Source organism: Ruditapes philippinarum, unplaced genomic scaffold, assembly GCF_026571515.1.
Source record: "Ruditapes philippinarum isolate M1 unplaced genomic scaffold, ASM2657151v2 ctg3285_1_1_1_1, whole genome shotgun sequence".
In the NCBI taxonomy this organism is placed as follows: domain Eukaryota; kingdom Metazoa; phylum Mollusca; class Bivalvia; order Venerida; family Veneridae; genus Ruditapes; species Ruditapes philippinarum.
In genome coordinates, this window is record NW_026860591.1 from 2,803 (window position 1) to 144,963 (window position 142,161).

The following is a 142,161-nucleotide window of genomic DNA, read 5'->3' on the forward strand; positions in this document are numbered from 1 at the left end:
AAAAGTCTTAGTCTAAAACTACAAATGTAGTAATTTAATGTGTAAAATATAAAATCATTCAGGTCCAAAATGCTTTAGTTATGTAGTTATTTTTCATACAGTTTATTAAACTGTAATTATGTAGGATTTTAGGACAGTATAATAACTGAAATGATTATGTTTCTTGCTAACATTTCATAAATAGCATGTTAGTAGATCTTTTTTTTATTTCTTGCAAATTAAAATAATGTGAAACAAATTTGAAAAGGTCACAACTCATAGAACAATCTGTCGTTTTCTACTAGTTTTCAAATAATTGTAAAAAGCAAAGTGATTAATTCAAAGAAAACCGGTACCTACAAAAACATGCTGCTAGAAATAGAACTGTGTTATAGTAATGTAGAATGTTCTATTCTGTGTTTAGAGTAAATGTTATGTTTCAAATTTTGTGATATTTGTGAAAATATAATGACTTTTTTATGCGATACATTATGTTTTTGTCGAGAAATATGTGAATATCATGGTTAACCCGTTAAAATTCCTCTCTAAAAATTCTGCCCTCGATTCAGCTTAAGAATTCCATCCGGACTTTGTTTCCATCCATTTTTAATTGTTGTAATATATGGGGGAAAGAGAACAAAAAATATATAAATGCCAAATATACAAAATACAAACACGAATTTGCAAAATTATTCTAGACCCTCCAATGAGAACACGATCAGAAAATTTATACAAAAGATTAAAAATATTGCCTTTCAAGAAAAGATATATTTTTCACACCGGTGTCCAAGTATATAAAGCACTGAATAATATGTCCCCTCAATATATCCGAGACTTACTTACCATATCAAATAATCAAAAGTATAATCTAAGATCGATATCTCACGGAAATTTAATTTCGTCTTACAAACCACGTACTAATTATTTTTATGACGCATTCCAATTTAATGCCATGGTTATTTGGAATTCCATACCACTGACTATAAGAAGAAAAACAAAACTGTCAATATTTAAGAATAGTTTCAAGAAATACTTATTTAATCAACTTTAGCACGGTCCATGTGTATTATATATACAAGATACGCTCTTTATATTCATACATGTGTTTTTTTATTATTATGTTTTCTAATAATGGGTGCCTTAGCCAAAGCTTAGTTTCAAGTTTTTTTGACTGTGTTAATTTTGTTAATTTGGTAAGTTAATTTTACTTTTTAAATTGCAGATTAAAATGATGCACTGATGAAAGTTTTATGTTTAATGATAAATAAAATGAATTGTATGAATGTTCAGTATATGTGTTAAGATATATGTTAAAATTGTGATAACCATTTAATCATTTCTTTTACATGATATATTTTCTTTGATTGATATCTGTTCCTTTGGGTGTTTGTTTTTATTTTTATTTTTTATTTTAGAAGGCTGCATTGTAAATCATCGTCGGATACCCACGATTGATAAACATGTCACATAACATGCAATCAGCCGTGGGTAAAATGAATCGATTTGCGTCGATATACAGCAACAGGTGCGTAAAATATCTACCAATGACATCGCGTTTAACAAATCTATATTCTTCAACAGCGGAGGTAAAAAACATAAGAAACAAAATGGCAGCGCCCACGGTTAAAAACTGTTGTACGTGTCTTGCTAAAATCAATGGCAAAAACTATCGCCAAATCAGTTCTTCTGCAAGCAGATATCAATCAGAAAGGAAAACATCACGCTGTAAAAGTAAATAATCTATACTTTCTACTGGAAATCGTTTAATTTTTCGATGTTGAACCTTTCACGTCGTCTATGGTTGTCGCAATATTGTCTGTAATACCGAACGTCGTACAGAACGAGCGTTTTGATTGGTTTTAATCGCCTCATGAAATCGTGAGGCAGCCAATGAAATAGCTGCCTTTGACACACCTCTAATCGACTGAATATCGGCAAAAAATTCCCACGGCTATCCGACGATGTTGTTAATAAGATGTTGCAATCTGTATATGTCTTAATGTGTTACCTTCGGTAAATAAAGTAATTATTATTATTATTATTATCATAATAAGGATTCCGATCCAAAATTTCAAACTCATTTGCATGTTTCGTCCCAATTCCGCCCTTTTTCCACCTGGATTCCACCCAGATTCCGTGCTAAAAGTAAATGTTTTATCACTTGTATAGTTGGAAAGGAATTTAAATTTCTAGGCAGAATTTGATCATTCCACTCCATTTTCGAACAGGCGTGTTTGTATACCTCGCTGTCTGTTGCCAACAAAAACAATACATATGTTATGATTTATCCTTAATCTATATATATATATATATAAAAGGAGTCATTATCATATAGTTTGTCGTATCGAAGTACGCGCATATTGGCCTTTTTGCATCAATAATTTGTCTGTGACATTTAATTCTGTCACTTTAATATAGTACTGATTGATCACGTGTACTTTTATACACACTATTGACTCTGTAAATAATTGTGTGTGTATATATACATCCTTAAGTGTACAAATGTATCATTTCATTTTCATTGCGAGTCACAATTATAGCATAATTTGCTTATTTTGAGTCAAGTTATGGTCTTAATCTTTCTATTGCATTCATATTAGGTTTCATTATTGTAATTCGTTGTTATGTTCTATTCTAATCACTGTTTTTCCCAATGTGGTTAGTGATCCACTGTGTCACTTTTCTGGCAGATTAAGCTGATATTTTGTCTGACAAGCGCGATTTTATAAATACTTTGGACGGACAGAAATCAATTATATTCCAATTTTGACGTGCATATTAAGAACCCATTTAAAGACAAGTAAAACTGAAAAGAATCTGACAGCTGTGATTCAACAATCAAACTTGGCAGGATGTAAGAATGAAAACAAACCACAAAAAGTGCGCAAATTATATGAAAAATATTTTCGAAAGGTTTAAATGATATGAAGTTGACAGCTTTCATTTTGTCAGTATCCTCCTTAAAATAGAGTACAATAACTGCCAGTTTACGCTTTGAAAAGGATAGATTTGTGCATAAGAGTAATATGATTTTTCTGAAACAAATTGATGAATACATATTTAGTATAATAATTCTTCAAAATATTAAATATATGGTCTGTTGAAGACCTATATGTCATTTATTTATCTTCAAACATATGAATGAAACGCTCGGTCGTATACTTTTTCATGACATAGAAAATATGCTCGTTTTCAGAATGATGAGCATATATTTCTTCTTCTGCTATCCGTGATCCATACATATGCAGAATACCTCCACCAGTAGGCACATTTCGATTGCCCTCATTAGGCACAATACCACTTGAAGAGGCCTGTAGTTTTGGGTAATGAGCAAGTGCTCTACGTTCTGCCGTTTCCTCAAGTTTGCTATCAGGAGCTCCACGTTCTCTATCCTTATATGGAACCATTTCATTGGAAGATATGTGTTGTTCTGAGTCATGATATGCTCTTTTCTTTACCCCGGTTTTGCCCCTTACCCGGCCATGAGAAGCAACACGTCCATCACCCTTATGTGAAACTAATGTACTAGAAGATGCACATGGTCTTGAGTCATTCAGTTCCGTCTTTTGTGCCCTAACTCTGCCACCAACTTCACCATAAGGAGCAACGCGTACTTCAGTTACAGTCGGAAGGATATCACTGGATGGTCTCTGCTGTACCACAACCCTGTTACCAATTTCGCCATGGGAAGGATCATGTCTACCATCTTTACACGAAACCATGCCGTCTGAAAATTTGTTTTGTTGTGAATAATGAATATCTGATCTCGCTGTAACCTTTGCTTTTGCTACGGCACCAACTTTGTTTGACCGATAACGATTGTAGGTCAGTCGGTGAAGTTTATTGGTCAGACGTTTACCACCATCCATCCCAGATGCACGTGCGGGAGGGACGACATGTGTTACATGATCTGAAAAAATAGCTTCAATAAAAGAATCTGCGAATTTATTTGTAGTTAAAAAGCTGTACATTTGACAGTTGGTTGTTGAGGGTTTTATGAATCAAAGGCGCAAAAACTTTCAGGAATTGTGTAACATATTTTTGCAGAATGTACATTGTACTTCGGTAATTATCTTTATTTGCAGTATTTCTTAATTCAAAAAGACACTTGTATTGGAATACATTTAAAACAACTAGATTTTGATAGATTCAGTCTATTAATAAGGCAATACAATTAATTGATTGCGTGTATATGGGCTTTATTTCAAAATAAATTAAGACATTTTTCAGAAATATATGGAAATTTGGAGTTTTTTTTATCAGTGTAACGGAACTTATTTATTCACATCAAATTTAATCAATAAATGTATAAAATCATAAATCGGCTACCTATTTGTTACACATATTAGGTGTCTGTGCCAGGGGGTATGGACCCTACCTTACAATTTCAATCAAACCAAATCCCTCAACATTTTGAATTTTGTCGTGTTGGGCTTTCTGAGATTTTGTTTTTTCTTTTCATGATCCATATATTTTGAAAAATCAACCAACACTTTACGCGGAATGAATTTGATCAGCATTAAAACTAAACAGCACAAACTGTTGTGTGACTAATTAGTTAAAATGGTTTCATTTAAGCTTACATTTATAACGTGGCATAATTATTTCTAATATAATACACGCATATATTTTGTGTTCATTTTGTGCCTAACTCGTTATGTAACCAGTTTATTATTGTAATAACATAACTATTCCTTAAATTTATATGGTTAACGCGAAAAGCTACATGTTGTTAATTGCTTACTTTCTTACTACATACTATTTGATAGTTGTCTATGGACAAACGTCATTACGGAAACAAAGATGTTGAAAAATAATCAAGCATTATAATTTACACGGCGTTATCGTCATATGTGTCGTGATATAATACATTCATTTTAATGTATATCCTTTTTTGACTATATAAGTAAAAAATAACGAAAAAGTTGATTTTGTCAAAAAAATACATGTTAACAAACAATATTTAAACCGGCACATTACATTACATTGTGTACACATGACACATTTATTCTAACACCTACCTTCTTGACATTTCTTGACAGCCTTCTTTACAGAATAACATATAGTCGCAGTCGATATGACAAACAAGAACAGGCAGACGGGAGTGAGGCAGAGAATTAGAGACCAGCCAAGCTCAGATGTGGAATAATTTTCGGCAATGAGCAAACATCCGATGAAACTGAACAAACCTTAAATGTATTTTAGAAAGTATATAGAAAATAAATGGACATGAATAAAATAATCATCTGAAAGAAACGCACGGCGGATAAACGATATCACTTTCTTGCAAGCCTAAAAGATGAAAGTGACATTACGTTCATTGTTTCATTGTCATAAGAGGCTGAATCGGTTCTATATTTCTGTAGATTTACTGTTATAACAGTTGATATTAAAAATTATACATTAAATGTAAATCTGAGTAAATATAAGAAAGTCTCTTTTTTTAGCGTTACAGGTTAATTCCGATGGATATTTACATTAATTTCATTGAGACACGTGAAAAATTATATTGTTCATGCGAAGTATATCATAAACTTGACAGGAATTATGGCAATATGTTGGCTATTTTATGAAAATAAGTCAACACTTTTGATTACCTGCCACAGGGAACATAATCAAGCAGCACCACCCAATATAACCACAACACCCCATATCGTCATATCCTTTTTTAGAAAACGTGTTAACGCAAGTTCCAAATACAGCCAAGAACATCATAACAAAGGAGAATACTTCAAGTCCGAGCGCTCGTGCATCTAATTCTGAAAAGATTTAATGAAACAGGCATCATCATTATGTCCTCTTGTTAGTCTGTGTTTCGCTAGATAAAGTCATTTTAAAATATAAACCTTTAGGTTGTTTTTTCTCTATCAAAGATAGCGTATAATTGCTGGATTTTTGTTCGGTAAGGGGACAAATCGCCTGCTTATGTCGACATTTGTTCTTGCATGGGGAACAAGTAATACTAGTCAAAACTCATGCGCACAAAAATATAGTTAAGAGCCATTTCATTATTCAAAAAATTGCAAAACAAAAAAAAAAAAAATGTTGGAAGCAAATCTTTATAACATATTTTTATGTCCTTACATAAAAAATTACGCTACATCAATTATATCTTATTATCACACACCCGTGCCGATTTTGCGACTCCGTAAATATGGTATTGCACGGCCGTGCATATATTTTGACGTGACGTCATTAGCGTTATACAAACATAGTGTAAAGACGCGTTAAATGTTAACGTTATACTATAGGCGCGTCAATGAAAAATGACTTTTATTTCACTTTAACGGTCTTTATTTTGGGTATGTGATAAATAGAATATTAAATTCGTGTAAGTTCATTACTGAATTTATTGCACTCGTTGAATAAAATAATATTATGCTCGCCAGAGGCTCGCATAATATAACATTATTCAACTCATGCAATAAATTCAGTATTAAACTTACACTCATTCAATATCCTCTATTTCTAGGACGTTTGAATCATATGTCTATTGCTTAACTAATAAGTATTGCTACTGATATGCATAGTAGAGATGCGTGACATGTAGAATAGAAACACACTGTAATATCATAGACCTATATTCGCCCCCTCCGGAGTTTAAATTACGACAACGTCAAAGTTACATTCATTGCATTTAACTTTTAATGAATTTTCAGATTGAGAAAAGATGAACATAAAATAGATTCTTTGTTTATGCGTAGTGTTACGAGCCAGGCGTAACTAGAAAGAAAAGCCAGCAACAAACTTGTAACAATAACAAATTTATTACAGAAAAATTATTAAAGAAAAATAAAATAACAAATTATGTTAACAAATACCTGAAGTCCAAATGAAAATGAAAAATTACAAATGTCTAGTCTGATCCTGGAATGATCCTTTTTAATAGCACAGTTAAATCCAAGTTAAATCCAAGAACACTTTAGAATAAATTCCCACAATAAAATCCACAAGAATAATTTATTTTAAAATCCAAGCTCCAATAATTCACTTAATATCCAAGTTGAATAATACTCCAAATATATTGATTTCTTAAAAGGTAACTGATGACTTAATAGATCACTGATGACTTAAAAGGTAACTGATGACTTAAAGAGGTAAAGGTAATGAAAAATGTCAATCTATATATATTAACTAAGAAGTTTCTAGAATAGTCTTCCATTTACTACAGTAATCATAATCTAGCAACTTCACCAATAAAGATCATTCCAGAAGTTTCTATCTAAATATAATGCATGAGTTTTCTACAATAGTTAAGAACCTTCTAGTACATACATGTAGTTTATGTTCTAAAAATAGAACAATGATAATATTGGAAAAACCAACTGGTCAGATACAAACTATATACATGTAATATGTTGCATACATAACAGTAGAAAGCACCATTTTCCGAAACAATCGCACATGGCGCTAATGAAAAACTGGCCGCATCTCGTTCAGCAATTCATTCTTCTTAATCAATTCTAAATATTTTAGCTGAAAAAAACATCATTTTGTAGAGCTCAAAGTGACAAACTTATTGATATGTTTGACTTGCTGATTCACGATGTGACTGTAAGAATTTGGAGGGTTATTACATCTCGTTAAACTCTTGCGCTTGCCACTAGTAAAAAACCTGTCCATCGGTAGCATGTGCGCTTGCCGATGCAGCGATTTTTTTCATTTTATATATCAACATCTCAAGTTTCGTTATAGGTACATGTAATATATATTCAGGTGAGTGATGTTGTTGGTAAGCCGGAGTATTGGCTTAAAGGCTATATAAGTAATTATTGTTTAACGAAACAAATGCGGCCAGGATTATAGGTGTACGTCGCTGCAGTCATTTGTTCTTTTTGAATATAAAATCACTCATGTAAAAGATACCATTTGCCCGAGCCCATTGTGACCTACCCATCCGTCGGACTTTATTACGAATTGGATGTTGCAATAGTTTTGGTCTGATTTACGTAATGGCTATCCGCAATATACATGCATGATATACAGTGCTTCACTAGTGTATGAATACTAGGTAATTTTATAATTTAACTTCTCAAATCTATGTTGAGCTATCCGTTTTTAAGTTTTGATGCAGATTAGCTAGTTCAGTAGCTTTGTCAATTCTGTTAACGATAAAAGTATGTTTGTATAAGCACCTGGTGCTTACATAAAACGGGATAACTGGATGAAATTAGCTTCAGACGTTGTGGCGCTTATTTTTTCTGTATATAAATTGAAATAGCACAATTCCTTGCATCGGTTTTTTCTTTCATTAATCAGATTCGATAGCTTGGATAATCTTCTTTATATTAATATCGCGCTAGCCCGAGAACCCTGGCTCTCACGATTTACCAACATAGCATACTTATTTGTTTTATCACCAGGAGTCCACTACGATGCGGAACCTCAAATAGTAGAACAGAACAGAACAGAATTTTATTTACAGACTTATACATAGGTACATCGTCTTGTTTAACAAAAGATTTGATTAAACATAGTCACATGGCATACGAAAACATACAAATTATAAACATTCTTAAATAAATAAACAATGATTAAAGAGGACAAACTTTATGCAAGATGATAATTACAAATCAGTTTTGTTGAGAGTTAATGATTGCGTTTCTCAACGATAAAGATTCATGGATATATTTAGATAACTTAATTAAAATACTTTTATTTTGCGTTGAAAGTAGATCTATAAATTTAAACACAGATGGTCTAACATAATAACATTTTTTAAGATACTGCATTCGAAAACTATTAAAACAAGGGCATACACATATAAAATGGTATTCATCTTCTATGTCAAATGTATTACAACATAAACAATATCGTTGATCACGAGGTGTATTATTCCTATTGTATCTCCCAGTCTGTATTCTTAAAGGATGTACAGATAATCTTAATCTACAAAAATAATATCTATATTTACGAGGCAGAATATCAAGATAACTTTCATAACTAAAATTAAGCTTAAAATTCTTGTAATTAAACAAAACTGGGCTACGTTCTAACGTAGCTGTCCATTCTTGAATAAAAGTGTCTATAACTCTGCGTTTAAAAATGATAGGGAACACTTTTGCATCAACGCAATTTTCATTAAAAATTTCAGCAAAACCATAATTACAGAGTAGTTTTTTAACATTTGAAACCCAATTGCGGTGTCCTTTATTACAATCCAATAAACCATCTTCATACATAGTTTTTAAAACAATATTATCAGTGTTTTTCAACTTACACCAAAACTTGACAATTCTAACGTAACGAGTCACATACAGCGGATAACGCCCCAACTCACCATAAACTGCAGCAGAACAAGTATTTGCTCTAACATTAAGCAAACGTTTACAAAATTTTAAGTGGATTCTTTCCAATTCTTTAGATTTCGTGTATCCCCAAATTTCAGACCCGTATCCTAAAATAGACCCAATGAAAGCATCAAATAATTGACATAATATTTTAGGTTTGAGATCAAACTTTTTACAATTATAAAACAAAACATTAAGAGCTTTTAAAGCTTTCCCTACCAAGTGTTCTTGGTTAAGCGAAAAATTACCTGTATAATTAAAAACAGTACCTAAATAATTAAAATCATTCACAACTTCTAAAATTTGGCCATCATAGGTCCAGTTCTCATTTTGTAATAACCCCCCTCGTTTTCGAAAAACCATTACTTTTGTTTTGCTTGTATTTACTTTTAATCCCCATGTAGAGCAATATGAATGTAAAAAGATCCAAATGGTTTTGCAGTTCCAATGGTGACTTGCCTAAGATGGCCATATCGTCAGCAAATAACAATAAAATCAAAATAACATCATCAAATGACAGTCCTGATTCTTGACCAGTTTGCAAATATAGCTCTAAATCCTCTACAAAGAGAGAGAATAAAATTGGTGAAATTACCTCCCCTTGACGTAATCCAATAGCATAATAAAAATAATCAGAATAATTCGAACAAGATTTGACACAAGATTTAACTTTTTGATACATGTCTCTTATAATTCGCAGCAATTTACCTTTTATTCCTAATTTATACATTTTCAGCCATAATGCATTTCTATATATACTGTCAAAACATTTCATCATATCGACAAAAAACAACATATAAACGTTTATTTTCATTAACAAATTTTTGAATTAATGACATAAGAACAAAAATTGCATCGGTAGTAGAACGCCCTTTACGGAAACCAAATTGTGCATCTGATATGATATTGTTACTTTCACAAAAGGATTCTATTCTAACATTAAGTACAGTGGTAAATAATTTTGACAAACAACTAACTAATGTTATGCCTCTATAGTTATTGACGTCATCAGTACGCCCCTTCTTATGAAGAGGGATAATAATTCCCTCTGTCCATTGTTCTGGATAAAAACCAGAGTTTAACACAACATTAAATATATCACATATATGGGCACCTAAAATATCGATGCTTTCTATGAAGTATTCATTCATTAAACAATCGCTACCTAATGATTTTCCACGTTTTAACATTTTTACGGCATTTTGAACTTCATTTAAAGTAATTGGTTTATCTAACTCATCATACTCAGTATTTATCTCATTAAAAGAATAATCTTCACAAAAATTTTCAGCCTCAATATTGTTACAATTTGATATATCATTACTTAACTTAGCAAAATATTCTTTAAATATATCTATTGGAATATTGCTATTGTCTGCAGACGACTTATTTTTAAAATATTTCCAAAACTGCTTCGGTTTACTTTTTTTTAAATTCTCTATATCGGACATCTTTTTACAATAATATATTCTTTTCTTTTTACGAATAATACTTTTATATTCCGTTTTATATTTACACAGATTTATTCTATTGATATCATTATTATTTCTATTAAAAACCCTTAAAGCATCTAAATACAAAGTTCTAGCATTGATACATTCTCTATCAAACCAGTCAGAGTTATCTATACACGAGCTATCACTAAAATAGACGTCATTGTTAAAAGTACGACATTTACTAAATAATGGATCTGCTACATTGCGTAACACAGATGTAAAACTATTTAAAACACTATTTACACAGTCACGGTTGGACAAATCAATATTATCAATAATTCTGTTAAACTCAGGCAATTTTGCAATAAGACCACTGCGAAATTCATTTCTACGGTCACTATTCCATTTAAACATAATTTCTTGACTTTTTTCGCACTTTTTTGAATACTTTTTACAAGATATTGAAAAAACATAAAGGTGTATGGTCACTCCATTCATTTGTAGACTGAATGGTAAAATTTTGTATGGATGAAAAGTTACGCTCACTGGTTAATAAATAATCAATCACCGATGCGCCTCTGGGTGAGACGTACGTATATTTACATGTCTCGCCAATTCTACCGTTAACTATTCGTAGACATGAAGATTTGCATAGATCAAGGAGTTTCATACCTTGACTGTTACTAATTTTGTCTACAGAGGCCCGGAAAAGGTGTTCATCAGGAATATAGTCATAATCGTCTGTATATGAATTTAAACAATCGTGTGTAATAAAATCATGCTTATTACCAACTCTGCTATTATAATCGCCTACAATATATATCGAACCTTGCTGACTGAAGACGGAAATATCATTTTCTAAAAGTTCAAATAAATCAGTATTAAAAACATTATATGCAGGTGAATCCTCACACCATATATATACACCGCAAATATATATATCATTATCAATGTGGAAAAAATTATGATCTAGCTTTAACCATATAATAGTATCAAAATGATTTTTTACAATTTCAATGCCATCATTTAAACAGGTTCTATAGTATAAAACAATACCACCACTGTTACGTTTTGCACTACGGTGCCTAAATTTTCTATAAAAATTATGAGAAGTGTAACCATTAAGCAGAACATTACTAGAAGAACATGTCCAGGATTTATATAAAAAACATATATCATTATTCGAGAGAATATTTAAAAAGTTAAAACTGTCTATTTTGTCACTTGTTAGGCCATTAACATTCCATGACAGAATTTTCAGTCCATCCTCTGCGTAATCCTATCCTTTAACTGGCTTCCCGTTCACGTAAAGAGTGTCATATGCTATCCAGGCTGTATCCCCTTTTTGTCGGTGTTCTTTCAATTTTGGAACAAGTTGTCTGCGTTTTTCTATGATTTCTTTCGGAAATTGTTCAAACATACGAAATTTGCTTCCCTCTAACTGTTTCCATTGTTTACGTACAAATTCTCTGTCTTTAAATAATACAAACTTTGCTACAATGTTCCTCGGATGATCACGTCTTCTCTCCCCAATCCTATGCACACGTTCGAACCTCATATTTAATACAATATCACTGGCAATTTTAAGTTTGTTCTCCAGGTGACTTCTCAATATATCTTCAGTGCTCTTGGAATCTTCCTGTGAAATTTCATCGACATTTGTAAAAATGAGATTATTCCTCATAGATTGTGAAGTGAGGTAAACGACGTCATCTTTCAAAGAATCTCTCTCCTTTTCATACTGTATAACTTTACTAGAAAGCTCCGCTACATTAAAGTCAACACATTCAATTTTCTCTTCAACACCCGTAACTCTAATATCTAATGATTTATTTCTCTCCTCCATCGCTACCCATATTTTCTTCAACTCCATATCGAACCTATCGACTTTCTTCTCCAACCCGTCTACTTTCTTTTCAAGTACAGTTAAAGAATCCAGACGTTTTTCAACATTGCCTATTCTTCCATTGATCTTTTCTAAATAAGCCAATATGTCGGCGTTAGTCGGGTCTCTCTTTTCTCTACCCTCAGACATATTGTTATTTTCTTCGTTACCAGATTTATAAAAAACAATATCTATGTCAGATTGATCACCTTTTCCGTATAATACATTGTTAGTTTCGTTTAAAATGTCACTTACTACTAATGATTCTGACTCCTCTGACGGGCCTCTTGGCTTAAATAGTTTATTTCCATTATCTTGATCACCACTTTTATCACTACTTTGCCTACTTTTCCGTTTATTTCCCATAAGTTATATATAAAAAACACTATATTCCATCATTTAATTCCAAAGTACTAATTTTATATTCACAAATAAATGTGTAATCCTTGTTTTTCTATAATTTTAAAGACCGCTCAAAAAAACACAACCGCCATTATACCACGTGACTATAACATTCAAATAGTACACCTGGAACTGCCTTTCTTCTATCTAAAGACTTAGCAAATTGTTATCTTTAGCCCTCAATAGCGGCATTTAGCGGTTACTTGGACTTCTGAATAATAATAAACCATTGATAACAGTCACACCTTGAAAGAGTCAGTTGGTAGAATCGCTGCACCTCGAGATAGACATAGCTACCGCTATTATTTTTGAAGATATAACAAAATGTCCATAGTGACCGAGAGAATAATGAGAGACAGACGGTTAATGACTCAGTTATTGTCTCGTCATCTCAGTTGTGTATTATGATAATCGACCCATTTCAATATGCTATGTTTAGAATTATAAATATGTATTTATGTAATATTTTTTATTTATTTATCGCGTTTGGTCTAATACATTTTTCCTCTCGTGAAATTACAAACTACTGCTGCCAGATATAAGGTTATTAACGTTTTGTCATGCATATAACCAAAACGAATAAAAAATTATTTCTAATAGGTGTCTGCACATTGCAGCAAACTTTATAGAGTTATTATTTATTTGTAAAATAAAGAAAACAAATGAGCTAAAGATGAATTCAGCACTTGAATTTTGTCTGATACCGTATAAGCAAAATTTAAAGTATTTATTGAATTAATATTTTTATATAATACAACTCTCTTAGTTTGAATGTACATATAGTATATTTATTATGTTTAATCATTCAGTCTGTTGAATGTATTCAATACTTTTAGTTTTAAAATTTTATTGATTAATCTCCATAATGTAATTTTGAAACAAATGCTTGGTATGCGGGAATTCATAATTTTTTTCATATAATTATTTACCTTTGTTGTAAATTTGTCAAATATTCATGTACATTTTTGTATCTGTCAAATAGCCCGATGTTCAAAATTTTGAAAGGGCATTTCGCGCATTTGTTTCAACATATTACACATTATATTATTATGGTTGAAAGTAGCGGTCTTAAGACGACAACAGCAGAACCGTTCGATCAAGAGGCATACGTTTCTGTCTTTAATATTACCAATAATAGTATGTGTTTCTTTTTTATAATGTACTGATTCAATCACGCACTACTTAGTCCGAAAGTGGCGAAACGAATAGAAATGTATCTGTACAGTATTTCTATGTGGCAGTGACTGTTCACTTTAAAAGGCAAAAACACTACAAAACAGTCGCATGCACTACAACCGAGCACTATATAGTATGTTAGATTAAAAATATAGTATGCTAGATAAAAACGATTTTACAACATTTATTTCCCTTCTTTTTGCTTATGATAAAATTCACCTAAATGGTACTGTACCTTTAGTAGTTAACTGGGTCGACAATCGCATTACCTTTGTCCTTTAACATTGTAGTATAATTGACTTCATGCGCTTTTAGAAAGGTTATTCAAGACTGGTCTTTGAATAAAAAAAATCTCGCGTCACAGGTTTTATATAGCCTTGGACCGTGACGCATTGGATATTTTTTTTATTAAAGTCAAACCGGATAACGAATGACGTCAAACTCCCATTTTGAATTTGAAAGTTAAGCACTAAAATTGAACCTGTTTGCATTTCTTATTGAACGACACCATTTGATTTTGGATAAGCGTCGCACGCAAATTAAGGCCTTTATTTGATATTTTGCATTTGGTATGGAACATGAACATAGAATGCCTTTAATGATGACCCAGTGAACTTTGTTAAGATAAAGTTAATGGGACTGGGTGGAGAGCTTTGCACTTTTAAGTTGTGTCATAATTCCAGAATGTGCATATAATGTGAAAGAAACAAATGAATAAAGAACCTTATAACTGCTTTACCAATGTAGCGGGTAAAGATGCACATACAAGTTTAAGGGATAGGATATCAAGTCAGAAATCATATTTACCGTCAACGCCCTTTGTGTTTTTGCACGTGTCATTGTTGTCCCCAGAACAGCAACTATATAGCAGACCTATGCTTCTGCAGTCTGAGGTTAAGATCCAGTATGGTGAGAACAGACCAATAGTCTGCAAGATAAATGGCGGGAAAAGGAAACACACCAAGAAGATCATTTCGCCGGTGGAACTCATTTCTTGTCACCAAGGCAGCAAGTCTAAAGAGCATAATATACCATAAAAGGAATTCAAAATTTAGACTATAAAATGCTTGCAATACTTAATGTGTCAAACCCTAACTTAGATAGATGTCAAGTTTTAATCATTTCCTAGAAATAATATATCATTAGAAAACTTTTCAGTATGATTTCCTCTGTGAAAAAAGGCGTAATATGTAATTTTATGTTGTATATATTAGTGTCAACGTATAAAATTCACTAAATTATATCAAGCCAATTTGTTTTTATATACAGCTACTGTGTCTAAATAAAGACTCAACGTGTTTTAATATAGATACAATTTGTCTTTATATACGGCAAATATGTCTTAATATAGAGAGAATGTGTCTTTATATAGGGCAAATATATCTTGATATAGAGCTATATTTCTTTTTATAGGGCAAATATCTCTGTTGTCCTCATATTGAGTGAACGTGTTTTTATATAGTCAGACTATATTTGCATAGTTGTCTTGTGTTTTTCTAAAGAGTCAATGTGTCAATATTCTTTATTCTAACACGACCCACACTTTTTCCTATTGAACATAGAAGAACCGAACCTGTGTGTTATTATGCATCAAAGTCACTGTTGACGTTCTACATTTAGACATATGACGTAATCAATATAAATGTGACTTAACCACAAAAAAAATGCGACGCGCTGAAATTAAGTACGGTAACAAATCAGGAACAATTTAGCATAATATCAGTTACGGCAGCATTTATTTGTTGATGTCGTGTTAGAATCGAATAATGTATTCAAATCTGTGATTTTATCGCTTGATAACATCACTGATTGTCGTCCGGTGCGCATCATTATATCACTCGGGCTACGCCCTCGTGATATAACTCCTCGCATCCAAATTCCAAACAGTGATGTTATTGAGCATGTTTAGGATATATTATTTCTTAAATATAGTGTTAACTTATCTTAATATAGAGGCAACGTTTTCGTTTCTCAAACGTGCTGACACGACTTAATCTTTATACATATTGAAAATATTGTTCATGAGCATTTTGCGATATACAAAGAGTACATTTTACACAGCAGTAATTTTTTTATAATTTATAAAGTCCAGCAAAAATGTATACCCTTATTTAAGATACTAGGAATCAATATAATTCGATACACACTGCTTTAAATATAGATACAAATATATAGGAGTGACAAAAATGAATGAATGAATGAATAAATGAATGAATGAATGAATGAATGAATGAATGAATGAATGAATAAATAAATTGAATTGGTTCAGTAAATAATTCATTCATTCATTATTCGTTAATTAAATTAAAAAAATGAAAGAATAGTAGATTAATGAAAAGTAAATATAAATTGAAATAAAATAATGCATTTAATGTTTTTAAGACATACCTATTCGGAATCCAAAAATTGTAACGCTATATTTTACATTGAGTAAAAGAAAAAGTTATTCAAAGTCTTTGATCCTCGAAGTAATCTGATCTATTTCATTCAATCAATATTAAAGCAGAGATATGTATTATATTTCTATAACCTTTATTTCCTTACAATGAAATTTGCTGACGATATATTTTACTTGATACAGTTTGCTCCACCTACTATCGCTACCACTGTTTGGTATTTTGACATGACAGGACAGTTAAGTAAAGGAATAGTGGTGTTGGACATTACTGAAATCAATGAAAAAGAGGTTATTACGTTCAGATAAACCCGCTACCGCTTGCTGTGCCTCAAATTAATTAAGCTTTTACTTAATATGTTATGTTGAAAAAATCATAAATTTGCTTATCTGAAGGATATTGAAATCCAATTTGTGGAGTACTTCAAAGAAACGGTAGGAGAGATGCGTAGATGCGTGATACACTTTCGTTATTGTTAAAAGATAGTTAAATGATAGTTAGTCTATTCCTTAGCAAAAATATTATATGATATGACGGCTACTAAATTACTTCCAATATAATGTAGTACTTAATAAATTATGTCAATGAATGAGTAGTATTCATCGAAACTACAATAAAGAGGATTTCAAGTTTTTTTATAGATACTGAATTTATTTTCATCGAGTGGTATGTAAATAAATATTTCATAAGTTGCGGTGACAACAGGTGAAATATGATAATTTTCATTCCACATTTATTCCACAAAAAGAAAATAATTAAAAAACTTACTTTTTCTGTTTATGTTATGCTTTTCATTATTTTACCTTACAATTTGAAATACTTCCCCTTGGATTTTGTGTATTTATTGGAAAGTACGGAAAATTTCACAGCAGTAACAAATAAATTATTACTGTGAAAATAAAGAAAAAATGCAAATACGTATTTTATTTCATTAAAATTTCTCAACATTTAAACTAAAAGTACAAATATTAAATAAACAGTGTGATTCTTTATCTCACTATTGCTGATTAAAACATAAATTTGAAATTACAGATAAATTACGAAAGACCAGTGGGGACATTTCAACTCCATGGATTTCTGAATTAACTATTTTATGTTCCTGAATTCACGTTTTCAACATACGGAATTAACGAATTTACATTTTCAACTTCATGAATTTCAACTTAAGTTTATGATTTCACAATTTCGACTTCATAAATTAAACGTTGCGAATTCAAGTTTTGAACTTCACGATTTGATCTTTAATAATTTTAAACGATTTGATTGCTTATAATTACTCTTTCAACTTCTTGATTCAATGTGAATTTTTGAAGTTGAAATCGTTGAAATCGTGAATTATGAAGTTGTAATTTTAAGTTCATCATGTTTGAATCGTGAATTTATGATATTTATCGTACGCTATCCGGTCGTTTACCTTAAGAATATCGAACGGGTCAAGGAAGAAGTAGAAAACTGATGTCAAAGGTTTTCGCACCAGGTGACCGGGCGAGTACCCTACGGGTCTCATCTGAATACCTGCTGGACCACAGAGGGTGAATAACCACCCCATTCTTCCTTGACATGATTGAAAAGTTTCTCTCCGATCTCAAATTATCAATGGTATTCCAATGATCCCTCTATCCCGAACGACCCGCACTTGTAAAGTGACGTATGCTTAAGGGTGTTGTTGCTAGCAAAGCCAAACGCCGTTCAAGCCGTTGTTTTCTTTCGTAAGACAAGCTCACGTACCCCAGTACCGTTTTCGTCGTGTCTGGCTACTTTGTAGGACCACTCACCTCAGATTCAGTAAAGTCATCGGCGGCCGGTCCACAGGACTATGTATGTTCAAGGTAACAAAAATGTCGATCATTTTGAAGTAAGATCTTTAGAGTTGAATATGTTTTGTCCTTAGCGTGAGTCCATGAGAATTCAGGATTGAAAATAAAACCCATATACTTGTTAAAAGATGTTATATGTAAGATTTTGCCTCGAAAGTATCATTCCTCATAATTCATAATAAGTTTATGTCATACACTAGTTTATTGTAATAATCATAGTATCCAATAGAAGGAATGCTATTACATATCATATTATTAAATGGATTGTTTCCAAAAAGTAGTGGCATCGAGGTTGTTAACTAAGTTATATCTACTTTTACGTTGATATTCGAATCTCTTTTTATCATAGCATATTTAAAATTTATAACAACTAATTTTATATAATCTTAAATCATTTTGCGTATTTGTGTTACGAAAATGACGAAACAATTGATACTATTGTTTATCCAATTTATCCATCATCCAACCATGGAGGTTAATTAGAACTGAATTTGAACTTCATTCTCATACATTCGCCAGTTTCATAATCAATCTGAGTCAATAATGTATGTACTTATCAGTAGCCTCATTTAGCATTTGTGTTACAATACTAATTTCCCTTGTAAAGGTTGGTAAATTATTCGCTAAAACTTCATTGTCAGAAGTAATTTTCCAGCGAAAGGCTATCGTATTTGCACATGTGTTTGTTTGATACTTAAAAGGTGTTCTTATCCTAAAATCTAATTCACAGCATAAAAGAAAATGATTTGAAGCCTTTAAAATAATTAGCATACTGAAAAACATTTTTGAAGCAAATATGTCATCTACAACACTACAACATTCCCCCTTTTTATCACCATGGCACCTGCCATTAAATAACTGAACATCAAATATGCTACAAAATTAACACATTCTTTATCAAAATACTATCTTCATTTGACATGGAATTTCAAAATTACTTTCTACATAATCAATATAACCAAAAATATCGTAAGCGAGGTTTTTTAGCACGCGTAAAATGGCTGCGAACATTTCATTTCTTCGCACTAGCAGTATTCGTTTTATACTTTGACATGACGGGTACGATTTAGTCAATGTCGTATTGTACCAGGAATCTGACACCGTGGATCTTATGTATAAATAGACAGAGCTGACACGCTGGTAATGGTTTATCCTAATGCCATGGATATTGATTAATTTTATCTCAATTAAACGATAATAAGCTTTGATAAGCAAATGACCAACAATAAAAAATCAAACAGGAGTATAAACATACGAGGGTGCATCAATATATTCGTAAACTAATTCAATAGCGGGGAAATGATTTAATTCAGATACCTAAAATGATTACTCTTCAAAGTAACGTCCCATGCACGATTTGCACTTGTCCCATCTCTCGACCCATGACTGGAACACGTGCTGTAGCCCGTCACGTGACATCTCTCACAGCTTTCTGTCCACGGCACGCCACAGTCCCTCCTTTGACTCAAATTTCGTACCACAAAGACTGTTTGGAAGTTGGAAACAGCCATAAGTCATGAATTGCTAGGTCCGGGCTGTAGGTTAGGTGCAGTAACAGTTCGACGTCGAATTTTTCTAGTGCATCCATGACAACGTGGCTTGAATGGCTCGGCGCGGTGGCGTGATGAAATATGATTCCGGACCTAAGTAGATGTTGGCTCTGTCTCCTTATTTCCGCCATGCGTTCTGTTCTAAGTAATGTTGCATAACAGTTCCAAGTGACTGTCGTTTTCGGATGAACAAAGTGTTTTAGCATTACACCGTATGTATCACAGAATATAATGGCCATAACCTTCAGGCTGACTTGGATATTTTCGCTCTTGTAGGGGAAGGCGAGGAAGGATGCTTCCAGACATAATTCTGACGGTTGCTTTCCGGTTCCAAAAAGTGAATGCACGTTTCATAACAAGTTACCACTCGCCTTCTTCACGATACCTCCTTTCGTATCGCTAACACATTTTCATCCTTGTCCCCATCTGCTCCGATGTAAACAAACGAGGCATCTATCTTGCTGAAACGAGGCGCATTCCTAATTTATAAGTCATAATGTCTTGAGAGCTGTACCATATGAAATAGCTAACTTTTCTGCTACATGTTTCACACTTACTCGTCTAACTTGGAGTATGTACTCCTGAATGGCACTCACTGTTTCTTCAATTGCTACAGACACTGGTCTACCTGCACAAATGTCGTCTTCGGTTGCCTCTCTATCATCCTTAAACCGCTTCATTCACTTTGCACCTTTTGACAGAGCGGTATCTCCGTAACTTTTTTGCAAATCTTGACGAATATCGAAAAAAAGACGTTTCGAGTTTTGTGTGAAACTTTATAACGAGCTTGTAACGTATTTTCGAACGGACGCCCGTAACATGACGTCATTTACGGTTTATGACGTCATAAGTAATGACGTCAAAGCTGTGTACATAGTACGATTCAATATGAAATAATCTGTTTTCACAGCATTTCAAGTTTCATTTTAAACGGACCAGTAGTTTTGACGCTATTGAATTAGTTTAAGAATTTTTTGTTGCACCCTCGTATCAAGACCAATAACAACTTCTAACAAAATCAAAGCACAGAAGGCGCTGAATTTGTTTGGGTCTCAGAATGTAAGAAAGGTACAGGTTGTGAGATTATATGTATAGTGCCACCAATGCTTTCCAGCGTTTTAACTGTAGTAAATTGGCTATAAGACTAATTGCAACACTGATATTCAATCCAATGTTTATTTGACTTAAACAATTTGAAAAAAAAATGAGTTGCCTTTACTGGGATTTGAACTCCAGACCTCTCGCTTCCTAAGCGAGCGCGAAAACCCTTCAGCCACGGTGAATTTATATGTGAACGGCCTGAAGAAAACCATATTATTCTAAATTAGGGCTTGTAACGACTTTAACTGTTGTTTAACACAGATGTAAATAATCCTGGAGCTTACTATAAGCATGTATATTTATAAAGAATCAAAGGGCTGCAAGTTCTGTGGAATTTTCTGATCTTTGCAATCTAAATCGTACTGTATATCTGTATGTATTTTCCTGTATAAGTTTATTTTTATGTATTATAATTCATTTTGCAAGGCACCAGAGTTTGATACATACGGAATTCTGCATAACTAGAGTTGCATCAAAAAATCATTTATGTTCATTTTTTACGACAGCCACACTTTATCCTTGCATATCATGGCTACTTCCTTAACAAAGACACTTAAAAAAGAATTAAAAAAAAAAAGTTTCCTCGATTGGGATTTGAACTCCAGACCTCTCACTCAATGAGCGAGCGCGTTACCCCTGTACCACGGAGAAGTTATACAAACACTGCCTGTATAACATCAAGTCATTCTAAATTTAGAACTTCCATTGCATTTCGGGTTTGTAATCCTTATTAATTTCGAGGTATTTTGTTCAGGATAAACCTGTTGTATAAAACTGAAGTAAATAATTTAGCGAAAATCTTTTCGCCCAAACAGTGCGACATGTAGAATCTATATATTCCACTACTCGGTTTGTGTAGTATTCGGTAAACGACATCGCTAAAAATAGTATTTTCATTGATAAAATCATATTCATCCGCGTAATTTGTAATTGTGCATTTATTGACAATTCTATAAGCCAACGCTATTTTTAAACTTTGAATGCGTTGTAATTTGTTGGATACTTGTAACAAAATAAAAATATTTCTTTCCTTTAAATCGCTAGTTTTAAGCTGTTTTAAGAACTACTTGTTGTTAGGTTTGTCGTAAACTTCTATGTCAGAGATTGAATGTCCGCTTTGTATTTACTTATTTTCGATCAGAAAATACAATAAAACAATATTAGAAATCTTCGACCATTCGTGAATTATTTTGCTTGAAAATTAATGCGCCTGTCTTTGACCATCATTACACAGTGATCTCCCCTGAATTTTTCGGCGTTAGTGTACATATAAAGGGAAGTAACCGCTTCAAAAAAGTGGACTACTTTCGGCATTTGCAATTAGCAGCATTAGACTCTGAAATTTCGCTACCATTATTTGTTTGGTCTGACGACCCAAACAAATAAAAATAACAAAAACAAAAACACATGTGACCTTGTTTTACTATATAAAAGGCGGCTATTAAAGTTTTTGAAGGAGCAAATTCCGTGTTACTCTGTCTCACATGGATTTTTTGTTGACTTTCTGGGAAGAAAACAAGAACAATTCCGTCTGGAATTTTAGTTCGTGCATAATTTAATGATTTTAAACATTTCACCTTGGATAGAATTTTCAACTTAGAAATTTTTTTGAGCGGAATGGCCTTAACTGTCAGCGGAATTCTGTACTTAACATTTTTTCGTGCACAGAATTCCACATACAAGGCAGCACCCAAGGCATAATTTAATTCTTGATTTTATTTAAATATTTTATCTGTTTTTGAAATATTTAAGTTTTATATAAGCCTACTTCTTACAGACCTAATTTTGCCGAAATATGATATTTGACCAAGAAATACAGATGATTTTAATTATTTACAAGATAGAAAATACTAATTGAGCAGATCTTTTTTTATTGAAAAAAAAGTCTAAGTTCAAAGCTAAAAGTGTAATAATTTAATGTGTAAAATATCAAAATATTCCGGTCTAAAACACGTTTTAGTTACATGTATGTATCAATTTTCATATAGTTTGTATAAGCTATAATTCCAATATGATTTTAGGACATTATAATATTTCAAAGCAAAATTGAAATAAGAATGCTGTTTAAAATTTAATCAGAGATTTGATAAATCTCACCGTATTTCCCACTATCTACGCTTGTAACTATGCTGGAATAATTTACTCATTAATCAATTCTACAGATCAGACTGCTCCGTGTGATAGAGAGATGGAGAGAGATGCCATTATAAATATCAGTTGCGGAGTTTGTCTTTTTTTCAAACATATGTAATGATTTTCTGTGCCCCCACTTTAAGGAGTGGAATTTGGATTTACCCTTATCCGTCCGTCCGGTCATTCGTCCTTCCGTCCGTCCGTTCTCATTTTGTGTCGCACGTAACTCAAAAAGAATTTGGCTTAGAGTCATGAAACTTCACAGGAATGTTGATCAGCATGTGTAGTTGTGCATCGGTTGTTTTGCTTATGATTTTGTTTGTTTGTCAGAATTATTGTCCTTCACTTAGTAAATATTTACAATTATCAACTTATGTCGCACATAGCTAAAAAATTATCTTACCTAGTGTAATGAAACTTTACAGGAATGTTGCATAACATGTGTAGTTGTGCACCTAGGTACCTTCGTATGGATTTATGTAGTATTTGTAGAGTTATTGCCCTTCACGTATTGAATATTTACAGTTTTCAACTTGTGTCGCACGTAACTCAAAAAGTATTTGACCTAGACATGAAACTTCAAAGGAATGTTGCTCAGCATGTGCTAATGAATGTGCGTCTGAGGTTTTGCTTGTGGATTTATTGCCCTCGACTTAGTAACGATTTGCAATTTTCAACTTGTGTCGCACGCAGCTCAAAATCTATTTTACCAAGGGTCATGAAACTTTACAGGAATGTTGATCAACATGTCAAGTTGTGCACCTGGGGTTCCTCTTGTGGATGTATCCAGTATTACTAGAGTTATTGCCCTTCACTTAGTAAAATCCTTTCCATTATGCTGTATTATTTGTAAATTGTGTGCTTGAGATATCAGCCAACACTACAAGAAATATGCTCAACACCACTGTGAAACTATGTGCCTGTGGTTTTGCATATAGATTTTTTAAAATTTTGTTAGAGTTACTCTTATTACCATTGACTTAGTATAAATTTGCAATATTCAACTTGTTCATGTATAGCTCAAAAAGTATTTGACCTGTAGGCCTGAAAAATTACAAGAATGTTATTCAGCATATCAACCTATTTACCTGTGGGTTTGCTTGTATATTTATTCATTAAGTGTAAAGTTCTTGCCCTTCACTCAGTAAAAGATGTTTAGTTTTCAACTTGTGGCACATGTTGCAAAACAAAATTGACCAAGAGTCATCAGATTGACGAAACAGTGGAATGTGTGGGCACCCGTGTCCTATGGACACATTTCTAGTTAAAATCTAAATAAGTGTGACAAAAATTAGGGTGCCGTTTTATCAACAAAGACGGTCGTAACTGCGATCTTATCTTACGACCGATACTTACGACCGAGCTTACGATTTCCCCATGACCGTTTTATAGACACGGTCGTACGCCCTCAGTCGCAGCTAAGACCATTTTCGGTCGTACGACCGTATAAACAGTAACCATACAGTCGAAAGTACGTTTCCGGGTCACGTGATTTCCCGGGCACCTGTCAATGTAAACACGACTGCATAAAGATGATAAACCACATGACCCCGAAATTCTATCTAAAACATAGAAATAACGATTTAAAAAAAATCCCATATATATACTCTATAAAAAACCTATGCATAAACTGAATACCGTGTATGCCTCGTCGAAGTTGCTTTAATAACGGCAAAGCATGGGGGAGGATCAAAATGGACATTTAAATACGTTTAAGGGCGTGAGGGATGTTGCACACACAGGCACGAGTATCGGACCTGGGAAGAAAAAATATGACCAGATTGATAAAAAAAAACTGTGTTCATCTTAAAAGTGTCAAAAAAAAATGTAAATAATGACCCACTTTGAAAATATACTATAAGTTAACGTCTTAACTTATAGTATATTTTCAAAGGGGGTCATTATTTACATTTTTTTTGGACACTTTTAAGATGAACACAGTTTTTTTTTTATCAATCTGGTCATATTTTTTCTTCCCAGGTCCGATACTCGTGCCTTTGGTTGCACGTATTCATTATCCCTCATGTACAGACTCAATCAAACCGAGTCTGCAATTTTTATGTAATTTTGTTGTGATTAATGCTTCCGAGGGGTTACTTTGTTTTCCAAATTAACTAAATAAAGTACAAAAAAACGATAAGTCTTTTTGTGTTAGAATGCGATTTCTTTTCTTGTAGAAGATTGTAAAAAATACATGGGAAAAACAGTATATTGATATTTATTAAATAAAAAAAACAGTAAATCATTCACGGATTTATATTAATCCGTGAGACAAATAGATACTTATTTGCGGATCAAAATATAGAGATGCATCAAAAGTAGGACATAAATCCGTCTACAAAACATGTTATAGACGATGTCAAATTTTTTTAAATCCCTTCTGCATGTTAGGCACATTATTTCTAATAGAAGCGGTAGCGTCATTCTGGTCATCCAGTGATACTATTAAATATCACCAATGACTATGTAAGTATATCCCTTACATCCCTGTATCTATAAGAATATTCTGAATAAAAGTCAAAGAACTGATAGTATACATCATTATGATCTGTCAACTGTAAAGTATCTTGTCCTAACTGTGTGAGTAAAGCAAAAGGCTTCCAAAGCATAGCTAGTGTTTTAAGATTTTTTTACTTTGAACAAAGCGTTGTTGATGACACCCATCAAGGTTCAACCTGTATGTGCGTTCATGACATTGAATAAGTTACAGGTAGCACAGCTTGAATACAAAATATATTTACAGGGCTCTGAGGTAAAATGCTAAACAACATCTGCAAACATTAGAAGAGTCTTTCTTAGCAGTTTCAGCTAAGATTAAGGAAAAGTTGAAAACAATATGGCTGGCTTATTTGTAAAAGTATTTACAGAACAGTAAGTGTTAGAATGTTACAAAGTCTTTTAGTATTATTCCAGTATGACAATGAATACATATTGCAAAGAAAATTATGACATTAAAATGACATGTTGCAATGTTTCTAATTCATATTAATTTTTAATAATACCTATTTAGAATTGATGTACATATCTGCTAGAAAACAATCTTGAAACTAGATAACAATATAAAAACAATATGTTTTAACAGACACAGGGTACTATTCAGACAAGAGCAGTTAAGACAAATAATAAATTTAGCACATTAAATATAAAATGTCACTTCCAGGGAATTCTGTAGAAAGTTTCACAGCTTTACATTAAGATTGTTTATTTTCATTATTGTCCCTTTTGTGTTATTTTCTTTGTGTTTTTAATATTCATCCCAACAATTTTTAATGCATTCAAGTAACAATAAATCAATAAATATCAATATAAACACATATGTTACATTGATTTATCTCATGTCATTTTACTTTCAGATGAATTGTAACACATAAATCTTTGTTTTTGTAAAGTCACTTTAATCAAATTGAATACAGAGAAGAACATCATTTTGCTGTGTATTCCTTTCAAGTTTTGAACATGAATCAAACATTTCATAATGTTATTCAAGAGAATGATTCAGTAAAGTTATCACTTCAAGAAATATAAATATTTGATTTTGACATACATTAATAGCTATAGTTTTGACACTTAAGACAAGTGAATATACAGTCAGTACAAACATGTACCATCCAAGGTATACACTCAGAAACAACTTAAAGACCTTAACCTATGTATATGTTTTCATTAATCATTAATAAAAAAGCATTCACATAAAGCTTCTTACATGCATTCAGGGTAATAATTGTAGATCACTGACTATCCCTTTGTGACCATACTCAAGTGTTATTTTTATTCATGTGCATGTAGAAACAAAGTTATTATGGAATGTATTAAATTATACATAATGTACTTTATTCAATATAAATTGATGAAATGTTTAATAGTCTATATAACTTTCTTCATAACTATCTTTAGGACTTTTTATGTCCTTTGTTGGCCATATAACAAGGTCACAACACTTGGCCCCCTTAAGGGAGAGCTGTCCCTGGATATTGATTCCAACCATAGGATTGTTTAGCTGTAAACCTTCCATAATTCAGCAGTAGTCTGAAACATTACAGAGAATAATCTGACTTAAAATCAAATAATAAACATTGTAATTTGATACAATAATTTTTTTACAAACTATCTCATATGAAATGTCAAGAACAGATAAATATGAAAATGTATAATTCAAATGAAATCCTTATAACTAAATGTTAATAGTTTTTATTCAATAATTCTGTATGTCTTTGTAATAATATTTGTCAGTCACAGCCATTGAGCTTTTAAATAGGTTCTTACTGTTGAATTTTTTTGATATTCCTCTATAACTGTCAGTTTTCTGACAGTGTAAGGTAATTTTACTTTTATAATACTGTTTCTAAAATAAGTTTGTCACTACTGACCCTGGTGATATACAGCCTCATCATTGTTAATGTCCTCTTTTACAAACACATTGATCAGCAGATGCACCAAGTACTAACTATTCATGCTGCCTTATATCTGTAAGGAAAATCAGATAAAAATTCAGCTACAATTTCATAGACTCTATATAGCATGTGCATGTATAAAAGAAAATCAAGTGATACCTGAAAAGAAGCCTACTAGGATAATATCTACATAAACTTTAACAAACCTATGAGTAAATATGATAATGATTTCCACAAATCTAACATTACTACAATATATTACAATAGTATTTGTTTAAATGTGGAAACAAGACACTTAACATCTGAAGACACTTCACATCCCAAAATCATTAAGACACTTCACCCATCATCCCTGATTATTTCTAGAATAAATATTTCATCAACAAATAAACCTTTTGTTTGTTAATTTTCTTTTTTTAGTATTTTTTTATAAAATGTTTAACTCAAGGCAATTTTCAATATTTTTAACACTGACAAGTTAACTTGCAACATGGAACTTTGATATATTACATCATTTTCTGAAACATTACATGAAAGACAATTTTTAAGTATCAATGTGACATAAAAATAAAGAAAAATCTGCTATATAATTGTTGATAAAAAATATTATGTGTGATTTTCAACATAACTATCAATGTACTGTCAAACTGGGACATACATGTATTTCCCAGTATCAATGTTAGAACAAATGAGGGGTGAAAGAGATATCTCATACATGTATCTAAGATAGTAGGTCACCCACTTTAAATGACTAATACAAAATAAGTTATTTTAAATAGTCAAACTTATTTTGAAGTTTTAATGTGATAATTATATTTTAGAAAAAAATATAAAGTACTTAACTGATTATCATTAATACCATATAAATATATTAGGGGAAAAGTAATATCTCTACAATATTTTGATTTGGTCCATACTTATTATATAACAAGAAATGTGTTAAAATATTGAATATTTTAATCACCATAATTGATTGCATTTCACATGTTCCACCTTAATTTGTGTAAAGCACATAACAACACATAACCAAAAAGGGAGGTGTAGTGCTTTAATCAGATTTCATAGAAAGGGGGGTGAAGTGAACTCTAAAACTGTCTATTTCAAACTCACCTGTCTGCACAAGTTACTTGTCCTTTGTTGACAATCCTCTTTTCATGTGATACACCAAATTGGATCTAAAGATGCTCAATTCGCATTCATGTACATGCTTTACCAAACAAAAGTGCTCCAGTTTCATTTGCATTCCCATTACAGCACTGTACTGTAGGAACCTTAACAAAATGTTGCCATGTTGATTTCACATTATTAGCACATGTCTTTCACCTAGATACTGTAGCAACTTCATTGTAAGGTCTACAAAAGAACATACTTAACTAATTATAACAATCAAATTGGTTTAATAGCTTGAAAATTAACACAATTGTTATTGACAATTGTTAGATCTATGTTCTGTCCGAAATCTGCACTGTCCGAAATTTCTGTACTGAAATATTTCGAAAAGAAAAGTAGGAAACGGTAAAGATAATTGTAAGAATCATTTGCTTATCTGGCTACAGATGTGACAGGAGTTATATTAAACACACATATATACATTGGTTGTACTAAAATGAAAGTAATATAACTAACCATAGCTATCCGTGGTTAGTTGAAAACTTCAATTGTTCAAATATTTGTGTTTGAAAGTTCCTAGTGGGAATTATGCAAAAATGGCCGCCATTTTTAAGATCTTAAGCCTACTTACGACTGGTCTGAAGCAGCCTTAAAGTTACGACGTAAATCTACGACGTCTTAGCTACGACCATGTTGATAAAACGCGACGTAGCCGTAAGATCGGTCGTACGACCAAATTTTAGCTACGACCGGGCGTGTACACGACCGTTGATAAAACGACACCCAGAATCGTAAGGGACAAGAATATGTACATCAGAATCAGGTCAATAACTACTAGTGATATTTATGCAGAAACAGGTTAGATATCAAATAATCAAAATATATTTCAGATGGTAGCAAACTAAAATGTTTAACAAGAGATCAAGGTAGTTTTTATATTTTAAACTTCATACAATTGGTAAGATCAAAAAAAATAAATGATTCCATAAAATGATTAGGTTTCTTGCTTATATTACACAATAGCATGAAGGTAGAATATATTTATTTCCTGCAAATTAAAAAAACGTGAAATAAATTTGAAGAGATCACCTCGTAGAACATGTGCATTCAGTTGTTTTGTACAGCTGAGAATGACAGTTGATAAAACGACACCCAGAATCGTAAGGGACAAGAATATGTACATCAGAATCAGGTCAATAACTACTAGTGATATTTATGCAGAAACAGGTTAGATATCAAATAGACAGTTAGATAGTTAAAGTCAAAGTACATTTAATCGTTCTATTAATTCTACAAGCAAACCACTTTGGAGTATCCTTGTTTGATTTATGTCTAGCTGTTTCGGTCGAAACACAAGCCTAAATATCAAAATGGCTGCAAAATTCAAAATGGCCACCAAGCTGGCCGCCGAAATCCGGTAATTTGAGATGGATTTAGCTCAATACAGGATTGGAGCAGTACCTCTAGACGCTTGCAGAAATCATGATCACAAAATAGACAAATATCGTTTTTTTCGCCGATTTTTACATTTTTCCTTGATTATCGTACTTGATTCGGTGTGAAAAGATGAATTAGACCTGTTAAAGTTCATTCCGTTGGGTAAAAAGACAAGATTTTATCATTTTATCATTCAAGCGCCTTGTCCGGTATATACCGGAATACGGTATTTAGTGTGGTGCTCCAATTCTTTTTTTAGTCACAGCCATTTGAGATACCCTTCCGACAATTTACAATAAAAATTTGCAAAATTATGCATAATATTTGGCATAATATATCGTGGTTAATATGGCCGCCAGTATAGGATTTTTATGGTTTTGCATTAATTTTAATGACTCATACTTCACGCTTTTTCAGATATTTCGGACTTCACCTTATAACTCTAAATAAAATCAAGTTTAAACATTTAATTTTAATAACTTATTATCAATATAATAGCAATATTTTATACGGTGACCACTGAAAACTTATTTAAAATGTGATAATCTAATGATATATTTCTACTTTAAACGCAAATTTAATGACAATTTTCTACTGTTAACGCCAGGTTCTCAGTTTAAAAGGTATATTTAACAGAATACAATGTAACATTTAATGGTCACTGGGTAGTATTTTACACAATGAAATTTTGAAGCTTGTAACGACAGCCGTTTGATTTGCATAACGCTGTGCATGGAAGATCAGCTTTAGCACATTTACTTCCTCCGTAGCCATTTTCCTAATTACAGATATATTTTAGCAGTTTCCTACATGATTTTTCTGCTAGCAACAAATTTGTCCACAGAAGCTGTCACAGAAATATTGGCTTTTTTGTTTTGACCAAGATTTGTAACCAGTTTATGTAGGCTGGTATCGAAATCAAAGGGTTCTGTGGTGCCAAATTCAACGACTGATCAAATTCACAGGGTTTCAAAAATTAAAAGAAATTCAAGTTGATTGCCTCCAGATAAGCTTAAATATTTTTCAAGAAATCAACTTCAAAAAAAGTATTTTAACGATTTAAGAAAGGTTAAACTATTCACAATTTCAGCAATAAATTAAATGTTTTATGCAATTAATACATGATTTTACAGTATTTTTCAACGTATTTGTAAGTGCTATATTTGCATATTTTAACATACTTAATAATTTTTAAGTATTGTTGAAGTATACTTTTCTTTCTTTGTACACTTGACAACATTTTACTTTTTAATACATTTTTAACATTTTCCTGAAAATTAGCATGAATTTGGAGGCATGCAGCTTATAAGCTGACTTAAGTGTAAAGCTGGATAATGACACTTTATTAATTAATGATGGTGTTTTGGGTTTAATTTCACATTAACACACAACTGGCCATACCGTGCCGAATACTACATGAAAAGTAATCTATTTGTTCATATAAGATTATTAAATCTGAAAAAGGGTAATAAGGGAGTTAATAACTTTAATAATACAGGTTTATATCCCTTAAGTAGTCGATCAATGTTAAGGAAGGAAATGGGTCAAAAAGTTGTGAGAGTGAATTTAATCGGTAATATCTATGGTGAACCTGTGCAAGATAATAGCATTCAGCATAATGGCCTGATAAAAGATGAGAATGTGTAACTCTATTGTGTCATGTTGAACATCTCAGAAGATTAAGCTCCCATTCAAAGATGATATAAGTGTATTTATTGAAGGTTAAAAATCACAATTTTAGTAACAGTAAAATTTGAGTTTTTAAGGTTTCTTTAGACAAAACTTTTCATTTCTTTGTACTCCTTCGTGGCCTGGAATCCAATTATAATTTTACTGCCTTGGTTTTAAATATATCATGAAATCACAATAAAAGCTTCTTTATCATAGTTTTATCAAATTTTCTATTTTTGATTGAAATTAAAAAGCACGGAGTGTGAATCTGAAAAGTTACAAATTATTATGCTGTAAAATGTTTAACAAGGCTTAATCAAAAGCTTTTGTTTCAGCAGTTAATATAGATACATTATCAGATAGTCTCATTCACGATGTAAAATGATTTTTAAAGACTGCACCTTCTTTGTAACAATATTTGGAATCGTCTCTGTCAATATAAATATAATCTAGATGTTCTTTGAAGTTTGAATAACATCAGGAGAAATAGATGACTTTTTTAAGTTTGATAGACTAATTTGAACTTCTGGGGAATTTAAGTCCACAGAGAAACATCTACAACATTTTGAAGAATATACTTTGGGTCTACTTTAAGTTTTTCTAAACTATCTTAAAAACGAAGAGGCTAGCTTTCTTTTGTTTGTTTGAAATATTGTTGCTGTAATCTGGTTTAAGTATAACTTTCCAGCAGGACTTTTACTAGTTGATGTTACCCTAGCTGCATATTGCAAAGAAAGCTTTTCATCAAAAGCTGAACCAATCTTATTTTAAAGTTTCTATCGACAAGAAAGGTAGAAATAAAGATTGGAATTCTACTAATAAATACTGCATCCTTTATATCTTAAAGACTATCATGTTTCCATACTGTACCATAAGGTTTTACAATATCAAATTAAATTGAAGCCGAGTGCTGTTTATTTATTAAAGATATTATTATAAAAAATCGGGATAAACATGATGATTGTTTGTACTTTGCTGTTCATTACAAAATAGTTCTTTAACTTCTAAATGCCATACCAGGGGATTATTTACCATTCTTTCAAATGTTTTGCATAAGTGAAGTTGGACGGTAATTTGCAGGGTCAGTGCTATCCCTTTCAGGTTAAGGAATTGGGATAATCACAGCTTCTTTCGAACTTTTAGGAAACTCACCAGATAACGATATATCGTTAAATATGTCAAGAAGCATGTAGGGCACAAATGGTAGTAATTCAAGAGATTGATGTGGAAGGAGTTTAAGAAATCATAAGAAATGTCAACTGGACCTGCTGCTGTATCTTTTGCTCTCTTGATCGATTCAACTACATCTTTTATAGAAAAGAGAGTATTGTGAATTTTGTCATTTGCTGAAGTAAAATGAAATTAACTTTTAATTAATTTCACTGTTTAAGCAACTATGTTATAAAAGATCATCAATAAAACGCCTTTAATTACAGGGACAGCATAACTACCACTTAAATGTACAGATAGTGAGCACTAAGATAGAAAAGCAAAAATTTATAATGGTACAGGTTGTAAAATATGTAATGTGTCTGTGCTAGGGGCATGGACGGTAGCTTGCAAATGCAATCAAACAGAGCCTGCAACATTTTGAAGTTTGTCATATTAGGGTTTCTGATTCAGCTTTCGCTAGTTAACATGATCAATATATTTTGGAAAATCAACCAAACCTTCACGAGAAATACATTTAAGTCTCAACAGCACAAACTATGGTGTACTCATTCTTTAAATGGTTTCATTTCAGTTTTCATTTATAACGTTGGCATAATTATTTCTGCCACCATTTGCGCTTTATTTTTGTGTTAATTATTTGCTTAACTCGTTATGTAACTAGTTTACTTTAATTATATGGATAACGGGCTAAGTTACATGGCAATAACTCCCTACTTTCTTAACTAACTTTTTGATATTTGTCTATGAATAATCTTCCTTACTATTTTGGGGAAAAAAGCTGTTGAAAGCAAATCTAACGTTACAACTAACGCCAAGTTATCGTCATTTGTGCAATGAATGAATAAAATTTGATGTATATCTCTTTCTGAGTATTTAATTGAAATAAGCGATATTGTTTTGTCGGTTTTATCAAATTATGACAATATTCGAACTGGTTCATTATAGGACACCATGTTTATATGACAAATTTATTCGTTATGTGACATACATGCCTTTTTGACATTTCTTGACTATCATGTCTACACAATAACAGAGACCAGCGGGTACAACGATAAACACAATAAGGCAGTCGGGGATGAGGCAGAGTATAAAAGACCAAACAAGCTCAGATTTGGAAGAATTTTCAGCAATGAGCATAAATCCGTAAAAACTGAATAAACCTAGAACGTATACCAAAATAAATATAGTATAAAATCATTTTGCCTTTGGAAAACAAAAACACAGCGGATAAACTAGAACACTTTGGCATGTTTTGCAAGCCTTTTCGATTTAAGTGGCATTATGCTCATAGTTGCATTGTCATAAGGAGTAAAATTGATGAAGATTGGCTATTATAATGGTGAAAATGGTGATTGACCATCAATTGGTATTAGAAATTGTTAAAGAGAAAATGGGAATCAAGACTGCCGATGTCTTTTAATAAATTGAGCATTACATGTTAATTCCGATGGATACTTGCAACAATTCTATTTCAATTTAAAACGCGTTATTTATCGTTCATGCGAACTAAATCATAAAATTGAAAGGCATGAAAGAAATGTAAACTTATTTTGACTTCACCTGTTTTCTCACTATAAACCATTGGGTGGGCATATCATAACTTTAATTGTAAATCATGTTTTACGCTGACTTAAACACTGTATTTTCCGTTGGGCCTATATATTTTATTTTGCATATTCGTGAAAAAGTAGGAAGTAAATAATTTTATAAACTGCCAATATGAAAATCTTATGTTCGAGGGCAACGCTCATTTTTAAGCTGTACTTTTAATGAAAATAAGTAAACATTGCCACGGGAAACATAATCACACAGCACCAGCCAATATAACCACAACACCCCATATCGTCATATCCTTTTTTAGAAAACGTGTTAACGCAAGTTCCAAATACGGCCAAGAACATTACAACAAAGATAGTTACTTCATCTAATTCTGAAAAGATTTAATGAAACAGGCATCATCTTAATGTCCTCTTGTTAGTCTGTGTTTCGCTAGATATAGTAATTTTAAAATATGTACCTTCATGTTGTTTTTTCTCTATCAAAGATAGCGTATAATTGCTATGTGGATTTTTGTTCGGTAAGGGGACAAATCGCCTACTTATGTCGCGTTTGTCAAAATTCATATAAGCAAAAATACAGTTCCGAGCCATTTAATTAATAATTCAAAACAAAATATAACAAAAGCAATGAAATGTCGGAAGTTAATCTTAAGGTACTGCCGCATCCGTAATATTTGATTCTAGCAAGGTTGAATCATGCGTCTCTAGCTTGGACACTTAATATTTCTCTACTGATGAGATGCGTGACGTGTATACTATAAAAGCAATGAGTACTCGCGGACCTGTCACCCCACTCCCCTCGGAATTTAATAATGACAATGTCAAAATTACATTGCATTAGTTACATTTGACTTTAATCAATATTTAGAATGAGAAGACATGTACATGTGAAAATAGATTCTTTGTTCATTGGTAAAAAGCACCATTTTTCGGAACCCATTGTAACCAACTAAATAGTCCGATTGCGTTGCATTGCTCCCAATTAAGGCAAAAGGGCACACGGAAATAGGAAAAAATAGAGAAAAATAAGAATCCCTAAAGCCCATCACAATAAAATTGAAAATGTTGCAGGCTCGGCTTGATTCAGCCTGTTCATGGACATCACTGCCAAGTCAAGTGCAAACTACCGTCCATGCCCTTGCACTGGCTTAAGCAGAATTCAACATTTAACATGAATTGATACATTTTTGAATTTTGAAACATCCTCAGATCTGTTCATACAAAAACTGGCAGCATGCCTTCTATTCCAATTCTAAATATTGTCGTGGAAAAAAAACCATCATTTTGTGGAGCTTAAAGTGCTGATTTACCAGTTCATTAATTTTGAAGGTTTTTTAATCACGTTTCACTCTTGCTTTTGCCACAAGTTGAAAAACCTGTCCAGTGGTATGTGCGTTAGCCGATGTTGCGATGATTTGTTCACTCTGTATTCTGTATATTTCCTCCTCAAGTTTTGTTATACGTTATACATTCAATATGGTAAACAAGATCAACAAGGAAAGGTGGTGTTCAATGAGCGAAACCCCCAAACGACCCAGCAACAAGAACCAGTGCCAGGTATGGTATTAGTATGCCAGCGTTATGGCTTACAGACTCCCAATATAGGGCAATATAAGACACAATTCGATGCAATTGTTTGGTCACCTTTACTTCATGGCGCTACCGACACGACATACAGACGTTTCAATGGTGTATGAATGCTAGATAATTTCATTTATTTTAACTTCACTTCAAACGTCTATGTTGAGCTATCCGTTAGTAAGTTTTGTTGTTGATTAGCTAGTTTCCTCCTTAAGGTAGAACACCCCTAATAGGGACTATAAGACATTGTAGAATTGACAACATAGGACAGTTAAATGCCTTAAATGTCACCTGTATGCAAAACCTAAACAAAATTTACCGTGTGGTTTATGAGTTATGGACATTTTTCTGAACTAAAACTTTTCCATAAGAAGGGCTTTTTTTCAGAAATGAGGAAACTCTTAATAATCTATAATATCATCACTATGAAAAATGTTTTCCTATTGCTCATTGTTAAGAAACAAAAATGACATTTAGGTAACAAATTAAACAAGAGCCATGTCAACATGGCCATCCCCACCGAATGTGTTTGCTCATTGGAAGAATGTATATGTAGTAGAGCAGATAATTCAATTTTAAGAGGCCTCTTTTGGTAATGAAAACTGATGGCTGAAATGAGTACAGATTTGAAACCTATATGAATACTGATGGCTGAAAATAACAAAGGGCAATAACTGAAATAATAATGCAGGGTAGGTTATCATTCTTGTGTGCTGCATCCCTTCTTAGTAAAAACTATCCACCTATGAAGTTTCAAGTTGATACCTCAAATATTTTTTGAGATAAGCTCCGGACAATATAGTATGAAAAAGAACAAATGACAATAACTCAAATATTTTATAGGGAATAGTTATCATTTTTGTGCACAGCATTCCTCCTCAATAAGATCTATCCACGTATGACATTTCATGTTGACATCGCAAACACTTTTGAATTATGCTCCACTCAGGTGAAAAATAAAGTATGAAAAATAACAAAGGGCAATAACTAAAAAATTATGAAAGGTAGAGTTATCATTCTTGTGCATTGCACACCTCCTGAGTGAGATCTATGCACCTATGAAGTTTTATGTTGATATCTCAAAGGCTTTTTGAGTAATGCTCTGGACAAAAATAAATTTTGAAAAATAACAAAGGGCAATAACTAAAAAAATATGCAGGGTAGAGTTATTATTCTTGTGCACTGAACTCCTCCTCAATGAGATCCATCCACCTATGAAGTTTCAAGTTGATACCTCAAATACTTTTTGAGATAACCTCCGGACAAAATAGTATGAAAAAGAACAAAGGGCAATAACTCAAAAATTATATAGCAAAGATTTACTATTCTTGCGCACAGCATTCCTCTTCAATAAGATCTATCCGCCTATGACATTTCATGCTAACATTTCAAACACTTTTTGAGTTATGCTCCACTCAGGTGAAAAAATAAAGTATAAAAAATAACAAAGGGCAATAACTCAAAAAATATGAAAGGTAGAGTTATCATTCTTGTGCACTGCCCACCTCCTGAATGAGATCTATGCACCTATGAAGTTTCATGTTGATATCTCAAAGGCTTTTCAGTAATGCTCTGGACAACTAGAAATGTGTCCATAGGACACGGATGCCCCCACACGCCACTGTTCTGTCAATCTTATGACTCTAGGTCAAATATCTTTTGGACTACATGTGCCACAAGTTGAAAACTAAAAATCAACAAAGGGCCATAATTCTCTTAAATTTGGTCGCAGCAAAAATTCCTTCCTTTACTACCATCTACACATTAAGGTTGTTAATCCCTGGAAGTTTAAGCAAAATCTGCCATCCGGTTTAAGAGGAGTTGCATTCACAACATTTCTACATAGTATATAATGAAAAAATCAAAAAAGGGCCATAATTCTGTTAAATTTGGTTGCAGCAAAAATTCCTTCCTTTACTACCATCTACACATTAAGGTTGTTCATCCCTGGAAGTTTAAGCAAAATCTGCCATCCGGTTTAAGAGGAGTTGCATTCACAAAATTTCTACATAGTATATAGTGAAAAAATCAACAAAGGGCCATAATTCTGTAAAATTTGGTCGCAGCAAAAAATTCCTTCCTTTACTACCATCTACACCTTAAGGTTGTTCATCCCTGTAAGTTTAAGCAAAATCTGCCATCCGGTTTAAGAGGAGTTGCGTTCACAAAATTTCTACATAGTATCTAGTGAAAAAATCAACAAAGGGCCATAATTCTGTTAAATTTGGTCGCAGCGAAAATTCCTTCCTTTACTACCATCTACACATGAAGGTTGTTCATCCCTAGAAGTTTAAGCAAAATCTGCCATCTGGTTTAAGAGGAGTTGCGTTCACAAGATTTCGGGACGTACGGACTGACGGACGGACTGACGGACGGACGGACGGACAAGTGCAACGCTATATGCTCCCACATTGTGGGGGCATAAAAATTAATTTTGAAAAATTACAAAGGGCAATTACTCAAAAATTATGCAGGGTAGAGTTATCATTCTTGTGCACTGCACTCCTCCTCAATGAGGTCTATCCACCTATGAAGTTTCAAGTTGATACCTCGAATTATTTTTGAGATATGCTCCGGACAAAAATGTCGGACGGAAGGACAGACGGACGGAGACTATTTCTATATACCCCGCCGCCTTTCGGCGGGGGGTAACAAGCAAAATGATTGTTTTTAAACAAAATGTTTTTAATATGTATCAAAATTTAACCCTACCTCACCCACTTTGACCACTTATTTGACCATTTCCTTATGTAAAAAGCCTTATTTAAAATATCCCTAAAATTATTCACAATGATGGGCTGTTTTCAAAGTTTGCCTAATTTTCTAAAATGTATATTGGTTTGTCTTGCAAAATATATAATACTTGAACCGTGTAGTTTTGATTTTATTAAACTTTGAAAATATCTGGTATCATATTTGCTATTAAATTTGGCATTATTTAGTAAATAAATACCTACAATAATTATATAATTAAAATGAAACACTTTCTTCTTCCATTAGGGGTCTGAGGGATAACCGGCTGTTTGCCTAGCGGTTTGGGTTATATTTACAAGCAGCCGTTTATATAGGGCCATATAACCTGCCAACAATCGTTATAACTAATAATATACACGACTGCTGTCAATTTATGAAGAAATCTTACTGTTTTCTCCACAAAATGATTCTTGCTGTATTATAAATTCGTTATTAACATTGTTGACCTAGCGACTCGGACAGCCGTTTATAGAGGACAATATAACCTGTCAACAATCTTTATAACTAAAAATATATGTAAATGTTTACTTTTGGAGAATGAATGCATTTCATGCCATTTGTTAAACAACAGATATATTCAATATAGAATAGTACGCCAGGAAAAAATTATATTCAATATTTTATATAAAGAGTTTAGATGTGAGTAACCTCATGTAACATTATAAAGACGATAACTTCAACAGCCAAAAAAAACGTCGAGGCTCAAAACAAGTAGATAAATGGACTTTGATAGTTTTCTAATTTAAATGGTAAAAGGAAACATTGATAAGAAGTAGGGTTGTTGGTATCAGATATTCCCATCTTATTTCAGTTTCGAAAATAATAGTAAATGCAGTTGGTATAACGATACACAGATAATTTGAATAAAAATTCATGAGTGATAGAGTTGTGTTGTCTAAGAAAACAAATTGAGAAGTTCACAGAATTTCACTTTCCTTCTCTTCCCGATTTTTGGCTATACTTAAAGTTCAGACATTAGATTCAATGATTCTTGTGTCAAGTCACAAAAAGGGGGATACACAACAACAACAACAACAACAACCACAGCAACAACAAAATAACAACAAACAAATGAACAAAAAACATGGCAAGACCATAGAGCCAGGCTATATAATTATCACCTTTGTATAAAGGTTTGTTCCGGTTGGAATAAAAGCAATGTACTTATGCGCAATATAAATGATAAATAATGAAGAAACAAAAGAAATTAGCAAACATTTTTTAATTACAGCAGGTGTTCTTTACCCTAGCTAGCTATACGTCAAGTTTGTTTTTTTTATCTCACCCCTACCTTAAAGAACTTTTCTGTTTTGTAATAATGACCTTCACCTCGATCCTATAGGGCTCAAAAGTAATTTCAATTTTCATAAAGGCATGCAATTAAAGCATTGACCGGAAACCATTAATAATTACAGAAATAGTGAATTTTCTTTGAGCCTACAGCAATCCCAAGGGAGTTCTTCATGTAAGCTTGATACACACAAAGTGTCATTGAAATATCTCATATCTATTTACCCAAACCCGTTTTTTAATATTTAATCAACAATGACACTGGCCTTGACCCGGTTGGTGGAGTGGGGCAAAATCTATCACATGCGAGGCATTTACATTGGCTTGCTATATACTAAGATATACTTAAACTTTTTTCGAACTTTAGTTATTGATCGGAAACCGATTTTCTACTTTTTGGATATCAACTTGTTTGTTCATCAATTTAAAGAATGAACAAGAATTTTTAACAGAGTTACCAAAAACGTACCCCGCCTCGGGGAAGTTTTATATAAAGCATAAAATTGTGCTATTTCAAAAGATTGAGGTATGGATCTAAAGACTTTCAGTCAAAAATTATGATCCATGATAGATCTGCAAATGCAACAATAAATTTATTATAAAATGAATGTTAAGCTTTGACCTCTTAGTGTGACCTTGACCTTGGAGGTGGGGTCCAGGTGTTGTGCATGACATATCGTCTTATTATTGTAACTATTTGTACTAAGTTTTTTCAAAATTCCTTGAACTGTGAAGAAGTTATAGATGGGACACACAATATATCCTCTAACAGACTATATTAATCTTTGACCTCTTAGTGTGACCTTTGAGGTAGGGACCCATGTTTTAAACCTGACATATCGTCTTATTGTTGTGATTATTTGTGCAAAGTATTTTTAAAATCCCTTGATCTATGACAAAATTATGGACTGGACACAAAATATACCCTATAAAAGACTATGTAAATCTTTTACCTCTAAATGTGACCGTGATCTTGGAGGTAGGGACACTGGTGTTACACATGACATATCATCTTATTATTATTCATTTTCAAAATCCCTTGATCTATGAAGAAGTAATGGACGGGACACAAAGTATACCATATATCAGACTGTGTTAACTTTTGACCTCTAAGTGTGAGCTTGACCTTGGAGGTAAGGGTGCAGGTGTTGCGCATAACACATCTTCTTATTATTGTGACTATTTGTGCCAAGTTATTTCAAAATCCCTTGAACTATGAAAAAGTTATGGACCGAACACAAAATATACCCTATAACAGACTATATTTATCTTATTGCGCATGACACATCCTCTCATTAGTGTGAACAATTGTGGCAAGTATTTACAAAATCCCTTCAAAGACAGTTATAGACTGGACATGACATATACCCTCAAATAGACAATGTTGACCTTGAATGAGCAAGTGCAACCTTGACCTTGGAGGTAGGTGGCCGATTGTTGTGCATGACACATCTTCTCATTATTGTGAGCAATTGTGGCAAGTATTTACAAAATCCCTTAAAAGATAAGAAAGTTATGGACCGGACACGACATATACCCTCAAATAGACAATGTTAACCTTGAATGAGAAAGTGCGACCTTGACCTTGGAGGTAAGGGTCTGATTGTTGCGCATGACACATCGTCTTATTATAACAAACATTTGTGCCAAAATATTTTAAATTCCTTTATTAAAAGACAAAGTTATGGACCGGACACAAAATATACCCTGTAACAGAATATGTTTATCTTTGACCTCCAAGTGTGACCTTGACCTTGGAGGTAGGTGACCGGTCTTGCGCACGACACATCTTCTCAATATTGTGAGCAATTGTGGCAAGTATTTACAAAATCCCTTAAAAGATAAGAAAGTTATGGACCGGACACGACATATACCCTCAAATAGACAATGTTGACCTTGAATGAGAAAGTGCGACCTTGACCTTGGAGGTAAGGGTCTGATTGTTGCGCATGACACATCGTCTTATTATAACAAACATTTGTGCCAAGTTATTTTATATTCCTTTATTAAATGACAAAGTTATGGACCTGACACAAAATATACCCTGTAACAGAATATGTTAATCTTTGACCTCCAAGTGTGACCTTGGCCTTGGAGGTAATTGACCGGTCGTTGCGCATGACACATCCTCTTAATATTGTGAGCAATTTTGGCAAGTATTTACAAAGTCCCTTAAAAGATAAGAAAGTTATGAACCGGACACGACATATACCCTCAAATAGACAATGTTGACCTTGAATGAGAAAGTACGGACGGACGGATGTTGCAACATATTGGGTTTAGGGGGTATTTTCTTTGTTATTTTCTTTGTTTTCTTAAGGGCTACTAGCCCATAAATCCTTTTATCACTGAATGAACCTATTGTTCTCTTTTGTTCTCTTTACTGTTATATAGCCCCTAAACCCAAAATGTTTGCTCGGACGGACAGACGGACGGAGCTTTTTTCTATATCCCTCTTTTTTCTTCGGAAAGGCGGGGGACAATAATTGATTCTTTAACACAAAATTATATTGGCGAAATTCAATATTCAACCCGATATAACACCTATATTTTTTTAAAATCCTTGTTAAATCCAGAAAAATATTCAACTGTGTTTGAAATGTGAAGAAATAATTATCCAGATTTAAACGTTCTAGTCACAAATTAAAAATAGAAACATTTGGTTACCAAGACATTAACAAAATTGCCAATACCCTTTGAAAATTGATACCAATGTTTTTATTGAAGATGAATTTCATATAGTTTTCTTTCTAACATATTTCAAAACAAAAAGCAAGGTAATATATCCCCATGGTACAGTCATAATTCTTAATTTCATAGACATATTTTTTACAACTGGATTAAAACTCAAAATGTAGAAAAACTAAAGAAAATTGCTTTCGTCTTTAATGATTTAAAAACTAATACAAAAGGTAAAAGGAAAGGCATGTTATACATTACAATGTGTATTGCACACACAGCTAAAATATATGCACAACTGCTTTGATTATAATCTGTATTTCTTTTATGCCTTTATACAAAAAATAAAAATGATGTGGTTGTTTGTTGAATCTGAATGTAATTATAATTTGTCAAGATGTGTCATTGATTTACTTGAAATAAACATCTCTTGCAATAAAACTTCATGTTACAAAGGAAGATACTGAATCAAACTTTGATATGTTATATGCATGCCATTCGAAAATGTCCTCGTAATCATATATAAATATTTCTGTTATCTCAAATAGCCTCGATCGCGATAAGGATACATTAAATAACATATCTAACTTAATGTCAAATACCTTCGTTTATTCCAGTGTTATACATATTCATTGTACATTGTATCTATAAAGGTTTCTTTTAATAACACTACTAATATAGTAATTTTATCTACCACTTTTAATTTATACATGAAATTTTCTAAACTAAAGTTTTGATATATGACCATTAACTAATACATAAAACATTGATAGCTATGAATGCAACTTTAAACAGCTTGCACATAAACATAGATTAACAATTGTTTCATTAGTTGATTAGAATTGAATAATATATGTACGAAAATTACATAGGGCAATAACTCAAAATTTATGCCAAAGAGCTTTACTGTTATTGGGTTCTGCATTTTCTTTAATGAGACCTGTCTACATATTAAGTTTCAGTGTCAGAACTCTAATACTTCTTGACTTATGCCCAAGGTACAAAATTAACAAAAGACAATTTACTGAAAATTGATATTAATCACTGCACTTCTCCTCAGTGTACTTTGGAAATGACCGTTAATTGTAATTCTGTCCTTGGGTAAACACATTTGCATTCGACCAGTCATTACCTGTGTACATTCTTACAACTTGAATTGTACTTTAAGAATTCAATTAAATGTGTCAGTCATCCTGTTTTAAGACATGTATACACTTAAAGAATTACATAGTTATTGCATTCGTTATCAGCTCTATATCTGTAACTTTTCGAATGTATTGATCATATGTTGATGTGATCAATTATGTCATACTTTTCTCATGCACGTTAATCTTTATAATTTTACACTATAACAACGTATTGGTGATAAACATGTGTGTATGTTTGTGCAAAAAAACAAAAACAATGCTGCTCTTCTTCTTTCGGATATTGACGAGTGTGTACAAGTATTTGCAGAGGAATTTAAAAAATAGCATGTAAAAAATAGCGATTTGACAGAATAAACATGAATCTATTGGATCCATTTCGCAAATAGTAGCGTAAATAAAAATTTTGTAAAGAATACTAATCTACAGTAATGTTTTAACATTTCGAACATATTTACAAAACATTTTTTTTAACAAAATACATATAATTATTAAAATTTTGCATTCATCACAAAAATATATAATATGCATGTGTGAAATTTGATACTCGTATATTCAAAGCCAAAAGTATTTAAGAACAGTGAATGTTTGTTTTTGACTCAGTTTAATATACATGTATTTCGAAAAATCTTTTTTGGACTTTCTATATTTGAATTTATATATTGGCATAAATAACAGAAGATAAAAAGCCATTAAATCATATTTTTGTTGAAAAAAAACAAACTTTCTTGTTAGAATAATAGATTTATTGATGTAACATAGAACATTCGTAAAGGGTTTAAAAGTTGTTTGTTTTTTAAATGTATGTTTTCTTTTTTTCCAAACAGCATTTAGTATTAATGGGAATGGCAATGTTAGAATAAAACCTTGATATCAGAAAAAGAATACTATAAATAGTTAATCTGCAAATTATCTGCCTTCAAATAATAATATTAAACGAACGATAACAAAATTAAAATCGCTAAATCACAGAAATAGCATTTGAAATAATTCGCATGTTGATTTTCTTGTAAGAGTTAATATCTTAATATTCAATTGATTAAAGCCATCGATACCAAACAAATACTAAACAACATTGGTACTTATTTAGCAACTATAGCCAAATAACTGAGGAAAATTATTTCTAGAGACTGTTCGTCATCAGACATCAGAATTCTATATTGTAATGATATCAGTTTAACCTGATAAATTTACCTTAATAATTATGTTAGTACACTTTTATTCCATCAATGCCTGAATCGGCAGCTTATATATAAGGCAGGCAATTCCCGCCATTTACCAGTTCTTAGACTAAAGTAGATTGATTCACATCTGTGTTCTTCTTATTAATTAACTTCAGACGTTCGTATAATATCAAAGTTTTTCTTTATCAGTTGGAGCTGAAAATAATGCGACTTTTTAGCAGTCGAATTCAATTACAAATAGAGTGTTTGTGTCGTCACATGTAACAATTAACCTATTTCTTTTCCCATCAAAGCACATATTGACTAGTTTTTTCAAGCCAAAATCTTTCCCAATTAGTTCTCTGAGGCAATGGCCATCCCTGTTGAACATAACGATGTTGTTAGATTGATATCCACAAAGGAATACCGTTCCATCATCAGCTATACATGCACCTCGAGTATCCTTCAATCTACTGTCTCTCAGCTCTCTAATGACCGTACCATCCTTGTTAAGACAAACAGCTCCATCAGATCTATCTGTCACGACCACTATGTCAGAAGTGGCAGCCATATGCTGAACATTGGATTTAAATATAGACTTCCCGTTTTGATCTTTGTCGATAGATTTAACAAGTTTAGATGAAGTACTGTACACGTTAACACCATTTAAGACTGATGACCATAGATCACCACAACACATTGTTAATCCAAACTGTCCACCGTTTATTATATCTATAGTTTTTCCTTTGGACAGAGGTGAGCCAATGGAAAAAAATTGTATTTTCATGTTGTTTAATTTCACAGCCACTTCGCTGTTACTAACACAACATATACTTGTAGGCCTAGCATCAAAATAGACGTTTTCTACACTATTATTAGTGTTGAGTCTTTTCACTTTGGTATTGAAACAATCAGTCAGAAGGATCGTACCATCAGGAAGTATGCATATATCAGATATGTAACAATTCAAATTGTCATTACTCAGCTTCACATTGATCTTTTTCGTTGACTTTATTTTGTACTGCCTCTGTTTTACAATCTGCTCATCCACAATTCCGGTTGTCACGTCACCTATAGAATTTACTTGTGTGATGTCTGCCAGCTCTTTATTTACAGTAAAATCAATAAATTTTGTACCTTCTGCCGTGACCTCTGTTATAAAAGTATTTGCATCTTTGACAGTCTTCTTCATCAACTTCATTCTCACAAATTGCTGCTCTAAGTTCAGACTATCAATCATATGCAGTTGTTCCGTAGTTTGCTTCAAGTCTTCAGCTGTTCGACCTGACACACTAATAGAAGACACGAGGTCCTCCTTCAGTGTAGAATATTTATTATTTAAACATTTTGCTGTCTCTCTTTTCAATTTTCTAATATGTTCTACAAGTTTTGTCTCTGTATCATCTAGTTTCTCTTCACAAGCTTCATTCTGTTTGTCTATTGCAGTTAAATTCTGTTTCTGTTTTACTGTCAGGGACTTCACAGTGTCATGTGCATTCTTTGTCTCATCTAATAGGGCTTGAATCTCCGTTTGGGTTACGCATTGTTTGGACAAATCTTCAATCTTGTTTACTCCATTACAAGACCTTCAATATATAATGATGTCGAGGGTTATTTCTGATTAGAAAATAAAATTTAAATATCATCAAATATATATATTAGCTGGATGCTAAACTCGATATATTTTACTACAGAAATTGAAAGTAATCAGTTAAAACTTCAGACTACATTTGATCCGATTCACAGGTTTAAAATTGAAGGCTAAATTTCATGATATTCATAAGCCAAAAAGTAAACCCTGTATTACAAATAAGACTGATTAAAATATGTTTAGTTCAACTATTACCTATGTTCTGTTGCAATGCACATTGTACAATAAACCATATCATGTGTTTTGCAGTACATTTCAATATCTCGGTCAGTATGGTACTGGCATTTAGTCCCAGCAATATGTAAGCCTCGATTGGCATCATTTTTATCCAACAGTTTATGTTGTTGTGTAGCATTAAGTCGACCATGGTATCTTGTACATGTCTTACACAAATATTCGTGACACTCAGGACAATACTTGTCGGCCTCTTCTCTAATATTGTCTTTGCTGCAAGGTGTACACGTGAATTCATAATCTGCATCAGAACCGTCTTTTAACGATTGAAAATTGCTCCCTTCTGCCATTCTGGAATAAATTATCTTTTTATCTAAATAAATCTATTCACTGAAAGCATCAGATGAATTATACAATATTTAGTTCTTTATCGAATGAAATAAAAAACCGAAAACCTTAACAATATATCAACTGTATCCTCATAAAAAGATATATGAACAATGCGCCCATATCCGTGTTTGAGAGATGTTTAAGTTTTTCTAAATCAGACATGTAATTTACTATAAATGAGATTCTCTCCCATCCTGTTTGTAAACAATACCTACGATCCTTCTTGGGGCCCACAGATTTTGAAAGAAAATATTTTCACAAATACATATAGATAGAATCATACACTTGATAAGTACTTTACTGGTACATAAGATTTATTGTCAAGTACACTCGATAATTCCCTGTACGGGTATTTTATGAACTTTTGGTATGTAAACATATATCATAAACAACTTTGTTTTATCTCATGTTATATTTTAGTAGTGATTTTCTTGAGACTAATCTTATCACAGATAATTTCAATACATTTGACCATTTTGTACAGTAATTTTATGTAAATGATATCGAATAATAATGTATTTATAAATAAGAAGACTAAATTTGCCTTCTTTCGTTTAGTAATATAATACATCCTTATTTATGTTATCTCAAATCACCTGATCGTGATACGGTTCTCTATTTCAAGATAAATACTTTAAGTTATTTTTAACGTAAATAACGTTAAAAATCAAATCTACATGAACGAAAATTTGATATATCACACTCCGTTATTTGTATGCAAAATTATATAGAGGATATTTGTTAAGTTCAGTGTAAGATCGGAATATATTTCACCGAGCACGGATTTATATTACAGTAATATAAATCCGTGCACCGAGTGAGCACCAAAAAGTATTTTCACGAGTGGCGCAGCCACTCGTGAAATGTGAACTTTTGGTGTTCACTAGGTGAAATTTATTTCGATCTTACACTAAACTAAACAAATTTTCTTTTTATTATATGCAAACAAACTTTAAAAAAGACATTTTTACCTAATACTTAATGAATAGCGCGCTAAATAATTATACAACGTGACGTCATTTACAACGTCACGTTTTTAAGTTGGTTTCCAGTTCTGTGTACGCTGTTATTTCACTGAAACAACGTAAGGGGCTTAAATTCAATTATCAATTTGATAATTTCACTGTTTCAAACAGTGAAATTATAATTTTAATTCACTGACATATTTCTATAAACCATCGAAAAGCATGTTATAAATAAAGTTTATTACTTACTGTAGTACACTTGAAATAAATTTCTCAGTTAATGTGTACATTCCTATGGTGGCATATTTCTTCCACCAGATAACCATATGACTAACTAGTTAATTAAGATGTTAACTAGTTATGTAACTAGGTTAACTTGTTACGTAACTAGTTAACATGTTAATTAACTAGTTAGTTATGTGGTTAACTAGTTACGTAAGTAGTTAATTTTTTCAATAAATAAAAGATCATAATGGGAAATAAATGCATGTTAGTGCCTACAACTGTCATTCTTTTATTATTATACCAGCTTAATGTTAAGTGGTTAACTAGTTACGTAACTAGTTAATCACATAATTAACTAGTTAATTAAGAGGTTAACTAGTTACGTAACGTAACTAGTTACGTAGCGTAACTAGTTAATCACTAAAGCAATACATTTCTTGGTCAGTTGGTACACTTGCATTAACAGTAAGAATAACTCCCAGAGGCCTACGGGAAATTAACATCTAGGGGTAATAATGAAAGAATGTCAAGTTCCTGTGGTAAAATCATAGTAATTGACCTACTGTAGAGGCTAGAGTGTATAGAACAAATAAACCACGGTTTATGAAATAAACAGATCAGAATGTGTCTATATATTTACAATATTACACTGAAGTACCGTCTGCTTTGCTATGTGTATAAGATATAAAACATCAAACAAATCTACAAAAATAAATACATACCTTCTAGTTTCGATTTCACTAAAATTCGTGAAACGCCCTCAAGTGTTAGAAAAGTCAAACACAACTAAATTGTTTCCTTCCTTATTTTTATGTAAAACCGACTTTAAATCCGACTTTGATAAATGATGGGCAATGGAGATTCATTTTAGGAAATAAAATATCCTACAATATTAACTAGATTTCTAACCACATGTATGATAAGGTAAATTTGAAATGTTTATATATAATTAAACGACAAGTCGGCACGCGCAGCAGGGACTCAGACCAAAATTGCATTTTTTACAATTAAAAAAACCCTCAAAATATGGAAACAATAAAGAATTTTGCTTTCCTTGTTCATGACATTATTATTAAAAACTAATATAAAAAGAGAAAATAAATAGCATGTCATAGATAACAATGCTTATTGTAGACAGAGCTAAAATATATACATAACTGCTTTGATTATAATGTGTAATTTGGGGCGGAGGCCTTTATTCAAAACAATAAAATGCTGTTGTTTTTTTTGTGTGAATCTGAAAGAACATGTGTGTATATCAAATTTAATGAAAGTTATTACTTCACTACGCCCTCAGCTCAATGTCGCTCACAATAAATTCCATAAAATTTGATATATGATACATAAAACATATCTAAGCCATTATAAATGTAACTTCTTACAGTTTGCACATCAACATTCAATGCTTCATTATAAGATTATAATTGAAAAAAATAAAACACATGAACATTACAAAGGGCAATAACTCGAAAATTCTGTCAAAGAGCGTTATGGCTTTTGGTTACGGCGTTCTCTGAAATGAAACCTGTCTATATATTAAATTTCAAGGTTAGATTTCAAATACATTTTGATTTGTGTCCCAGACAAAAAATAAGTACGAAAACAAACAATAGACCATTTTTTCTAAAACTTGATATTAAACACTGCACTTCTCACCAATGTGCCTACATGTATGAAATGGCCACTAAATAGTGAGAATCTCCAATGAAGCAGTCACTAGTTCGATCGTCGAAAGGAGAAAGATTTCTCCGTGACAACTGATCTCTGACGTTACGTCTAATGGTCACTCACCGCTGATTCAGAAATCATGTTGGTGTTGCAAAGAAATTCGAAATTACTGTACTGGTAAGTTATCCTGGAAATCCGGTTAGATGAACCGACCGCCGATAGTTGACCAAAAAAAGTGTTACATTTGGCGTACAAGCCAGACAAACAAATTAAACCACCAATACATTTTGCGTAATGAACACAGGGTTTATTTCATGAAAAATAAATAAAATGGTTTATTTTATTGCAACAAAAGTGTTGTTAGTTTTCACTATAGTTCAACCATTGTCGGTATATCAAAACTGATGAATTTCAAAAAGGACCATGCGTTAAATGATTAGCTATGTCCATTTGCTAGTATGGAATTTGGACTTTCGAAGAAATTAACAATGTGTGCCGCCAAATGTAGTGCTACAGAAAATTGCACGAGCTTCTTTTATAACAAGCAGACGACAACATGCAAAGGTGCACCGGGAATGATCACCTCAGCCGTTGGATGTGAAGATGTCATAAAAACAGTGTACTACAAAAACGAAGGTAGATCTTTCATTCCTTCCGGATACTACTTCAGATAATTATTGTCCTGAAAGGCGGTACAACAAAGCGTGTTCGTAAAAAACGTGTTTTTTTTTATCCTGATCTCATATGAAAGTTTTGGAAACGCCATGTTTCTATGATTATAGAACAAAAATCAATTCATTGAACAAAAAGCTGTTGTTATTCTAAGAATGTATTACATATGTTAAATTATCTGTTGTAAATTATTATTAAATTATATTTTTCAGTACTCATAACCTGAGACTCGTTAATTTTCGGAGGTCTTCGTTACCGTAAAATATTATGATTTAACATAGATCAATTTATTGTTGGTGCCGCCGACTTCGTTTTCGAGTAACTTGCCTTTGAACTCGATTGTTGTTGCTATTTCAAGGGCAGATAACTTATACATTTTTCTGGCATATCTTATATTTACACATTTTTGTAGAAAAATGCATGGTCCGAGTTAAAATACACAGGGATATAATCACGAAGTCCAACGGAGACGCAAACGCGGCAAGGGATCTTATATGTTACCTTTAGCATACGCCTACATAGCCGATTGCACCCTATATTTTTTCTCTTTACACAGATTATGGAAGTTATGGTTCAAATTGCGACGTTTCTGAATGTATGATGACAAACAGCATGTGTCTGGAAGGCGTGTGTTCTTACCAGCCAGGCTATAAGTATAATCGGACATCAGGTTTCTGTGTGACAAGTAATGTAATTTATATTGTTGCAACGTTTTTCTATTATTTTAAAGTATCGTCTCAAACAATCAATGAGCTCAGTCCTATAACTTAAATCAGAGAGCGTATACGGTAGTTATGATGTAATATTAAGATTGTTTTGAAGATGTCCATGTTTATTTACATATCATTTATTTATTATAATTATATATAACTGTATCCATAGATCTACAAGACTGAAAAATTGTGAAAATAAGGGAAGGAATGTTTTTTTGTATTTGAGGCTGAGTGTACGAGTATTAAATAGAATGATTATAGGTTAAGTTTAGATAAAATTTGAATCTCTCATTAGAATATATATGAAAACAACGGTGTATTTCTGGTCAAGTGCATATTCATTTACGCTGAAAGGTGAAATAATAATTATTGTATCATAGTTTGGAGACCTTTCTGTTGAAAATGTGTCAGAGTTAAATCGTATACATATACATGCACAGTGCGTTAACTGGATTGCAGGTATTAGTTACCCGCACTGCAGTACGTGCCCATTGATTTGCTCTTTTTGGCTGGGGTTTACATATTGTGACGACAGAGAAAGGGAAAGCGACAGAAATATCATATTCAGATGATCGATCATTGGTTCCTTTTTGCCGGGGTTTCATATTGTGACAACAGGGAACGTGTTTTTATGTTTGACTACGATACAAAAGAGAAAGAACATCAAAACACTAGGCAATCTGATTAATACTCGGGCGCTACGCCCCCTCGTACAAAACAGATAGCCTAGTGTTTCGATGCGATGCTCTTTCCATTACTTAACTTATATTTATACCTGCATAGTTGACATAGAGGAATTGTATTTTATATAGATTATGAACAATCTTAAATTACATTGATTAAAATTACAAAGTAGTTGCAGTGACTGAACATTAGTTTACTGTCATAGTTGTTTCTTTTTCAGACTGTACACTCTATGGCGTCACTTATATTGAATATCGTGATAGGATATTTAATGAAGCCTTAATAGCCACTTATTCCGGTCTTTCTCTAGAAATGTGCAAAGCAAACTGTTCAGAAACAAGTGCATGTAGAAGCATTGGCCATGGGCCGGTGACAGGATTGTGTAAACTAAGACCAAGCACACCTTTAGAATATCCTGCAGCGTTCAAAACTTACCAAGGAGCAAACTATTACACCCGAAACTGTGGGTAGAAGGAAACGGAGTAAAATCTTTCTTTTCAGAAGAAAATAAAGACATATAACATAAAGTGTGTAACATGCATTTGAATATCGCAATAAATCGACGAGTCGGCGACTGATGCTTACTTATGTTTCATTTGACTTTAAAAAACAAGTTCAAATTCCAGACAAACAAAGAATTTAACAACCTTGGTGTCAAATTTATGGCTTATATTTTGAAAAGAGAAAAGTACATTTAAAGACACTTGAATTCAATCTTTGTTGTGAAATTTACATGTTGTTTGTTATAAAAGTGTAAATAAAAGTAAATGATTTTTATCATCAACGCTGCAAATTTCTGTATACAGAGATAATAGTATATGTGATAGACAAACACGTGTTTATATCTCCCTGTGGAAACATTCTTTCTAGTGTACGGCACCACACTAGACTATACATGAATTGCTACCATGTTTTTGATGAAATTCTAAAATTACTTAAACAACTTATATAGATGTATTTTGAATATGATGTTTTAAATTACTCATTGTATATTGGAACAGAGTCTCCTTCTGTTGGAAATTCCGTAAGATCGATAAATAATTCACACGAATAATGTATAGTCCCTGGTGGTTACCAAGCCACGGAGGCGACAGGAAATTGCTTCAAGGTTGTCCACCTTAGGCACATGGACAAAAGAAGTTGCTCGTGTTAATCATCTTACCCTGTTATTTAATTTTCACTTATCTTGGTTTAGTTTAAACATAATTTATTAGCTCGATTGTGTAGTAAGCTATAAGCTTACAGCCGAACTCTAAAATCTATTTCTGTAACAAACCATTGTAAAGGTTTCTGCTCAAGTAAACAAATTGGATTGAAACCCATACGGTCAGCAATCTTTAGAATATTAGTTCACCACTCGCCCATGTCATGCTGTCACATTTAATATATCTGGAAATATTCTTTCTTGGCACCGTCTCATTCTATCAAAACCCGATTTGCGAGGTTTAGCCAGTGTCTAAAATTCAGACTGTATACGTAAGATTCCATCGGTTTATTTAAAGAATGTTTACAGAGTGAATTTTTCAGTCCCATTTTTTCATTTTGTCTATTCATTGAAATTTTACAAAGGCATAAAAGCGACAAAGGAAATCTTTTGCAAGCGAAAGCTTAAATATCTAAGCTATTTATTCATACCGATATTTAAGCTGCTTTACGTCCCCGCAAATCGTCCCGACGGACAACGTAATCACAAAACATTAAGCATGACATTTAGTAAATAAATATCAAAAACAAAAAGTTATAACATAAATGTTTAATATATTGTAAGCAATATGGAAATAAGTGACCATACAAGCGAAGTAATCAACAAAATACACAAACCACCATATGTCATATAAAATACATAACTTTATTACATTTAATTATCCTTTAAACTGCAATGTACATACACAACACTTATGATAAGGAAATAAGGAACACATACATCTTAAACATGATTCCCCCAAAGAAACTTAATCTTTTTGATTTTGATCAATTCATTTTTTTTCTTCTCACATGTTTACTGTCGGTTGTCCAAATGCTGGATGAATTTAGGATGCTATGAAAAAAATCACGTGTTGAATAAGGCGCGAAAAGCGCTTCTGTATGTTTGGAAAGGAACAATAACAATACGATGGGGGAAAAATTTGTTTCTAATGCACTTCGTTAAAACCAAGAAAAATTCATTAACATGATGTAGTGAACTGTGAAAACAGTATTTTACAGAAATTCCCGCACAAAGAAAAAGTCATGTTTTATTGTACAAACAACTCTCTGAAAACAAAGGATATTTATTTTGTAAGTATAAAACGGATGTACAATATCTTATGTTGGAGTACAATCATCTTTAAAATGTTATATTCATATACATGTAAAACATCGCTGTTCACCATACATGCACTAAGATTTTGTAAGTGTATTTCGATGCACAGTCGCAGATAAAGGCAGTAAGAGCTGAAGTATAATAACATTCAACACCAGTGAACTTGACCTCTATGACCTTTACTCCACTAAAGTTCAAGGACATCACAAGGTATCTGACTACCTAATATGAAAGACACCATTCAATAAATAAAGGCTGCATTTTTAAAGCTTTTTTATCAGTCTTGCAACCCTGACCTTGTCCTTGACTTGAATGACAATTTCCTTATCCCAAAATGTTAAAACCACCCAAGATATTAACGTATCAAATAGGAAAGACATCATTCAAAAATGCAATTAGCAAAAGATATAGTTTTAACAGTGGTGATCTAAGTATCCTCTTACTCTGTGAAAGATATCACTCAATAAACAAAAGATGTATGAGCAAAAGTACAAAAAAGTCTGTTTTAAGCACCAGTGACCTCGACTTAAATGCCTCCGTACTATTACCCTACGAAAATGTGATGTTTACAAGTATGAACATTATTTGAGAAACTTAAATTTTTCAAAAATCTCTAAGATATTTTTTTCACATAAATATTTGCATTTAAAAAAATATTTGTCAGTCTTGTGATCAGCAGTAAATTTCAATGGAAAGGTGGCCAATAAAATCATCTTTGGGGACATTTTGCGAAACATTTGGGCCGTCAACCCTATAAAATAAATTCATTTTAATGTGTGAAGCATGACTTTCTTCTAGAAAAATTACATCTTTAGCATGACTTTCAAGATTGAGGGGCAATTTCTTAAAATGTAAGTTTATGGGAAAATTAATACAATAGTCTGACCTAAAGGGAGATAATAAAAATAAACAATGTATACATTGCGTTTCCTCTCACAAGTGTTTGTCAAACTGTCAAGTTTAACATTTTTAGAAAAATAATTAAATTTGACAAGGTAAAATTATGTTTGTAAATACTGCACTTCCTCTCGCTGGTTTCTATCATTTTGGAATGACAATGAAATTCCTTGTATACGTTTCAAGTCATTCTCTGTTGAGTGTTACGGACAAACAGACGGACAACGCGCGGCGCGGCGAGTATACGTTCTACCTTCCAGAAGCATAATTAAAACCATTCCCTTTGAAATAATAGAATAACCTTAAACACAATTTAATGGGAGAAAACGTCAGGTGAACGAAAAACAGGCTACGTTCAGTTCAACGAATCTAAAGATAAGCTACATTTTACATTTCACAAAATCTAAAAAAACACTATGTCACAAAAGATAATATTTGTATTGTTTCTCCTGTTTACATCAGACTAACATATGTATACGAGTCAGTTAAGTGCTGTTAAAGGTGACATTCTAAATTATTTCTATTTCTGAATGCTTCCTACGAAAATACATGCACAATAAAACTTCTTATAATTTGTATCGTGCTGATAACCATTTAAACACCGAGTTCAATTAAAGTAATTGCATTTGACCTGTTACATGTCACAAGTAGATTATTTCTATTTTTATCAAAGCACAAACTGATTGGATTTTTCAGTCCGCATTCTGCAACAACCAACTCTCCAAAACATGTTCCATCAATACTAAACATAATGATGTTATTGGAGCTATATCCGCAGAGAAAAACGGTACCGTTACATGTGACGCACACACCATCTGTGTTTTTCAGACGTTCATCTCTTAGTTCTGCCAACACTTTGCCATCTTTACAAAGACAAACAGCACCATCAGAGAAATCAGTCACAATTACTTTTTCAGCAGCGACAGCCATGTGCTGAATCGTACTTGTTTTGAATATAGCCATGTGATTCAAATCTTTTTCAATTGTATTGATAAGAGTTCCGTCTCTAGAGTGTACGTTGATACCTTTGCTTGTAGACAACCATAAATTACCATCACAATACACCATGCCATAATAATCTCCACTCTTAATTGAAACGTTTTTGGTTTTTGTTAAACATGAACCGACAGATATGAATTGAATACTTTTGTTGTTTAACTTTACCGCTACTTCATTCTTTCCAGTACAACATATGCCAGTTGGTACCGCACCTACCCCGCAGGAATCGTTTACGTTATAGTTCATATCAAGCATTTTGACATTGTTATTCCGATCATAAATAAAAAAACCTTTGGGGAAAAAAAAAATATCTGAATTGTCCTCGCTTTGTCACTTTTAAATTTTTGTATCTATTTTTTACTTTCGATTCCAGTCTATAACGCTTCGGATTGGATGCTTGTCTGCTATTTTCCACAGTGATTATCTCGCCGAAAGAAAAAGGTGCCGACGGTAAGTTTACAGTATCGCCGCTACTAGATAACATGATTGACTTTGGCCCGCTAAATGTACTTCTTGCATGTAACGTGTAAGCATCTTTAATACAGTTCTTCATAATCTTTATCTCAATGAATTTTTGTTGTGGGTCCAAGTTGGTGACGGAGTTAAGCTTTTCCTCTATATCCTTTAATGCTCCTATTGTGTTTAAGGAAGAGCTCATATCGTTTTCAATGTTTCCTTTTAACTGAGAGTACTTTTCATCAAGAGTCTTAGCCTTCTCCTGTTTTAGGTTAGCTATGTGTTTAATCATTTCACTTTCTGATTTGTTCAGTTTGTCTTGTATTTCTCGTTTCTGCTCCTTCAAAGTGGTAATATTATTTTGTTGTTCAAGTATATCAGCCTTCAAACATTCTGATGCACTTTTGGATTCGTCAATGAGATAGTCTATGTCTGATTGTGGTAGCTCTACATTTGTCAGGATACCTATTGCATTTACATCAGCACACGATCTACAAATATAGTAAATTATAAATCGATCTGTATACACATTATTCTTTAATCTGCATTGGGTTCAAAAATAAAAAAAACGATGTTTTTGTCTATCATTCAATATAAAGAAAAGGTTATTAACACAATCGGAATTATATATTCGATAAGATGACATTCGAAGAACGTGAGCGAAGAATAAAACATTACGACAAATTTTCACATAATTAAAAGGATATCATTAATATTGTGCTTAAGATATACATGTGTTTATATTAGATTGTGTACAGCATATTCATAGTTAAATAGAAACAGTAAATAATTAGTAATTTTTAAAAAACTGCACAGAGAAAAAAATGATTACCTATGTTCTTGAGCAATGCACATGACACAATACACCATATCATGCGTGCTGCAGTACATCTCAATATCACGGTCCGGGTGGTCACGGCATTTAGTCCTGGAAGTCAATGTCTTCCTGTCTGTGGAGACTTTAGCAGTTTGTAGTTCATGATCACTCGTAGCTTTTCGTCGACTATGTTGTCTTCCACAGCGTGTACATAGGTATTCTTGGCACTCAGAACAATAATAAAACGCCTCAATTCTCATATTTTCATCTCTGCAAGGTGTACATGTAGGATCCAAGTCCTGACCTTTCTGAATTATTTGAAGTTCCCCTCTTTCAGCCATTCTGCGTAACAAAACAAACAGCTATAGGAATTTAATTCTACTTAATCTACTTTTGGCATGTTTGTTATTGCTGTTAAATATTATTATTCACACTTTATATTTTCTATATTTGCAAAAATTAGCTACATTTGTATATTACAGGAGATAGTTTAAACTTAAATATGTAAAAACATCAGACATTGGTCAATATCAACTGACAACATACACCAAATTTAAGTTGACGGCTTAATATCTAAAAAAAATGCGATTACTGTTTAACATGTCAAAAGTTTATCTGTTTTAACACTTAATGACCGAAAATGATTTTATTGTAATAAAAATGTCAAAGACTTGCAGACTGACTTGACTGTTAAATAAACATACATGTATTTGAATAGCTAATATGTTATTCGTATTAAATTGTTACCATATTTAAAAACTCATTTATCTTTATATAATCAGAGTAAGATTTTCTCCTTGCCCCAGTTGGTTTAATTCATATTGAATACATAAAAAGATATAAAGATTAAAGTTTAAATTGTATAACAAGATATGAAGATTAATGTATAATTTGTATATTATACAGTTATTATAAGATACTTGCGATGCTCTACATTCCGATATATTCTTATAGCGCTAAATTACAAATATTATTATATACAAAGATCACCGAGTATGTGTTACTGTTTGCTTAAATATCAGCAATGCACAGCATTATTCACAACCGGAAAACTTGTAAGTTATCTTGATTATAAATGAGTGCAAGAGTGAAGTGGTTTAGTAAAGTTGCAATACAATGAACACATTTATTTTTACAATTTGCTACAAACATTGTATAATGTTTCATGCAATTAAAATTGAAAATTGGAATTGAAGTTAATGCATTTAATTCCTTAATTGCTCCGCAGTAGGGGATGAATGACTTTAAATTTCAGTTATACACCGTTGCATAAAATAAATCACGCTACCAAGCCATACAAAACAAAAATTCATTGCTTAATATTTGTAATTTTTGCCATTTTACATCACTATTTTAAATTCTTGAAATACCTTGTTTTTCAATACGTGTAATAATATAACATTCTTTGATAAAGACAAACAAGAGATAACGCTCGAACTTTCGTGATTCCCTCATGACAATCCCTATATCAACGGTAGTATACAACAGTCAGCGGCGGCTGAAGGTGGCTACCAGTCGCTTAAAGCACTTCTATGGAGCTATTTGGTTTTAACAGATTTTGGAGCATATGATATCATAATTATTATAATAATGAAATTATACGAAGCGTAAATAATGAAAATCAATTGTAAATAAATGTGAAAAAAAAGTTTCATTTTCGAGCAAGGCATTCGGAGAAAGTCTTTTAAAATTAGATCTACTGGTAGATCTACTGATATTTAAAATGTTCATTATCATCAAGCTTCAGCGAAGTAATTTGATCACGTAAAGTAAACATGTTTATCGAAGTTGATATATCTAACCGCTGATAAATATTTCATTTACAAAACGAATCAATATCAAATAACTCTGACGAAACTGAATAACTACAGAAAGATCCTTTTAGTACAAAGTATGAAAAAAAGTTAAAGTTTTAAACATGTTGTAAAACTATGTACAATGTAGCTAGCTAGCATGTATACACAGCAAAACCTACCATGATGCTTGCCTATATATTTTCTATTATTAGACTTCTGTCTTTAGAAGAAAAAAAAACAACAACAACTCGTGAACTACTTGCAGTTTAGACAATAACTAGTTAAATGTCCTTACTATCGTCGTTTTATTTAATCCTCCAAGTTTTCATTAAAACTACAGTGTAACTTTAAACATAACTCCAACACGTGTTTACATCACGTAGACATAAACGTCACGGCAACTCTTTTATACATTAAAAAACTGACCTGATTTTCTATTTTCAGGAAACCCCGCACATCTCTGCATATTTGGCGCCTAAACGGATGTGGAAAAACAAATAATCATTCAATAGTGAGATAACAGCAGATCTGATAATCATAATGCTTTAACATGAAACACACACTGTACATGTAAATAACTTTTTAATCCACTACAAATCTCAATTAACCTACCTTCTTAATCTTTCTTGTTTCGGTTTCAACAAAGTTGATTATCTCCCATTATTTGGGGTATAACGGGACTATGTGATTAATAAACAACGTAACTAAATTGTCCCCTTTCTTTATTTGGTGCCGTTTTCTGCCTTGCTATTCGGCTAGAGCCAAACAAACAAACAAACGTTAATTTGAAAGTGCAACTGATATTCAAATATCAGGGAAGTTTTCTGCTAGTTTCGCTTGAACCAGGGTCTTTCTATTTGAAAGACCCCGCTTAAACCTATTTCTTTAAATATTAACGAATTTTATATTTCTCTTAACTAGCCTTTTAAAATAATTGCATGAAATATACCGGAATAAATATAATGATATCTTAAACACTTTGGGGAGGGCTGTTGCTACTGTTGTTAAAACTTGTAGCCCGAGCTATTTGCACTATATCATTGAAAAAAAAAACACAAAACATTTTACACCTTTATGTCCCAAAAGAGGCCCCTTACAAATAAAAGGGGAAATAGCTCATGTGTCTACCCGTCCCGACTGGCAGCTTAACAGCTGGCGGCACGCGTCCCGTGCGCCTCTATCTCTTGACGGAAATCCTGGATCCTCGGAACATTGCACCGATTACCAGTAATCATCTACGAAACAATACAGATTGACCTTTTATGTCAACAGTAAATGCATGGGGTGTAATTTTAGAAATAGGTAATTATAGTGTATTTACTGGACATTTATTAAGTATTCATAGTAAATAGGCCTACAGTGTAAACATCATTTTTTGCTATAAAGATGAAATAACATCGGTAATGCTATAGAGATAAAATAACATCAAGGAATAAATGTATCATGCAAAATATAAAGCCATCGGAACTTTTGAGTAAAAATATGTGCAACAAAATATTCCGAATGCATAAAATGCTCCAGAAAATTTAAAGAAACTAACGTTACCGCTGTTGGAAAAGATATCTCATATTTTATGCGACATTTTCCGTCTGACCTGGGGAGAATTTCAACTGCTTTGCTAATATTGCAATGATTTTTATGTATCATTTTTGTTATGTAATAGTTAAAGTATTACGAGAATATAACACTGGCTGGGGCGACATCGATGGTGTTATCGCCCCAGCCAGTGTTATACCCTCGTAACTAACGAGTTTTACAATTTATAACTGTTTTATCGCAATTTCATATTTTTTATATTAGAAATCAGCAAACAAAAAAACTGCACATTTCTCTCTTGTGCCTTTTCACTTTTGTTTCAAATGGAAACATCAATACCAGCAAATGCTGTTATAAGCTACACTGCTGATGACCACGTGACCGAAATCGTACAATTGACTCATAAAATGGCGGGCTAGAATTCGGTAAAAACGGTAAAATTTTGGTAAGCAAACAGTTAACGTTAAATTTGTATATAAAACGAGGCTGCACGGAACCCCTGTATAAAAACCTCATACTTATAAGGTCAAGGGCTAAATTGTCCCTTGAAGGTGAAAAACCTACTACATATTTTTGCAATTAGAAAAATATAATTACATTTCAAAAACAATTTATAGAGTACAAAATGAAAATGGAACTTTAATTGATAATCAGGAAGACATTTTAAAAGAAACAGAATGATATTATGAAGCTCTGTTCAAAAAAAGAGAATCTAATGAAATAATTAATTTTAATGATTTTACATATAATATTAATTATAATAAACTCACAGATACAGAAAGCCAAAACTTAGAAGGTGAAATAACTTATCATGAGGCATCATTTGTTTTAAAAAACATGTCAAACAACAAAAGCCCCGGCTCATCTGGTTTTGGAGCCGATTTTTATAAAGTATTCTGGAAAAAAATGGGACATTTTATTGTAAGAGCTCTTAATGAAGCATATAATGTCAACCAGTTATCCATTACTCAAACACAAGGAATAATTACATGTTTACCCTAGGAGAATAAATCTAAACTTTTTCTTAAGAATTCGAGGCCAATAACTTTGTTAAACACTATATATAAGATTGGATCTGGATGCATTGCAAACAGAATTAAAATATCTTTAAATAAACTTATTAGCAAAGATCAAACGGGTTTTATAAAAGGAAGATATATCGGAGAAAATGTTAGACTGATATATGATATTATGAATTATACAGAAGAAAATGATATTCCTGGATTACTTCTTTTGATTGACTTTGAAAAAGCATTCGATTCGCTATCTTCGGATTTTGTACAGAATACCTTATCTTTTTTCAATTTTGGTGCATCAGTTAAAAATGGTTTAATATCTTTTATGAAAATGCAACATCAGCTGTTTGTCAATGTGGATTCTTATCCAAATTTATCAATGTACAGCGAGGCTGTCGTCAAGGCGACCCTCTTCCATGTTATATATTTATATTATTTGCAGAAGTTCTTTCCCTTAAGTTGAAATCCGTAGAAAATATTAAAGGAATACGTATTAAACAGACTGAACATTTACTGTCACAGTTTGCTGATGATACCACTGTAATGTTAGATGGAACAGCACAATCTTTAAATGCCACTCTTGATGTTTTAACAGTTTTTGCTCAGATCTCGGGGCTCAGGGTGATCTTTGAGAAGACAAAGGTTGTTTGGATAGGCATTAAAAAGTACAGCAGTGATAGCATAAAAACTAGATGGAAACTCAATTGGAACGAAACTAGTTTCAAAATGCTTGGTATAACATTCCATGTGGATCTTGAAAAAATGGTAGATCTTAACTTTAAAGAAAAAATATCAAATATAGAAAAAAATGATTAAACAATGGAATAGAAGAGCTTTGACTCCAATCGGTAAAATAACAGTAATAAAAACAATACTTATCTCACAACTAAACCATTTATTTATAATGTTGCCGAATCCTTCGGATAAATATATACAACAAATTAATGATACATTATATGCTTTTATTTGGAATGGAACTTCAAAAATTAATAAAAATGTATTAGTTAAAGATTACATGGAAGGGGGTTTAAGAATGGTAAATATAAATGCTTTTATGAATGCGTTAAAACTTACATGGATACATGGATAAGAAGAATTATTTCAAGTGATGGTTGTTGGATAAGTATTTTAACACAGGGTATTGATGTACAAAAATTAGTCACGTGTGGAAAGCATTATGTCGAGAAAATGTCAAAATCTATTAAAAATGAATTCTGGAAACACACTTTAAATGCATTTTCATTGTTTATTGAGCATCAGAAATTTGATAAAGAAGACATTTGTAACTTACCTTTATTTTACAATCAGAACTTATTTTTTGGAAATCTTGGTATGATAAGGGAATTCGTTGTATTTATGATATCTTACAAGACAATGGCCAGTTTTATACACCAGAAGAATTAGGCAAGATCTACAATATAAATATCAATCATCTTTTATATTTAGGAATTAAAAAAGCAGTTACAAAATTTTTTCAAAATGTCTGCTTCAACCCTTTAACTTTTAAGAGAGAAAAATTGCCAACAATTCCAATACACATTAAAGGGATAATTAAAGACCAAAAAGGTTCAAAATATATGTATGATTCGCTTAATGTCCATTTCAGCAAGCCCGTTTGTCAGGTCAAATGGTCACAAAAACTATGCCTCCCAAATAATGATGAATACTGTATGAATATATATAATTTACCATTCAAATTGACAAAAGATACTTATTTACAATGGTTCCAAGTAAGACTTATCCATGGGATTTTGGGTACAAATAATCTTTTGTTCAAAATGAAATATATTAACAGTCCCTTATGTAGCCTTTGTAATCTTCATGATGAAACTATAGAACATATCTTTTGGGAATGCATTCACAGCAATAAATTAATACACGAAATTTGTATAGATAAACTAAACATGCCAAACTTGAATAAAGAAACTATGCTTTTTGGTTACACTAAAGGAAACAATACAATAGATATTGTAAACAATTTAGTTCTTTTATATGTCAAAATGTATATTTTTAAATGTAAAACTAATAAAACAATGCTATCTTTTGCTGGTGCTATAAAGTATATTTCATATGTTTTAAAGGTAAATGAAGAAAAAGCTATCCAATGTGGAAATATTGACCAATTTAAAAAAGACTTGCATACTATTTTAAATATATGTCATTAATCATCATAATATAATAGAGACCTATCCAAATTATTTTGTTCCAATCTGATAATAAATAATGTGAAAAATCATCGAAATACTTGTTCGTATGTTGATGTTAGGAGCGACCTTTGTCTTTTCAGTTTTCATATCTAGCTTTGTTTGAGCATACATGGAAGAATAAATTCATGTTTGTAGTATTTTTGAACGTGCCCTGGCCGAAAGTATTTGTCTTTGATGTTTTTGTTTGTGTTATATTGTTGTTTTCTTTTGTAAATAATCGTCCTTTTTCGTATGTCTATTTATTCTATCGTCAAGCCTCCTAGCTAACCCCATTAGTATCATTAGTTTGTGTATTACTCATAAATATAGAAAAAAGTAATTATGTTTCTGTTTAAGGCATAATGTAGATTTAGTAATATTTTTCTATATCTTGAACTTACAACCTCCTTTACATATTCAATTTTTCAAAAAAAAATAGTTTTGCCGTAAATTACTTTATGTAAATACTATGTTAACTTTTCATGTTTTAACACATTATTGTAAGACTGTTAAGGGATGGACCTCCGACCCTTAAATAGTCATGCGACGTAGGCAATAAATAGGGTCACCTTCGGGGCCTGAAAAAAAAAAAAAAAAAAAAAAAAAAAAAAACTCATACTGTTACTTATGGTATTGGCTCTCTCTGTTTAACCTTGAAAGTCGAAAAAAGTTGTTTTTGGTGTTGCATACAATGGGAATACAGGTACTTTCAGTGAATGAAATGCATTTTGAGAAGCAAAATTGGCAATAACATCTTGCACACAATTGTAAATTTGTGTATCATGAACAATTTCCATCATTGGTAAAGTTGCAGAACATCTTTTTTTAAAAAAAACGAGTACAATGATGGAACTAAATTTAATGAGTACATTGGTGGAACGATTTTATTGCCTGCCCAATGTCGTCAAGATTTTTCCCATTAAATTATACTTTTTTCTCCCTTCCTGTTCTTGACGTCATACAAATATAATATAGTATTAGAAAGTGAAAGTAAGAACAAGTAGCAAATTGAATGAATTCGGGTTTCTTGATCTTAATAGTATTCTGCTTTGATAACAGACGTGTATACCAACTTGAAATTATTTACAATAAAAAATGTGCATTATAGAGAATTTATTTCACCAGCAAAGCATCAGTTTTAACTACATACATTGAATGTCATACCATTTTGTAAATTAATTTGGAAATAAAGTCAGTTATAATTTTTTTTGTTCTTTTTTTTATTATTATTATTTTCAGACGCAGAAAAAATGTTCCTTTAAATGGTCAGCATTGTCTAGTGGACCTCTACAAAAATGAATAAATCATGACCCTGGAGAAAAAAGAATGATGTTGCACATTGTGCACTACTAAATTGTTACATTGAAAAGATACACGTTCTCCTTGGAATTCACAAGGCCAAGACCTTTGATATTTGACAAATGTATTGCGAAGTGAAACTCTTTCAGTGCTTCAAGTGCCTATTGTAAGTCTCGGTGACCTTGAATGTGAACTATTCATTTTTTATGGCATATAGGTGAGCGATTAATGTCCATGATAACTCTCTTGTTTGTTTTCACCTTAACGGCCGTTCTAGATAAATTTGAAGGTCACTCAAAAAAAAAAAAAAAAAGATGTTTCGACATATTTATATTTTATTGAAGCTCAAAATAATTAACTACATGTATACAAAAACAATGTAAACAAATATGATATATAGAGATTTATTTTTATTCGTCACTTGAAATTAAGAAGAAATTTAAATACACCTATATGTCATTTTTCAAATTCGTAGAATTCAAATGCCTCCATGGCACAGTGCATATCTCTGATGATCTGAGTTTGATTCTCGATCACGGCTTTTTATGATTTTTTTTTATTTCAAGAAAGGTCACTGTTTGTTTGGACTGTAAAACGAACGTATAACGATTCCTTATCAAGAAAATAATGAAAACCACTTCATTTAGCACACACACACACACACGCATGCACGCACGCACGCATACATACATTTACTTTATTTAACATAAAATTGTATACATATAATTTATATCCATATGATTCAGACAGCATTTAATCATTACTACGTAATACGTAGGCGTGACACATTTTACTTTAAATAGTTGATACGTTAATTGTAATTATTGTTATTGTTGTTCTTGATTTCATTCATTACTTGATTATTACTCATGATAATTCTTGTCAAATACGAGTTGTACAAGTATTTTTCTTGGAATTTAAAAAATGGTAACTAAGTCTATAGCATGTAAGTAACAAGAATGTATAAATTATATTATTTTTTTCGTAAATATTAACGAATCTACAGTAATGTTCCAACATTCGAACATATTAACAATCTATTTTAACATGATGATTATTAAAATTTTCTTACATTTATCACAAAAAATCTATCCGGATATGCACATGTGTTATTTGATACATGTTCATTTAAAGCCTAAAACGTTTAACAAAAATGAATGTTCGTTTTGTTTCACCTTCAAATATTTCGCAAAATATATCCATTACAGAGTTCTATTTTTTTTAATTTCATTGAAACAATTCACATTATTTTAACAAGAGCTTATATATCATATAATATTTAATTGACAAGTGTATTCTATCTTGTTAATAGAACAATAAAATATTGACGCTTCAAAGAATTTTATGATATTATTTTTCATGTGTATTTTATTTTCTATACAGCGATTAGTACTAATACATGTCATCAAAAGAATAAAACCATGAAGCATGTAAATAGCATTTTAGATAATTCACATTGTTTTTCTTATAAGAGTTATTTTTTAAGATATTTGATATCAGAATTATATTTAAGTTTTCTTTTATTATCACTTGGAGTTGAAATTATTGCGACTTTTTAGCAATCAAATTCAATTACAAATAAAATGCTTCTGTCGCCACATCCAACAATTAACCTATTTCTTCTCCCATCGAAGAACATACTGACTGGTAATTTCAAACCAGAATCTTTCCCAATCAGTTCTCCGAGACATTTACCATCCCTGTTGAACATAACGATGTTTTGTGATTGATATCCACATAGAAATACTGTTCCATCGTCATCTTTACATACACCTCGAGTATTCTTCAATCTACTGTCTCTCAGCTCTCTGATGACCACACCATCCTTGTTAAGACAAACAGCTCCATCAGAGCTATCTGTCACGATCACTGTGTCAGAAGTGACAGACATATGCTGAACATTGGATTTAAATATAGACTTCCCGTTTTGATCCTTGACGATAGATTTTAAAAGATAAGATGAAGTACTGTATACGTTAACACAATTTGAGGCTGATGACCATAGATCACCACAGCACATTGTTAATCCAAACTGTCCACCGTTTTTTATATCTATTGTCTTTCCTTTGGACAGAGGTGAGCCAACAGAAAATAGTTGAATTCTATTGTTGTTTAATTTCACAGCCACTTCACTGTTACTAACACTACATATACCTGTAGTTCTTGCATGAAAATCATAGACGTTTTCGACACTATCATTACTGTCGAGTCTTTTCACTTTGTTATTGTAATGATCAGTCAAAAGGATCGTATCATCAGGAAGTATGCAGATATCAGATATGCAACATACCCATTTGTCATTACTCAGCTTCACATTGATCTCTTTCGTTGACTTTATTGTGTACTGCCTCTGTTTCAATTCCTGCTCATCCACAATTCCAGTTGTCACCTCACCTATAGAATTTGCTTTGGTGATGATGTCCGTCAGCTCTTTATTTACAGTAAAATCGATAAATTTTGTACCTTCTGCCTCACCTTCTGTTATAAAAGTGTTTGCATCTTGGACTGTTTTCTTCACCAATTTCATCCGGACAAATTGCTGCTCTAAGTCCAGACTGTCAATAGTATGTAGTTGTTCCTTGGTTTGTTTTAAGTCTTCAGCTGTGCGACCTGATACACTGATAGCAGATACGAGTTCCTCCTTCAATGTAGAATATTTATCATTTAAACATTTTGCTGTCTCTCTTTTCAATGTTCTAATATGTTCCATAAGTTTTGTCACTGTATCATCTAGTTTCCCTTCAATAGCTTCCTTCTCTTTCTCTATTGCAGTAACATTTTGTTTCTGTTTAACTGTAAGTGACTTCACCTTGTCTTGTACAGTTTGTGTCCCATCTAATAGCGATTGAATCTCCGCCTGAGTGACACATTGTTTTGACACATCTTCAATTGTGTTTACTCCGTCACAAGACCTACAATTTGTAATTAAAGTACAATTTAATATGAAATTTTGATTAAAAAAAGAGCAAAAACAGAATCTCTAAAGACCGCCCAAAACGGCAAAACTGAAAAGGGTCGGTGTGATTGGGCCTGTTCATGTAATGGTATTGCAAGCTACCGTCCAAGCCCCTAGCGCACTTTATAATGAATAAATATTTATGTTAATATATTGACAGTACACAGTGCCTTTGCTAAAACCTTTCAGAGAATAACTTTTCCATTTTGATTTTCTTACAAGGAACAGTATGCGTCTAATCTATCAACATTCTTTAAATATAATTTTCATATTCATTTGTGCGTTCACAATTCAAATTTTACCGGAAGTATTTTTGATTCCTAAATGTTCTTAAAATATGCTGTATATGATTAAACTGGAGGCTACGGAACTTAATCAACCATTTGATTAACATAACGTCATAAAAGAAAGCAACTAGTATGTTTTAAAATTATAAATACTACAATCATTACCTATGTTCTGTTGCAATACACAGGAGACAGTACACCATATCATGTGTAAGGCAGTACATTTCAATTTCTCGGTCTGGATGGAAAAGACATTTAATCCTGGAAACAACAACACCTTGTTTAGCATCCCTTTTATCCAGCAGTTTATGTTGCTGTGAAGCCTTGAGTCGACTATGGTATCTTATACATGTTTTACACAGATATTCTTGACACTCAGGGCAATACTTGTCAGCCTCCTCTCTAATATTGTCTTTGCTGCAAGGTGTACACGTGAATTCATAATCTGCATCAGAACCGTCTTTTAACGATCTGTCTGCCATTCTGGAATAAACTTTTTTTATCTATTCTAAATCTTTATCTTTCTTAAAAGCTGAAGTGTACAATATTAAGTTGTTTATCGAATGAAATTAAATACAGAAATTCTTTACAATATAACAATTGCATCTTGATAAAAAGATATTCTATATACATGTTTGATAGAGGCTATTCTAAATCACACACATCTTTACTGTGTACATACATTTTATTCCCTCCTATCCTGTTATGAACAATATCTACGATCTTTCTTCGAGACCAGTGATTTTGAAAGAAAATATTTTACAAGACCCCAAAAATAGAAGCATGCACTTGATAATTCCTTGTACAGGTATTTTAATATAAGAATTATTGTAAAATACAGAACTTTGCTTATTCCTTGCACAATAATTATTGTAAAATACACTCGATAAATCCATAAACAGGCTTTTTTATGAAATTTTGTTATGTATTATACAAAGATCATTAACAACCTTATTAAACTTATGTTACAATTTATCTCAGTTCTTCTAATTTAAGTGTGACTCTTAGTAAGACTAATCTTATGACAGATAATTTTAATGCATTTTGCCATTTTGTACAGTATTTTAATGATATCGAATAACAATTTATTATAAATAAGAAGACTTACGATAAATGCTTACCTTTGTCTTCTTTCGTTTAGTTATAAAATACATCCTTATTTCTGTTATGATCGTGATACGGTGTAAAGGGTAATGAGACACTGAATTATTTCATTACTTGTCTAATATTTCCCTTTTTAAATAACACAAATAAGCAACAAACATACTATTGTATACTAGTATACATTGTTTTCTTTTAAAGGCCTCAAGGATAACATTAAATAATATATACAGTTATACACATAACATTCAGCATAACAATTACATAGAATTAATTCTGATACATGTTTCATTGACTGGCTGTATTTCAACTTGTTGAATAAAACTTCTAAACATACTGAGAAGAGACTTTATTCTATTTCTCTATTTCAAAATAAAAACTTTAAGTTATTTTTAACGTTAATCACGTTAAAATTCAAATCTACATAAACGAATATTTGATATATCTCACTCCAATATTTGGATGCATAATTTTTTAAAGTTAATTATTTACTGTAGTACACTTGAAATAATTTTTCAGTTAATATGTACATTCGATAGGAACTTGAAATTCTATCAATATTAACAATAATATCAAAAGAATATCCCCTAGCTATTCTATGTATACTATATAGGGGATTTTTCTTGGATATATTAACGTTAATATTGATAGAAAATCAAGTTACTGTGGTAAAATCATTGTAATTGACCTACTGTAGAGGCTACTGGTGTATGCAGTATATACAACCAATAAACCACGGTTGCATTAAATAAACAGATCAGAATTTTTCTATATATAACACGTATTTACAGTATCACACTGAAGTGTCGTCTGCTTTGCTATAATCTTTATTCGGTGTGGAGCAGAAAATATAAAACATGAAACAAATCAACAAAAATACATACAGTACATACCTTTTAGTTTCGATTTCACTAAACATCGTAAAACGCCTTCAACAATCAGGGTTATTAGAGAAGTCAAACGCCACTAAATTGTTTCCTTCCTTATTTTTATGTAAAACCGACTTTAAAACCGACTTTGATAAATGATGGGCATTTTCAAAGAGATTCAGTTTAGGAAATAAAATATCCTACACTATTAACTAGATTTCTTACCATAGGTATGATAAGGAGAATTTGAAATGTTTCTATATAATCAAACGAAAAGTCGGCACGCCGCAGCCGGGACTCAAAATTGTATTTTTTACAATTAAAACAGAACTTAAAATATTGAAACAATAAATAATATTGCTTTCCTTGTTCATAAAATTATAAAAAGTTTATATAAAAAGAGAAAATAGATAACAAAGTGTGTTGTAGACACAGCTAAAATATATGAAAAACTGCTTTGAATATAATTTGTATTTTGTGCTGGATGCCTTAATTCAAACAATTGTTGTTGTTTGTTGACTCTGAATGTAATTATTAGTTGTCAAGATGTTTAATTGATTTTCTTAAAATAAACATCTCTTCCAATAAAACTTCATGTTACAAAGGAAGTTACTGAATCAAAATTTATTATGTTACATGTTTGCCCTGTAAAATGATTTACACCTATTTTTGTTATCTCAAATCTCCTGACTGCGATAAGGATACATCAAATAACATAAGTATCTAGATAAATGTCAGGTTCCTTCTTTATATTCCCCTGTTATAAATAATCATTGTATATATAAAGGTTCTTTTAATTATATGAAATATAGCGATTACATATGTCACTTTAATTCTGCGTTGTTATTAAATGTTGCAAAAAATTTACTAAATTATGAAACAAATCCATTATTCCCTGCGGTCTCCATTCCCTGCGGTCTGAAGACCGCAGGGTATTGGTACGCGTTTAACTTTTGAGGCATGGAGGAGCACGTGACCTGTTTTCGGTACATGGAGGAGCATGTGATCTGTAAACCGTACATGATTGGTTAATTGATCTTTTCGAAAACCTAGCTAAATACCGTTTGCCGGTAGGTTACGGAATTAGTCCGAATTACACCTTATTAACAACAAAAAAAATATTACGTGATATTTCTAATTTTCTATAATTATTTTACCGTTTAAGGTGGAAAAACTTGAATGATGTGTTTGAAAATTATCAATGTTTCTTTAATATTTATCTAAAATTTTTCAAACAATTTTTTTTTTATACTGAAAATCTACAAAATTAAAATATTCGTAGTGGCAACTGCCATACTAAATAGAGATGTTTTCTGCGTAAACTTGTGTGTTTACTTTATTTTTTTGTCCGGAATTACTCAGAAAATGGTATTTAATCATTTTCTTAAAAAAAGAAATAATTGTTTTATGTTCGACCTTCTCCGGTCTCAGGTCTTTAACGGTCACCAGTTTCCAAAGACCTTCTTCTATCTTGATCGATTATTGTTAACTATATTCCTGATACAAACGTTTATTTATCCCCCAAACAATGTTGAAAATAGTTAAATGAAATATCTTTATATCATTAAAAATGTTCCCCGCAGGAAACCATTTTACTTGTATATAATACTTACATGTTCTTGTTTTGTGTGTAAACTCTTATTAGTCGTTGTTAAATCATCACAGTGTTAATGGTAACCACACACATTTATTTAATTAAAAACCTGTTTGTGAAATTAGCAATATTTGCTCCAATTTATTATCCAATCAGAGAGGCAAATTTTTCAACATGATTGACAGCAATATACATCTTTTAGCGCTAGAAATGTATCAAGACTTCTAACAACATTGCAGATGTGCGCACATAAACTGTAAGCAAGTTACTAAATTATATCTGTCAAAAAGCGTTATGGTTCTTACGAACGGCATTTTCTAAAATGTGACCTGTCTATTTATTTAATTTCAAGGTCAGTTCTCTAATACTTTTTTTTAATTATGCCCTAGACAAAAATTTAGTATGAAAGTTTACAGAGGACACTTTACTAAGTATATGTTAGTGTTCATCCGTGCTGTTCTACAGAAATTAGAAAGTTCGACGGGAGCGATAGCGACAAGTTTATAATTTCTGTAGAACAGCTACGAATCAATACTATCATATTTCTCACTGGCCATAGCTTTCGCAGAAGCGGTGGGTCCATCGCAGCGGCAGTGGAGTATTCATCGCAGACGCGTTGGATAAAATATGGCCGTTTGCTGTTGTCGATAAATTAAATTGATGAATTTTGTTTTATCTTTTGCTGGAAACACTTAGTGAGACTGGGGCCCACGTATGTACTCTTTAAACTTGTTACACGCACACGGTGCAATTCATTGCCGTTTATGCAAACACTTTTGTGCAGTTTGACGAGGGGACGCCACTTTTGCCTAATTTTGGTTAAAACACATACAAATGTGTGCAAAACGACCCAATAATACAACCGCATCACATCGTATGAATAATACTTTCACAAAAGAACCATATTTTTGGAAATTATTATTGGCTGTTTATTAAATAAATGATGATCATGTTTCATGCTAAATATCTTAGCTCCAGCTCTTAGGGTTTTTTTTTCAAAATTTAAGTTTTCCTATATACATAAATGAAAAAACAATGACCCCCCTGGGGCTACATTTAAACTCAAACATAGATAGTGGACTCAATTTTGATGATTTCACAATAAAATTATTTCTGTATGCTGACGACATGGTTGTAATGGCAGATAATATCGATGACCTGTAACGAAGCTTGGATAATTTAAAGTCGTATTGCGATAAATGGGGATTAATTGTCAACACGGAACAAACAAAAGTGATGGTTTTTAGAAAGCGAGGTGGTTTGCAATTAAACGAACAATGGACATATGGTGATACTCAACTTGAAATAGTAAAGAACTTCAATTACCTTGGCGTAGAATTTGACTCTAACGGACTTTTTCATTACAATGTCCAGTTACTTGTTGTGAAAGCGTTAAAGGCAATGAACAGACTCAAGAATTTCATTTAACACCTAAGACTATGTAACATCTTTTTGACGCTCTTGTTGGGTCGTCAATACTTAATCATTCGGCTGAGATACGGGGATGTACAATAGAGAAAATAAGAATCCCTAAAGAGAACTCAACTTGGCAAAATTAAAAATGTAAGTAGTTCGAAACAGTTCATTTAAAAATTTGTAAACGTATACTTAAGCTAGTAATGCTGGTGTTTACGTGGAACTGGGGCGCCTTTCATTGTTTATTAGAAGGTTTGTGAAAATGATACAATTCTGGTTTAAAATCATACATTCAAATAACTGTGTCGTATCGAAAATTTATTAATTGCTATTGTTGCGGCGGGAAGTCAAACTAGGTTTCTGTTGTAAGGAATATTTTGTTTTGTTTGTTTGTTTGTTTTGCGTTTTACAACACATCAACACAGTATAGGTCATATCGCGACGTTCAAGCTTTACTGGTGGAGGAATACCTCAGGTGCCCTTCCCTGCATTATTTCAGGCACGAACGGGCACCTAAGTAGAACCACCGACGTTCCGTAAGCTAGCTGGATATCTTCCTCAGATGAAAGAAACCAAAGTCCCTGTCGGGATTCGAACCCACAACAGTGAGGGACAAGTGGTTTTAAGTCAACGACCTTAACCACTCGGCCACGGACGCCCCTAAAATATTTTGTACTCTTATTGTTTTGGATATATATGGGAAGACCAGTTGAGTATTTATGCAAAAACATTTGTTCAAACATTGAAACAGAGATTGATAGACACCTTTATACAAACCTGGAGAAGTGACATAGAAGACAATAGATATAGAGATTCTTTAAGTAGAACTGGAAATAAACTTTCAGACATATCATCACTAAGTTCCGTAAATGCGCTCACAAATTACAGATTGAAAGTGGACGATATGGTCAACAAAGAAAGTATGGCGGTGATAGACTCTGTGAAATCTGTTCAGCTATAGAGACGTTGAAGACGAATATCATTTTATTCTCATGTGTCAGAAATACAATATTTTAAGGAAAAGATATATAGACAGATATTTTTATAAAAGGCCTAACATGCACAAACTACTACAGCTACTGTCAACTCAAAACAGCCTAACTTTAAATAATTTAGCAGATCCTGTATGTTGTGATTGAGGTAGTATACCACACTTAAGTGAATTTACATAATTATGTTTATATAATTATGCTTATAAAACAATTTTCAAACATCGAAGAATATTTAAAATATGTACTGCAGATATTTGTACATATTATGTGTTCTTATTAAAATATATGCATTCAATTCTTATTGAAAAATTTGACTTACACTTTAAAGAAAATATTTTTTCTATTTCCTCCCTTTATTTACATCAAATGTTTAATTCGGTAATATCTTTAAAAATAATGCTTTTAGGAACTTACAAAATTGATTAACCTTAACTTGAGCATCACATTTATTATATAAAACCATAAGAAAATTGTGTAACAGGATCTTTAATTGTGCTTTAATGGTAAGACTATCATAAAATAAGTAAAGCGAAAAGCTACACCTATAAATCAACTCTTATTGAACGAATAGTTATACATACATGTACATCATAAACAAAGCTCTTCATTAAATTTAACACTTAATAAGATCACTCTCTAATATAACTTTTAACTTTGTGATATATGTATAATATATATGCTGTGTATCTTTAATTGCACATGTAAGATATGTTTACTTTGAGTTTTTGATAATGAATTGTAATCATTATTGTTGTGGACGAGGAGCTATGCTCAAGTCCAAAAACGAAATAAATATCCTGTTTTGTTCTGTTCTATAATAATTGTTTTACACCGTTATAGTGGACTTGACCACCGCGTCACTAAATAAATATTCTAAGCACGCAGTATAAATAGTCACGCAATAACATCCGGATTACTGTGTATAAGTAGGTTATTTGACAACATAAAAAGGCAGGCTAAATGATAGATCCATATGAACCTTCTGAGACAGATGCTAAAAAATCGCGTGCGTGTAATGGAAGATTTCATTTCTTTTTTCTTTACTGTGGACATATCAACTAATTTTTTTTACAAAAAAAAATATAATTGTTTTTATTTCATGAAGATATTTTACATTACATAGATGATTTCATGAACTTTTTAAAAATCGAAACCAAGCCATTGGATGACAATGATGCCTGAAGTTGTACAGAAATATTTGGTTTCCAAATTAGAATAAAGGAACGATTACAACTTCTTCTCATGCTTGAAGTGTCATAATCAGAACTTGTGAAATACTGTAGATTTGGATATTTTTGTGTCACAAAGATTTCGCGAAAACTTGCCTATATGACCTTTTTTCGCGAATTCGTCAATTCAAAAGGTTGCATATGTTCGCAAATTAGCAAAATAAATAATGTTTTTTTCAAACTCATGAAATTCAAATGCCTCCATGCCACAGTGGATATCTCTGTTGCCAGTTGCGTTTTAGCGATCTGAGTTTGATTCTCGATCACGGCTCTTTTTTTAATGATTTATTATTTCAAGAAAGTTCAAAGTTTGTTTGGACTGTAAAACGAACGTATAACGATTCTTTATCAAGAAAGTAATGAAAACAAAAGTAATAACTGAGTAACTCCTACCACTTCAATTAGCATATAACCATTAATACATAATAAATAGGTATGACCACTTTATACTTTTTATAGTTCGTATGTCATTTGGAAAAATTCAAAATAGTATGATTTCACTCAAGTCTTATTCTTGTCTGATTTTTACGAGTAGGTACAAGTATTTTTCTTGGAAACTGAGTCTATAGCATGTAAGTAACACTTGTGAATTTGACAAAATGTATAGATTATTGTATTCCTTTTGTGAATATAAACGAAAATAAAAATTCCCTATCTACAGTAATGTTCCGACATTTCAAACATATTTAAATGACAATCTAACTTAAGATCATGATTATTAAAATTTTCTTACATTCATCACACAAAATCAATCTGCAATTGCATATGTAAATTTAATACATGTTCAATTCAAGCATAAAACGTTTAAGAATGATACATGTTCCTTTTGCATCATCTTCATAAAAATCTCAGAATCTGTCCATTACAGAGTTCTAATTTTAAATTTAATTGCAACAAATGACACAATTTGAGAAAGATTTTATATCATATTATATATAACTGACAGGCATTACATCTTTTTTTTATAGAAGAATGATAGTGTTACAAAGATTGTTCTACAAAAGTTTAAAATATATTTTTTAATTAACGTTTCTATTTTCTAAACAGCGTTTAGGACTAACGCATGAGCATCGAAAGACTAAAACAATGTCGCATGCAAATAACATTTTAAATAATTCTCATATTGATTTTATGACACGAGGTTTTCAGTTGATTGAAAACGTCAATATAAACCAAGTACTAAACAACATTGATAGTTATTTCGCATCTATAGCCAATAAATACATTAGATTTATTTCTTAATATTGTAAAACATCTCAATCCAGCAGAAATTTCTTTTAAGGAATTTACCGGTTAGAAGTTTAAGAATTGCGATCTATCTTAAGCAAATTCAATTACAAATAGGGTGTCTTTGTTGCAAAATCCAACAATTAACCTATTTTTTGTCCCGTCGAAGAACATACTGACTGGTGTATTCAAGCCAGAGTCTTTCCCAATCAGTTCTCCGAGACAGTTACCATCACTGTTAAACATAACTATGTTGTTAGATCTGAATCCGCATAGGAATACCGTTCCATCATCAGCTACACATACACCTCCGGTAAACTTCAATCTACTGTCTCTCAGCTCTCTGATGACCATACCATCCTTGTTAAGACAAACAGCTCCATCACAGTTATCTGTCACGATCACTTTGTCAGTAGTGACTGCCATATGCTGAACTGAGGATTTAAATATAGACTTCCCGTTTTGATTCTTGACGATAGATTTAACAAGATTAGATGATGTACTGTATACGTTAACACCATTTGAGGCTGATGACCATAGATCACCACAACACATTGTTAATCCAAGCTGATTACCGTTTTCTATATTTATTGTCCTTCCTTTGGACAGAGGTGAGCCAACGGAAAATAGTTGTATTTTATTGTTGTATAATTTCACAGCCACTTCACAATTACTAACACTACACATACCTGTAGGCCTAAAATCAGAACCATAGACGTTTTCGACACTATCATTAGTGTTGAGTTTTTTCACTTTGTAATTGTAATAATCAGTCAGAAGTATCGTACCATCAGGAAGTCTGCAGATATCAGATATGAAACATTTCCAATTGTCATTACTCAGCTTCACATTGATCTCTTTCGTTGACTTTATTTTGTACTTCCTCTGTTTTAATTCCTGCTCACCGACAATTCCGGTTGTCACATCACCTAAATAATTTACTTTTGTGAAGATGTCCGTCAGCTCTCTATTTACAGTAAAATCGATAAATTTTGTTCCTTCTGTCGCACCTTCTGTAATGAAAGTGTTTGCATCTTTGACAGTCTTCTTCATCAACTTTATCCTTACAAATTTCTGCTCGAAGTTCAGACTATCAATCAATTGCAGTTGTTCCGTAGTTTGCTTCAAGTCTTGATCTGTCCGACCTGATACACTGAGAGAAGACACGAGTTCTTCCTTCAATGTAGAATATTTATCATTCAAAAATTTTGCTGTCTCTCTTTTTAATTTTCTAATATGTTCTATAAGTTTTGTCTCTGTATCATCTAGTTTTTCTTCAATAACTTCTTTCTGTTTATCTATTGCAGTTACATTCTCTTTCTGTTTTACTGTCAGGGACTTCACAGTGTCATGCACATTCTTTGTCTCATCTAATAGGGCTTGAATCTCCGTTTGGGTTACGCTTTGTTTGGACAAATCTTCAATCTTACTACATCACAAGACCTACAATATAAAATGAGGCCGGAGGTTATTTATGATTAGAAAATATAATTTAAATGTCAAAAATATGTATTTAAGCTAATCCTAATTTAATATTAATCACAAGAGCAGTTAATAATCTCCTAACACTACAGGCTACATTCGATCTAAAATTGATATTGATGTCTTAATTACATGATATATATATATCATGTAATTAAGACATCAATATATATGTAGCAGAAACAAAATCAGCCAAAACTAAACCTAGCTTCACAAACAAGACTACTTGAAATGTTTAATATGTTAACTATAACCAGTACCTATGTTCTGTTGCAATGCACATCGTACAATAAACCATATCATGTGTTTTGCAGTACATTTCAATGTCTCGGTCAGCGTGGTACTGGCATTTAGTCTTTTTCACATGTAAGACTCGATTGGCATCATTTTTATCCAGCAGTTTATGTTCCTGTGAAGCCTTGAGTCGGCTATGGTATCTTGTACATGTCTTACACAAATATTCTTGACACTCAGGACAATACTTGTCAGCCTCTTCTCTAATATTGTCTTTGCTGCAAGGTGTACACGTGAATTCAAAATCTGCATCAGAACCGTCTTTCAACGATTGAAAATTGCTCCCCTCTGTCATTCTGGAATAAATTATCTTTTTATCTAAGTAAATCTATTCACTGAAAGCATCAGATGAATTATACAATATTTAGTTTTTTATCGAATGGAATGAAAAACCGAAAACCTTAACAATATATCAACTGTATCTTCATAAAAAGATATATGTACAATGCGCCCATATCCATGTTTGAGAGATGTTTAAGTTTTTCTAAATCAGACATGTAATTTACTATAAATGAGATTCTCTCCCATCCTGTTTGTAAACAATACCTACGATCCTTCTTGGGGCCCACAGATTTTGAAAGAAAATATTTTCACAAATACATATAGATAGAATCATATGTTCTTGATAAGTAATGGTACAATAACATAAGAATTATTGTCAAGTACACTCGATAATTCCCTGTACGGGTATTTTATGAACTTTGGTATGTAAACATATATCATAAACAACTTTTTTTATCTCATGTTACATTTTAATAGTGATTTTCTTGAGACTAATCTTAAAACAGATTATTTCAATACATTTGACCATTTTGTACAGTATTTTAATGATATCGAACAATAATTTATTTATAAATAAGAATACTAAAGATAAATACTTACCTTTGCCTGCTTTCGTTTTTAAAATTTTACTCAGTCCTTATTTATGTGCAATCACCTGATCGTGATACGTGTAAACGGTAATGAGACACTAATTTTTTTAATTTCTTATATCTAATTTTTCCCCTTATAAATAACATTAATAAGCACCAAACATACTATTATACATTTTGTTTTTCTTTTCTTTTAGGGTCCTCGAGGATAGCATAGCATTATTAAATAATATATACGCATAATATTCCGAATAACATTATTACATAGAATTAATTCTGATACATGTTTCATTGACTGTGTGTATTATTACATATTATTTCAACTTGTTGAATAAAACTTCTAAACATACTGAGAAGAGACTTTATTCTATTTCTCTATTTCAAAATAAATACTTTAAGTTATTTTTAACGTTTATAACGTTAAAAATCAAATCTACATAAACAAAAATTTGATATATCACACTCCAATGTATGGATGCAAAATTATATTAAGTTTATAACTTACTGTAGTACTCTTGAAATAATTTTCTCAATTAATATGTACATTCCACAGGAACTTGAAATTCTATCAATATTAACAATAATATAAAAAATACCCCCTAACTATTCTATTTATACTATGTTTTATTCATATTATCGTTGATATTGATAGAAGGTACAATCATAGTTATTGACCTACTGTGGAGGCTAGAGTGTATGCAGTTTATAACAAATAGACCACAAATTTATGAAATAAACAGATCAGAATTTGTCTATCTATAACACGTATTTACAAAAGCACACTGAAGTGTCGTCTGCTTTGCTATAATCTTTATTCGGTGTGGAACAGAAAATATAAAACATGAAACAAATCAACAAAAATACATACAGTAAATACCTTCTGGTTTCGATTTCACTAAACATCGTAAAACGCCTTCAACAGTCAGGGTTATTAGAGAAGTCAAACACCACTAAATTGTTTCCTTCTTTAGTTTTATGTAAAACCGACTTTAAAACCGACTTTGATAAATGATGGGCATTTGAGATTCATTTTAGGAAATAAAATATCCTACACTATTAACTAGATTTCTTACCATAAGTATGATAAGGAGAATTTGAAATGTTTATATATAATCAAACGAAAAGTCGGCACTCAAAATTGTATTTTTTACAATTAAAACAAAACTTAAAATATGGAAACAATAAATAATATTGCTTTCCTTGTTCATGAAATTATTAAAAGCTTATATAAAAAGAGAAAATAGATAACAAAGTGTGTTGTAGACACAGCTAAAATATATGAAAAACTGCTTTGAATATAATTTGTATTTTGGGCTCTGGAGGCCTTTATTCAAAACAATTGTTGTTGTTTGTTGAATCTGAATGTAATTATAAGTTGTCAAGATGTTTAATTGATTTTCTTGAAATAAACATCTCTTGCAATAAAACTTCATGTTACAAAGGAAGTTACTGAATCAAAATTTATTATGTTTTATGTTTGCCCTGTAAAATGATTTACACCTATTTTTGTTATCTCAAATCTCCTGACTTCGATAAGGATACATCAGATAACATAAGGATCTAGATAAATGTCAGGTTCCTTCTTTATATTACCCTGTTATAAATAATCATTGTATATATAAAGGTTCTTTTAATTATATGAAATATAGCGATTATATATGTCACTTTAATACTGCGTTGCTATTAAATGTTGAATGAAATTTACTAAATTATGAAAGCAACTCTTATTAGCCGTTGTTAAATCATCACAGTGTTAATGGTAACCACACACACTTATTTAATTAAAAACCTGTTTGTGAAATAAGCAATATTTTGCACCAATTTATTATCCAATCAGAGAGGCCAATTTTTCAACATGATTGACAGCAATATACATCTTTTAGCGCTAGAAATGTGTCAAGACTTCTAAAAACATTGCAGATGTGCGCACATAACAAACTGTAAGCAAGTTATTAAATTATATCTGTCAAAAAGCGTTATGGTTCTTACGTACGGCTTTTTTAAAATGTGACCTGTCTATTTATTAAATTTCAAGGTCAGTTCTCTAATACTTTTTTAATTATGCCCCAGACAAAAATTAAGTATGAAAGTTTACAGAGGACAATTTACTAAGTATATGTTAGTGTTCATCCATGCTGTTCTACAGAAATTAGAAAGTTCAACGGGAGCGATAGGGACAGGAGAATGTTTATCATTTCTGTAGAACAGCTACGGATCAATACTATCATACTTCTCACTGGCCATAGCTTTCGCAGAAGCGGCGGGTCCATCGCAGCGGCAGTGGAGTGTTCATCGCAGAAGCGTTGAATAAAATATATGGCCGTTTGCTGTTGTCGATAAATGAAATTTATAAATTTTGTTTTATCTTTTGCTGGAAACGCTTAGTGAGACTGGAGCCCAGGTATGTGCTCTTTAAACTTGTTACACACACACGGTGCAATTCATTGCCGTTTATGCAAACACTTCTGTGCAGTTTGACGAGGGGACGCCACTTTTGCCTAATTTTGGTTAAAACACGTACAAAAGTGTGCAAAACGACCCAATAATACAACCGCATCACATCGTATGAATGATACTTTCACAAAATAGCCATATTTTTGGAAATTATTATTTATTAAATAAATGATCATGATGTTTCATACTAAATATCTGAGCTCCAGCTCTTAGGTTTTTTTTAAATACTTTTTAAGTTTTACTATATACATAAAGGAAAAAAATATGAACCCCTGGGGCTACATTTAAACACAAACATAGATAGTGGACTCAATTTTGATGATTTCACAATAAAATTATTTCTGTATGCTGACGACATGGTTGTAATGGCAGATAATATCGATGACCTGTAACGGAGCTTGGATAATTTAAAGTCGTATTGCGATAAATGGGGATTATTTGTCAACACGGAACAAACAAAAGTGATGGTTTTCAGAAAGCCAGGTGGTTTGCAATTAAACGAACAATGGACATATGGTGATAATCAACTTGAAATAGTAAAGATCTTCAATTACATTTGCGTTGAATTTGACTCTAACGGACTTTTTCATTACAATGTCTAGTTACTTGTTGTGAAAGCGTTAAAGGCAATGAACACACTCAAGAATTTCATTTAACACCTAAGACAATGTTACATCTTTTTGACGCTCTTGTTGGGTCGTCAATACTTAATTATTCGGCTGAGATACTCAACTTGGCAAAACTAAAAATGTAAGGAGTTCGAAAGAGTTCATTTAAAAATGTGTAAACGTATACTTAAGCCAGTAATGCTGGTGTTTACGGGAAGCTGGGGCGCCTTTCATTGTTTTTTAGAAGGTTTGTGAAAATAATACAATTCTGGTTTAAAATCATACATTCAAATAACTGTATCGTATCGAAAATTTATTCATTGCTATTGTTGCGACGGGAAGTCAAACTATGTTTCTGTTGTAAAGATTTTTTTGTTTTGTTTGTTTGTTTGTTTTGGGTTTTACAACACATCGACACAGTATAGGTCATATCGCGACGTTCCAGCTATACTGGTGGAGGAATACCTCAAGTGCCCTTCCCTACATTTTTTCAGGCACGAACGGGCACCTGAGTAGAACCACCGACGTTCCGTAAGCTAGCTGGATAGCTTCCTCACATAAAAGAATCAAAGTCCCTGTCGGGATTCGAACCCACAGCAGTGAGGGACAAGTGGTTTGAAGTCAAAGACCTTAACCACTCGGCCACGAACGCCCCTAGAATATTTTTTTTTGTACTCTAATTGTTTTGGATATATATGGGAAGAGCCGTTGAATATTAATGCAAAAAGATTTGTTCAAACTTTAAAACAGAGATTGATAGACACCTTTATACAAACCTGGAGAAGTGACATAGAAGACAATAATGTTCTGTCGATTTACAAACATATGGAATTAGACTTTAGATATAGAGATTCTTTAAGTAGAATTGGAAACTAGAGCTATCACTGAAGGTGATTAATACCCCCACAAGCAACCATTACGTTTGAAAAATAAGTGGTGTGAACAATAGTTTGAAGTTAAACTATAATTTTTGAAGATTGAAATGAGTACAAAGAATTGCAACATCAACCAGGTCTTCAAGAAAGCTTCTTTTATCTCATTCCTAGCTCAATTATCGTCCGGAAACCATTTTTTCTATTTTTAGTAACGGTGACCTAGTCGTTGACCCAGGGGGTCCATATGCGCAATACCAACCCAGGTATTCATACAAGCTTGCTGTACACCAAGTTTGATTGGAATATCTTATTCTAGCTCAAGTTATCGTCCGGAAACCATTTTTCTATTTTAGTAACGGTGACCTAGTCTTTGACCCCAGGGAGTCCATATGCAATACCAACCCAGGTATTCATACAAGCTTGCTGTACACCAAGTTTGATGGAATATTCTTATTCCTAGCTCAAGTTATCGTCCGGAAACCATTTTTCTATTTTTAGTAACGGTGACCTAGTCTTTGACCCAGGGGGTCCATATGCAATACCAACCCAGGTATTCATACAAGCTGCTGTACACCAAGTTTGATTGGAATATCTCATTCCTAGCTCAAGTTAATCGTCTGGAAACCATTTTTTCTATTTTTAGTAACGGTGACCTAGTCTTTGACCCCAGGGGGTCCATATGCAATACCAACCCAGGTATTCAATACAAGCTTGCTGTACACCAAGTTTGATTGGAATAATCTCATTCCTAGCTCAAGTTATCGTCCGGAAACCATTTTTCTATTTTTAGTAACGGTGACCTAGTCTTTGACCCCAGGGGGTCCATATGCAATACCAACCAGGTTTATTCATACAAACTTGCTGTACACCAAGTTTGATTGGAATATCTCATTCCTAGCTCAAGTTATTCGTCCGGAAACCATTTTTCTATTTTTAGTAACGGTGACCTAGTCTTTGACCCCAGGGGGTCCATATGCAATACCAACCCAGGTATTCATACAAACTTGCTGTACACCAAGTTTGATTGGAATATCTCATTCGTAGCTCAAGTTATCGTCCGGAAACCATGAAAGTGGACCGACCGACAGACGGACCGACCGACCAACCGACCGACCGACAAGCTGACTCCTATATACCCCCCCTAAACTTCGTTTGTGGGGGTATAATAAACTTTACAGACAGCTCATCACTAAGTTCCGTATATGCGCTCACAAATTACGGATTAAAAGTGGAAGATATGGTCAACAAAGAAAATATGGCGGTGATAGACTCTGTGAAATCGGTTCAGGTAGAGACGTTGAAGACGAATATCATTTTATTCTCATATGTCAGAAATACAATATTTTAAGGAAAAGATATATAGACAGATATTTTATGAAAGGCCTAACATGCACAAACTACTACAGCTACTGTCAACTCAAAATAGCCTAACTTTAAATAATTTGGCAGATCCTGTATGTTGTAATTGAGGTAGTATACCACACTTAAGTGAAATTATATATGTGTATATAATTATGCTTATAAAACAATATTCAAACATCGAAGAATATTTAAAATATGTACTGCATATATTTGTACATATTATATGTTCTTATTAAAATATATGCATTCATTTCTTATTGAAAAATTTGACTTACACTTTAAAGAAAATATTTTTTTATTTCCTCCCTTTATTTACATCAAATGTTTAATTCGGTAATATCTTAAAAAATAATGCTTTTAGGAATTTACAAAATTGATAAACCTTAACTTGAGCATCATATTTATTATATAAAACCATAAAAAATTGTGCTACAGGATCTTTAATTGTGCTTTAATGATAAGACTATCATAAAATAAGTAAAGCGAAAAGCTACACCTATAAATCAACTCTTATTGTACGAATAGTTATACATGTATATCATAAACAAAGCTCTTCATTAAATATAACACTTAACTAGATCACTCTTTAATATAACGTCTAACTTTGTGATATATGTGTAATATATATGCTGTGTATCTCTACATTTAATTGCACTTGTAAGATCATTTTACTTTGAGTTTTTGATGATGTATTGTAATCATTATTGTTATGGACGAGGAGCTATGCTCAAGTCCAAAAAAAAATAAATATTCTGTTTTGTTCTGTTCTATAATAACTGTTTTACACCTTTGAAGTGGACTTGACCACCGCGTCACTAAATAAATATCCTAAGCGCGCAGTATAAACAGTGACGCATAGCATTTGGATTACTGTGTTTAGGTAGGTTATTTGACAACATAAAAAGGCAGGCTAAATGATAGATCCATATGAACCTTCTGAGACAGATGCTAAAAAAGCGCGTGCGTGTAATGGAAGATTTCATTTCTTTTTTCTATACTGTGGAAATATCAACTATTTTTTTTTACAAAAAAAATTATAATTGTTTTTATTTCAATGAGATATTTTACATTACATAGATGATTTCATGAACTTTTTTAAAAATCGAAACCAAGCCATTGGATGACAATGATGCCTGAAGTGGTACAGAAATATTTGGTTTCCGACTTAAAATAAAGGAACAATTACAACTTCTTCTCATGAATGAAGTGTCAGAACTTGTGAAGTACTGTAGACTGGGATATTTTTGTGTCACAAGGATTTCGCGAAAAATTGCCTTTATGACATTTTTTCGCGAATTCGTCAATTCAAAAGGTTGCGTATGTTCGAAAATTAGCAAAATAAATAATGTTTTTTTCAAACTCTTGAAATTCAAATGCCTCCATGCCACAGTGGATATCTCGGTTGCCAGTTGCGTTTTAGCGACCTGAGTTTGATTCTCGATCTCAGCTCTCTTTTTAATGATTTATTATTTCAAGAAAGTTCAAAGTTTGTTTGGACTGTAAAACGATCGTTCAATGATTCTTTATCAAGAAAGTAATGACAACAAAAGTAAGAACTGAGTAACTCCTACAACTTCAATTAGCATATAACCATTAATACATATTATCACACACCCGTGCCGATTTTGCGACTCCGTAAATATGGTATTGCACGGCCGTGCACATATTTTGACGTGACGTCATTAGCGTTATACAAACAAAGTGTAAAGACGCGCTATATGTTAGCGTTATACTATAGGCGCGTCAATGAAAATTGACTCTTATTTCACTTTAAACGGTCTTTATTTTTGGTATGTAATAAATAGAATATTAAATTCGTGTAAGTTCATTACTGAATTTATTGCACTCGTTGAATAAAATAATATTATTCAACTCGTGCAATAAATTTAGTATTGAACTTACACTCATTTAATATCCTCTATATACATAGGTATGACCACTTTATACTTTTTATGGTTCGTATGTCATTTGGAAAAATTCAAATAGTATGATTTCACTCAAGTCTTATTCTTGTCGGATTCTAACGAGTAGGTACAAGTATTTTTCTTGGAATTTAGAAATTGGCAACTTAGTTTATAGCATGTAAGTAACATTTGTGAATTTTATAAAATGTATAGATTATTGTATTCCTTTCGTGAATATAAACCAAATAAAAATTCCCAATCTACAGTAATATTCCGATATTTCAAACATATTTAAATGACAATCTAACTTAACATCATGATAATTAACATTTTCTTACATTCATCACACAAAATCAATCTGCATATGCACATGTAAATTTAATACATGTTCAATTAAAGCCTAAAACGTTTAAAAATAGTACATGTTCCTTTTGCATCATCTTCAAAAAAATCTCAAATTCTATCCTTTACAGAGTTCTAAATTTTAATTTAATTGCAACAAATGACACAATTTTTGCAAAATTTTATATCACATTATATACATGCATAACTGACAGGCATTATATTTTGTTTATAGAAGAATGATATAATAGTGTTACAAAGATTGTTCTACAAAACAAATATTTTTTAATTAACGTTTCTGTTTTTTATACAGCGTTTAGGACTAACGCATGTGAATTAAAAGACTAAAACAATGTTGCATGTCAATAGCATTTTAAATAATTAAAATATTGATTTAAAGACACGAGTTTTTCAGTTGATTGAAAACGTCAATATAAACCAAGTACTAAACAACATTTATAGTTATTTCGCATCTATAGCCAATAAATACATTAGATTTATTTCTAAAGATTGTAAAACATTTCAATCCAGCAGAAATTTCTTTTAAGGAATTTACCGGTTAGAAGTTGAAAGTTTTGCGATCTATCTTAAGCAAATTCCATTACAAATATGGTGTCTTTGTTGTAAAATCCAACAATTAACCTATTGTTTGTCCCGTCGAAGCACATACTGATTGGTTTTTTCAAGCCAGAGTCTTTCCCAATCAGTTCTCCAAGACAATTACCATCACTATCAAACATAACGATGTTGTTAGATGTGAATCCGCATAGGAATACCGTTCCATCGTCGGCTACACATACACCTCGAGTATTTTTCAATCTACTGTCTCTCATCTCTCTAATGACCGTACCAATTTTTTCAGACAAACGGCTCCATCAGAGCCATCTGTCACGATCACTGTGTCAGGATCGGCAACCATCTGCCCAACATAGGATTTAAATATATTCTTCCCTTTTTGAGCTCTGACGGTAGATTTAACTAGATTAGATGATGTACTGTATACGTTAACACCATTTGAGGCTGATGACCATAGATCATCGCAACACATTGTTAATCCTAACTGATAACCCTGTGTTATATCTATAGTCCTTCCTTTGGACAAAGATGAGCCAGCGGAAAAGACTTGTATTTTATTGTTGTATAATTTCACAGCCACTTCACTGTTACTTAAATAACATATACCTGTAGGGCTAGCATCAAAATCATTGACGTTTTTCCACAGTATCATTAGAGTTGAGTTTTTTCACTTTGTTATTGTTATAATCAGCCAGAAGGATCGTACCATCAGGAAGTCTGCAGATATCAGATATGTAACAATTCAAATTGTCATTACCCAGCTTCAAATTGATCTTTTTCGTTGACTTTATTTTGTACTGCCTCTGTTTTACAATCTGCTCATCCACAATTCCGGTTGTCACGTCACCTATAGAATTTACTTGTGTGATGATGTCTCCCAGCTCTTTATTTACAGTAAAATCGATAACTTTTGTACCTTCTGCCTCACCTTCTGTTATAAAAGTTTTAGCATCTTTGACAGTCTTCTTCATCAACTTCATCCTGACAAATTGCTGCTCTAAGTTCAGACTATCAATCATTTGCATTTGTTCTGTAGTTTGCTTCAATTCTTCAGCTGTTCGACCTGATACACTAATAGAAGACACGAGTTCCTTCTTCAGTGTAGAATATTTATCATTTAAACATTTTGCTGTTTCTCTTTTCAATTTTCTTAAATGTTCTATAAGTGTTGTCTCTGTATCATCTAGTTTCTCTTCACAAGCTTCATTCTGTTTATCTATTGCAGTTATATTCGCTTTCTGTTTTACTGTCAGGGACTTCACAGTGTCATGTGCGTTCTTTGTCTCATCTAATAGGGCTTAAATCTCCGTTTGGGTTACGCTTTGTTTAGAAACATTTTCAATCTTGTTTACTCCATCACAAGACCTGCAATATATAATGAGGCCGGAAGTTATTTATAATAAGAAAATGATTATAATTTAAATATCTCATAATACATATTTAAGCTAATATTAACTTAATATTATTTACTACAGCAGTTGAAACATAATCTGCTAAAACTACAGGCTACATTTGATCCGATTCACAGAACTAAATTTCATGATATGTATAATGTATATATACATGTAGTAGAAAAAAAAACAGCCAAAAGTAGACCTGGCCTCACAAACAATACAACTTGAAATGTTTATTATGTTTACTATAACCATTACCTATGTTCTGTTGCAATGCACATTGTACAATAAACCATATCATGCGTTTTGCAGTACATTTCAATGTCTCGGTCAGCATGGTACAGACATTTAGTCCTAGCACAATGTAAGCCTCGATTGACGTCATTTTTATCCAACAGTTTATGTTGCTGTGTAGCATTAAGTCGACCATGGTATCTTGTACATGTCTTACACAAATATTCTTGACACTCAGGACAATACTTGTCAGCCTCTTCTCTAATATTGTCTTTCCTGCAAGGTGTGCACGTGAATTCATTATCTGCATCAGAGCCATCTTTTAACGATTGAAAATTGCTCCCTTCTGCCATTCTGGAATAAGTTATTGTTTTATCTATTCTAAGTCTATATCTTTATTGAAAGCTGAACTGTACAATATTTAGTTGTTTATCGAATGAAATTAAATATTGAAATTCTTTACAATATAACAACTGCATCTTGATAAAGATATTCAACGCGTCCATATCCATGTTTGAGATAGGTTATTCTAAATCACACACGTGCTTCACTGTGAACATACATGTTTTTCTCTCCTATCCTGTTATAAACAATATCTACGATCCTTCTTAAGGCGTAGTGGTTTTAAAAGAAAATATTTTCACAATTACATTAATAGAATCATGCATTTGATAATTTTTGTACGTAATTTTAATATAAGAATTATTGTAAAATAGAGTTGCTACTTCTTTGACAGAAGAACTATTAAAAATACAACCGATAATTCCCTGTACATGTATTTTATGAACTTTTGGTAAAGATTATATATCCCGGTGTAACCCAAATTCGGCGTTATAAGAACAAAAGTCAATGGCATTTTCAATATACTACAGTAATCTATAATTATACTTGATATAATTTTGCTACAACTATTTAAAAGTTACTTCAAGTTTATTTCAAACAATGTTATCGTTCAGCGGTTGCCAAATATAAACAAATATGACGGATGTAAAATCTTACCTCGATCTGAACACTTCACCTAAATTCGGCGATTTTATTGGTTGCAGTAAATCATCACAAATATCATTAAGTATGGTGTCTTAAAAGTGTCATAATAATGTAAATGTTACTTGAATTCCAAAACTGACAAGAAAGTATTTAACTGGAACATTTCAAACTGTTTAAACTGATAACATATATTCACAAATTGTTTTTTGTTTGTTTTAATTTATGACTGGCTACAGGTTGGACAGAGAAAACTGTCACCTCTGCGCAACACTTTCACTGGGGAGCAGAATTTGAGGTGAACCCATAGGTCACATTTGTCACATTGACCCCACTGAACAATTCTAATTTCATCACAAATCTGTTTGTCTGGGAAAAATTTTCCACAAACACTGCATTTTTCTTCTTCTGTTTCAGAATCTTCATCAGAGACATCTTCAGAAAGTTCAAGTTTAGGTTGCTTTGATTTAACTTTTGGTTGTTTGCCTTTTGAACTGTTAAATTTTGACTGTCCTTTGTTTTGTTTTTCAGGTATGTTTTGTGTTTCATGTACCTTTACTTGAATTTTCTTTTTTTGGAGCTTGTCTGCTTTTCAATGTGATCTTTTATTTTTTCACTAACATCTTCATTTGTTATAGCTTTGTCACCAACAACTTTGCTTAATGTGTTTCTAATTTTAGCTGTTTGAACATTTTTCAAAACTTCACCACCGCTGCATTCAAGGAATTTTACAGAAGAACCAGAATTCTCTTTACTAGAGGCTTTTTCTGGTGGAGAAGACATGCATTGCTTTTCAACTGTTCTGGCAGGGAAACACAAAGATGGTGCAATATCAGAATCATTCACTACATCTTGATTAAAAGGGTATATACAGATCATAAACAACGTTTTACTTTTTTTTTATCTCAGCCTTTCTCAGGTTACTTTTTATCTCTGTTGTTCTTAGTGTGAGAGTTTTAGTTAATTAAAGATCCTGTAACACATTTTTTTCATGGTTTTATTTCATAAATATGATGCTCAAATTAATATTTGTCAATATTGTAAGTTCCAATATGCATTATTTATAAAGATATTACCCAATTTAACATTTCATGTAAATAAAGGGAGGTAATTAGAAATTTATTTTCTATAAATTCTAAGTCAAATTTTCCAATAAGAAATAAATGCCTGTAATTTATTGATTAAATATAATGTTCTCAAATATTTGCAGTACACATTTTACATATTCTTCGATGTTTGAAAATTGTTTCATTAGCATAAATATGTACATATATAATTTTTTGCTATTGTGGTATTCATACAGTAAAAATATCAATCAAAAAACATACAGGATCTTTAACTTATCTTGACAGATAATTTCAATTCATTTTGCCATTTTGTACAGTTTTCTATATAAAAAACATTATTTATTTATAAATTAAGCAGACTAAAGATAAACGCTTACCTTTGCCTTCTTTCGTTTTGACTTAGTAACATGCACACTCTTTTTTATGTTATCGTTATATGAAATCACCTGATCGTGATACGTTGTAAAGGGTAATGAGACACTAAAGTATTTTATTTTTTACTTAATACTTCCTCAATAAGTAGCAAGCATACATTTTGTTTGTTCAAAGATTACATAGCATAATTAATTAATATTTACCCCTACATTCTTGTATTACATACAGATAAATTGAACGTACATTTATTTCGCTAAATCTACTTAATTTTCCCTACGCTTAAAAATTGCTCAAACTAAATCCTGATGACAAAGTGCCTTTTGTATCATTTGTGCCAGTTTTGAATTTACTTGTAAATAGACAATCCTTGGGATTCAATAAGAAGGTAGCAAACTTATATAGGTAATCGAAACGTACAGTATTTTCGTAGGTTTCGGCAATACATATGTAAAACGCATTTTCGAGATATTGGGTGATGACTTAACAATTCCGGACATTTTTTTATATCATGTTATATGACTTATTTTAACCAGAGAATCGAAATGCTAGACTGCATTTCAAAACTTCATAGGCTGATTCATTGGCCATATTTAAATAATGTAACTCAAATGTCATTAAGTCATCAACATCATTCCGATTCACATTTTTAAACAATAAACAGTCAAATTTTCTTTCCGCAGGGTCGTATTTGTACGGTGATACAAAGGTGACATTTGTGCGATTTTATTCATCTCGTGCGCATGAGATCCTATGTCATTGCTACGAGTTACTGAGTCGTGGCCACGAGTTAACTAAGTGGTGCGCACGATATACTATGTCGTGACTACGAGTTACTAAGTCATGGTCACGAGATACTTTGTCGTGGCCACGAGTTACTAAGTTGTGGCCACGAGATGATTAAGTGGTGCGCACGAGTAACTATGTCGTGGCCATGAGTTACTAAGACGTGGCCACGAGATAATTAAGTGGAAAGCACGAGATACTATGTCGTGGCCACGAGTTACTCAGTCGTGGCCACGAGTTTTTAAGTCGTGGAACGAGATAAATAAGTCGTGCTCACGGGATAACTAACCAATCACATTACACTATATTTATAAAAAGAGATAAGAAAAGTCCTTTTTAAAGTTTTACATGCATCATTAACCTTTGAAAACACTGAAGATAATCCCTTTTATCTTGACGCGTATCTTAAGGATCATATTAGAAAGACACTTTCCAAGACCCATAAATCAGACATTAATTTTGACAAAGTTATGGCCCTTTGTGGGGACAATTCTGCAATAGAATTGGTCAGTGTGTACGTACAACGGCCTGCTAACCTTGTTAATACGATAACTTGAGAAGGAATAAGTCCTGGTTTATTTTATTTGATAAAGACAGTGGCCAGTAGATAGCCAATAATGATGTTTGAGGTCAAGGCTACCATGACACTTCATGTAAAATCCTTGTCTGATGAATACATTAGAAGGAATAAGCCATGGTTTATATAACCTATAAAGATCATTGCACCTGATCAGTAGATGACACCTAATAATTTTGAGTTAATTGGGTCAAATATCAGGGTCACAATGACGCTAAAAGTAAAATTATTGTCCAATCAATAACTTGTATAAAGTAAGTGAAGTATGGGCATTCTTGTCCTATAGCACATTTTTAGTAAACTAGGAAAATTCATATGGACATTGTAATCTGATTTGTTAATTATCTCGTGCGCATAACATATGATCTCGTGACCTGGCTTAGTTACTCGTGGCCACGACATAATAACTTAAACTGGCAAAGACTCAAAATGATATTCAGTGTTTCTTTGCATTTTTAAGGTATACGATATTGATAAAAAAGAGTTGCGTGTAAGTTGTGTTCACCTATTGTTTCGACATATTTATATTGTATTGAAGCTCAAAATATTTAATTCAACTTTACAAAAGTAATGTAACAGAACTGATAATCAGATATCCGTTTTGTATCGTCACGTGAAATAAAAAAGGAATATAAATTGGGAGTGTTTAATACGCTTTAAAGCACGTGTATAAACAGTGACGCAATATCATCAAGACAATTGTGTACAGGTTGGTTTTTTTAACAACATAAACAAGGGTCAACAGTCATGACATGTGTCGCAAGATGATAGCCATTACTTGGCAAAAAATCATTCAACCTAAAAAACCTGTTCAATATGCACAAGAATTTGAGCTATCGATCAATCCTGTAAAGTTTCATTGAAATTGCATAAGTGGTATAACAGGAGTAGTACGGACACATTTCAAGATTAAAATCATGAAAGGGCAACAACTCAATGAACCGAAAAATGTTGATGGGATGCATAACTAGACATGGTATTGATTATTCCTCTAAAATGATGATAAAATTGAACAGAGTAGTCCAGACAAACTTCTATTTTGCTTGCAACATAAGAAATGCCCTTTTTATTCAAGGGCAATAACTCACCAAAATCATTAAAGCAAAAACCTTGTGTATTATGCACAAGTCCTCGACCTACAGATTAATCCTGTAGAGTTTCATTAAAATTGCATTAGTGGTATAAGAGAAGTAGTCGGGTTAAACTTTAAAAATAAAAATTATCAAAGGGCCATAACTCTAACAAAAATCATTGAACCAGAAAATGCTGACGATATGCACAACTAGACTTGGTACTGATCATTCCTGTTAACTTAAAATGATTTCGTTCAGACCCCAGAGTTATGTAAAAATAGTGTCAAGACGATAACTTTTGAAGTTAACAAATTCTAATATACATGTGTAACATTTTAAAATACACGTCATGTTCGAATTTTGGTTCAGACTACTAAATATTTACAGAGTTATGCCCCTTTTAATTTAGATGATATTTATTAAAGGAGTCAATTCATGGAAATTATTTTTGGCAGTTTGTTGAAACATTACGAAATACATACAATTCAAGATGAAATATGGGTTAACGCCACTTCATTTTTACATAGTAATGGCATGGATCATTTTCAACTTCAATTGAGCAAAAATATATTTTGCTTCCAGATGCTTTACTCTTTATAGAGTCAATGAATTGAAATTATTTTTAGGACACAGATGCTACATGTTTAAATACGGGCGGGGTTTAAATTGGGTTCAGACCATTAAAATTTTGCCTTTTTTTTTCAACTTTAATTTTGCAAAGAAATAGTTTGCACGGAACATGGCTGAAACAAATGAATGTCTTATTTTTTCTTAAAACTACATCTCCTTCAACCAAACTTCACATCAATGATCCTTCGGTGGTCCTCTTTCAAAGTTTTTCAATTTGTTCCGGTCTGTTGCATGTGTCGGTCAAGGGAAAATCTTCACTTATATAGGAAAACCATACTTTTAAGCATTATTTTCTCAAACTTAAATGTCTAAAGCTTATATATTTGGCATGTGGTATTGCCTTGTGGAACACAACAAAATGTACATGTATCTAAATCTTACCCCGAAGGTCAAATGTTCCACGCCCTAAAGGGATAGGGTCATGATTTATATTAACTTGCATAGGAAAAATATGTTGTAACCTTGTTTTCTATATTGAGGAAATATCAACTCATTTTGATTGCAAAAATATCATTTTTATTATTTAATGAAGATATTTTACATTACATAGATGATTACATACATACGTAAGTACGTACGTAAGTACGTGCGTGCGTGCACGTTCGCACGCATGCATACATAAATACATACATACATACATTTTATTCAACATATAGTCATACGATTCAGATAACATATAATCAGTACTTCATAATTCATAGGCATGAACACTTTTTACTTATGATATTTCATACCTTAATTGGCATTCTTTTCATGGGAAAATGGTATGGTTTCAATCATTACAAAAATTGTTATTCTTGTTGGATACTTACGAGTAGGTAAAAATATTTTTCTTGGAATTTAGAAAATGGCAACTAAGTCTATAGCATGTAAGTTACATTTGTGAATTTTACAAAATGTATACAAAATTAATGTTTTCCTTTCGTGACTACTAGTATTAATGATATGAAAAATCCCTCTCTACAGTAATGTTCCGACATTCTGAACATATTAACTTAACCATCTATTTTAACATCTAAAATTTCCTTACATTCATCAAAAAAATCAATCAGCATATGCACTTGTGAAATTTGATACATGTTAATTTAAAGCCAAAAACGTTTAAGAAAAATAAATGTTCGTTTTCCCTCACCTTTAAATATAATGCATCTATCCATTACAGAGTTCTAATTTTTTAATTTAATTGAAACAGACCACATAATTTAAACAAGCTTTCTATCATATTATATATAATTGACAAGCATTCTATGAATAACATTGTAGTGTTACAAAGAATATTTTACAAAGGTTTAAACACTTTTTTAGAAGTATATTTTCTATTTGTTTAAACAGCGTTTAGTACTAATGCATGCGCATCAAAAGAATTTTAAAAAATTGTATGTAAAAAGCATTTTAAATTATTTAGAAATTGATTTTATGACATGCGTTATTCATTTGTTTTAGAAAATCCATATAAACAAAGTACTATACAGGATTAATACTTTTTTGCATCTATAGTCAATCAATTCAGAAGATTTATTCCTTAAAAACTGAAAAACATCTCAATCCAGCAGAAATTTCTTCTACGGAATTTACCATTTAGAAGTCTTGTGATTTATCTAACAAGCAAATCAATTACAAATAAGGAGTTATTGATGTAACATCCAACAATTAACCTATTTTTTGTCCCATCGAAGCTCATACTTGTTGGTGATAACAAGCCAGAATCTTTCCCGAGCAGTTCTCCAAGACAATTACCATCCTTGTTGAACATAACGATGTTGTGTGACTGATATCCACATAGAAATACCGTTCCATCATCAGCTACACATACACCTTCGGTATTCTTCAATCTACTATCTCTTAGCTCTCTCATAACCGTACCATCTTTGTTGAGGCAAACAGCTCCATCAGAGCTATCTGTCACGATCACTGTTTCGGGAGTGGAAGTCATCTGCTGAATAGAGGATTTTAATTTAGACTTTCCGTATTGATTTTCGACGATAGAAAATACACGATTAGATGAAGTACTGTATACGTTAATACCATTTGAGATTGATGACCATAGATCACCACAAAACATTGTTAATCCAAACTGATAACCATTTTTAATATTTATAGTCCTTCCTTTGGACAGAGGTGAGCCAACGGTAAAGAGTTGTATTCTATTGTTAAATAATTTCACAGCCACTTCACTGTTAATAACACAACATATACCTGTAGGGTAAGAGTCAAAAACATGGACGTTTTCAACACTATCATCATTGTTGAGTTTTTTCACTTTATAATTGTTATAATCAGCCAGAAGGATCGTACTATCAGGAAGTCTGCAGATATCAGATATGTAACATTCTTGTTTGTCATTTTCCAGCTTCACATAGATAGTTTTAATTGACTTTAGTGTGTACTGTTTACCGACAATTCCTGCTGTTACATCACCTAATGACTTTACTTTTGTGAAGTTGTCTGTTAAATCCCTATTTAACATAAAATCAACAAATTTTATATCTTCTTCCGCATTGTCTGCATTAAAAATTTGTGCATCTTCGACAGTCTTCTTCATCAACTTCATCCTCACAAATTGCAGCTCTAAGTTCAGACTGTCAATCATTTGCAGTTGTTCCGTAGTTTGCTTCAAGCCTTCAGCTGTTCGAACTGATACACCTATAGCAGACACGAGTTCCTCCTTCAATGTAGAATATTTATCATTTAAACATTTTGCCGCCTCTCTTTTTAATTTTCTAATATGTTCTATAAGTTCTGTCTCTGTATCATTTAGTGTTTCTTCAATAGCTTCTTTCTTTTTGTCTATTTCAGCTAAATTCTGTTTTACTGTCAGGGATTCCACAGTGTCATGTGCATTCTTTATCTCATCTGATAGGGCTTGAATCTCCATTTGGGTTACGCATTGTTTGGACACATCTTCAATCTTGTTCACTCCATCACAAGACCTACAATATAAAATAAGGTCGGAGATTATTTATGATTCGAAATTATCATGGAATATATATATTCAACCTGGATGCATAATCCGATATTATTTACTACAGCAGTTGAAACATAATCTGCTAAAAGTACAGACTATATTTGATTTGATTCACATATCTAAAATTAAAGGCAAACTTTCATGATATTAATAATAGAAATATAATCAGCCAAAAATTAACATAAGACTAATTAAAATGTTAAATAATTATGTTTAGTTCAACATTTACCTATGTTCTGTTGCAATGCATAACGTACAATAAACCATATCATGCGTTTTGCAGTACATTTCTATGTCTCGGTCAGTATGGTATTGACATTTAGTCCTAGCAGTATGTAAACCTCGATTGGCATCGTTTTTATCCAGCAGTTTATGTTGCTGTGTAGCATTAAGTCGGCTATGGTATCTTGTACATGTTTTACACAAATATTCTTGACACTCAGGACAAAACTTGTCAGCCTCTTCTCTAATATTGTCTTTGCTGCAAGATGTACACGTGACTTCATAATCTGCCTCAGAACCGTCTTTTAACGATTGAAAATTGCTCCTTTCTGCCATTCTGGAATAAAAGAATTATTTTATCTATTCAAAGCTAATTTTACATTGAAAGCATAAACAGAAATGTACAATATTTAGTTCTTTATCGAATGTAATGAAAGACCAAAAACCCTTTAGATATAATAACTGCATCTTCATAAAAAGATATACAATGTGTCCATGCATGTCCATGTTTGAGAGATATTCTAAATCACATGTGCTTTACACATGTTATTCTCTCCAATTCTGTTGTAAACAATATCAACAATACCTACGATCCTTCTTTGGGTCTAGTGATTTTGAAAAAAATACTTTCACAAATTCATTAATATAATATATGCACTTGATAATTCCTTGTATATTTATTTTAATGTAATTTTTAATTCCTTGTACATGTATTTTAACATAAAAATTATTGTAAATTACACTTGGTAATTCCCTGTTTATAAATTTTATGAACCTGTATACACAGATCATAAACAACTGTTTTTAACTCATGTTACATTTTATCGGTGTTTTTCTTATTCAAATGTGAGTTTTAGTAAAAGTGATTTTATGACAGATACTTTCAATACATATGACCATTTTGTACAGTCTTTGTATTAATCAGATATAGAATGCTAAATTAATTTATAAATAAGAAGACTAAAGTTAAACGCTTACCTTTGCCTTGTTTCGTTTTAATATTGCACTTAATAACTTGATACGCCCCTATGTTATCGTTATCTTATATCATCTGATCGTAGTACTGTGTAAAGGGTAATGTGAAACTTAATTATGTCATTTCATATCTAATATTTATCCGTTATAAATAACCCATATAAGCAGCAAGCATATAATCTATTTGTTCTATAAAAGGCTTCAACGATTACATAGCATAATTAGATAATATCTACGCACAGCATTTCGGACATCAATTACATATGTCTCGTCTTTCAACTTTTTGAATTAAACTGCTAATGAGAAGAGCCTTTTTTCAAAATAAAGACTTTAAGTTAACGTTAAAAATCAATTATACAAATACGAAAATTTAATTACACTCAAATATTTGTGTGCATAATTATTTCAAGTTTATTTCTTGTACATGAAATAATTTTCTCATTTAATATGTAAATTCCACTAGAAATTCTATCAAAATTTACGATACCCAAAAGGTATACCCCACTATTTATACTATATAGGGGATATTTTTTTGGATATAATAATTATCGTTCTGATTGATAGAATTTCAAGTTCCTGTGGTACATGTACATTCATAGAAATTATCTACTGTACATTTAGAGGCTAGACAGTATGCAGTTTATAAACCACAGATTCATATATGTAATTAAGATCTTTGAAATAAACAGATCAGAATTTGTCTATATATTTTCAATATCATACGGAAGTTTCGTCTGTTTTGCTGTTATCTTTATTCAATGTGGATTAGATTATTCAATGTGAAGTAGAAGATATAAACCATCAAAACAAATCTATAAAACGAAATGTCGAACGACACATATGCCACCCTTTCTAGCCCTTGACTCACATTATTGGTTGTTTTGTTATAGTAACTTGCCATAAATGGGTACATGGAAGTGTTCAGTTATGGAAAAAAGAAAAATAATGAAGACTTTGTGATAGTTTTCAAGATAATGAGCAGAAACCAGTCTGACATTTAAGGTCCTTGTAACGCTGACCTTTGAACTAGTGACCAAAAACCAATAGGTGTCATGTAAAAGTTATTACCAATCAATATTTGAAATATGAAGACTTTGTGATAAATAGCTTTCAAGATAATGAGCATAAACCATACCACTCAAGGGCCCTGTGACCATGACATTTGAACTAGTGACCCGAAAATCAATAAGGGTCACTTTCTAGTTATGACCAATCAGTATGTGAAATATGAAGACTTTGTGATAAATAGTTTTAAAAAATAATAAGCGGAAACCATCCTGACATTTAAGGTCCCTGTGATCTTGGCCTTTAAACTAGTGACCAGAAAGCAATAGGTGGCATCTACTAGTTATGACAAATCACTATGTGAAATATGAAGACTTTGTGATAATCAGCTTTCAAGATAATGAGCTGAAACCATACTACCTTTCAAGGACCCTTTGACCTTGACATTTGACCTGGTGACCCAAAAATCAATTGGAGTTATCTACTAGTTATGACCAATCCATATGTGAAATATGGAAATTTTGTGATGAATAGTAAGATAATGAGCAAAAAGCATTCTAACATTATGGCCCATGGGACTTTGATCTTTGACCTGGTAACCCCAAAATCAAAAGGGGTCATCTACTAGTTATAACCTCTCAATATGTGAAATATGAAGACTTTTTTTATAAAAAGTAACCAAGATAATCAGCAGAAATCATACCACCATTAAAGGCCCCTGTGACCTTGACCTTTGACCCAAAAATCAATAGGGTTCCTCTACTAAATATGACCAATCGATATGTGAAATATGAAGACTTTATGATAAATAGTAACCAAGATAATGAGCGGATCCAGGCCCCTGTGACATTGACCTAAGACTAAGTGACCACCCCAAAATCAATAGTGGTCATTTACTTGTTATGACCAATCAATATGTGAAATATCAAGACTTTGTTATCAATAGTAACCAAGATAATGAGCGGAAATCATTATGGCATTTAAGGACCCTGTGACCTTGACCTTTGACCTAGTGACCCAAAAATCAATATGGGTCATCTACTAGTTATGACCAATCAGTTTGTGAAATATGTAAACTTTGTGATAAATAGTATTAAAGAGAATCAGCGGAAACCACCTGGTTACCGACGGACAGACAGACAGACAGACCGGCAAACCGACATTTGAAAAACAATATATCCCCTCTTCTTTGAAGCGGGGGGGGGGGGGCAAAATACATACATACCTTCTTGTTTCGATTTCACTAAAAATCGTCAAGCGCTCTCAATGTTATTAGACGTCACAACTAAATTGCTTCATATTTTTGTGTAACACCGACTTTAAAACCGACTTTGATAAAAAAATTAACATTTGAGATTCAGTTTTAGGAATTAATTATCTGACAATATTAACTAGATTTCTTACTACAGGTATGATAAGGTGTATTTGAAAATTCCTATACAATCAAACGGAAAATCGGCATGTCACAACCGGGACTCAAAACAAAATCGTATTTTTTTTACAATTGAATTAAATCTCAAAAGATGGAAAAACTAAACAATATTACTGAAAGACTAGTGTAAAAAAGAGAAATGAAAAAGCATGTCATAGATAAAAATGCATATTGTAGACACCGCTAAAATATATACATAACTGCTTTAATTATAATGTGTATTTCGGGGCGGAGGCCTTTATTCAAAACAATAAAATGCTGCTGTTGTTTGTCAAAATGTGTTATTGATTTACTTGAAATAAACATATTTAGCAATAAAACTTCATATAACAAAGAAAATAACTGAATAAAAATTTGATATGTTTTATGCTTGCCATGCGAAAATGTCCTCGTAAAATGCTAACATTGTACACCTATTTCTGTTATCTCAAATCTCCTCGACCGCGATAAGTATAACATAATTATCTACATAACCAGCTTCCTTCTTTATATTTCCGAGTTATATATCACTGCGGTATACCGTACCCCGGATATTGCTCGATATTATGAGGACTTTCATCCCATTTCGCGACTTTATACGGGGGACGAAGGTAAGTTCAGCGACGATATTTTCCAAACTAATTGCTATTTCAATAATCTCAATAGGTTTTATATATATAGAGGTATTTTTGTAGCTCTAAAAGACATAGAAGTATTACAGGTATTTGTATGATTAATTAACAAACGCTAAATCTAAGACCGCCTGCTTACTAGAAAATAGTGACCGCGATACTGTAGAATCGTAAGAAATTATCATATTACCATTAGAAATTATTATAATATTTATTACCAAGATAAATAAATTTGAGTCGAGCATTTTTTATTCATAATCCAAGTATGCTTAGTCCAAATTTCAGACAGAATGCGTGAAAGTAAAAAAAGATAAAGGCCGAAAAAGTACAAGAAAATGTACCGAGTATTGATTTTTAGTGTACTGAGTATTGCAGAATAAGCAAATTAGAATGAAAAATCGATTTTTATTTTGTCTATTTTTTTACGTCTGTTTATCGTTTATGCCATTTTGTTTTGCTGATAATGTACTTTTTATGATTTTTATTCAAATATTTCAGATTCAACAATGCATATATTTAGTGTTATTACTGTAATTTTTCTACGGGCAAATACAGAGATTTAATTTCCCATTTGATTGGAAATCACACAGTATTAATGAAATAAAGTTTAAGCTGTTAATTAATAAGGATGGCGTTAAAGTGTGTGCTTACAGTCGACAGCAGGGTCGGGAGCAGGGAAGAACCATCAAAATTGACGATAAAAATCTTTAAATACATGTCTCAAGAAACTGTGATCAGGGATATATCTCTAAAAAGAAATAGCACATATTTATTTCACAATAATTATACGTTTTTACAGGGCAAGTGTGTCTTAAGAAACATATCGACACACAAATATTGACCCGAAGGCTAATGCCGTATCGTTTTAGGGACCATAACCTTTTTATTGCATTTGCTGCCCTTTAATATCATAATCTTATCAAAATTCATTATTCGGTTTGAGATGTACCCGCTCAACAGTTATAACTCATTGCTAATGACTTAACAAATTTCACGTGCAGACAGTCTGCCGTTGCTAGAATGCATGTGCAAAATGACCTTAAGCTACTTTTATATGGATTTTTGGCATAATAGGAAATGGGTTGATATCAGACATTAGCACACTTGCGCAATACCGTCTAATATGCAGCATAATGCAGTTGCAATGCAATTTTGTTACTATTTTTTGTAAAATATGTAATTATTATTAATAAATTCTGAAAAGGTTGATCCTACGATAGCAACGAGAACTTTGTAAACACAGAAAACTGCTGACTTTGTTTCTTTGTTTTTTTTCATTAGCAGGAATGAAAATCTCACTGCCTATGGATTATTCGCAGATGTTTCAAGTAAAGTTCCTCCGCACTCTGCATATTCTGCACATAAGAGTCAATACGTATACACAATAAAAATATTTAAGAATACTCTGTGTTTACTTCTCGCATTTACTCGATATTAATAACCAATACTCGTTACACTAAAAAGCAATACTCGTGACACCGGCGAGAAACTCCAACGCAATACTCGGTACACTAACATGTGCATGCGCTGTCATCTGAGATTCTATTATTGAAGATTAACAACATAAACATTATCATCGTTATCACATTTCACTCGATTTAACTTATTATATTCACAAAAACATTAAATTTGACTGTTCCGAGCTAATTCATCACTTGAGACAAATTTTACCTTCTAATTTAATAATAAATTATTAAATAATAAATAATCTTGATGAGGGATAAAGAGAAATGTATTCGCAGCTGTATGCGGCTATTCCTATTTTCCGGTTAAATAAAACATATTTTGGCCAGTTTACTTAAGGCGTTGGAAATCCTGTCAGGTATCCGCCATTTATTGCACAATTCTGCGTTACTTATTGCACGAATTGTGTGTTATTTTCACATTCCGGCGTTACTGGATACACACGGTGTAATGTTTAATGAAATAAGTTATATTACAGTTTACACCAACTTCTTGTCCAATCAAAGAGGCCAATTTCAAGACATTGGTACATGATTGAGAGTAATAGACTTCTTTTGTAGCACAGAAGTGCACAGACGAATGAAAATGTCTGACTCCAAGTTAATCGGGAAACCCATGACATTTTGCCGGAAAATTATTCTTAGACATTATTTCGTTAGTCAGTAAAAAAGCTGCATTTACTAAAAGAAACATTAAATAATGTGTAAACGTATTTTTGTATCGATGAACCCGCAGCTTTCTAAACGAAATCAGGGTAGTCGATTCCAGATGGCGTCAATGATAAGCTGATATTAGCGTGTCGGGTGGAAAAAGCGAAATAAAATTTAAAATATGTGATGCAATGCTGTTTAATTGAATAATACTAGGTGTAAAAAAACCAATGTCATTTATATGCAATACTTTGACTTCTCGTGAATTAAAGTTGTTATATTCAAATATTTATCTAGTTGATGAAAGGTGCCATTTTTCTTTGTTTCTGAAAAAACATTCTAATATAACTCGCAGACAATCAACGGCACATAAAGTATATCAAGTAGCTAGTTGTTATGGCTGCCTAAGAACTCCAGATTTCAACAAAAAAACGTAATATTTATGAAACAATTAGTCCATCTGATTGACCTCAAGGTGACCATGTCAATCCACCATACCCAACCCGCAGATCTAGAAAAGAATATACATCTCTTGAGGTACCATCCCATGTTAACTCTGAACTTCAAGACAAAGATATTAATCTTGCAGAACTAGTAAAATCTGGTATTTGTAGCACAGATGTTATTGGAGCAATTTCAGATGCATTGGTACCAACACTTACTATTGTTTTTGAGTCGATATACTCTTTATTTCCACATTTGAGTGATTTACATAATAATACAATGTTATAAAGTGAAAGCTAACAATTAAACATATATACAATTTTGCATAACTATGAGACATTGGTGTTAGTAACATGCATAACATATTGGTTAAGTACAGATCAAATTTTATACTTAAACTAGAAATAATCATCAAATTGATATAGATTATATGAGTACATAAGTATTTACATTTTCATTATACATATTTTTCTTGTGGTATACTTAAGATGCTTATACAGCTATCACTGATGCCAGTATCGTATTTTCTTTCTAAAAAAAACATAATTATGACAACGCATATTTAACATGGTACTTTTAAAGCAAAATCATCGTCTCTGCAAGATTTGCATACATCGTGCATTTTTAATGCAATAGTAAACATAAGCGATTGCTTTTCTTAAAAAATGTTTATGAACATTCCTGTTTTGTAATGATAACAGGCGTCTGCCTATAAGTTTTTGAAACTTCGTTTCGCTATCACTTAATATTATTTCTGAAACAACATCTTTGCCAAATAAATTATACAAAGTTTTAAACAATTCTTCGCAAAAAATGTCCATTCTATTACAAGTTACAACAACATGTTTTATGATATCATAGCAGAGTGTTCCACAATCAAGACACATTGAAATGTTTGTATTATTACAATTGCTTATCCATAATTTGCTAATCTGGACAGCGTGTTCTAAGCTTGTTGAGTTTTAGAACATTCCCATAGAATTGATCTCTCTATGTTTGTATGTATAAAACGAAATCTATTAAAGTCATCATCATTAACCATCCTTAAGGTCCATTTTTCTGTTTCAAGAATATTCATTTTTGTTTTGCATCGTATTTTCCATGACTCTTTTGATGGAAAAACACCACTTTCTATATACTTTATTAAGTACATTGAGAGATTATATTTCCTAAGAATAGTTACGATATCTGGGACAAACCCACGCTGTTTTTCCTCTGCGGTACATACATAAATTGATAATCTCACATTAAACACATGTTTCGCTAAAACAGTGTTTGGCATGTCACATAATTGTCTTAAAAACCCTAGTTTTCTAAGCTCTATTTCAGAATCAAAATTTTTCCAGCCTAACATACTAAGACACATATCCGTTCGTGTTAGCACAGAGAACCCTTGTATCTTTTTTGCAGCTTGTCTAACAAATCTATCAAGTCGTTTATAGTCAGTTTTCTTAAGGTTAGACCACAATTCGCAACCATACAATAATCTAGGTATACAAATTTTTGAAATAAGCGAAGCCGATTTGATTGGATTTATGTGGGCCGGGTCTATTTTAAGTGGTAGTAGAGAAAAAAGGGATGCTTTTGCTTTTTCGCATGCACGCTCGACCTTGTGTTTGTCATTTAGTTTGTCATTTAGGAAGATTCCTACAGTTTAACACTATGAACCTGATCAATAGGACAACCTCCTATTGATAGTTGAACCTGGGGTGTTTTTCGTTTTTTACCAAATACTATAATGTTACTTTTCAGTGGGTTTATGTTGTACCTGTATTTACATGTATATTTATGTGTAATATCAAGCATTTCTTGAAGGCCGGTGGGGTTAGTTGCTGATAGGGCTATATCATCTGCAAGAGTTGTCGCCCCTACAGAAAGATGAAGGATGTTTACTCCTAATTCACTGTTTTCTAATTCGTTTATCAAATCATCTATAAACAATTTATAGAGCCAAGTAGAGATCGTCCCTCCTTGTCTGATGCCTTGTCTTACTGGGAAGAACGTAGATTGAAGGCCATTAGCAGCGACACAACTAGACATATTTGTGTGTGCATCAACTAGAAGTGTCCAAATTTTACCAGTTATACCTAAATTTGACATTTGGTAGAAAACACCATCTAACCAAACCGTATCAAAAGCCTGTTTAGTATCTAACATGCATACATATACATTACTATTTAGTTCATTATTCTGGTAAATGCCTTCTTGTAAATTAAAGGATGCTGTTATTGCTCCTGTGCACTTTTGGTAAGCATTTTGCCGCCTATTTGGGAAAGCTATTTTATTTTCATTTACCCGATTGTTTAATCGTTCGTGTAATACTTTTTCAAAGAGTTTATAAATGCAAGGCAGGAGTGTTATCGGTCTGTAATTTGTAGGTTGTGTTCTTGGCTTTCCATTGTTTTTAAATACAGGTATAATCATACCCATTTTACATTTTTTTGGTAGTTTTCCTTTCTGTATAATAAGATTGAATAACTCTGTTATTGTGGTTAGTAACTTATGGCCACCATATTTTATATGCTCATTGCAGATCATATCGAATGAGGGAGCTTTTTTGTTTTTTAATGATCTAATATGCCCTAAGACAATTACTGGAGTGAGATTTGGTGACAATTCGGGGCAGTTCAATATTGGCTCTGCTCGTGCTTTTATATTGGATATTTCATGTTCTACAGAGATTTTAAATTCTTCATCAAATAAAATTAACAAACGCTAAAAGACCGCCTGCTTACTAGAAAATAGTGACCGCGATACTGTAGAATCGTTAGAAATTATCATAATACCATTAGAAATTATTATATTACCAAGATAAAAAAATTTGAGTCGAGCATTTTTTAAAATCATAATCCAAGTATGCTTAGTCCAAATTTTAGGCAAAAAGTGTGAAAGTACAAAAAGATACAGGACAAAAGACATACAAGAAAGTGTACCGAGTATTGATTTTAAGTGTACGGAGTATTGCAAAATAGCCCAACTTTAGTGTACAGTGTATTGCAAAACAGAATGAGCAAATTAGAATAGAAAATCGATATTTTTGTCTTTTTTACGTCTGTTTATGGATGCCATTTTATTTTGCTGGTAATGTACTGTTTATGATATTTATTCAAATATTTCAGATTCAACAATGCATATATTTAGTGTTAATACTGTAATTTTTCTACGGGCAAATACAGAGATTTAATTTCCCATTTGATTGGAAATCACACAGTATTAATGAAATAAAGTTTAAGCTGTTAATTAATAAGGATGGCGTTAAAGTGTGTGCTTACAGTCGACAGCAGGGTCGGGAGCAGGGAAGAACCATCAAAATTGACGATAAAAATCTTTAAATACATGTCTCAAGAAACTGTGATCAGGGATATATCTCTAAAAAGAAGAAAAACACATATTTATATCACAATAATTATACGTTTTTACAGGGCAAGTGTGTCTTAAGAAACATATCGACACACAAATATTGACCCGAAGGCTAATGCCGTATCTTTTTAGGGACCATAACCTTTTTATTGCATTTGCTGCCCTTTAATATCATAATCTTATCAAAATGCATGGTTTGAGATGTACCCGCTCAACAGTTATAACTCATTGCTAATGACTTAACAAATTTCACGTGCAGACAGTCTGCCGTTGCTAGAATGCATGTGCAAAATGACCTTAAGCTACTTTTATATGGATTTTTGGCATAATAGGAAATGGGTTGATATCAGACATTAGCACACTTGCGCAATACCGTCTAATATGCAGAATAATGCAGTTGCAATGCAATTTTGTTACTATTTTTTTGTAAAATATGTAATTATTATTAATAAATTCTGAAAAGGTTGATCCTACGATAGCAACGAGAACTTTGTAAACACAGAAAACTGCTGACTTTGTTTCTTTGTTTTTTTTTTCATTAGCAGGAATGAAAATCTCACTGCCTATGGATTATTCGCAGATGTTTCAAGTAAAGTTCCTCCGCACTCTGCATATTCTGCACATAAAGTGTCAATACGTATACACAATAAAAATATTTAAGAATACTCTGTGTTTACTTCTCGCATTTACTCGATATTAATAACCAATACTCGTTACACTAAAAAGTAATACTCGTGACACCGGCGAGAAACTCCAACGCAATACTCGGTACACTAACATGTGCATGCGCTGTCATCTGAGATTCTATTATTGAAGATTAACAACATAAACATTATCATCGTTATCACATTTCACTCGATTTAACTTATTATATTCACAAAAACATTAAATTTGACTGTTCCGAGCTAATTTATCACTTGAGACGAATTTTACCTTCTAATTTAATAATAAATTATTAAATAATAAATAATCTTGATGAGGGATAAAGAGAAATGTATTCGCAGCTGTATGCGGCTATTCCTATTTTCCGGTTAAATAAAACATATTTTGGCCAGTTTACTTAAGGCGTTGGAAATCCTGTCAGGTATCCGCCATTTATTGCACAATTCTGCGTTACTTATTGCACGAATTGTGTGTTATTTTCACATTCCGGCGTTACTGGATACACACGGTGTAATGTTTAATGAAATAAGTTATATTACAGTTTACACCAACTTCTTGTCCAATCAAAGAGGCCAATTTCAAGACATTGGTACATGATTGACAGTAATAGACTTCTTTTGTAGCAATGCTACGCTCGCTAAGTAGCGCAGCACAAAGAAGTGCACAGACGAATGAAAATGTCTGACTCCAAGTTAATCGGGAAACCCATGACATTTTGCCTGAAAATTATTCTTAGACATTATTTCGTTAGTCAGTAAAAAAGCTGCATTTACTAAAAGAAACATTAAATAATGTGTAAACGTATTTTTGTATCGATGAACCCGCAGCTTTCTAAACGAAATCAGGGTAGTCGATTCCAGATGGCGTCAATGATAAGCTGATATTAGCATGTCGGGTGGAAAAAGCGAAATAAAATTTAAAATATGTGATGCAATGCTGTTTAATTGAATAATACTAGGTGTAAAAAAACCAATGTCATTTATATGCAATACTTTGACTTCTCGTGAATTAAAGTTGTTATATTCAAATATTTATCTAGTTGATGAAAGGTGCCATTTTTCTTTGTTTGTGAAAAAAACATTCTAATATAACTCGCAGACAATCAACGGCACATAAAGTATATCAAGTAGCTAGTTGTTATGGCTGCCTAAGAACTCCAGATTTCAACAAAAAAACGTAATATTTATGAAACAATTAGTCCATCTGATTGACCTCAAGGTGACCATGTCAATCCACCATACACAACCCGCAGATCTAGAAAAGAATATACATCTCTTGAGGTACCATCCCATGTTAACTCTGAACTTCAAGACAAAGATATTAATCTTGCAGAACTAGTAAAATCTGGTATTTGTAGCACAGATGTTATTGGAGCAATTTCAGATGCATTGGTACCAACACTTACTGTTGTTTTTGAGTCGATGCTTCGATCCATAAATGAAAAAGTTGATGCCCAAATCAAACATATTTCAGAGGAGAAAACTCAGTTAAATGTGACCTCATAACAATTAATTTTAGTCCATACACGAAATGCTAGAGTGTAGATGTTTTTTTTTTTTGTTTTGTTTTTTAAGGAAGATACTCATTATTAAAAATGTATTGTAATCTAAAATCTAAGCAAACTTGTTGCATTTTATAATAAAATGTAAATTTGATCAATCTTTTTAAAATACTTGGTAATTATATTTTAACAAAGTTAATTGTTCTAATGTCGCGGATAAGTTGGAAAATGGCGCTAATCCAGTGTATTGTCACATTTTTTTTACGCATTTTGGTTGATGCAATGCATTTTCCTACTGTATTCAATCTCTATTGCTTTTTTGTGCAACAACAAAATTAATGTTTTTTCTCATCCATTATTCCATGTACAATGATAATTAATGTATAAATTCTGTAGTTATACTTTGCAAATATGTCAAGTATGTTGTATTTTTATTCATTTACTTTTTTTTGTTTCATAGATTATTAAATAAATGTAGGTCGCGTACCTTTAGAAATATTTAGGGCACGTTTTTTGCCGTTTTCCCCCGTTTTTATGTATCTCTTCTATTTTCCTTTTAAAAAGTAAGTTTTTTGTTTTTTCATAGAAAAAACATGCTTTAATCTCGTTAAACGAGGGCGCTTTTCTTAAACCTTTAATGTTACAAAATATCGCTATGATAAATTTTTAAACCAACACTTTTTACTTGTTACTTTTTTAAAAAACTATTCTTATTTTGCGATTCAAATTTTTTACAAAGGTTTCCAATTTTCCGATCCATGTATGGTTAAAATGGGCCCTTTTTTTTTTATAAATAAATTTTGTCGCCACTAGTCCCCAAATTTTTTGTTGTATGTTGTGTTTCCAAAAAAGGTAATAGTTAAAATGAAAACGGGTGGCGATGGGTTTTTTTATAACGGTTGCAGGGGTATAAAGAAAAAGTGTTTTTTTTATAAGGGATTTCCCCAAAAACCGCATTTTTAAAGGGAACTTTCAGCAAAATAGCTTTATTATACGTTTATATGATTTTATTTAATTTTACCCATGAAATATGGTGCTATATCAGTCAAATATATTTCATATTTTTTGAAAATAAATATTAAATATAAATATGAAAGTGGGCGGAGTCAAAACTCATAATTATTTTAAGGGACTTCTTTCTCCATTTTGTTTGAAAAATCTGATAAATACAAACAACTTTTTGTTGAATTTCATTTTGAAAACCATCTAGAATGATAGAAAATGGTCTAACTAAGAAAATTAATCCGAACACCAATATCTTTTATTCAGTCATTAACGCTGTAGACGTTTTTAAAATTGTTTACGTGACGTCACAATGTAGCGCTAAATATCGCGTGCAAAATAAGACAATAATTATATCACTGCGCGCTGTACCATTGCAGTTGCGTAGCAAGCAAGGGTGTTCGTAACCATATTTCTTTGATAATGAAATTAAATAAAAAGGTTATTTTTTCGTTCTCGTAAAATATGGTATATATTTTCACGAGACATGATAAAATGCCACATATTTTCACTCGCCGTCCCGGCTCGTGAAAATATGTGGCATTTTATCATGTTTCGTGAAAACATTTTCATATTTCTCTCAAACGAAAGATTGTCCTCTTAGTATATACCTGTTTGTACAGTCAGTATGTGATGAGAAATCGTTCATTTTTGGAAACTTTCAGGGTTGTGATTCTAATTTTGACTTAAACTGGCTAAGTTTTATGATTGGCACTATCATGTTACAATTACTGATAATTAGCGGAGACGTTGAAAGTAATTCCGATGTCGCGTAATTATCACACGCGTGGCTGCGTAATAATCACACGGTTAGGGGTAGTGCCGTTAGAATCACACATACGGTCTTAAATTTACCCTAAAATAGTTAAATCATACACCATTTTATTTCAAAATGAATTCCACATCTAAATGTATAATTTTTGTGGGAATTGATTAATTTTCTAACACACGGGAGTGTTAAAAAGCATGTATTGCAGCGATTTTTAAATAATTATGACAACCTTCGTTATGAATAATTATAATTATGTTCTGATAAATATTTTTTTAAAGTTTTAGTTCTACTTTTTGAATGTCTTATATTTATCGTGTTTTCACTTAATGTTCAAAACAGTTGTGATTTTAAATATTTATTATAGCTATGTGTGTTTGTTATATTTTGCCAGGGGTGTAAATAGACAATCATTGAGTGGTCATTTTTCTTAAAATTTGAATAACATTTTTTAACCCAAAACGAAAACGTTTGAAGTAATTTTTTAAAATTAAAAAATGGGTTTTTAAACAAAATTTCAATTTAAAATTTGGCTACTTTTATTGCCGAAAAAGTATATTGTGGGGATTAGAAATTTGGGAAAAGTACTTGCCCCCGTGTTCCCATTATTTTTCGCGCCGAATAAAAGGGTTGCTACGAAATTATATTTATTTTTAAACAATATTTTTTAATTATTTAAAGATAATTTCTATTTTCCGAAAACAATTTTGTGTTTTTTCATATGTCTTAGCTGAAAGGGTTTTTGCAAAATTTTTTAAAAGTTTTGAGTTAAACAAAATTGGGTTTTTTGAATAAAAATTAAATCGGGGGGCCCCAGGGAAACCCTGAAAGGCCCTGAAATGCAGAGGGTTTTATTTAAACCCAAAAATACTGGAATTTAAAAATATTGTTTACTAAAATGAATTGTGTCAAATAATTTTCCTTCTTTTTTACATATATGTTTGTTATCCAACACACAGGAGCATCTTGAAAAAAGTGATTGCAGGGAATTGGGAAAAAAGCGTCTATTCATAAATTTTGTTTTATTTCTTTTTTACATAAATTATACTTGTTCATGTCGAAAAACATTATTTAATGATAAAGAAATATTTTTTACCTAGATTGAAATTATCAGTGTCATATCCGGTTGGTTACATGCTGCATGTAACCAACCGGATAGGGGTCATTCCAGGGGGCGATTTCCGCGATTTCTCGCAAAAAAAATCACCAAAATCTCAGAGAAATTTGTAAAATGAGAGAAAATCTCGCACGGCAATTTGAGCCGTTAAATGTCTAATCACAATCTAAAGAATGCTAAAATTACACAAAAATATGACGAAAAATTCACGATTCCCACCAATTTAATTTCAAATGGTTTAGTAATGAAATCGGTGTAAAAAAAAACTCCAAAAAGTAGTCCAACACTTTGAAGTATTAAGCCTAACATAATTGCCGATCGGAGAAATACGGTATGATGGCTGACCTTTATCTATCTGTAAGTCGAAAATTTACACAAAACACTTTTAATTGATTTTAATAAAAATTGTAAGACACAGACTAAAATAAAAATGGACATGTCAAAAAACAAATACCGGTAAAATTTGTCTTCTAAATGTCACATCAACCACGGTAAATTTTGCCGTAAAGAACAAATTTAAAATTTTGTTTTACGATTCCTGATTAAATAGCCGATAAAAAATATTCTTTATTGAACAAAACTATTTAATTTTATATAATTGCAATCAGCAACAGCTAGAATTGTGAATGTTTCAGCGGAAAACAGACAAATATTCATTTGTCACATATTTTCGCGATGTCGTGATATAAAAAAATACTAAAAGGAAGCTGAGTGTTATTTAAAGGTGTTTTATAACACTAAAAATGATGTTTATGAATAAAATTACTTTATTGTTTATATTTGTGGATATGGAGATATTTGTCATTATGTGTTCAGGTCACATATTCAATGAATATTTTTTAATGATGCATAATACGTATTGATGCATGGAGGGGTCAATTCTCTTAAAATCGCTAGGCGTGAAAGTTAACATTATGCACTAAAACACGAAACATACTGTTTGAAGTGTTATCAATTTATTGACAAATAGCGGTATCGATAATTCTTGTAAACAAGTTCATAATTTCGCCTAAATCTTTTACCACCTGATAAATCTCCTATTAGCATAATAGCGTAGCGCTCTGTGGGTGTAGATATTTTTACATTTCTTTTTGTTTTTAGTTTTTTTTTCAACAATCCGTGAATTCCTTTTGAGAACATTGTTTACACACATTCGCATCCAACAGATTAAGTTTAAGACAAAACACAGTAGTGATTAGGATGATAAATGGGCAACGGTAATTAAATATATGTACAAATGAGCCAAAATTGTTTAATTTTGAATATAATTGATTATTGACAAAGTTACGTCCCCTTTAAAAAAACTACCTCATTAAATAACTGCTCACGAGTGTATTTTTATTTAGACGACATAGTTATCTATGTCTGTGGTATACATTATATAAAGTTATATTTATATATTTAGTGCTTGGAACATAAAAATACATACGTAAAAAAGGAAGGGAGTTCAATGAGAAGGTTATTTATACATATTTAAGGTCACGGGGTTCTACTGACTATTCAAGCAACGTTGACACAAATTTTACGATTTGAATTTTCAACTGTGTTCAATAGTTTTAACAATTTATAAAGTGGTTCTGTTCTGTGACCAGCGTGTGATTATTGTGCGACGGCGTAATAAGGGCACGGTTATGGGTAGTGCCGTGATAATCACACACACGACTTTATAATTAATCAGTTTTATCCGAATGATAAATGATGATTATTTTCTTCCAAAACTAGTTCTGCGTTTAACGGTCATTTTTTTTAGAATCCTACTACTTGTTTTACCACGCTTCGTTATAATCACACGGTTTGGAGAAATGCCGTGATAATCACACGTACGGTCTTATATACTCTCAAAATAACACGAAATATATACCATTTTATTTCAAAATAAATTCCGCATCTAATGGTATAACTTTTGTGCGAATGCTATGTTTGCCCAAAATGCGGGAATGTATTAAAAAAGCTCATTTTACTGGAATTTTGATGAATATGAGTCGTCATTTTCATATTAATACATATAATTGTGTGTGTTTTTTTTTTTTTTTTTTTTTTTTTTTTGGTATATAGTTTATAAATAAAACTAGAACTGTGTCCAAAGGACACGGATGCCCCCACTGTGCAGATGTGCACGTAAACAAGAGCATGCATATCTGTATGTAAGATTTTTATTCTGTTAAGTTTGGTCGCAGCAAAAATTCCTTCCTTTACTTCAATCTACACATTAAGGTTGTTTATCCCTGGAAGTTTAAGCAAACTCTGCCATCCGGTTTAAGAGGAGTTGCGTTCACAAGATTTCGGGACGTACGGACGGACAGACGTACGGACTGACAAGTGCAACGCTATATGCTACCCACTTTGTGGGGGCATAAAACCCACCAGACGTTAAAAGATATTTGATTTTGTGCAGTTTGATAAAGTGATCAAGATTACATTCTTAATCAAAGCACTGCAAGCACTGAGGTAAACATTTACTTGACATTACGGCATCAAGTCTTGCATAAGGATTTTTCAGAAAATCATCATTAATTACTGTTCTGGAACAATAGATATTTTATTAAATAACAAGAATTTGTAACATAAGTACCAACGTCCCCCACCTCGGAGAAGTTATATGAAGCATAAAATTGTGCTATTTCAAAAGATTGAGGTATGGATCTTAGGACTTTAAGTCCAAAATTATGATCAATGCTAGATCTGCAAATGCAACAATAAATATATTAAAGAAATAAAATGAATGTTAAGCTTTGACCTCTAAGTGTGACCTTGACCTTGGATGTAGGACTTCAGGTGTTGTGCATGACATATCGTGTTATTATTGTAACCATTTGTACCAAGGATTTTCAAAATCCCTTGAACTATGAAGAAGTTATAGATGGGACAAAAAATGTACCCTCTAACAGACTTTGTAAATCTTTGACCTCCAAGTGTGACCTTGGAGGTAGGGACCCATATTTTGGGCCCGACATATCGTCTTATTATTGTGATTATTTGTGCAAAGTATTTTTAAAATCCCTTGATCTATGAAAAAGTTATGGATTGGACACAAAATATACCCTATAATAGACTATGTAAATATTTGACTTACATGTGACCTTGACCTTGGAGGTAGGGACACTGATGTTATGCATGACATGTTATCTTATCATTGTGACTATTTGTGCCAAGTATTTTTAAAATCCCTTGATCTATGAAGAAGTTATGGACGGGACACAAAATACACCATATAACAGACTGTTAACTTTTGACCTCTAAATGTGACCTTGACCTTGGAGGTAATGGTGCAGGTGTTGTACTTGACATATCGTCTTAATATTGTGACTATTTGTGCCAAGTTATTTCAAAATCCCTTGAACTATGAAGAAGTTCTAGATCGGACACAATATCTACCCTTTAACAGACTATGTGAACTTTTGACCTCGAAATGTGACTTTGACCTTGGAGGTAGGATGCCGGTGTTGCGCATGACACATTGTCTTATTATAGTGACTATTTGTGCCAAGTATTTTCAAAATCCTTTGATATTTGAAAAAGTTATGGACCGGACACAAAATATACCCTTTAACAGACTATGTTTATCTTTGACCTCCAAGTGTGACCTTGGCCTTGAATTGTTGCACATGACACATCGTCTCATTATTGTGAACAATTATGGCAAGTATTTACAAAATCCTTCCAAAGATAAGAAAGTGATAGCGCGGACACGACATATACACTCAAAAAGACAATATTGACCTTGAATGAGCAAGTGCGATCTTGACCCTGGCGGTAGGGGTCTGGTTGTTGTGCCTGACACATCGTCTTATTATAACAAACATTTGTGCCCAGTTATTTTAAATTCCTTTGAAAAATGACAAAGTTATGGACCGGACACGAAATATACCCTGTAACAAACTATGTTAATCTTAAACCTCCAAGTATGACCTTGACCTTGGGTAGGTAACCGGTTGTTACGCATGACACACCTTCTCATTATTGTGAGCAATTGTGGCAAGTATTTACAAAATCCCTTCAAAGATAAAACGGTTATGGACTAGACACGACATATACCCTCAAATAGACAATGTTGACCTTGAATAAGCAAGTGCGACATTGAACCTAGAGGAAGGGTCTGGTTTTGTGCATGACAATCATCTTATGATAACAAACATTTGTGCCAAGTTATTTCAGATTCTTTAATAAATGACAAAGTTATGGACCGGACACGAAAGTGTGACAGACGGACGGACAGACGCATAGAGCCTATTTCATATCCCCCTTTTTTCTACACAAAAATTATGTATCAATGTAATCATTTTCGCGGAATTACAATCCACCAGGGTTTTACCAGTGCTCTGCCTGGATCGACCGGGTCTCTGCCTGTGTCAACCGGGGCTCTTTCCGGCATAATCCGCGGAAAGAACCAGGGAAGCACCAGCATGAACCGTAGCTTCACCTGGGCTCTGCGTAGACGCGTCCGGAGCACATCCTGGGTGGTTAGTTGGGAATTACCGTAGTGCTACCGCGGTTTAGTGTGACAGCAACAATAATTTCAACCCGGATTTTCCGTATCATCCCAATAATTTATTGCGGTGGTCCTGGGCTCTGCTGGGAGTAAGGGAGACCGCAGCTTAAAACTCACTGGTTAGGAGTTAATAAAGGGTTTCTCCCCCTCATACAAAAAAGGTCAAATTAAGAAGTTGCACTTTTACAATGTCTTATCAAAAATAAAGTTACATAGACAATAATTAAATATTTAACAATATTGACTTAAAACATTATAAATCATTAATATATGCAGGAAATATTTATTAATCACAACTAGGGTGAGAAAAGAATGCAGCCTGACTAAGACTCAAATCCAGAGACAATACATGTACATGTACCATAACTCAGCACTACCAAAAAACCCAGAACCCTTGGAATACCATACTGCAGGTCTACAGCTTAAACATTTTCTCTCATCTTTACATTGACATAACCCCCATTATATTGAAATTTTTCATTGGAACACTTATTATATAAAAGTGACTAAGTAAATTGACCACCATAAGCTTCATATTGGAGGAGAAAAAGTGCAACCTGACTGGAGCTCAAACCTGTCATGCATTGAATACCATTCCACAGCTCTACCAACTGAGATACAAGGTTTCTTAATTACATATCTTCTCCCCTTATTATTGAACAGCTTAATATACTGTGACATCTCTATCATATTGAATTTTTTCCACAATTCATTTCTTGAATAACAGAGTATACTTCTTATAAGCTATATATCACATTTTGCACCAAATATCACAGGGTAAGAAAAATGTGCCGTATGACCGGGATCCTCAAATGACAGAATATCATGGCAATTCTTTTGGGTTTCAGGTTTTTCTTCTTTGTTAAGGGATGTAACTCATGTTTACTAATTTGTTTGTTCTTATCTGTCTATCTTAGTCATTGTGTATATTTATTAACAAAAATTTATCTTTTATATTTATAAATTGAATAGAATAAGATGGAAAATTTACCAGTTTAAGAAGTTCATCAAATAGATGGAGGTCCAGGAATGATGAAAATGCATAGAAATATTATTTTTAGACTGGCTTTATGAACCTTATAACTTGGTTTTACTATTTGTTTAAGCTAGTAATTTTATATTTATTCATTTAAACCTAGGTTATCAGTTAAGATTTCATCATTAAGATCTTCAGGACTCAATATATATTTTTGTGGTAATTTCAGGGGAAAATTAAACTCTATTTATGCCAAATCAAAGCCATGATGCTTGCCTTAACTAAATGATTCAAAAATATAAACTGAACCATTCATGGGACTTTAAATCAGAAAAAAACCTCAAAGATGAATGAGTAAATGTATTTATTTAAATTTATTATTTTACATTTTAACATAACTTGGTAAATTTCCAAACATCAACAAAAATATGTTAAGAGAGATTTGTTTAAAATGATATTTTAATTCCGGTGTAATCATCAATTTTAATGTTTTGTTAGTTAAATATATTTCATAACAGTCACAACTTCATGGAAAAATATTTTGGTGTATTATAATAGAGTAAAACACATTATTTGACACTTATATCATTATTCTAAAAGAAAAATATCTAGATATCTAAGTGTAAGAGTGAGATATAGCATGAATCCAGGGAACTTTGATATACAGTAATTGCCTACTTTGCCTAGTTTCAGATGCAACAGGCTTGTCCTAGCAATTTGGTCCCATCTGTAAGATTGTTGATATATTTTATCATGATGAAGATGGGATCTTAGCTATCTCATGATCTTAAGTAGATCACAAGATCAAGATGTTTTAACTCAACAACAGATCACCTCCCTGATGGATAAGATTTCCATTTACTTAATTTGCATTTATTCATAATAATAACAAAACTTTTCTTGAAGGTTTTAAATACATAGTATTTGTATTTAATTAGTACGATTATGTCATGGTTCATAACTGTTCACTGTTAAGGGGAGAATGTGTAAGTGGCCATATAGCTCAGTCGGTCAAGTAATGGTATGGTACTTTGAGGGTCCCGGGTTCAAATCCGGGTCAGGCTGTAAATTTTGTCTCACCCGGTTACAATTAGCGCCCAACTTGTCGCCTTGACTGCATATAGCTAAGAGTTAATTCACATAGCTTTGTATGACCGACAAACTTCAATATAGCGGAGAAGTAATTATAATGGTTCAGAACTGTTCACTATTTAGAGGAGTTGATGTGTAAGCAGCTTAATAACTCAGACGGTAGAGCTGTAGTAAGGTATTCTGAGTGTCAAGGGTTTGAGCCCTGTTCAGGCTGCACATTTTTCTCACCGTGTTACAAAATGACCAATTGGTAGGACTTAAGAATCTTGTGATAATACTAAATATAATATATTTAATCAAACTGGACTAAAATTATTAAGTTTTTATTTGCATTAAACATTTTTAATCTTGTTGCATGTAATTATACAAATGGTTGAGTGACAATGAAAAAACCATATGTTCATGTATATATAGAAAACAACTGTTGAATTATAGAAATAAAAAGGTAAAGTTATTAACAGAATGATGTGGTTCCTGCAGGATTTTCACCAGAGGTCCGGTTTGTAAAATTTCAACAAGGGGTAAAATGCATATTTCAGGGGGGGCGTCTATGGCTGAGTGGTTAAGGCCGTTGACTTCAAATCACAGCTGTGGGTTCGAATCCCGACAGGGACTTAGGATTCATTCATGTGAGGAAGCTATCCAGCCACGGCTTCTCTTCATACTTTCTTATGTTTGGACTCGCCATTGATGCTTTTCTAGGGTTACCTCCGTTCCGCATATGCAAAGGCTCGAGAAACCGCCGTAAAAACATCTGCAACAAACAAGGCTTATTATGATAAAAAAGCTAGAAGTTCCGTTCTTCATCCTTGAGACCGAGCGCTAGTTCGTAACGTTTCAATACGTGGAAAACAAAAACTAGCAGACAAATGGGAACACAGTCCTTATATTGTTGTTAGTCAACCTCTTGAGGACATACCTGTTTACGAGGTTAAAAAGGAAGGTTCTCGTTTCAAGAAAACAAGAACTCTACATAGAAACCTCCTTTTGCCATTTATGTCAAATTGGATGTCGACAGGCGACTGGAAACTTTAGATTCACATAAGATATTGATGACTCTTAATCAGTACGTTACTACATAAATATAATTATGAGTTGTTATTTTGTATTTTGTATTCTCTACTCTTATAGCACCTATTTGATGCGATTCTCGTGAATAATGTTAAAACTGATATTTATCAGTGTAATGGTATTACTTACCTTTATCTAATGTGCTTCTGTTTGCACCCTTAGGGATGGACTGGACTTATTACAAAAGTGATACCATTAAATGGTGTATACTTACCTTTTCTGAAGGTTATTTATGCTATTAAACATCTTAATGATGATTATAGATCGTGTTGTGGAGGGACAGTGAAGTGAACACACTTCCATCTGAACACCTCTGTCTGGTTTTGGGCATTATAGGTTTGCCATACCTTTTTTATTTTTCAATGAAATTTGGTGTTTTTTCATATCTATCAAACTGATGTAATTGTTACTCAATATTGTAGTAATATGTTGCCTTACTAACATGGTTTCATTTCCTAGGAGGTTATAATAAGGTAATATTACCCCATTTTTTTAAAGATTTAATGCATTTACTTGAACTGCTAGGCATCAAAGAAAATTTACCTTAACTTTCTTCATTGTCAATATAATTCAATGGGGTATCCTTCTTTTAGTCAATTACATGTAGTAGTTACTTGATTGTATAACATTATGTGGCTTTACTAACTTTGTTTCGGTGACTAAAAGGTTATAACTACATGAGCTAGGTAAACCTACCCCAATGTTTAATAATTTAGTGTCGTAAAGTTATTAATAATGCATCATAGAAAATTAGCCATAATTTCTTAAATTTTCAATGAAATTTGTTGGGATTTTCTTATATAAGTCGATTTCATGTAGATATTACTTTATATTATAATACTATGTTGCTTAACTAACTTTGATTCATTTACCATGAGGTTATAATCAGCTAAAATAACCCCCATTTTTAATGAATTAGTGTGTTAGCTTGGATAGTTATACATCATTCGAAATGAGCCATATTTTTTTAATATTCAATGAAATTTATTGAAATATTCTTACTTTAATCAATTAGATATGCTTGTTAATAAATATAATAGATTTATGGTGCACTTATAACTCTGTTTCATTTCCTAGGCTATTATAATAAGGTAAAATACCCCATTTTGTAGTGAATTAGAGTACTTAAGACAGTTAGGCGTCTTAGGGAATTTGCCTTAATTATTATATTTTGTAACGAAATTTGGTGGGACTTCCTTAGTTTAGTCAATAAGATATGTTTGTTAATTAATATGATAGATGTATAATGCAGTTATAGCTTTGTTTAATTTCAAAGGCTATTATAATTAGGTAAAATTTTCATATTTTGTAGTGATTTAGTGTATTATCTTGGACAGTGAGGCATCTTAGGGGATTTGCCATAATTCTTTTGTTTTGTAATGAAATTTGGTAGGACTCCCTTATTTTAGTCAATTAATTTGTTTGTTAATTAATATAATAGATTTATGTTATATGAAAATTCTCTGTATCATTTCCTAAGAGGTTAAGTTTAAGGAAAAATTACCCGGTGTATCGACATTTTATGCGCTTTCTACCCTTTCACTACCATAAGGACGGCTATTTCAGGGGGGCGTCTATGGCTGAGTGGTTAAGGCCGTTGACTTCAAATCACAGCTGTGGGTTCGAATCCCGACAGGGACTTAGGATTCATTCATGTGAGGAAGCTATCCAGCCACGGCTTCTCTTCATACTTTCTTATGTTTGGACTCGCCATTGATGCTTTTCTAGGGTTACCTCCGTTCCGCATATGCAAAGGCTCGAGAAACCGCCGTAAAAACATCTGCAACAAACAAGGCTTATTATGATAAAAAAGCTAGAAGTTCCGTTCTTCATCCTTGAGACCGAGCGCTAGTTCGTAACGTTTCAATACGTGGAAAACAAAAACTAGCAGACAAATGGGAACACAGTCCTTATATTGTTGTTAGTCAACCTCTTGAGGACATACCTGTTTACGAGGTTAAAAAGGAAGGTTCTCGTTTCAAGAAAACAAGAACTCTACATAGAAACCTCCTTTTGCCATTTATGTCAAATTGGATGTCGACAGGCGACTGGAAACTTTAGATTCACATAAGATATTGATGACTCTTAATCAGTACGTTACTACATAAATATAATTATGAGTTGTTATTTTGTATTTTGTATTCTCTACTCTTATAGCACCTATTTGATGCGATTCTCGTGAATAATGTTAAAACTGATATTTATCAGTGTAATGGTATTACTTACCTTTATCTAATGTGCTTCTGTTTGCACCCTTAGGGATGGACTGGACTTATTACAAAAGTGATACCATTAAATGGTGTATACTTACCTTTTCTGAAGGTTATTTATGCTATTAAACATCTTAATGATGATTATAGATCGTGTTGTGCACTTATAACTCTGTTTCATTTCCTAGGCTATTATAATAAGGTAAAATTCCCCATTTTGTAGTGAATTAGTGTACTTAAGACAGTTAGGCGTCTTAGGGAATTTGCCTTAATTATTATATTTTGTAACGAAATTTGGTGGGACCTCCTTAGTTTAGTCAATAAGATATGTTTGTTAATTAATATGATAGATGTATAATGCAGTTATAGCTTTGTTTAATTTCAAAGGCTATTATAATTAGGTAAAATTTTCATATTTTGTAGTGATTTAGTGTATTATCTTGGACAGTGAGGCATCTTAGGGGATTTGCCATAATTCTTTTGTTTTGTAATGAAATTTGGTAGGACTCCCTTATTTTAGTCAATTAATTTGTTTGTTAATTAATATAATAGATTTATGTTATATGAAAATTCTCTGTATCATTTCCTAAGAGGTTAAGTTTAAGGAAAAATTACCCGGTGTATCGACATTTTATGCGCTTTCTACCCTTTCACTACCATAAGGACGGCTATGCCGTCCCTATTATTTTCGGCGTATTTGCCATATGGACGACTTTTGCCGTTTCTATAATAATAATAATAATAATAATAATAATAATAATAATAATAATAATAATAATAATAATAATAATAAATAATAATAATAATAATAATAAATATATAAATAATTATACCATCGACAATAATTATTATTATACAAGCAGACTTGGAAATATATGCAATTATTATAATAATAATAACAAATAATAATAATTATATTAATATTATAATATAGTAATTTCTTAGAAAACCCTCTGGCAAATATGTGACCAATAAATCAATAACTCTCTGGCAGCGAAAGGGTTAATAGTTTGGGTCCACATGAAATTTGCTATAACATTTGTATTTTTAATGGAAAATTATTGGAATCTTCTTTTCTAAGTCATCTAATTAAAGCTTTTAATTATAAAGTTTATTTGGATTGAGTTACCAATAACATTACTTTTCATAGAGGTCACGTATTATGCTCTTTTTAATGAATTGACCTACCTATAAATTATAACATTGATATTGTAGGAAAATTACAATCAATTGAAATTGTACAGGTGAACACTATGGAACAGAATTAATGCATTTATTCTATCTTGCTTGATGACATTGGAACTTGCATTATGCTTAATTCCATCTTGCTTGATGACATTGGAACTTGCATTATGCTTAATTCCATCTTGCTTGATGACATTGTAACTTGCATTATGCTTAATTCCATCTTGCTTGATGACATTGGAACTTGCATTATGCTTAATTCCATCTTGCTTGATGACATTGGAACTTGCGTTATGCTTAATTCTATCTTGCTACATGACATTAGAACTTGCATTATGCTTAATTCCATCTTGCTTTATGATATTTCAACTTTGCATTATGCTGGATTCCATTTTTCATTATTTCATTCAAACATTTCGTAGTGACCAATTCTTTCATTGAGTGATAACTATGAAACTGGTACAAGCCATTTGGAATACTAAAATGTTAACGTCATATACCTTATGTATAAGTTACCTTTCTTCATGCTCTATACAAACCATTTACGGTTTAGTTCTTTTGTATTACTTTTATGTTGAAGTCATTTAAAATTGACAATTTTTGTTCCCTGATGAATTCGCTTATATCCATTATTCAGTGTTTATGCTTAATAAAGCTCGGTGTCCAAGGCTTTGTGGATTATGTTTGATCATCTTACATTATGATAAACAATTTAAACTATGTGTCGCGATTTGTGAACTGTTAAGGGGCGAGAACTCTGTTATTTGATATCAACGGAATTTTTCCGCGATTCGCCTATCATCGGAATTTTCCGTATAGATACTGCGTACATGTAAATTATATAAATAAAATATGTAGTAAGCGCTTAATACAAATGGCAGTTGAAAGAATATAAATACAAGTAGTAAAGGATTATGCAATATAATTTTATATATGTATACAGTCTAATAGAAAAAAAATGCTCGTAAACAGTTATTCAATGGGGCAGTTATACGTACAGTGGCGGATTCAGGCCCTGGCTTAAGGGCTGCACCTACCCCCAAATATACGTTCATGAGCTGGGATGGAAAATATACATGTCAGTTTCATGCAATAGTCTTCTTAGTGTATTCCCTTACCAAAACATATTATGCTGTCATCCAGTTGTTAAGCACCGGCCTAGGTACTGCGAAGGTCTTTATCTAATGACTTGGACATTAAAAAGCAAAAATTATTGGCCTTTTAACTTAATAAATGTCTCAGAGTCACTAATAGTAGCGAATAGGTATGTAACATATTAAACTATACATGTATAATAAGGAAAGAAGGAAGTTGTTTATTTTTGTAACATGTGCATAGTCAATTACAAATGAGCCGCGTCACGACAAAGCCAACATAATGGGTTTGCGACCAGCATGGATCCAGACCAGCCTGCTCGTCCGCGCGGTCTGATCAGGATCCATGCTGTTCGCTATCAGTTTCTCTACTTGTAAAAGAGTTGGAAAGCGAACAGCATGGATCCTGATCAGACTGCGCGGACGCGCAGGCTGGTCTGGATCCATGCTGGTCGCAAACCCATTTTGTTGGTTTTGTCGTGACGCGGCTCAAATGTTGGGCATATGTGTGTCTGATTATAGATCAGACATCCCGCACACACCACCACATTCACATACATTTGTGCTTAATGATATATTGTGCACATCTTTCTGACAGTAAGATATTTTTATCACAGAAATTTATTGAAATCTATAAAATTCTTACTAAATATGTTTTATTTAAATAAAAACACATACACATAATGTATAGGAATCTGCTTTTCTTATTACGGGTCAAGTAAAGTTGTGCCTGTCTTTAAAAGAAACTTCCATATATTTTTTTTTAATAACACTATACATGTATATTCATACTGCCCACTTACAGTGTAAAGGATTTAAAGCACACATATTTGTGTGAAGCCAAATTATATTTATTTTATTTTACAGAAAAAAAATCAAGTTTGTACTGTTCTAAGTCGTGGCCACGAGTTACTTATTCGTGGCCACGAGATAATTAAGTCGTGGGAACGAGATACTATATCGTAGCCACGAGATACTATGTCACGGCCACGAGCTACTAAGCCGTTTAAGTCGTTGGGACGAGATAACTAAGTCGTGCAGACTAGATAATTAAATCAGATTACACCATGATTTTTTAAACTTAGAAAATTACTGTTAAAAGTTTTACGTGCAACATTAATCTTTGAAAATACTGAAGTGTTAACTTTGAACTTGATACATGTCTTTAGGATCAAAAGGCCCATAAATGAGACATTAATTTTAACTAAGTTATAGCCCTTTGTTGGGACAATTCTATGACAGAATTGGTCATTTTGTACGTACAACGGCCTGTCAACATTGTTTATGCCATAACTTGAGAGGGACTTAGTCCTGGTTTATTTTATTGGGTAGGGACATTGCCCATGGACAGTAGATATCCTATAACGAAGTTTGAGGTCACGGGTCAGATAAACATGACACTTCATGTAAATTCCTTGTCTGATGAATGATTTAGAAAGAATTAGCCGTAGTTTATATAACCTCAAAAAGATCAGTAGATGACACCTAATAATTTTTAGGCAATTTGGTCATAAATCAGGGGTCACAATGACGCTAAATCTTTGACCAATCAATAACTTTTATAAATGGCACTTTTACGGACAGGAGAAGTAGGGGCATCCTTGGTAGGAAAATTCATATAAATAGTGTAATTTGATTGGTTATTTATCTCGTTCGCACGACTTAACTTTCTCGTGGCCACGACTAAACTTTCTCGTGGCCACGACATAGTAACTTGTTCTAACGACTTATTTATCTCGTGGCCACGACTAAGTAACTCGTGGCCACGACTAAGTCATCTCGTTCCCACGACTTAATTATCTCGTGGCCACGACTTAGTAACCCGTGGCCACGACACAGTATCTCGTGCGCACGAGATAAATAAAAACACACACATGTCACCTTTGTGCCACCGTAAGTTTGAGCATAGTATATCTTAAAATTCAATTTCACTATTGCTCATACGACTATCACACATGTAAACAATTGTATAAGAGATGAGTTGCCACTTGTAGGATGAGTTATTAGAGACATCTATATCATTTTTTTCAACATGTTGGAGGAATCTTCAAAAACACGCACTTTTCGTCTGTCGCATCGTGTTCTCTTGTTTTTCAGTAAATTTTCCCTTTACATGTCAGTCCCCAAATAACACTGTTCTGTATACGCCCCTGTATAAAGGGGGCGTAACTTCATGTGCCAAAATACGGGATCATCCGGAAAATAACGGAATATACCGACAAAGCGACACCTGCTGTCATAATATGAACACAAATTATTGCAACTCGCATTATGCTTACTGCCAACTGCCTAGTGCGTACTGTCACATGCGACTATAATATCGCTATCGTTGTCATCTTCGTTGTCGATGGCCAGTGATCATGTATTGCATTATATTTGTAATCAGTAAATATATTGAAGCATATCAATGCTAAGACACATCAAATTCGCCAATTATTGATCAAAATTAATAATTTATTGTGACATAATGTCGACAATATAAGTGGCAGATTTATAGCAAATTAAAGGTACTGACAGAAACTTTACATGTTACATATAGTTATATCAAGAACAAGCAAAGAATGTTATCTTAAACACCAAACATAATACGTTGTCCTTAATAAAAGATGCAATTAAACATATAGCACGATTAAAATATGTGAGTTTGATGGTTAAGTAAGGAACACATAAGGTTGCAATTACATGAAAGTGCATTCAGTAATAATAAGGCATGATTGAATTCAGCAAAACGCAGGTTTTCATTGTCAAAAACAAGTATAGAAGCAAGCATAATGTAAGTCCCAATATCATAAAGCAAGATGGAATAAATGCACTAATTCTGTTCCATAGAACACACCTGCGGATGTTTCTAAATTCAAAAATATCACCATTTTCGTGTTAATGTTGAATTCTGCTTAAGCCGGTGCTAGCACTTTCCATTACCGTCCATGAACAGGCTCAATCAAACCGAATCTGCAACATTTTCAATTTTGTCGTGTTGAGCTCTCTTTAGGGATTCTTTATATCTCTATACTATTATTTTATGGACCTCATATAAGATTAAGAAATGGGGTAATATTACCTTATTATAACCTCCTAGGAAATGAAACCATGTAAGTAAGGCAACATATTACTATAATATTGAGTAACAATTACATCAGTAATTACATCAGTTCTGCACAACACGATCTACAATCATCCTTAAGATGTTTAGTAGCATGAATAACCTTCAGAAAAGGTAAGTATACACCATTTAATGGTATCACTTTCTTTAGAGATTATGTATTTATCTATTTTATGATCACATCAGTGTTATTTGTGCCGTGTGGCGGCTGTAAAAAGTCTCCCCGTACATTTAATCAATGATGTTATATTTTCGATCCTTGAAGATCGTTCAGCACGGCATTATTGTTGTGCTTGTGGTATTTTTAGTTTCAACTTTTCGGCATTTTTTAGTTGGGTGGTTCCAATATTCTTACTTGAATTATGTTGAATCACCCTTAGGATATGTTGTCTGCTTTTTAAATTTGTCTCTTGACGTCTTATCTGTGATACGCAGGCTTCATAACCTCTGATCCCCTTTCAAAATTCCATTTTATTTAGTTCCGCCCATTGTTTTCTCGTTTAGGGGACACGCTTTTTATTATTTGGGGACCATACGCCGCTTGTCATGGAATGACACGGAAGTGTCACATTGAAGGTTCCATGATAACCGCTGTATGAACACATCTGCAGATGTTTCTATATTCAAAATTTTACTATTTCATGTTTAAATGTTGAATTCTGCTTAAGCCGGTGCTAGGGGGCGTGGACGGTAACTTTCACTTTCCAGTACCGTCCATGAACAGGCTCAATCAAACCGAGCCTGCAACATTTTCAATTTTGCCGTGTTGGGCTTTCTTTAGGGATTCTGTATTTATCTATTTTGTAATAAGTCCAGTCCATCCCTAAGGGTGCAAACAGAAGAACATTAGATAAAGGTAAGTAATACCATTACACTGATAAATATCAGTTTTAACATTATTCATGAGAATCGCATCAAATAGGTGCTATAAGAGTAGAGAATACAAAATACAAAATAACAACTCATACTTATATTAATGTAGTAACGTACTGATTAAGAGTCATCAATATCTTATGTGAATCTAAAGTTTCCAGTCGCCTGTCGACATCCAATTTGACATAAATGGCAAAAGGAGGTTTCTATGTAGAGTTCTTGTTTTCTTGAAACGAGAACCTTCCTTTTTAACCTCGTAAACGGGTATGTCCTCAAGAGGTTGACTAACAACAATATAAGGACTGTGTTCCCATTTGTCTGCTAGTTTTTGTTTTCCACGTATTGAAACGTTACGAACTAGCGCTCGGTCTCAAGGATGAAGAACGGAACTTCTAGCTTTTTTATCATAATAAGCCTTGTTTGTTGCAGATGTTTTTACGGCGGTTTCTCGAGCCTTTGCATATGCGGAACGGAGACGGTCGTTAAGTTTAATCACATACTCCGAATGGATACTTGATGAAAGAACATCAGTAGGTTACACTAGAAAAGCATCAATGGCGAGTCTAGGATGCCGTCCAAACATAAGAAAGTACGGAGAAAAGCCGACACTTTCATGACGGGTTGCATTGTATGCATGGACCAGACTCGGAACATGGGCTTTCCGATCGGACTTTTGATGCTCTTCTAGAGTCCCAAGCATCTTGAGTAACGTTTGATTATCTTTTGACTATTCCGTTCCCCATAGCATGGTAAGGCGTTGTCCTTGTTTTCACAATGCCAGCCAGACTGCAGAGCTCTTTGATTAGATGCGACTCAAAATTCTGTCCCTTGTCACTATGAATCCTACCAGGAAATCCGTAGTGGACTATAAAATTATCAAACAAAATCTTGGCCGTTGTCTTTGCAGACAGATTTCAAGTGGGATATGCCTGTGTATATCGACTGAAGTGATCGGTCAGGACAAGGATGTTTTCAAAACCTCCTTTAAATCTCTCCAATGACAAGAAGTCTACACAAACCACTTCCATTGGTGCCGTTGGTTGTATAGGTAGCGAAAGAAGTGTTGCTGGTTTCATTCATTAACAAAGCCAAAATTCTCTGAATATTTGAATAATTTCACTGTGAAATTATATAAAAAAAATATAAATTTCCAGTGTCTACAAAATAGCAATCTGTAATGAATGAATTAATATTTTTAAAACAATGACATTACAAGCATCTTCTCACCAAGGCCAAAGTAACCACAATGGGGCAGGGAAACAGTGCATTGTTATGAGGCTTGCAGCAATGATTTAATGATTTATAGCAAGACAAAAACCTGATGGATGGGACAAAAATGTCTTGGATACTTTTTTGTCAAATGGTGATAGACTCTATAAAAGATTTGGTTTTGAGAAATGCCTAATGATCTCAGAATTGCCACAACAGTTGGACAGATATCATCTAAAAATATTGAGCTGTTATAATGGAACTGTTAATCGTGAAAAGACTGAAACACCTTTCCATAGTTTATTTGATTCACTAAAAACCATGAAATATTTTTGCTTTTTAACAATAGCTTGTTACACTGTTGCAGTCATACACTACAAAGGTATATATTATTTATTTTCACATAGTCGTTACGAATGTGGTATGCCTTCTATAGGTGGAAAAGCAACTCTTACATGTCACACTACATTACAAAATATGAAAAACAAGATCAACAAGGAAAGGCGGCGTTCAATGAACGCAACCTTAATTCCTTCATTTGTCACTTGAGTGCCATGTTGTCCATCAATACACAATGCTTTGAAGTAAGTCATGCTTTATTGAACACTGACTAACAAAATGATGATTTTTTTTCGCAGTCTGCTAGTGATTTTTCTGGCTTTTCCACTGTAAGTGATGGGGAGTATGCCTGTAAAATTTATCTTTTACAAGAGCAACAGGAAAACACAATCAGTTCTATTTTTAAAGAAACAGAATTTGTAACTGATGATTATCTTCCTCAAGTTCATCTCCTAGTGACTTTAAACAAAATGAAAACAATTTTAATAAAATTATATCAGGGAATGCACATGAAGTTTATGCTTTAGGTGAAAGTAAGTTACTGGTTTTAGCAGATGTAAGTGACTTTAAAGCAATGAATGACAATAAAAAATCTGGATGAGTTTTTGAAGATGAGTGTACAAGTGACCGTAAATTGGGTGATGATTTTGAAGGTCGGTGTACAAGTGACAGTAAATTGGGTGATGATTTTGAAGGTGAGTGTACAAGTGACAGTAAACTGGGTGATGATTTTGAAGTTGGGATATGCAAATGACAGTAAACTGTGTGATGATTTTGAAGGTCGGTGTACAAGTGACAGTAAATTGGGTGATGATTTTGGAGGTGAGTGCACAAGTGACAGTAAACTGTGTGATGATTTTGAAGGTGAGTGTACAAGTGACAGTAAACTGGGTGATGATTTTGAAGGTGAGTGTACAAGTTGCAGTAAATTGGGTGATGATTTTAAAGGTGGGCGTACAAGTTGCAGTAAATTGGGTGATGATTTTGAAGGTGGGTGTTCAAGTGACTGTAAATTGGGTGGTGATTGTGAAGGTGAGTGTACAAGTGACCGTAAATTGGGTGATGACTTTGAAGGTGGGTGTACAAGTGACAGTAACTAGGTGATGATTTTGAAGGTGAGTGTACAAGTGACAGTAACTAGGTGATGATTTTGAAGGTGAGTGTACAAGTGACCGTAAATTGGGTGATGACTTTGAAGGTGAGTGTACAAGTGACAGTAAACTGGGTGATGATTTTGAAGGTGAGTGTACAAGTGACAGTAACTAGGTGATGATTTTGAAGGTGAGTGTACAAATGACAGTAACTAGGTGATAATTTTGAAGGTGGGTGTACAAGTGTCCATAAATTTGGTGATGATTATGTGTGGGTCTAAGAAATTGAGTTGTGAAAAAATAGGTGGAGCTATGTATAGCACTGAAATATTAAATAATGTGAATTAAAGTGGAGCTATGTGTACCTCCGAGATATTGAAAAATGTAGGTGGAACTATGGGTGACTTTGATATATTAAACAGCATAAACAAGAAACATGGCAATGCCATGAAACCAGGTTTTCAATTATCACCATTGTAGATAAATATGTTGTATTTGAAATACAAATACAAGCAACAAACAATGTAACTATGTGCAATGTAAAACATGAATAATGTAGGAGGAATTGCCACTGAAGAAGTGTTCACTATAATATTATGTATAAGGAAAAAAACAAAGGGCCATAATTAGGTCAAAAAACTATCCAATCACAAAACCCCGACAATATGTGCCAGGGTGCTTGATGACAAAGCTTCTGTGAAAGTTTGAACAAAATCCGTTGAGAAATGTAGGACGAGTTCAGCACAGAAGAATTTGTTCACTATAATTATATTGATAATTCTGTATAATGAAAAACAAGTTACAAAGTAGACATGAAATAATATATCATATCGTTTTTAAATTACCTCCAAAGATGATATGACCTTTGACTGCCAAATCAAGTTAAAATCATGTAAACAGGATTTTCAATGTTAATGTCACTGTGACCTTGACCTTGGAGCCAGCCATGCGGAACATGCGTTCTGCACGTCATCTTGATGTGGTAAACATTTGTCTGAAGTTTCATCAAAATTCTTCAAAGGGTTGAAGAGTTACAGAGCGGACAGGATTTTCAATGTTAATGTCACTGTGACCTTGACCTTGGAGCCAGCCATGCGGAACATGCGTTCTGCACGTCATCTTGATGTGGTAAACATTTGTCTGAAGTTTCATCAAAATTCTTCAAAGGGTTGAAGAGTTACAGAGCGGACAGGATTTTCAATGTTAATGTCACTGTGACCTTGACCTTGGAGCCAGCCATGCGGAACATGCGTTCTGCACGTCATCTTGATGTGGTAAACATTTGTCTGAAGTTTCATCAAAATTCTTCAAAGGGTTGAAGAGTTACAGAGCGGACACAATTTCGTTTGACAAATCAAGTTAAAATCATGTAAACAGGATTTTCAATGTTAATGTCACTGTGACCTTGACCTTGGAGCCAGCCATGCGGAACATGCGTTCTGCACGTCATCTTGATGTGGTAAACATTTGTCTGAAGTTTCATCAAAATTCTTCAAAGGGTTGAAGAGTTACAGAGCGGACAGGATTTTCAATGTTAATGTCACTGTGACCTTGACCTTGGAGCCAGCCATGCGGAACATGCGTTCTGCACGTCATCTTGATGTGGTAAACATTTGTCTGAAGTTTCATCAAAATTCTTCAAAGGGTTGAAGAGTTACAGAGCGGACAGGATTTTCAATGTTAATGTCACTGTGACCTTGACCTTGGAGCCAGCCATGCGGAACATGCGTTCTGCACGTCATCTTGATGTGGTAAACATTTGTCTGAAGTTTCATCAAAATTCTTCAAAGGGTTGAAGAGTTACAGAGCGGACACAATTTCGTTTGACGCCCGCCCATCCGCCCATCCGCCCAGCCGCCCATCCGCCCATCCGCCCATCCGCCCGCCATACCCCAATCTAATAACCAGGATTTTCAAAATTGAAAACCTGGTTAATAAAAGTACAGGTATGGTTGATAGAAGTGAAGGCAGAGCTTTGGGTGACAGTGAAATATCAGAATCCATTAGAAAAGATAAAGGTGACATAGAGATATAAGGGTGTGATAGGGAATCCATTGCTATGAATGGTGTTGAGTTGTCAGGGGATACATGTGAAAATATGACTTTAAATGAGGATGAGGGTTCTATGGATGACAACATACAGAGCGATACACTTGATGGAGATATTAATCAAATACCAAATGAAACTCTTGAACAATTAAATGACTCTGCAACATTTCTTCAGTCTATTGATTTAAACCTTCTTGAAGGTACAGATAGCGACACTATTGAATATCTGTCCTCAGAAAATGAATATGAAGACAATGTTCCTTTAAGTTTTTAGCTCACCTTGCACAAAGTGCAGGTGAGCTTTTAGGGTGGCCAACCAAATGGCGTCCGTCGTCCGTCGTCCGTCCACATTTTAAATATTCTAAGGACATCTTCTATGATACTGCAAGGCCAATGTTAATGAAACTTGGCAGAAAAACTCATTGTATAAAGCTCTATCAAGATTGTTCAAAGAATTCCATTTCATGCAGAACTCTGGTTGCCATGGCAACCGAAAGAAAAATCTTTAAATATCTTCTTTTAAAGAACCGTAAGAGCTAGAGCTTAGATATTCGGAATGAAACATCTTCTAATGGGTGTCTACCAAGTTTGTTCAAATGAAAGCCCTAGGGTCAAAATTGGCCCTGCCCCAGGGGGTCATTGATTTTCCCTAAATGCATATAGTAAAAACTTAAAAAAATCTTCTTTTAAAGAACCCAAAGAGCTAGAGCTAAGATATTTGGCATGAAACATCTTCTAGTGAGTGTCTACCAAGTTTGTTCAAATAAAAGCCCTGGGATCAAAATTTGCCCCGGCCCGGGGGGTCACTGATTTTCCCTATATGCATATAGTAAAAACTTAAAAATCTTTTTTTTAAGAACTCTAAAAGCTAGAGCTTAGATATTTGGCATGAAACATCTTCTAGTGAATGTCTACCAAGTTTGTTCAAATAAAAGCCCTGGGGTCAAAATTGGCCCCGCCCCAGGGGGTCATTGATTTTCCCCATATGCATATAGTAAAAACTTAAAAAATCGTCTTTTAAAGAACCCAAAGAGCTAGAGCTAAGATATTTAGCATGAAACATCTTCTAATGAGTGTCTTCCAAGTTTGTTCAAATAAAAGCCCTGAGGTCAAAATTGGCCCTGCCCCAGGGGGTCATAGATTTTCCCTATATGCATATAGTAAAAACTTAAAAAATCTTCCTTTAAAGAACCCAAAAAGCTAGAGCTAAGATATTTGACATGAAATATCTTCTAGTGAGTGTCTACCAAGTTTGTTCAAATAAAAGCCCTGGGGTCAAAATTGGCCCCGCCCCGGGGGGGTCATTGATTTTCCCCATATGCATATAGTAAAAACTTAAAAAATCTTCTTTTTAAAGAACCAAAAGAGCTAGAGCTTAGATATTTAGCATGAAACATCTTCTTGTGAGTGTCTACCAAGTTTGTTCAAATAAAAGCCCTGGGGTCAAAATTGGCCCCGTCCCAGGGGGTCATAGATTTTCCCTATATGCATATAGTAAAAACTTAAAAAATCTTCTTTTAAAGAACCCAAAGAGCTAGAGCTAAGATATTTAGCATGAAACATCTTCTAATGAGTGTCTACCAAGTTTGTTCAAATAAAAGCCCTGGGGTCAAAATTGGCCCCGCCCCAGGGGGTCATTGATTTTCCCTATATGCATATAGTAAAAACTTAAAAAATCTTCTTTTAAAGAACTCAAAGAGCTAGAGCTAAGATATTTAGCATGAAATAGTTCTAATGGGTGTCTACCAAGTATGTTCAAATAAAAGCCCTGGGGTCAAAACTGGCCCCGCCCCGGGGGTCATTGATTTTCCTTATATGTGTATAGCAAAAACTTAAAAATCTTCTTTGAAAAAACCCAAATAGCTTGAGTTTAGATATTATACATGAAACATCTTTAAGTAAATATCTACAAAGTTTGTTCAAATAAAAGCCCGGGGGTCAAAACTGGCTCTGCCCCAGGGGTGTCATTGTTTTTAACTATATGTGTATAGTAAAAACTTAAAAAATTTTCTTTTAAAAAAACCCAATGAGCTAGAACTTAGATGTTTAGCATGAAACATCTTCTTATGGGTGTCTACCAAGTCTGTTCAAATAAAAGCCCTTGGGTAAAAATGTGCCGGGGGGCTATATACAGGTGAGCGACCTCAGGGCCATCATGGCCCTCTTGTTTGATAAAGAAGAGTCAAAGGGCTAAACAAAAAAGAAATCAAAATGAAATAAGTTCAGATTTAAGAAGTAATAAAACAGATGTACAAAATGAGAATAACTTGCCTAAGGAAAATTGTCGAAGTAGAAAATGGTCTGAATGGAAGAGAAATGTTGCTAAAGGCGGAGGAATGAAGGTAAGAGCTATGTAAATAAGTTTGGGCAACTAAAACAATGCAGGCAGATGAAACCTGGATGCAACATAAATTGTAAGTATAAATGTCAGTTAAATTTTAATAAAGAAACCAGACAAGACAAAAGTTTAACTTGTACTGGAACTTGGGTTGTCTTTCTAGACAAAGGCAGTTTCTTCTAAAATTTTCAAGCAAAGGCCTTAAGAAAAAATCTAAACACAGACTGTCCAGAAGGAAATTTTCATACAAGTTTTCTTTGCCCTTTGAAAATTCAGCAAAAAGAGTTTGTAAATAATACTTTTTACATACTTTATCTCTGTCTCAGAAAGTGATTCAGTATGTACACACCAATGTTGAGCTTCAAAGTGTTGCAGGAAAAGAGCAGAGAGGAACGGCTGATGGAAGCAAGTCCGACAAAACACTTGAAAGTACTATAGAAATTGTTTGTAAACATATTGAATCATTTCCAACAATTGACTCCCACTATTACAGGAAGGATACAAATAAACAATACTTAGATAGCTCACTTAGCCTGAAAAAGATGTTTGACCTTTATTGTAAATGTTGTGATGATAATCACCTGCAGAAGGTAAAAATACATACTTACAGGAAAAATTTTAATTCCAATTACAATTTAATTTTCCATAAACCTATAAAAGATCTGTGTGATGTTTCCATTTCTTATAAAATGTATCTGAACAGGAGAAGGCAGAATTGTCCGGTCAATATGAAAGTCATATGTTCAATAAAACCAAGATTAGAGAATAAAAAGAAACTGATAAACAATTAGCCAAACAATGCAATACATTGACTGTTGCATGCTTTGATTTACAATTAGTGTTTCTAACTCCCAAGGGCTTTGCATCTTCTTTCTATAATAAACGGAGATTAAATAATTACAATTTTACAATTTACAACATGGGAAACTCAGATGATTATTCATATTTGTGGAATGAAAGTATTGCTGGTAGGGGCTCAAGTGAAATAGCTTCGTGTGTATACCACTTCATAAAAGAGCAAGCTTATAAGGGATAAAAAAAATCATTTTTTTATTCAGACAATTGTTTTTTCACAGAATAAGAACAGAAATTATATCAATGCTATGGTATGCAATAAAGAAATTTAACTTAACATCAATTGAGCATAAATATTTAGAGAAGGGGCATACTTTTAATGAAAATGATTCGATTCATGCTGCAATTGAAAATGTGTCCCGCCACATTGAGATATATACTACAGCACAGTGGGCAACAGTTATTCAAACAGCCCGTAGAAAAAAAGCCATATGTAGTAAAACAAATGTCTTTAGTGGATATTGTTTACTTCAAATCTCTTAGAGATCACCTAAAAAATTTTGATCTGTCAGAAAACAGGGACAATGTTTATATACGATATCGTATGTAACATAAGGTACTTAAAGTTAACTTCTGAAATTCCTAATCAGTATTCATTTAAGTATAACTTTGACAATGACGAATTCAAAACTGTGAATCTGAATACCAGAATAAGTAGAACAAATGTTAGTATTCCAGATCCCACACAGCTATCTCTTTCCCAACTAAGGATAGACATGCTTCCAATTACTAATGATAAATACAGTGACCTTATTTCACTGTGTGTTGAAGATGTGATTCCTAAGGCACATCATCTCTTCTATGTATTGTTGCCTCATGAGGGGGGTGACTCATATGTGTAATGCATATAATTTCAAAAATTGTGCACAGTTGTCACAGTGAAATGCGTAATTTGAAAACTTTTCTTTTTTTAGAAAATATTATATTTCCAGTTTAAAATATTCTGGAGCTATGAATGTAGTTTCAGAAAAATAAAAAGAATATCTAAGACTTGTTATTTCTATAAAAAGTTTGTGAAACTAATTATTGATAGATATTATTGAAATATGAATGAAGTTTAAAAAGTTTTTCAGAGAATATTGTTACATATAAATATTGTTTAAAACATGTTATTTATTTGTTAACATTGTAAGATTCTGTTTTCTTTAAACTATGAACAAACTGTCTGACACATTCCAATAGTTGTGAAAATATTGTTAAATTGTTGGTTATTTAAATGACCAGTTTGAAGGGTTTTTGAAAATAAGTAAACCCAGAACTGTAAATAAAGTTTTCCACAAGTCAAAAGATTGTTTTGGAATATTTCTTATTTAATTATTGTAGTAAAAGAAGTTATATACTAATATATTTGTTTAACTGAATTCAAGTAGATGAGATTTTATGAAACTTTGATGTTTATCTTATTTATTTCCAGAACAAAGAGATTCTTGAAATATGTATGAAATTTAAAACTTAAATATGTTTCAAAGTTTTATTCAGTGAAATAACCAAAATGAAGCAATTTACACAATATCTATGGCACTTAGAACCCACGTAAATTACTAAAAAGAGGACAAAATATGCAAAAATAGCCCTTACTGCGTTAGTAACGCAGTAAAAATATAGTTATAAATACTGAAAAATCGGTCATTTATCGCACATAACATGTAAATTATTACTAGAACTGTGAATCTTTACACTTTTCCTAAAATCTTAGTACATTTTTCTCAGGTTTGGTTTTATTGAAATATTTTCGATAATCTAGAGGCGTGCAGCTTTAAGAATATTTGTAATATTTGTTATTTATTTGAACAGTTTTAGGAAGTTTTTGAAACTAAGATTACTTTAAAAAGATATGATATAAACATGAATGAAGTTTCTGACATTTCCAAGGAGTGCTTGAGAATATTTTATAGTTATGAAACTATAATGTTTCTAAAGAGACTCTTGAAATATAATTTTCAGACATATATAGAATTATTCTATCATCCCATTCTATGCTGGATGGGGGTCAGGGACATTCCAATTATCAAATTCAGTCAGAATACTTGATACTTGTGCCTGCTCCTATTATGACAGGTAGCTATCCTGATTGGCCCTATCCTACTTCATTTCATTATTACTATCTGAATAATTATGATGATGTTAATAATCACTGAACCATAATGTTTTATTAGAATAATAGTTGTTCACCTGGATTATGTATCCTATCAAATTATATGTGTTATATGTTTTGTAGCATAAAGATGATTTTTTTCTGTAAAGCTAAAAAAAAATGACAAGTCCAAATAGTTTTAGACGTTAATGTTTATCTGTTATTTAAGTGAAAAGTTCAAAGACTTTGTGAAACTTACTTTAAATAGAGGTTAAACATGCTTTCTATACAATATCATGTACTAGGACATAATTGTTATTATCACATACCCTTGACGATATTGTTTGGCCATGCACAATTTTTGATGTAACAACATTTGTTTTATATAAACATATGGTAAATGGTGTGACAATATTTGTTTTATTGGCGTCCGCGCCGAAGCGCGGCGCCCCTTTATGGAATGAAATCAGATTTTGTGAAAGGGCGACAGCAACTTCTCGAGCCTTTTAGTCGGTCATAATAAAAGCCGATCATTCCGATCGTTATGAGGGGGTTTTTGATTTTTATTAATTAAAAAATTAAAAATGTCGCAAATTTTGTACAATAAACCCGGGCGAACTGGAGGATTTTCGAAGCAAAAAATTTTTAAAATTTGCAATAAACCTTTTTCCGTCTCTTGGGTTTTTTTATTCTTTTTTGTAGTACACAGGGTGGGTATTTTAAAATAAAATTTATAAAGTTAAATGACCAAATATTCCGAAAAAAATTTTTTAAGGGATTCCCCCCCAAACCCGGAATTCTGTTCCTCCGGGTTCTTTTTGCCCGGGGATACTAGTGACCGGGCCCCAAAGGCCCCCCACAAATTACACGTTAAACGGTTTTTCGTTTCGTTTTTCATTCAAAAACTTTTACGATATTGTTTACCTTTTTTAAAATTTTCCCGGAAAAATCCCTTTTTGGGTTTTCCCAAAAATTTTTTAATCATTGTTTTTTTAATTTTTGAATTTTATCAATTCTAGGTGTGGGTTTATTCCAAAGATAAACACACGGAAAATGGGTTTTTACAACCCTCCACACAGCATTATCGTGCAAAATACTCGTGACATAATACATTTTTGGTAAAAAATGTGGGTTACAATGCAAAACACAGAAGGCGCTGAATTTGTTTGGGTCTCAGAATGTAAGAAAGGTGCAGGTTGTGAGGCTCATTATATGTTTAGTGCCACCAATGCTTTCCAGCGTATTAATTGTAGTAAATTGGCTATAAGACTAATTGCAACACTGATATTCAATCCAATGTTTATTTGACTTTAACAATTTAAAAAAATGAGTTACCTTTACTGGGACTGGAACTCCAGACCTCTCGCTTTCTAAGCGAGCCCGAAAACCCTTCAGCCACGGTGAATTTATGTGTGAACGGCCTGAAGAAAACCATATTATTCTAAATTATGGCTTGTAACGACTTTAACTGTTGTTTTAACACAGATGTAAATAATCCTTGAGCTTACTATAAGCATGTATATTTATAAAGAATTCAAAGGGCTGCAAGTTCTGTGGTATTTCTGATCTTTGCAATCTAATCGTACTGTATATCTGTATGCATTTTCCTGTATAAGTTTTTTTTTTATGTATTATAATTCCTTTTGTAAGGCACCAGAGTTTGATACATACGGAATTCTGCATAACTAGAGTTGCATCAAAAAATCATTTATGTTCATTTTTTACGACAGCCACACTTTATCCTTGAATATCATGGCTACTTCCTTAACAAAAACACTTAAAAAAAAGAATTTAACAACAACAAAAAGTTTCCTCGACTGGGATTCGAACTCGAGACCTCTCACTCACGAAGCGAGCGCGTTACCACTGTACCGCGGAGAAATTATAGACAACTTGTCTGAATAATATCAAGTCATTCTAAATTTAGAACTTCCATTGCAGTTCGGGTTTGTAATCCTTATAAATTTCGAGGTATTTTGTTCAGGGTAAACCTGTTGTTTAAAATTGAAGTAAATATTTTAGCGAAAATCCTCTCGCCCAAACAGTCCGACATGTAGAGTCTATATATTCCACTACTCGGTTTGTGTAGTATTCGGTAATCGACATGGCTAAAAATAGTATTTTCATTGATAAAATTATATTCATCCGCGTAATTTGTGATTGTGCATTTATTGACAATTCTATAAGCCAACGCTATTTTTTAACTTTAAATGCGTTGTAATTTGTTGTAACAAAATAAAATATTTCTTTCTTTTAAATCGCTAGTTTTAAAGTTATAATACCGTTCAACGATGATATTTTACCCTACAACTTAGTTTTCAGAAATTATCACCTAAATCATAAGTATATCCTCATTAATGATGAACTGCTATTCAATTTTAATCTTATTTCCCCGAAACACTCGGATGCAACTGGATATAATATCGCCAGTTTTGAAATCCCCGGCCATTTTGTAAAAGCTCTCGGGGCCCGATCGGTTTCATTCGGAATTAACTCATTTGCATACGGAAAAGTTCGGAAATGCTATAATTAGAAAACAAGTTCGGAAACGCTATAATTAGAAACGTCAACAAACTTGCGACCCCGATATTAGGAGATATAATATAAATGACAGATGCAATTTTATTTTATGTTTTGTAATTAATGAACGATATGGAAAAGCTATTTATTAGCTAAGGAATGTAGCTTATATCCTCGTAACGCGTTACGAAACATTCGGAAAAAGAACAAAGTCTGAGACTCTCACTAGAACTACAGTAAACAAGAAGATGGAGCGTTGGTCATGTCTATGTCGTACGGTTGCTGTGGTTAT

At 32.5% G+C, this 142,161-nt stretch overlaps 6 protein-coding genes and 1 long non-coding RNA gene across 8 annotated transcripts; 1 reads left to right on the plus strand and 6 right to left on the minus strand.

The window, feature by feature from the left end:
• Positions 1 to 3,098: 3,098 nt before the first annotated feature.
• LOC132712705 (uncharacterized) lies at positions 3,099 to 15,179 on the minus strand. The gene is made up of 4 exons (XM_060695120.1): positions 14,976 to 15,179; positions 5,577 to 5,738; positions 5,001 to 5,168; positions 3,099 to 3,889 (listed from the first exon to the last, which is right to left on the minus strand). The coding sequence occupies exons 1-4, from the start codon at positions 15,157 to 15,159 to the stop codon at positions 3,099 to 3,101; spliced, it is 1,305 nt and encodes a 434-aa protein (XP_060551103.1). The 5' UTR covers positions 15,160 to 15,179.
• A 10,537-nt stretch (positions 15,180 to 25,716) lies between these two features.
• Positions 25,717 to 28,829, minus strand: LOC132712706 (uncharacterized). Its single transcript, XR_009623341.1, has 3 exons — positions 28,667 to 28,829; positions 27,533 to 27,629; positions 25,717 to 27,191 (listed from the first exon to the last, which is right to left on the minus strand). It is a non-coding gene; the product is annotated as an uncharacterized LOC132712706 (long non-coding RNA).
• Positions 28,830 to 44,679: 15,850 nt separating this feature from the next.
• Positions 44,680 to 79,436, minus strand: LOC132712708 (uncharacterized). 2 transcript variants are annotated; one of them, XM_060695122.1, is made up of 3 exons: positions 49,246 to 49,533; positions 46,965 to 47,294; positions 44,680 to 46,704 (listed from the first exon to the last, which is right to left on the minus strand). In XM_060695122.1, exons 2-3 carry the CDS (start codon positions 47,291 to 47,293, stop codon positions 45,354 to 45,356), a joined length of 1,680 nt encoding a protein of 559 aa, XP_060551105.1. In that variant the 5' UTR covers position 47,294; positions 49,246 to 49,533; the 3' UTR covers positions 44,680 to 45,353. The 2 variants fall into 2 exon arrangements, with proteins under 2 accessions (XP_060551105.1, XP_060551106.1); XM_060695123.1 differs by lacking the exons at positions 46,965 to 47,294; positions 49,246 to 49,533 and adding an exon at positions 78,978 to 79,436.
• Positions 50,594 to 53,152, plus strand: LOC132712710 (uncharacterized). The gene is made up of 3 exons (XM_060695126.1): positions 50,594 to 50,827; positions 51,420 to 51,548; positions 52,481 to 53,152. The coding sequence occupies exons 1-3, from the start codon at positions 50,650 to 50,652 to the stop codon at positions 52,729 to 52,731; spliced, it is 558 nt and encodes a 185-aa protein (XP_060551109.1). The 5' UTR covers positions 50,594 to 50,649; the 3' UTR covers positions 52,732 to 53,152.
• On the minus strand, positions 56,054 to 60,220 carry LOC132712709 (E3 ubiquitin-protein ligase TRIM71-like). The gene is made up of 4 exons (XM_060695125.1): positions 60,140 to 60,220; positions 57,747 to 58,073; positions 56,820 to 57,405; positions 56,054 to 56,545 (listed from the first exon to the last, which is right to left on the minus strand). The coding sequence occupies exons 2-4, from the start codon at positions 58,070 to 58,072 to the stop codon at positions 56,054 to 56,056; spliced, it is 1,404 nt and encodes a 467-aa protein (XP_060551108.1). The 5' UTR covers position 58,073; positions 60,140 to 60,220.
• Positions 66,902 to 69,312, minus strand: LOC132712707 (E3 ubiquitin-protein ligase Midline-1-like). Its single transcript, XM_060695121.1, has 2 exons — positions 68,973 to 69,312; positions 66,902 to 68,476 (listed from the first exon to the last, which is right to left on the minus strand). The coding sequence occupies exons 1-2, from the start codon at positions 69,287 to 69,289 to the stop codon at positions 67,120 to 67,122; spliced, it is 1,674 nt and encodes a 557-aa protein (XP_060551104.1). The 5' UTR covers positions 69,290 to 69,312; the 3' UTR covers positions 66,902 to 67,119.
• Positions 79,437 to 95,753: 16,317 nt separating the features above from the next.
• On the minus strand, positions 95,754 to 98,773 carry LOC132712711 (uncharacterized). The gene is made up of 2 exons (XM_060695127.1): positions 98,316 to 98,773; positions 95,754 to 98,051 (listed from the first exon to the last, which is right to left on the minus strand). The coding sequence occupies exons 1-2, from the start codon at positions 98,642 to 98,644 to the stop codon at positions 96,716 to 96,718; spliced, it is 1,665 nt and encodes a 554-aa protein (XP_060551110.1). The 5' UTR covers positions 98,645 to 98,773; the 3' UTR covers positions 95,754 to 96,715.
• Between the last annotated feature and the right edge of the window lie 43,388 nt (positions 98,774 to 142,161).

What these genes read in the sequence shown, in the direction of transcription:
- LOC132712709 (XM_060695125.1), bottom strand. Translation starts at nt 58,072, where the DNA reads ATGGCTGAAAGAGGGGAACTTCAAATAATTCAGAAAGGTCAGGACTTG. An exon ending in TGCATTGCTCAAGAACATAG is followed by an intron (nt 57,406 to 57,746) that starts GTAATCATTTTT and finishes CTATATTTGTAG; the next exon opens with ATCGTGTGCTGATGTAAATG. An exon ending in GTTATAGACTGGAATCGAAA is followed by an intron (nt 56,546 to 56,819) that starts GTAAAAAATAGA and finishes GTTTCAATTAAG; the next exon opens with AGTGGAGATTATTATGGCAT.
- LOC132712708 (XM_060695123.1), bottom strand. Translation starts at nt 79,306, where the DNA reads ATGACAGAGGGGAGCAATTTTCAATCGTTGAAAGACGGTTCTGATGCA. An exon ending in TGCATTGCAACAGAACATAG is followed by an intron (nt 46,705 to 78,977) that starts GTACTGGTTATA and finishes TATATATTGAAG; the next exon opens with GTCTTGTAATGGAGTAAACA.
- LOC132712711 (XM_060695127.1), bottom strand. Translation starts at nt 98,644, where the DNA reads ATGGCAGAAAGGAGCAATTTTCAATCGTTAAAAGACGGTTCTGAGGCA. An exon ending in TGCATTGCAACAGAACATAG is followed by an intron (nt 98,052 to 98,315) that starts GTAAATGTTGAA and finishes TTTATATTGTAG; the next exon opens with GTCTTGTGATGGAGTGAACA.
- LOC132712710 (XM_060695126.1), top strand. Translation starts at nt 50,650, where the DNA reads ATGGAATTTGGACTTTCGAAGAAATTAACAATGTGTGCCGCCAAATGT. An exon ending in AGTGTACTACAAAAACGAAG is followed by an intron (nt 50,828 to 51,419) that starts GTAGATCTTTCA and finishes CTCTTTACACAG; the next exon opens with ATTATGGAAGTTATGGTTCA. An exon ending in ATCAGGTTTCTGTGTGACAA is followed by an intron (nt 51,549 to 52,480) that starts GTAATGTAATTT and finishes TTTCTTTTTCAG; the next exon opens with ACTGTACACTCTATGGCGTC.
- LOC132712705 (XM_060695120.1), bottom strand. Translation starts at nt 15,159, where the DNA reads ATGAGTTCCACCGGCGAAATGATCTTCTTGGTGTGTTTCCTTTTCCCG. An exon ending in AAACACAAAGGGCGTTGACG is followed by an intron (nt 5,739 to 14,975) that starts GTAAATATGATT and finishes AAATCTTTTCAG; the next exon opens with AATTAGATGCACGAGCGCTC. An exon ending in TGTCAAGAAATGTCAAGAAG is followed by an intron (nt 3,890 to 5,000) that starts GTAGGTGTTAGA and finishes CTATTTTTTCAG; the next exon opens with ATCATGTAACACATGTCGTC.
- LOC132712707 (XM_060695121.1), bottom strand. Translation starts at nt 69,289, where the DNA reads ATGGCAGACAGATCGTTAAAAGACGGTTCTGATGCAGATTATGAATTC. An exon ending in TGTATTGCAACAGAACATAG is followed by an intron (nt 68,477 to 68,972) that starts GTAATGATTGTA and finishes TACAAATTGTAG; the next exon opens with GTCTTGTGACGGAGTAAACA.